Below are 106,763 nucleotides of genomic sequence, written 5' to 3'. Positions count from 1 at the left end.
GTGGGGTAGCCTAATGGTTAAAGCGTTGGCTCGCCACGCCGAAGACCCGGTTCGAATCCCCACATGGGTACAATGTGTGAAGCCCATTGCTTGTGTCCCCCGCCGTGATGTTGCTGGAATATTGCTAAAAGCGGCGTAAAACCAAACTCACTCAGTCAGTCAGTCTAAGAGTCCCGATCCACAAAGCGTTCGTAGGAGTACGACATTTATAAGCCTGTGATAAACTATTGAGTTACGACGTGTCGTAACGTTACGACCTCTTTGAGGACAGGGACCCTGGCACCTACTCGCTAGCACACAAGCCAGCGATCGAACCCACTCAGCCCCCAAACAGATGTGAGCTACAAAATAAAAGTCGGGCAACCGGTAGTCTAGATCACGAACTTCATTTACCCCTCTGACAAGTGTAACTTGGCACGACTCCCACAGCGGAAAACTATGAATACACAATGCCATATGTTACACTTGACCACTTTCTAAATGGCATTGTTGAATCTTATGCAGATTCAACATTTAAAAGTATCAGTTGTTTACGAAAAGGGTTTTACTTATTTCATTTTTTTGTGTGGCGTTATTTCATTAGCGTGTTGATTGTGTTGAGTAAGATTCAGGATTTAAGGATGAACAGTGAAACTGGGGGTCTCATATCACTATAGTTTATCTTCCGTCGCAGACACAATACCTTCCATGTGTGGGATGATGCCTTGTGTATCAACACAAACCACAGTCTGTCTGAAATAAAACTAACCCTAAGACGCAGTGAGTGAATATGATTTTACGCCGCTTTTAAATATATTCTAGACATATCACAGAATACACCGGAAATGACAACAGAAATGGGCGCCACACATTGTTCCCTTATGGGGAATCGAACCCAGGTCTTCTGCGTCGTGACAAGCTAGTCCACTAACCACTAAGCTATCCTACTTCCCCACCCGAGACCTAAAGGGGTCATTTTGGACATAAGGAGAAACATACTAAGTGACTAAAATATGAAACTTGTAATAATTTCCAATAATACCTACACAAGAGTGTCAACTTTAGTAAATAAGCAGATTAAACCGAGTCAATCTGTTTCTAAAATGTATATCTGTTGTTGTTTCATAAAAGATATACGTTATTTTGTCTTTCCTCAGTCAAATACAAGTTGCGTAGACCCGAATAAGGATATTTGTGACTTAGATGTTTGATTGGCATTTTAGAAGATGCTATTTGATGAACATAGAGACTTTTCTGGATTTCATCTTCTTTTTATTGTTTGGTACAACGTTTCAGGGCTTGTTCTGGACCCATCTACGTCATGATGGGTCCAGGACAAGCCCTGAAACGTACCAAACAATAAAAAGATGAAATCCAGAAAAGTCTCTATGTTCATGATATTTGTGACGTTTACAACACTATGACGTCATCACAAACGCCGTGACGCATTACACATTTGTGACGTCACAGAAGGCCATCCGCTTTTCTACTCCACGCAGACATCAGCGCTTGCAGAGTTGAATTTGTTAGGAGTAAAGATTTAGTACTCCTAAGAGGATTGTATTTCAAGATAATGGATAACAGGTATGTTTTTAATTTTTAATTTGCAGCATCTGTGATCGCTGACTACTTTTTGACGAAAACCACATCTTCTCACAGGCACGGTTGCTATGGCCTGTTGATCAGCATGGAACTGTACTGGTCCCTCCCTTAGATAAACTTTCCTTGGAACCAAACATAATGACAAGTGTTGAAACCCCTTTAGACCCACAGCACTGCTGGTGTACCTCCTTGTTAACAGACATATCCAACTTATTACTGATCAAATGATAACTTCACAACCCTCATGTGTATAAGTTCCTATACGTAGATTCGTAAGTATACAGAACATTTATCCAGATAACTACGTTCCCTTCTAATGCATTTACGTTCTTGCTTATGTATCCAAATGCATGGTTTGATATCCGATATGTATAAAACATGCATATACTCAAAATACAATTGTACATACTGAACTGAAGACGCCAGTTGGAGAACGTGTTTGTCTTTATGTTGTATTCGTCGAGTGATTGGATACTTGTAGGTTGTCTATTATGTCCACTAGATACAGAATACAACATGTCAACAAACTGATGACATTTACATAATAACGTAGGGCCTGATTTAGACTTGACATTGTTTTACCCACAGACTGGAAGGATCCCCACCCCCTACGAGGGATGGGCGAGGCAACACTCGGAGGGTCATCGGCATCAGGAGGTAGGGTGCTGCACTGTTGATACTTTCATATCCTGTTACTTTCACATGTCAAGGGCTGCATAAGGAATGAAATGGTTTTCTAGAAATACTAAATTGATGAACATTTTACAGTCGTGATTGTAATGCGAGAGCCCATATTTAACTTTAAGTGCATGGTGAAATGCAACGACTCTAAACTACCTTTGACTTTTTATCAAATATACTTTATTTCTATAATAGAAATAGAAGGCGTTTGTGTATTTGATTTAGTGATTCCAATAAACACACTTTTCTGTTAGCCTGGTAACGAAGAATTAAAGATCACAATACTGTTAGATATGTGATACATGTTTTACTCAACACGCCGTCATCCTGTAATTCTATAACTAAAGTTACTCTAAAAGAAAGAGAATAATTCGACTACATGTCTTTCAAAGTTTCATGTTCTTGCTTTGAACTGAATGAAATACTTAAAGCAAGTGACAAAAGAATAGGTTAATACAGAAATATGTTTACGAGCTGATACGCAATATATAGCAGACTGAAAATGTGAAACGTAACATCTTTAATCATATAAGAATGGCATTTGGTTTTTAATAAATTCAATTTGGGATCAGTAATATTTTTAAGTCCTTGAGCGGTATTGAAAAATATGCATTAACACTAAAAATATAACTACGCACAAGTATACTGCTCAAAAGAAGTTTGAGACAGCCGTGACAGATTACCTATACAGCACTACAAAAGAATAGGGTGCACTTTAACTTCTTTGAATGGTATAAATGTAACATTCTGTTTTATACGTCTTCATGATTTGAGATTTTTTATTTCTCAAGCATTAATGTTTTAAAACACAGGACCAGGGTCGAGATCCATAAAGTGTCCGTAACGTTACGAGCTCTCGTTACTATATAGTTCATCACAGACTTGCGAATGACGGAGTGCTACGAACACATGGATCTGGCCCCATCAACCTAACTTTCGTTCTCACATCCATTTTTTGTAGAATAAACTACTCGGGGACAGGTCTGCCCCCAGTGGAGACACCCAGCTCCCCAGAGGACACCCAGAGCAGCGGAGTCAGTACGTCGGAGCCACTCCCAGAGAAACAGGGGTGGGTGGAGTTGTCTGTTTAAAGGGTGGAGGGAGGGTAGTTGTTTGTTTGAAGGTCGAGTTGAGGGTAGTTGTCTAGTTAAAGGTTGGTGGGGAGTACTTGTGGCCTGTTAATGTGGGTGGAGGGTCGTGGTTTGTGGGAGGGGCGACTGTTGTTTGTCTTGTCTGAATAATTGTGTGGAGTTAAGTTCAGTTTTGGGGGTTTGATGCGGGTAACGATTATAAAGTAATTTTGTGATATCCTAGTTTGGATTAGAAGAGGAAATTACATCACATTAAAAATATCATCACTGTCATCGTCCATCATGTCTTATAATACATGTACTTGATATCTAATACCTCGTGGAGTTTTGATAAGAATGTCCCTCCAATTTCAGCGAGTCCCCCGAGCCTCCAAGCTCCCCGGGAACTCCCCGCCCTGAACCAGCAGGAGATCCAGGCCTTCTACAGGGAGTCTCTCCTCGCCATGAAGGCCGCAGACAGGTCAGTCATAGGCTTTGGTGTAGCAGGGAGTAAATATAAAACATGGCAGACTCCCGGGGTGGGCCAGCCAGGGACAAAATTGTTATGAAAGCAATTGCACATGTGACACCGACTCGGAACGTGACAAGTTACATGTACATTCTTCAGGACTTCATCAAGATGATCAAGTTGGGTTCTACCCTAATACAAGAGGACCCACCATTCGATGATCTAGTTGGGTTCTACCCTAATACAAGAGGACCCACCATTGGATGTTCTAGTTGGGTTCTACCCTAATACAAGAGGACCAACCATTCGATGATCTAGTTGGGTTCTACCCTAATACAAGAGGACCAACCATTGGATGATATAGTTGGGTTCTACCCTAATACAAGAGGACCCACCATTCGATGATCTAGTTGGGTTCTACCCTAATACAAGAGGACCCACCATTCGATGATCTAGTTGGGTTCTACCCTAATACACCCACCATAATCTACTACCCTAATACAAGAGGACCCACCATTTGATGATCTAGTTGGGTTCTACCCTAATACAAGAGGACCCACCATTCGATGATCTAGTTGGGTTCTACCCTAATACAAGAGGACCCACCATTCGAAGATCTAGTTGGGTTCTACCCTAATACAAGAGGACCTACCATTCGATGATCTTGTTGGCGCCTGGGCCTTTGTATGGATGATAGATACCTTTTCGGTTCCTGATAATTCTTTAATTAACTATAACCATTGTCACCAAAACACCTAGCAAATACATATGTATGTTTTGTGCCTGACAATCTCTATTCTTTAGTCTGAAGCATAAGTATGCCTCTATATGTCAATATAGCTTTTTTCGTAAAATCCCAAACCCCGGAATATGAAGAAGCCAGTGGATTAGATACAAAGTGACAATGTGAAAACATTCCCCAAACATGTTGTTGCCAAGATGTCACTCTTCGTTCTATCCTCACTTTGGGATAACAGTCTGGTGTGCTCTGAACAGTTTTACACAACATGTGGTTTCAGTGCAAGACAACTGGCACCACCCACCACCCCGGACAATGAGCTGGTGTTCTATGACTCGTAAGTGCCCTGTCTTCATTAGGACTAGTTCACAAAATGTCTCATAATGTCAAGTGTATGTTTTAATCAGATGATTATATGTGATTATCCCTAGCATTATATGTGTAGTATATGATAGATGTGGTCTCTAACTGGGCTGCTTAAGACAGATATGAAGCCGAAAATCTTCAGTACCCAGATGCACTCACTTGATGTTATTATGCATGTTCCAGTCGTAGTCCCTATTGACCTGTATTTACCAAAATAATCAGTTCTAGTTGTGTGTTTTTTTAAGATTAGGCAACGTTATTGTCTGAACTTGTCTGAAATCGCACCGGCGGTAGATCAGATATACTATACAAATTAATAGCAGTAAATCGGACATATATACAGTTCAAAATAAGTTAAAGCATTCCCACACTGTGCCGTTGTGACTGCAATAATCACAGCGGGACTGGTTAACTCTAGTCATATGGAAATATGGGGTGTTCTTGAACCCTTTTGAGTAGCACATAACACATACTACTCAATATTTGCTAAGGACAAAAGTATTAATCAGCGGTGTGGTCCTAGACAATCGTTGAGGACTACACAACATTATTGTTGCCCAAAAATAAACCTTGATAAAATGTTCAGACAGGACACTGATGTTTGTTTTCTCGTTTCCTCAAAGCGCAAGCTCTGGTAGCCAGGCAACCAACCCTGAACCACTTGGATCGAGGTCCGACATGGCACAATCTCCACACAAAGACAGGTACTTGTCTTGGGTGAAGTTAAAACATTCGAAGCGTTCAAGTATCTTTAATATATACAGGTTTCTGGTTGTATCTAGGCTGTCGGGACTTTAGTGTTTGTCTGGGTTTTCTTCGGCGTCATGTTTTTATGAATACATGTTCAGTTTTCAGCTAACAGTAGCGATGCTTGACGACTGGAGTGAGCGACTGAGCATGGTTTTACGCCGCTTTTAGCAATATTCCAGCAATATCACGGCGGGGGACACCAGAGATGGGCTTCACATATTGTACCCATGTGGGGAATCGAACCCGGGTCTTCGGCGTGACGAGCAAACGCTTTAACCACTAGGCTACCCCACCGCCCCAGTTAAGACGGAATCTTCCAAGGGATGGCAACAGTCTCTGTTGTTGTTTAATAGATAATGGCTGCCATACACACTATACATTATCCTTGTGGGCCCCGTTGCTAATTTCAGACCTTTATATAATGACAGTGTGTATCACTTACAACATAGTCATTGTTTATGAAAGAGTCTTCTGTTTGTTGCAATTTTGTTTTCCTATTTCAGGATGTCACTTCGTTCTGTTGTGAGCGATGACCTGAGATGCCAACATGAACGTGCCATCACACCAACATCACGTGTCCACAGCTCACGTGCCAACACGCCAACAACGGGTGTCAACAGCTCACGTGCAACAACGCCAACGTCAGATGTCATCATCTCACGTGCAACAGCAGCAGCAGCAGCAGATGACAGCATCTCACGTGCACCAACGCCACCAGCAGCACGTGAACAACACATCTGCAGACGACAGCGTCACGTGCACCAACACCAGCAGCAGACGACAGTGTCTCACGTGCAACAACACCAGCAGCAGACGACAGCGTCTCACGTGCACCAATACCAGCAGCAGATTACAACATCCCAGAAAACCAAGTAGACGAAGGTAAGGGTTGTGTTGACGTCGATTGCAGGGGCGGATACAGCTTTTTGAGAAAGGAGGGGTGCACACTCTTGAGGAAGTGGGGGTGCACACATTTTCACGAGAGTTTCAGTGGTCATTTAATGAACTTTCAGAATTGGGGGTGGGGTTGGGGTTGTGGGTTGGGGTTGCGCACACCTGTCTCTGGATCCGCCTATGGATTGACTTATGCAGTGAATTCAAGTTGGTCAAAAATGATTACAGACATAGCAATACACAGCTCCTATGTTCGTAACACTTGAAGGGTGATAATTTCAGACTTTGTTTAATTCCATTGGTTTTCGGTTATGAATATGATAGGGGTGTGGTACATGGGGCAGTAGGTGTAGTGTTCACTCGTATCAGGAAACTGATATCAGTAATATCATGTATTTACTTCCAGTGGTATCTGCAGCAAGGGAGACAACAGGCTTCCGCAAACGCATCCGTCGGGTAGGTACACCTGTCCTTGATAAATAACATCAAATTAATAATTTGTCATCAGCCACAAAAATAGTCCTTCATCAAATATTCATTGCAGTGTGTTTTTTAAAAGCTATTGGATGTTCTGTTTATTTTTATTTAAATGAGGACCATATCTAGTTGAATGGCTCTACCAACAATGATGATTCAAACACCTGAAACGTAACTGCCAATGCTTGTCAGTGTCTAGAGGTGCTTTCTAGTGTCTGATGCATGTTAGTTCAACTGTTAACAACTACCGAAATTACACAAAGACAACCCCGTGAAGATCCGGGTTAGGACGGGATCAGGTGGACAAGCCTGATGACTTGGTTCATGTTATCCAGGGGTGGAAATAACCCATTGCCCGACGTCCGAGTCAAGTGTTTTTTTCTGTCGGGCAAGCCAATTCGTATATCACACTGTACCGGCGTCCAGTTGACTTTCCAATGTTAATTATGTTTGTTTTTTTAAAAATCAACAAGAAAACGGGCGGTATTGTGGAAAAATTATCAGGGCAAGTGATTTCACATGTGCCACTGTACCGGAGTACACTAGCAATTTTAAAGTTATTTCCACCCCTGTTATCACATCCAAGTTGTGTAGATCGATGCTCATGATGTCAATCACTGGATTGTCTTGTCCCAACTCAATGATTTAACAACCCGCCGTCATGCTTAGTGCGGCCTTAAACGACAAACAAACAGAAAACCGAGAATCTGTCTCAGTATCACATACAAAATATAGGAACAGACAGCAGTTGGTCGCAAAACCTCTCCACTTTTGTAAGGAATAATATTTTCATCTACACAAAACACTCAAACTGGTTCTGACAGTATGTCAATGTATATTTACATAGAATGGCGTATCTGATGATCTCTATGAACATTTGAGTAGTATAAACCTAAAACATTCACTTTGCCCGTCCCTGACAAGGATACATGTAGCATAACTTACTTCAAGTCATGAATACACGACTGAGTTCAGCCATTATTTTCAGGCATTCTCCCGCCTTCTTCGGCCATTCAGATCCTGCTTTGGCCACGGCTGAGATCCTTGGTGGAACACGATATCACGACAGCAACACTATCATTGGCTCTTCTAGTCACGTATGTAGAGGTCAGAGGTTGTCCAGGTGTGTAGGTAAAGTGCAATATGGAAGGATGAGATGGAAAGATGGCTAATGTCAATGACCTTGTTTTCAGGACGACTGTGTTAGATAGGAAGTCACAAAGCCAAGTCATATTTTCACCTAATCGTTGTGTCAACATTTTGTTTTGTGTGTGTGTCAAACACGTTTTGACATTTTATCAAAACACGTGGATTACCTGAACGTTGTATCGATCAATGCACGTTGTATAAAAACATGATATATTCATAGAATACAAAGACATATTGCAAAACGATATTGACAAAAATCAATTAAGGCAAAAGCATGAAGGTCATAGGGATAGTAGCAATGGGTTTTGCCATATTCAAAAATATTAACTAGAAACCCTTTTCATGTGTATAAGAAAATTAATCAGAGAAACGAACTATGTCTCCTACAGGTAATAAACGGAAACAATTAAGAAAAATGCACACTGTTTATGCAATTAAGCTGTCTTAGGTGAAGACTAGATAATATTACTATGTTATATCTTACGTATAAAAACATTGAGCCAATGCGTTTATTATTTCTCAAAATCCTTTTCTGTAAAACTAAAAAGCATTCATAAACACAAAAATATAATGAATTAATATTTACTGATAATTTCGTAAATAATCTGGCAAAACAATAAGAATTGTTTTCAGTGAAGCAATAATATGTATCCAAAGTATTTTGGTCATAAAATATCTAGTGAAAACTGAAACTAAACTAGTGTCCAAAAGAAACGATACCACGTGTTTCAAAGATCACTAAATGAAAACAAAACAACATAGACATTTCAAATTGATATCTTTCATTAGATAAATGATTTTACGGCATGTGTACAAAAAGTCATGGCAACCAAAGATTTACAATCATTAACACAGGGCTTTAAACGAAGTGTGGTGCCCAAAATTGAAAATTCATTTTAGCACAGTGGAGGAGGCTAGTGAGGGTAGTCTCTGAAAACAGTCTTAACGCCACTTTAGTACCGGGTATGTCCACCAGCAGCTGCGATACATGCTATGACACGCCTCCGAGCTGATGACCTCAAACGTCGGATGACGTTAGGGGCGATTCATTGGATTCAAATCCGGTGAACACGCTGGCCATGGCAGTACCTGTATGTTGGCGTTGGCAAGGAAGTTCTGGGTCAATCTTGCCGTATGAGGCCTAGCGTTATCGTGCTGGAACACGATTCCTCCTGGATGCTGTTGGGCGAATGGCTGCACGACTGGTCGTAAAACCTCATCCTGGTAACGCTGTGCATTCAGGTTCCCCCGAATAATGACGAGCCTCGTTTTCACATCACCGCAGATACTTCCCCACATCATTACACCTCCGCCTCCAAATGCATGGACTTGCTGGATGCAGTTCGGCGCCAAACGTTCACGAACTCTTCGGTATACTCGCTGCCGACCATCGTTCTTATAAAGGCAAAACCGGCTTTCGTCCGAAAACAAGACACGTGCCCAGTTTCGACGTTGCCACCGCCGAACACGCCTGGCCCATATCAATCGGTTGACTCTGTTTTTGACGTGTCGGGTAGACTCCGCGGTAGGGGCGACGTGCACGGATACCATGTGCCTGCAGTCTCCTGTAGACGGTTTGTCGACTGATCGGTGTCCCAGTCCGTCGCCGCCGTTAACGTCGCAGGAACGAAGCGGTTACGTAGGTGAAGTAACCGGATGTGGTTGTCTTGAATAGGCGTGGTCACCCGGGGTCTCCGCTTCTCGGCCTGTCTGTTGTTCGGCCTGTTTGACGCAACCGTCGCATAACCTGGTAACGGTTATGCGCGCGCATTCAAACGTTCTTGCTACAGCGGCGTGTGATGCTCCCTGTCGGACCATTCCAACGGCTTCTTTCTCTCTCGATCGCTGTCAAACGTGCCATTTCTTTTGTGTGCTTTTTACTGCTGTGGGCACAACGTGTCGGATCAGCGGTTTTATACAGTTCATCTGCACGTGCATTTCGTGCTACACGACTTAACGTCATTTTGAGTATTCGTGCGATTGCTTCTTAAGTGAATAAATGTTACCGGTTGTTTCGATCGAATACATTTGGTTAGGAACGTGGGATACACAGAAATATGTTTTTTCTCCAAAAAGTATCATTAATTTAAAAATATTAAAAAAAATATTTGGTATCGTTTCTTTTGGACATGAGTTTATAATTTTGTTTATGCTTGATGTCAATGAAGAAGCATTATAAATGCAATTATGAATCATAAATTGATATTAACCGATAATTTTGCAAATAATAAAAATTGTGTTCGGGTCATTGATGGCACAATAATATAAGTCCTTTGTTATAAAATATCTAATTAAACTGAAAACCGATGCACACAACATACTGGTTATCAGAACTGTTAATGTTTTATGTTGGTAAAGAGCATTTCTGAACACAATTTTTAAATTATAAATTTTCTATTAACTGATAATTTCTGGAGTAATCTGGAAAATTGATTAGAATTTTGTTCAGAAATGGCACAATTTTGTAAGTTTTTGTTATAAAATATCTAATTTAGTAAAACCTGAAAACCAATGCACGTAATGGCTATCAAAACTGTTCATCTTTGATGTTCGTAAATAAGCATTTACGAACAGTTAGCCTTTTTTACGAACAGTTATGAACAATAAATTGATATTAACTAAAATGCAATATGGTAGAATATGAGTTGTGTTCGATGAAGGCACAATAACATATGTCCAAAGTATCTTTGTTATTAAATATCTTGCGAAAGCAAAATTGTGTAATTTCATGTCAGTAAAATGTTTTGTTAAAGATAATTGGAAATGGTAAATCAGCACTAACAATTACCAGTGCAATGAAGTAACTTGATACAAAGTTTATAAAGCTAAATATATTAATATTCATCGTATGGAAACATCTGTTATATGTAAATAAAAAGGTAATATACTAAGTGAAACTAAATGAAAGTTTTCATTTATTGTTTTTTTCACAGAAGTATCTGTAAACAGTGAAGAGAAATTCTGAACCATTAAATATCTGATCATGACTACAAAGATTTACAATAATTTGTCTTGACTAATCATGAACAGTATTGAATTATTTTAAGTCTAATGATTAACGGAAATTCTGATATATTTTGTCTACATGTAGTCATGAAGCATTGAATTACATTAAGTCTAACCATGAACATAAGTACTCATACGTTTTGTATAGTTATGAAGAAAAGTATTGAACTGCTTAAATTTAATCATGCACAGAAATACTGACATATTTTGTCTTATCACGAAGAGAATGATTTAATTATTTTGAGTCTAATCATGAACATAAATGCTCATATATTTTGTCTAATCATGCAGAGAAGTATTGAATTATTATGAAAAGAAGTACATGTATTGAATTATTAAGTCTAGTCATGAACAAACATACTGATATATTTTATCTGATGAAGAGGAGTGTTGAATTATTATTTAGAGAAATGCTCATATCTTTTGTCCAATCATGAACAGAATATTGAATTATTTTAAGTCTAATCACGAACATAAATACATAATGAACATGACCAAGCTTTAGCAAAATATGAAACACCTGGTCATTGTTCATTGAAATTTTGAATACCTTCAATGAGTGAGTGAGTGAGTTAAAATTTAAATTTAATGTGGCATCGGCATTATTTCAGCCATATAGCGACGATAACTTTATGAATTACCAGCCACTACTTGTGACATCGAGATTCTGTACATGTATTTACGCTATTGCCACATTTATAACTTTGAAGTATTATCAACCTCCTGCAATATACATTAAAAACCTCTTTGAAACGCCTTAAGAATGATTTCCTATTGAACACAGCCTAATAACGAATTGTGTTTAATGTTTTCCTCAAAATTCAAGTCTTGGTTTGCCTATTTCCTCCTCGAAACCGCGGACACCAAATTAACCAGGCAGCCATTAGATCACCCTGTCTCCTCCCAGGTCCGTTCTAGTGTTGTGTCCAGAGATGGTCAACATACCTGGCTACTTCTGACCTCTACACACTGTAGTTTTTCAAATAATTCTTTCATATAATATTTTCTGTTGAAACTGTACAGTTTTGCCATTTTTTATCAGATAGTGTTGCATGCCACGTGATTAAAATTTCTAAAAATCTTTGTGTTCACTAAGGATGATGTTGTATTTTTCATTAGTTTTCTTCACAAACAATGTCTGAGCTTAACTATTCACATACTCCTTTTAAAATGAATTCGTGTCATACCTGATTGTACATATTAGATCTTTTGGAACAAAAGTGATGTCACAAGCGATACGTTTCTTTTAAAATTATGTTCCGACTGTAATAAATGTGTATTTGTTAGATTTGGGTATACTGTTCGTGTGTTGAATAGTGAGATTTAGGTATATTTAGCTATTGTTGAATAAACGATAATTACAATGCACTACATTGTCGTTTTGTTATGTATAGACACTTGTACGTGGGTGAGTTTGGTTAAAGGTAACATGGCTCATGACTTTCAGTTAATTCATTGCATGTCAAGTTGATGTATCAGGGAAGCTCTAAGGAGTTTCCAAACCAAGGAATTTGGACGAATCGTGAATATTCGAGGCCATGACCACGCGTTTCCTTCATAATACTGGTACTCATCTCTGCACAGAGTATTGGGGTGCTTTAGACGGGGTGCCAACCAATGCCCCCAAAATAGTATGACCTCTTTGTGACATATATAGAAGACCTAAGCCATAAAATGTTCTTGAAACTGACTGGGCCCGGGACAGACAAACAAGAAGTGATATTGTGAACAGTTCACGGTACTGATGACAGCCTTTCCATTGGGCTGCCGATTGAGTAAATCTGGAATTTATACACATTCGCATTACATTGCACCACCCACTTTCTGATGTTTAAAATAAAATCCTGAGAACTACGGATGTACGGACCTAAATGGTCGCGCTTGTAAATTTGCTTAGTAGCAACCAGGGAGACTCTATGTTGTAGAGTTTGAAAGTAAAATTCCGATAAAATAACAGGGTAATAATGTAACGCAAGAGAAACAGCATCGCGTTGAGTAATAGAAAGTACAATTCCGTCTAACAAAAGTTAGCATTATTATATTATTATTATTATTATTATTAAAGCAAAAACGAAAGTGAAATTCGGTAACGATTAACTTGCCATATGTGAGGAATACCCCTAAACTTTATACAAAGGTGACTATCAACAATGTCCGAAAATATTTTCACCATGACTACGCCACCTGTGACATTCAGGTTCTCGGTATATTTATTGTGATTGTTTGGACGGACTTGGACAAACATTTTGCATCTGCCCAACTGACGAAGGCCGAAGTAAGAGAAGTAATCGTAAAATATTCAGCGTTACAACTGCAAGCCAGGGGCATGGAGTTCGGACCCTCCATCGAAGATTCCTCTGTGTAATTTGGCGAGTGGACAGCAACACAAGGGTTCAGGGCAAATAAGCCCTTAATATCATAAACTGATGATAAATATTCTCTGTATTACAACTTTGCATTACATAGATTGGAGAGACTCGGGTCAGGCGCCTTCACTCCTGTGCTACTGCCACCGAGTCTTTAATCCAGTGAGTGAGTGAGTTTAGTTATATGGCAGCGATCTGTAAATAATTGAGTTTGGACCAGACAATCCAGTGATCAACAGCATGAGCATCGATCTACGCAATTGGGAATCGATGACAAGTGTCAACCAAGTCATCTTGCCTCACCACCCGATCCCGTTAGTCGCCTCTTACCACAAACATGGGTTACTGGAGACCAATTCTAACCCGGATATTCACGGTGATGCAGGAAAGTAACGTCAGATCTCGGCCTGATCATGGCTGATGGTACCGCACATTCGATATCAACACTGTTGGACCTGTGGGTCTGTCTCCTGTTACCAGGTGTGCGTTTCGTCAGTGAATTTATGATAAACCATTTCAGACGAATTCCCAAACATCATGTTGTCATTTTCATTAATATATAACAGCCAAATGTCTAAATGTTCGTCACGTCCACAGGTGCGTGTCACGCTTAGAAACAGCGTTAGAAAGACACATAGACCCTACCCTAGTACTGTTAGAAATACACATAGGTATATAGACCCTACCCTAGTACTATAATACTATAGTACTAGGGTAGGGTCTATATACCTATGTGTCTTTCTGACGCTGTTTCTAAGCGTGACACGCCCCTGTGGTTACATCAAAGGCCTGGGTTCGTTTCCACGAAAGGGTATGTAAAGTTTGAAGCCCTCTTCTGGTGACCCTATCGTGATTTTGCTGGGATGTTGCTAATAGCCCCCTTAATCTACACTTACTAACACAAACCACATATTGGATATGCTAACCCTGTTGTCTAAAAGTCCCGCAGTTGCTGTGCCAATGTGCCTCCGTCGAACGTGCCAGAATCGGATTATTGTAGGTTCAAATCCGAGTTAGCTGTGATTATGTCTCTAGGTCTGTCGGCACCATACTAGTGGTGATGGGTTTCACATGTGAGATTTGCATCACTTGGGGCTTTCCCACATTAACTTGATTAAGCTTACATGTCTCGTCTAGATATAACACCTGATCACTGTTCAAAGCAGTGTTAAAACCAACTCACTCACTGAAACCAGATTTTGGGAAAATATTCCAATCTCCAACCTGTGGTTTGGCCCTTGTACGTAGGTATGAGGAGAGAGCTCATCGTTGATCTGTTCCGTCTGTGTACACAAAAAAATCAAAACGAGAGTGGTCCCTCCTTGATGGCCCCTCCCTGACCAGGATTACATGCCTGACATAGGCGGATCCTGAAATTTTTGTGTGTGAGTGTGTTTGGGGGGTGTTTTTTGTTTTTTGTTTGTTTCGAACCCCCTGAACAGCCCCTCTGGATCCGCCAGTGCCTGCATTAGTCGTTATCAATGACTGTCACCACAGGTTGTTGTTCCCTGGCAAGTTTACTGACCATCGAACAACTTCTTGGTTAACAATCCGATATTCTACACAAGAGGGATACGATGACATGTGTCGACCAAGTCAGTGAGCCTGAACACCAACCCTGTTAGTCGCCTCTAACGATAAGCATGGGTTACTGAAGGCCAGTTCTAACCCGGATCTTCATGGGTTGGAATAGCCGACTTACCAAATCCTCATCACACCACATCACAAAGCACAGGATCGTGCCACTAATGTTCTATACCACTAAATTTAGAGTCATGACCAAATCCTTCAGCCTCATTTGCAAGCTTGTTAGGATGGACTATTCCTGTTTTACTGTTAAATAGTGTCATTTTAACATTCTGAGTAATCTTCAGCTATTTTCAATAACTATTCCAAATAACATAAACAGCAAGGAAAACAAAATATGAAATTGTATGGAATGTTTAATGCATTCAAACTGTTTACACAGTCGGTATCAGGACACATATCATGGTGTACAGAAACATGGAGGAGGTATCACAGCTGATATAACAGTACTTATACCAGTAGTCACTTGCTGGATCAAACTGACTTCAGAACAACAGGCTCGTAATGATAATACTGATCTATATTGTCTCAGTAGCTTATAACTGGTTGTACTTGATAATACTCTCTATGCCAATTCAGCCCAGCTGTTCGATTCTGTCTACTAGACACTAGACAACAAAATACTCTGTGGCTGGAATACTGGTTGGTCAGCTGTGGCACATTGGGTTTGGCAAAGTTCGGGAAACTATTGCAGGATGACGTTTCTACTTCAAGTCACTGTGTGTCTACAGACTTCTGACAGACTCTGTTTATCATTTCATTATTTCAACTGAGAACACAATCATGACTTTCCTTGCAAAAATTTTTCAGAATCAGGTGACCAAAAATCTTACATTTCAAATTCCTTAACTTTTCATCTTTTCTTTGAGAACATCCCATTATCACTAATGAACATCATGTCATTGTGTTGCTAAGACTCAATTTTGGATCATTTTACAATCCCAACAAATAGATTTTAAATGTTATTCAGGATGCCAAACCCTGAACAAGCTGAAAAAATACAATATGGCTTTTGCAATGACTTCTGATAGTGTGCAATCAATAGATTCAAACTGTTGAGTATGGAAACCCCATTTGAAGGTTTAATTACTGATCTGGTATGTCCGGAATATATTCAAGTCTATAAAAGAAGCATTATGTAAAGCTTGCATAACCAAACAATTGTTGATGTAAATATGTGGTACAATATATAATGTATATCACAGAAAATAAATATATGTAAGAGCAATTCTTCCAGACAATACAAAATAAAATATACATATGTACATAATTTTTTTCTTAACAAGGATTCAGTATCATATAATAATCACACTTAAATTTACAAATAAAAATACCAGGTTAGCAGTTTCTAAAACCCACAAAACTTCATTGAATATGTTGAAACGGTTAAATTTTTTTACATGATATTTTTAATAGAAATTAATAGATCTTGTTATCAGCTGGAGGCGAATGTGGACTGCTACAAGTTATGTACTGTAGAATCCACCGTCGTGTTTCCTGGAATAGCCGCCATTGGTGCCAGCGCTGTGGGGGCTCTCTACAGCAACAGGGGAGATAAGTACGGTGGGATTAGTAAGTGAAGAGGTGAGAGACCTGCCTTCATCAAGCATGCACCTGACAACCGGACTACAGTTTGTGTTTTTGTGGGATTAAATATATTTATTAAATTTTCCTTAATTAAATTTGTTAAATTTTCAAACTCAATATTAACTTTCAATTTGCTACTTCCTGATATTGAAGTGTCAAGAAAGCTGAGAAATGTTATATTTTTCTTAAATATTTTAGAAAGATCTCAGAAATCAAAATCGATTTTTACAATTCTTTTATTAAGAATTTGGTTCTAGATTCAAATCATTGATTGAGCAGTTAATCAAGAATGTCCAACTTATATCAACAACCTTGATTAAACAAAAATTGTTTTTGGTTTTAAAAATGTCAGCAAATTTCACTCCTTGTTTTAAATTCACTGAAATTTTCATTCTATTTATTTCGACCAAATTTCATCGATAGGATTTTGTTGGACTAACGAGTAATATGACAAAGGGTTTTCATGATGGATCCCACTACACTTCATCAACTTGTAGCTGAGGTTGTCGGGTGAGATGCTTGGATGAAGAAAGATAAAGGAAGGAAGTCACTCAATGCAACAAATGTAAAGAATATTAATAATAAGAATAACATTACTCCAAACAAACAGAGAATTGCCTGCATTTTAGATTTATCAAATCCATATTAATAATGAAACATTTTGAGTATGTTTTCAAAATTTTAAATCAAAATCGGTACATTTTTGCAACATTCAACTAGTTTTTCACTCATGTGAAAAAGGTTTGTAAGAAGGCACACAGTTAAAACTAGTTCTACTGACTAGCAGCATCTAGCTCAAAAGGACAATAAGGACGTAGTTCGCATCGGAAATAAGTCCTTGAATGTCCATGTAAGTTGTCTACAGCAGTTAGTACTATGAACAGATAAGAAACTGAAAGATGAAGGAGGTTAAATGCAAGAGGTTATCAAAGCCATGGATGTTCGTTAAACTAGGCTGCTTGTTTTAAACAGTGTGTTTAATAAACAGCATACCCTGTGCTGGTGAGGTAACCTTGAAGCATATTCAGTAATATCATATTTCACAAAGTTTCTTTAATAAAGGATTTACTGAGAACCTTTTTGTAGATGATCGAAAATTAGTTGTGCATCTTGTTGATTTCATCATGAAGGTGAAAATGCTGGTTTCAGATATACTACTCAAGAATTTTAAAGACACCTGATATTTCCATAGCATGATAGTTATTTCTGTCATGGCATTGCAGATTAGTGAGTGAGTGAGTTTAGTTTTATGCCACTTTTAGCAACATTTCAGCAATATCTTGGCGGGGGACACCAGACATGGGCATCACACATTGTGCCCATGTGGGGAATCAACCACAGGGTCTTTGGCTGTGACGGTCAGCAAGCTGCCCTACTGCCCTTCATGACAGGTTAACTAAGTCGTACATAAAAATCAGGTGTTCTTCACTTTTTTTAGCAGTATATGCATAAATGATGTGTGGGATATTTCTGGTACAAATTTGCTAGTTTCAGTTAGTGCTGCCAGCAACATACTGGGCATGGCCAGTTTTAGAAGACGTAAGCAGTCAGACAGAGGATTGTGAGTTTCTAGACAGAAAGGAAATCAAGAGCAAAAAAATCCTCCATCAGGTTTTCTAGAATAGCCTTTGTTTGTTGTCTGTGTATGGTGGCTCTCTGAAATAGACATCACAACATCAGCAAATAAACGTGAAGTGAAAAGAGGTTGAACTTGTGTTTAACATTACTGCATTCATATCGTGACATGCAAGGTGTGTGTGAGGCTGCTTGGACAAGTTCGGAGTAATCCTGGTTTTATAGTGCTAGCCGACTGAGATGCATCTCACAACAATTTAAACATAGAAACCCAACTCTGTATTCTAACTTCAACCATGTGGTCCTTGTTTTATTATCCCATTAATACTTTTTATAAACCCAAATATATTCAAAAAATATTTCCTGAAACAGACATATATTTTTCAAATCAAAACTACCAGGTCCCCGGGCCTTCCAAAATATCAGATCAGTCCTTAACAATTCCGATCAGCCATGCTTCTTACTATTTCTAAAACTATCCACAGCATGTACTGTACAAAATTAAATTTATTTTTATGAATGTGTACTTCCTAAAATATTAATGTGAAAAATCAAGAGAATGTCAAAATTGTTACAAGAAAGAATTATAAATGTATGGAAATATGTTCGTACATTAAAATGTGAAAATTAAAATCAATGAATTGTAAAAATTGTTTTGTGAACATTTAGATAAAAATATGGTGTTTTGTGTGATGCAAACTATTATGACATAACATTTTTGGGGAGGTCAACTCACCAATTGCATTCTTGATACAGTGGATGCTCTCTCTCTTCGTCTGTTCCGAGATGCTGATTGGATGGTCCATTGTGGGTGCTTCAGGTATCACTACAACTGTCCGGTTCTTCAACACTCTCCTGTAACAAGTAACAAGCTGACACTTCACATATGGCCAGTTAAGCCTGGACCCTATACTGGTCCCAAAGCACCAACTGTAGACTTTATGTGAAAGCCACCTTAAGCATTAATCAACTGAAGCAACATTTGTCAGCCAACTGAAGCAACTGCAAACCATGAAATGGGAGCTAACCCAGTCAACAGTACCAGGCAATGACAACTGGAGTGAATCGGCATGGTTACCAAGAGTACATTTGATTTTGAGGGGGCAGACTAGAATGGTGTAATGATGACAATTGAGTGTGACATTCTCCCCTGATACAAAAAGTACCGTCAGTGCCTTTGATCAATTTTATAACTGACCCGTGTTCCCTGCCAAGGGTCTCAGGCTGGAGAAGAGTTTCGTTCTTATCCTTGAGGAACTCTCCATGATGGTTATATTCTGACTTCAAGACAAAGTCCAGGCTGTCCTGGGGTGCCACGGGGTCATAGTGTTGAACCTCCCGCCTCGTGCTGCTGAGGGTGTGCTTCGTGTTTAGACGGTTCCAAGGGTCCTGCTTCTGGGCCAAATGTGTTGGAAAACCATATGGTTCTTTCTGAAATGGGAATAAAACACTAGACTTAGATGGGCAAATAGTACAACACTTACCTTAAGATGTTGGTGCCTTAAACAACTTATCATCCAAAATCTTTTTGAGGACAAACCTTTTTAACATCTAACGAAAAACTATGCATTTCTTTTGGATTGTGATTAACATTATCAACGCTAAGTAGCTAAAGCTGGAAAATTAAAATAACTGTTTAAACAACTGAAGGAGCAAGAACTAGCATTGAAATGTCATGATAAAGAATAAAAAGAAGTTGTTATACATAAAACGAGTCATATGTATTCAAGTTATTTAATTTAGAGCCTTATGAATAATTAGGGATGAAAACTTGAAATAATCATCATTATAAATTAACTTTTATTTTCATTAGTTTCCTCAGATGTACCTAAACTTGGTGGTCAAGATGGATATTGTCACATGTCCATCCAGAAATTTACTAGTCTCAGACTGTTATCACACTGATGATGAGCTGGTAAGATTCATACTGACGATGCCAGTTTTGCTGTTATTCTGGTGCCTTAATTTGTACAATTTCAGATTTGTGTGATTCAATGAAACAGAGCATACATATTTGGTTAGGAAATGAATGGGGTGTAGATAAATATAATTCTTGGCCTAATTGATTTAATGCCAGTCAGAAATGTGGAAGTGCACAGTAAAAGAGTATGGTTACGGAACATATGTCATACTAAGATATTTACATACTAAAAAAGCACAGGACAAGGATGACCAATGCATTAGATCTATGCTCTTTTCGCTTACACGGAATAACATGGGGTTTATCAAAGTGTCAATTGATGACAACATCCTCTGTGATTTTGTAAACAATAAATACGCAATGTTGAGATCAGTTATTCAAAGACAAATAAACAAATAACTGTAGCTTAAAGACAATTCAACCCTGAAACGGGTCAGTTATTGTTTCCAAACAAATGTCTGTAAACAAACACATGTATGACAACAGTGATCTGCCAAGTATCATGAATAAAATATATGCATTATTACTCGTTGCTATGGAGGATACATTCTGACGACACAAGCAGTTGAGCAGCGTAGGACTTTGCACTAATTGTAATATAATCTCACAAACAAAATAATTAAAGTAGAAACTGAAATGAAAAAAAACTTGTGTCGAACTTGCTCTGAGATTGAAAGTCTTCAAAGTGATGAGCGGTCAACAGAAATTTGAACAGTTTCGGTCTTCCAATATGCTTACCATGGTTTGTCGAGGTCCGGCGAAATTTTCATCAGTTTGCAGCTTTGGGAAAGGGTATGGATCGCGTAGAGACATCATCTTGACAGAGAAGTGAAAGCTGTACTGACAGATCCACACAACGTTGTGTTAAATACTATAGCAACCAAGAGAATCATGGGTAATCCCCGCACTCGAAAACAAATCCTTTAATGATACATTATTTTAACTCGTAGTAAATGGTTTAGTTTGCAGTCTTAAAAGATATGTTTCCATTCACTAGATATTGTTATTCCTATACCTAGTTATTTTGGGTGAAAATAAATATCATCCGGAATTTACCGAGCGACGACGAGAAGCTAATTATATATACCTAACAACTAATCTTAGCTTTGTAAGCGTCACAAGGTCTTCAGATGAAATTGTTTCACCAAGCGTAACTTCTATTCCCAAAGGGCGTTAGAGTCAGTGTAAGATTGTAATATAGTCTTCTTGGTTAAAGACACCCTTTGTGGTTAATTCTAAACTAGTTAAAACCCTCTGTATTTTCTGTTTCATCTATGTTTATATTTGTTTTCTCCGCTCTGTTTCTGCGACATCGAAATGAAATAATGTTTTATCTTGTTTACTACTTTTCTTTATACCATGATCATGTGCTTACTGTACTGAACCCCCTTATGGGATAATTGATAGCCTGGGTCACCAAACCTCGACCAGTGATTTTTCAGGCTGTCGGTATACCTTGTTTACCCATTTCAAAGCTGTTTTACCAGGCGGTCTGAAGTAGCGCGAGACCCCAAGACTCTGATAAAGACTTGCAACAATAGCAACACTAAGGTCCAAGCCTTCAGCTTAATTTTAGATTGGCAGTTTCGGAGGCCCAGGCCTGGGTCCATATTCACAAAGCCTTCGCAGCCCTACGACATTCGTAAGCCTATGATAAACTATAGAGTTACGACAGGTCGTAACGTTACGAACGCTTTGTGGATCGGAACCCTGGTTCCACGAAGCGATGTTAGGGTTTACGATCATCTTAGCACTAAGATCGCTTTGTGGAACAGGCCCCCGTTCTTGAAATATAATTTCGTGATGGAACTGAAATCGTTTTGGGGAGTGAACCATGGTATTCAGTTGCAATAAAGTAGTATTATATTGTAATATAGAAGCTGTATTTCCATGGAATTATCTTCCATGCCCAACACGCCAACTTGTAAATGTAATTCAAAGCAATCATAGTATTCTAATTTAATGGGAAGACATAATCAGCTGTTGGAGGCCTGCCCTCATTTCATCCCCTGCTGACATGTTGTCGTTCCTTCAAAACGGATGCCGATTTCCGAAAGTGATCTGGATTTTTAGAGCCAGACAGTGCATGCTCTTTGCTGCACAATTTCAACTGGAAGGTGATTTCTGTTGCGTTGCGGTGATGCCTTTTTATTCCTTTTAAGAAATCTCATCAAAATCAACATTTTCAGGTAAAGTCGATTTTTCACTTGTGCAATTGTGTAAAATCATATTATCAACACATTTGTTACATATTTTGACGATTGTTTGAACACAATAGGTAATGAATAGATTTTTAAAAACACAACACGCCTATGCGTTTCTTTTTTTGGGGGGGATAGTATATTCCCTTATTTATGAGCGCCAGATTGTCAAAAAGGCTCCCAAAATTAGAATTGATAGTTCCCACATTTTATCTCATCATTTTCAACTACTTCCATCTGGACGCCGCTTTCGATTACTTTCCCTTAAAACAAACAGTCCTTCATACCATCCAGTATTCGTGTTATTAATGCAACAAATGTTTTTGAATAGTCATCTTGCTGCGATAACTACTAACTCAGCCTCTTAACCTATATGGTTAATTGTATGGAATCATCAGCATTCATTTGTGAATGTAATGATTGTGTAGGCTATATTTTTGCGAATTTTGTAAATATTCATTTTGAGGCCGTTTTTGATACCAAAAGAATTTCCTCGGGGTTAATAAAGTTATATCTTATCTTATCTTAAAGTCATAGGTTCCTGTTATGAACAGCCCTGAGACGCTAGTTTTAAAACCTTGTGTGGGGTAGGAATGGGTGAATTGGGATGTACGCCGTTTTTAGCAATATTCCAACAATATCACGGCAGGGGACACCAGAAATGGGCTTCATGCACTGTACCCATGTCGGGAATCGAACCCGAGTCTTCGGCGTGATGAGTGAACACTTTAAACACTAGGCTACCCCACCGCCCCTGTGCTAGATAGGATGTACCTCCTGATATTTGCGAGGGACGTAGTGTTTGTGACCAATTTGCTACCGCATCAACAGGATTCAACACATATAATATTTGTTTGTTTAACGCCGCACTCAGCGATACTCCAGTTGTACGATGTCACCCTGTAAATAAGGGAGTCTGGACCAGACAATCCAGTGATTGATATCATGAGCATTGATCTGCGCATTAGGAATACGATGACATGCACGCCTGCGTGTCTGACCACCCGATCCCGTTAGATTCCTCTTACGACAAAAATGGGTTGCTGGAGATCGGATCTTCTCATACTGGATCCGTCGTACCAAAATACAATGTATTGTGCTAGCGGACAGTCTTTCGTTTGTTTAAGACGTCGTTTGGTATATATTCTAAAGCTCATTATAGGACGTAATTCGAATGTTTGATAGGCATTTAGAAGTTGGTAGGTAATACAACACACTTGATATGGATGTGTAAATAATAAAGAAGTTGCACATCCATATCAAGTGTGTTGAATTCGCATAACTTGCGTGAATTTAGGATATCGACACATATATGTTTTTAACGTCACATGTTGCAAAACATTCCATGTTATTTTCCCATTTATGATATCGCGGGGTGTTCACATGTGCGTTTGTTGTTTCTAATCATAGTAACAGGTAATAAATATTGGAATTCGAGCGAACGAGCGTCCCCTTAGACTGTTGATAAATTACAGCTCTCATTTGTAAGGTGACATACAGGTCAAAGGAATCGTGAAGATTGAAACCACAATCAAACTTTGTAATATACTTTATTTTCAGCAGACGCTTATTGTCAAGGAATAGTTATGAAAGGAGCGGTTAAGAAGATAGTATTGGACATTTTCCCTTCTGCGCATGCGTCTAGCAAGAGGGAGAGCCGTAGGTTATTTTTAGCACGGTTTGGCAAGTGTAGGGCATCCCTCTCATATCGCCCAGTGAAATACAAGCCTGCTCGTGAGCGTTGGGTGTCACATATCTCCCTGCTTGTTGTTCCGGGATAAATGCAGATAGACAAGATATCTACAGCCTAAAGTGGACATTATTACTGATATTTTGGTGCAATGTTTAAAAACAACTTGTGGCCATTTGCAATCGCATATTTTCTCTTGTTAACGCATGCTGTTGCTGACCAGGTGCCAACTTGTCAACCGGTAAGATTTTAATACATTATATCTTTTTATTTCCTATAATTAACGACAGTAGATCTAGAGTGTGTCATTGTGGAAATATGCTTGCTATAAAAGACCCAACTACGCATTTTGTAAGGCCCTTTTCAGGCCACAGATCAAATGGATGCAGAATTTCTGCTGTCTAGTATATATATGTTGAAGACCTTCTGTGGGATATAAGCATAAATATGGACGAGAGAATAATCTTCTCTCAGTAACATACTGCTTCATGATTCCTATGCATGTTAGCACTATCCCATAGTCTTTTCCAAACTGCCCAGATTTGAGGTATCACATGGACAAATGGACCTGTCATGTAGAAATTTAGTATTTTAAGGGTTTTGCTGTGTGTTATCATTATGTAGACTACTCTTAGTCTGGGATGTATAGGTCAGGTACATGGGTCAGTCAGAATTAAGTATAAAAGCAAAGGCATCCCTTTAATTAGAGTAACGATTTATGGAGTTATTAGGTTTAAATACTAGAAGAACTCTAGTGTAGGGCTGGGATGGGTCCCTTTGTTGGTCGACTGTTCTATAATAGGACACCTCTTCAACACTAGAACACAACCTTACCATATTTAAATCTTTTTCTTAAACACAAGCAATTATCCGAGTATTTACAACATGTTACACAAAAGACCTTTTCATAGAGTGAAGAAACATTGCTGTTTGAAAATGTATGATGACCGAAAACATACAATTTGACGATATACCCTGAAGAACTTCAAGAAGCAACAAAATTTTTTTATTATGTATATACACTAGCAATTTCATGATTAACAAAGCAGCATTTGAAAGCACATATTTGACTCTGAGGCATATATCTTATTTATGACAAAAATTATTGTGGATAAGAATTTTTTCATTTGACAAAGGGGCAAGAAGTCACCTAGAATTGTGTATGTATAATGAATAAATTGGTAACAGTATCCATATATTCTTCATGATAATTATTACCAACTTCTAAAATAATAAGACTCTTAAAAGTCTTATATATCTTATTCTTAGTGCATGTTGTAGGCTCTGAGTTTAATATTCAACTTCAAGAGCTGATTAATCAGCGTTATATTGGAGGCTATTTGTTCCTATAGGGTTATTAGTCCTTATAGAGACTAGTGTATAAATACCAAGCCGTCCTACACAGATAGAAGCATCTAGAATTGATAGAGTAATTTTCATTGTTCATGCAGTGCCTCCAGAGTTGGACTTTGACATTTTGTATCCTACTGTTCCCAATTACAGATCTTTATCCACAATTTACATTGCTGCTGTTGAATTGTTGGTCTGCTGACTAATGTTTAAGCGTTGCCACCAAAAAAAAAATATGAATATTACTCAGCTGTTACAATCAATATTCATCAGCTTACAACCCAACTTGACATATTTGCTTAGGTGTGACAATGATCCCAATATTTTAGGATATTAAATGTGGGAGTTCTCAGATTGCGTTGGATTCAAAGCATAGTGCCTTTATAATTGTTACCTGAGTGTACTGAAGTTAACCATACAATAATGTTTTGTTTAGACTAAGACTTTAAGGACCAGAAATATAATTAATTTTTGACTGGTGTTGATGAAAATGATTTAGAAGCTTCAGCATCATGACATGTGTTATAAGTTAAGCCTATAAGGATAATTCTTAGAGATGAATAATTGTTTACACAATTTAGAAACAACCCTTGAATAAGGACACAACTCGGTGTGTATTGTGCATGTAAATTATAAATTTATTTCCTCACAATAGTTTACATAAGAATTATTAAGATATTACCGCTGACACAGTTTTCATGTCAATACTCATTAATGATTCTTCCCATGATGATATTTCTGATTATTGATTGTTTTATCCAGCCGTATTATATGTGTCCTTGCACTGACACGGTTGACTGACTCTAGTGAAATTAACTGATTGATTAATTGTTATCTTAGCAGAATGATCCTGTTACACAGATCCTGTTTATAGACACCTTTGAATGATGTCTCACATTTGCCGGACACTCCTTTGTCAGACAGCCTATAATCATGACAATAACTGTGTTTATGGTTGAGTGGATTACTAATCCATAAGCTGATACCTTCGCAATGTGATAGATTCACCTAAAAAGGTAGTTGACAAGGTACATATACCTTCATCTTGCCTCACACTTAAAATGTTGTTTTCTGATTGGCTGAGCTCTTCTATTATTTTCAATGTACCCCGCTTACAAGAGAGTAACATTTTCTATGTACCCAGCTGGGAATGCCGAACTCATTTGGTACTTCGTAGTAGTAATTCTTTACAGAAATTGCCGATGTTTTGCGAATGCAAATCGATGGAAGGGAGATGACTCTAAATTTGTTTTTCTTGTCGCCTTGTACTCCATACTATGATCCGATACCCGTGCTTCAAACAGTTCAAAATTACCATTGAGGTTGTCGGTTAGATAAATACGTTGTTCACTGGTCCCTCGGGGCCCATGGGTTGATGTAAGCTCAATGTTTCCTTATGTTCCCCTCACCCTTCGGGCCGTGGGAACATAAACAAACTTCGAGGGTACATCAGATCATGTCCCCCTCGAGACCTCAACAATTTATAATGTTTATGTAATATATTTAAACTTAATAATATTATTTCATTGTATCATTCTTCAAAATATAAAAAATATATTCATATGTTCATGACTTGTTCTGAGTCTAACAAAGGGTATTTCATGGAATCATACGACGATAATAAATGTAGCATTTGTTATATTTGGCATTACACTTTCTCAGTAAAGTACATATACTAGTGCTTTTATTAGGTTGAGTCCTGGATGTAATAGAAGCTGTGTATTTAATGATAATAAATATCTACAATATTGAGTTTAACATCCTTGCATACAGCACATTAACAGTTCACTGTTTATCTAACCCATTGTAACAAGTTTCCCAGCATCATCCTTGTACTGTAGTGGAGCCTAAGTCGAACTGGCCAGCTGATCATTCAGTCGACCAAGGTGAATGTCAATTTCCCAATAGATGTATTTTCAGGGAAGAAGAGCACAGCAAGTTGATCTGTGAGATCTTGGTCCTCTCTGCCTTTTCAGTCTTCTTTTTTATTTCAGTGAATCTTAAAGGTCACATGCAACCAAAAAATCAAACATAATTAAAACACAGTTATCACTTATTCATGACATATAATATACATTACTGGTTATGAAAAAACATATAAACAAATTTATAAGCGTACAAACGCAAATCAAAAGTGCAATATTTTGTACTTGGGTTTACTTCCCAAGAAACGAAGCAGCCGGGATACCGAACCCAGTCAGGGCGGGTGGGTGTGCACTCAAGTGTAACGGCTGGCTCATTGTGTGTGTATAGAGAGATGTTGGGTTTTGTAAATACATGCTCATTTTTTGTGTATAACATTTTGCAATCAACAGACATCATAACATGTCATGTGTACAAGTATCACACCTGCCTGTCTGTGTAATTACATAATGTGACAGAGACCGAACTCGGGCCATAAATCAATGCGTTTTGTTTATGGTGTATAGCCTGATAGGTGTTAAGTTCAAATTGCATGTGGTCAGTGATCAAAGTTGTGTATTGAATATTGTCATTAGCAGACAGGCAGGCAGGCACATAGGTGTCAATAAAACAGACATTGAGTTTTGTCTGTGACAACGACATATCTATATCACAGTTAGAAATTCTGTCAGCGCTAAATAATGACATTGCTTTTTAAGTATCGAACTGAGAAAGTGACTCGGTAAGAAGAACGTGTGGTGAAATAGACAAATGAAATTATATAAACAGTTAAATCGGTAATCTACTGTCATAACATATAAAAAGCTCGCGCCTGTGAAATATCAACAAAACATTAGAAAAATAGCTCACACCAAAGCCTTCACCGAGTATTCACCGGACAACCTGCTTCCAAGCTGTGGGAACCTATTTCACTGCGCATGTGCTATGAGCGCAGCCGAGCGCAGCGCAGCCCAGCTGTTGAAACCACTTGAATTCCCCGAAGCGCTGGGGGAAATTTAGTGAATCGTTTGAACTACGATTTCTGCGTTTTTTTCATCGCGTTATTTTTCAACTTTACAAGTTGAATTTGCATTTTTGATGATTTTTTCGGTAAGTCCATACCGAAAGGCATCAGAATCTGTAAAGTTGTGTTTTACGTTGCATGTGACCTTTAAGATATTTGGTTTACATGATGCACTAAGACGACAATGGCAGCCTCCTAGATCACTGTTCCCAACTCTATTAATGAGTACCGGTAATTTCATATCAAAATAGAACTATCTGGTTCCATCTAATGAGTCCATTGTCATGGTTTTCAAGGGGTTAATTTTGGATGAACTGACCACTGAGGCTTTGTTCAACTGTTGACAATGATCGCTGGTGGGCTTGGGGTCAAGGATGACTCTGTCAAAGGACTTCAGGACATTAACATGATTAAACTTCAGATTGGACATTGTCATATGTGATTACCAACATTGAATAATATATTTACATCTTCTCTTTGAAATATGATCTCTCAGTGTCTTAGATCATCAGCCAACATTAACATGACTTTTACCCCCAATGTAAATGCCATTCAAATATACTACCCATCAAAGGTTTAGACTCACTTAAAGCATTCACTATATGTTTTGTATATATATGTGGTCACATCGAAGATGAATTTCTCCCCTAACTTGGTGGAACCAACTGCAAACCTTATGCAGATGCATTGCATAAGGATCATGCATCAAATTGCTGAAAAGCATTTGCAAATATTGTGCATGTGAATAGCTCCATTTTGGTGTAAAGTTTTGTTAAGAATTGGCCAATTTTCACTGAGTTTCATCATTTATTGAACTCATGACAATAATCTTTTCAACGTTACGAATTTGTTTTACAATACATCACTTCATGTGTAAACAGTACCTTTAAACAGTATGGAATATTTTGCAAAATCTAGTTTAGAACCGTTGACTGAAGTAAGTGGCTACATTTACATTAGTGAGTCTAAACTTTTGATGGGTAGTATACTTCACTGATTTGAAGCCAAGCATAATAAAGGTGAGCTTGGTTTAGGAAGCGCAATTTCATTTACATTAAGTTTGAACATGATGCCAGGAGCCTTCTGATACAGACTTCACATGAAACTCCAGCATGCTCGTGTACAATGTAGCATTTTGCGGAAGAATATCTGTGAAGAGAATCAACAACAATAAAACTGGCTCACGCATCACACTTTACATTTTGAATGTAGCTGCCATGTCAGTTCCGGTGTAACAGGACATTTCCCATTAGATGTGAGATAAGGTTGATGACATGTATGAGGCTATATTTGTACAGAGTTTCAAATTGGCCATGGTGTTGTTTGCCCTAGATGCTGTAAGGAAAACCCCAGCTTTCTGTTGTAAACATAAAACATCCAGAACATCAGTTAGTTGTTAGTCTTCATTAGGCTCATTAACCAAGTCAAATTTTGTTTGAAATGTTTTTGTGTTTGTTCCTTGAGAGTTTGTGTTTTCGTTCATGCTTAAACCTTAGAGATTATTTTAGTGAGTGAGCGAGTTTAATTTATGCTGCACTCAGCAATATTCCAGCTATATGGCGGCGGTCTGTAAATAATCAAGTCTGGACCAGACAATCCAGTGATCAACAGCATGACCATCGATCTACGCTATTGAGATACAATGACATGTGTCAACCAAGTCAGCGAGCCTGACCACCCGATCCCGTTAGTTGCCTCTTACGACAAGCATGGGTTACTGAAGACCAATTGTTACTTGGATCTTCTGATTACTTTAGAATATATGACTAGAATGTATGACTTCATCTTAATTAAACATCTATAGCAGTCTGTGTTCAGAACATCTTCATCTGAAATTGTCTCTTTGTGTCCTTTTCATTAGGTTTCAGTTTATATGTGGACTGTTCTAGGATGAGTGTACTAGTCCAGACAAAATGTCACTAGACCCTGATTTCAGACTAGTTTCTGAAGTTGCAGACTTGGTGCTACAGCAGGAACAGGAAGTGATCAGTCAGTCACCTGTGCTTGTCAAATATTGATTATCAAACTTGACTTCTGGACTGTTTCAGAGATTTGAGAATAGTAGAATCTTGTCATGTTGTGCAGGGTTTGCACAGAATTGTTTGAATCAGACCTGTTCAGTGAAGTACTTTTGATTACCATTTCTCTAAGATAGTGTTTGAAAAGTATCGTCTTGCCAGCTACAAATTTGCACTGCTTCAATACGTCAGTGAACCAATTTAAGTGTGTACTGCTTGAAACACTCCCACCCAAATTGTCTTGCTGTGATGTAACTGAAGTATGTTTAACACATTCAAAGCGGTATTTACTCACTAACTCCAACTCACTGTTTCACTTGAGATGCAAGGAACCCGTGAAGCTCCATGATAGAATTGGTCTTCAGCATCCCATGCTTGTCGTAAGATCGGGTAGTCCGGCTCGCTGACCTGTTTGACACATGTCATTGTAACCCATTTGTGTAGATCAATGTTCATGATGTTAATCACTGGATTGACTGCTGCCATAAAGCTGGAATATTGCTGAGTGTAGCGATAAACAAACAAAGATATACTAGGACTCTAAGACTTGTTTCAGGGACAGTTTGGATCTGGGTGTTACAGTTTGGCTGTCTATGTGAAAGGGATGCTATTTTACAATGTTCCTCTAGCATAAGTGAGTTTGTTTAAATGTTAAAGGTACCCATGTGGCTGGTAGTATTTCAGTTTTTTATAGTTCTTAAATGTTGAAACTCATTGAGCTAGTAAATCACTGCATGAAGAAATTGATATCAAACATGGGATACTTTTTTTATCTTGGTAATATTTGCATATCCTGCATATCTGGTTCGGTAATGGCCATGATGTTTCCAAATGGCCTGTCATGTTGAATAATTTACATAGATTACTTCAAGGTTTACCAATATCAAACCTAGAAATCTGAATTGCCTCTGTAGTATGGCTGTTTGGGTATTCAGCAAGTAAACCAAACTCCTTGTCTGGTAAATTCTGCTGTAAGCTGGTTAACATTTCTAATAATGAATAGCCAGTGTATTTATTGATATGCCAGTTGTCGACTGAAGATCAGGTTTTGCCAAGTATCACTCCCTAGGCATGGAGAGATAAGAACATGGTGAATGATGGAAAGATGTTTACTAGCAGGGATGGATTCTTGATTAAATCAATGAATTGTACACACTCTCCGCAGGTTTCATTTTCCTTGGATGATATTTGCCTAGCAACTATATGTGCATTGTATTCTTCTTAAGGCTAGACAATGGCATTCAATCTGTAACAAAAGTGCTTATTTTTAGCAGTGAAAGATTACAATGAGTTGTCTGGAAAAAAGCATCTATTTGAGTGAATGTCTCCATCACATATGTTGAAAACCTTCCTCTCTTTGATATAAAAAGGTATTGGGCAATTGTTTTGTGAAGTGGTCTTTCTTATGAAAAAAAAAGAAATTGTTTGCAGGCGACAGGGGAGTTCAATATGACATTTTGATTGTTATCTGTAGTGTCACTGTTCACTTTTGCCAACAAAATGAAGCTGTTTTCCTTGAGACTATTCCCATTGCATACCTCCTATACTAGTAGACTGACTACTACTACTAATAATTACATGATGTCTGGGCTGTGTGTAGATGGGACAAGGGTACCTGAGCTGATGATGAATTTGATGGTAACGGGACCACCCAACCACTTTCTGCAGCTTTTATTTTTTTCTATAGTATAAAACATAATAATGTCATGTTTTATGTGCTTTTCCATGCTGAAGATGCTGAAAGCGCAGTTAAACTTAAAGAATAAATGTTCAGTTCACCGCTTAATGGCAGAGATAGGTCTTGGAATAGGTTGGAGAACGTTGCATTGACATGATCCTGAAAGTTTCACTCTTGGTACAAGAAATGTATATTGGTACTGAATGATAAACAATACAATAATGATTTTGGTAATAGGCAGTTAGCATTGGTTGTCACACTTCACTAATGTATTGAGGTATTGAGATTATATACAAGCTCATAAAATACATGACATCACTACCTATATATGGATTTTTGTTTAATTGTGCAGAGAGGAGGTAACTGATACTACATTCTACGGACACATTAGTTGTGAAAGCAAACCAAGTATGATGTGACTATCTTAGTAAGTTAGAAGGCTGGATTATAACATCTATTGTGACATTTGCAATTCTGGAGCCTGCAAGAAGGGCATGTCTTGCAAATTAGAATGCACCATTCTCATTTGAGTGCCTGTATGGCCCAAGGGCATGGCCCAAAGTGATCCATGGTACTCTCATTCACTTTGGTGAATACAGTCCTTGCCAAATACCTTTTACCAAATACCATTTACAAGCCTGAACATGTATGTTTGTATTGTAGTTGCCCCATTGGTTTCCTGATGAAGATAGATCCCCAGCAACTCCGTCCTGTCTTGTAGGGAATGTGTGTTGTGTATGTGACCTAGTTGATCTTGTGATACCTTCTTTGTATGGAGCGATGCTCCTGCTATCAATCACTTGTCCAGACTTGATTAATTACAGGCTTCACAGATATTGCTGTTATTTGCTGAATCTCTGAAAACAACATTCACTTGTTAACATCTTATTCTGTTGCTCTATGGAATAAAGATCTGTATTCAAAATTCGAAAAAGCCATTTCAACTAGATTCTACCTCTACATTATATATTTGACAAATGTAATGGGAATGCAATTATACAGTGAATCAATATGCCACTATTCCCTTAAGTATCACTATTACCAAATCTACCGTCTCTATAACCTTGGGCTTTCAATCTATGTCAAAACTGATGGTTATTGGTGTTGTCTTGTAACAGTTGTATTGTATCGAAGTGTGGACTTGTGAAACACAGTATGTTGAGTCCAAGATAAATCTATAGATACTGGAAGTAGGTCAGAATGCTCTCCCGGGATCTCTAGTGTTCCACACTGCGGTCTCCTCTTGTACTGCTTCTCTTGGATGAATAATTAACCAATCATACCAACTTGAACGATTTGCTAGTGTTTGGCATGCTGCAGTCCACGTGGCAGGTTAGACAGCAATGGCTCTGGCATTACCCTTCCTGTTGCTTCTTCCTAGCATTGGATTAAATGTGGTCCGTTGTCTGGACACTTGTAATACAGTGAGTATGTCATATGTTTCAAAGCTTCTGACTTTCTGTTTGGTGCTTGGTGCTGGCTAACATGTCATAATGGCCTTCTCATGTTTATAGCATTGTGAATTCATTATCGGTTGTCATCGTGGTCATGTTCTGTTCCCAATACATGTGCAGGTTTTAGATTTACATACATCCGCTAATTTGAGCCTGGAGAAATACAAGGATTGGTGGCAATTCATTGTGTCATTGTGTAAACTTCAAAGATTAGGTATTTCTAAAGGATGTTTGTGGCAGATCGTTTTTGCAACTCATGAAAATAAAAATGTATTTCTTGACCTGTTTAGAGGTCAATATTTGGTACCAAGTTTTCAGCAAACGTTGGTTCAAATTCACAAATTAAAGAACTTCCCACTTCATCATGGTTCATGTTGTATTTCATAGTGATGACCGTTGTCTTCACTTTCACTGACAACAGAACCCGTAAGGAGACTTTAATGCTTAGCAGTCGTTGAAGTTAGGCATGAAAGTTGTGTGTTGGTCATGAAGTTAACAATCAAAGGTTTAGGAAATGCCTAAATGCCTTATTGAAATACTCTAGGAGCAAACCTCTGTCACCCCATCACTGACCCCAGAACCAATTTTTGATGTTAATTCTTAACACTGCTTAGTTTTACATTGTTGCATCAAATGTATTGTTAACATACCGTGTTGAAATACCTAGAGCACTCTCCACGTGGCTTTGGAAAGTGTAAACTTAACAGCTACTCCCAGTGTGGAAGATTTGTTGCCACTTTGACTGTCAAGAGTGCTTTGTTTGGAATCCTAGATAAATCGTGGACACACAGGCATGGCTTGTGGTAGTGTTCCGGCTGTGAATCTGATAGTTGTGGCTGTGGTTCAGACAGGTGGTGCTTGCAGACAAGAGCAATAGGCCATCTGGTCAATGTCTCGTGTCTTGTGTCTGCAGGATTGTCTCACCTCAGATTAAGAACATGGTCAATGAAGAGAAGATATGTGGTGGTTTCAACAAGCAAGCTGCAATGTGTTGGCTTAATGGCTAATTAGTAGTTTTGGTACTTGACACTTGCCTCGAATGTTGCAAGCAGCTCTGCGTATATAAAAATGTTCAAGGGATTGTTAAAAGCCACATATATATGCAATGGTTTAATTCCAGGCACCGACATTGGCGCCTTCGATTTTCAAATGGTGCACATTGATAGTACAGAGGTCATGGTGTTTGAATTTATTCTGATCTAATAAAACTAAGAAATTATCCAAAACAATGCAGGTTTAATTTGATTGTGACTTTCTCAAGCGAAAACTCCTCCTCTCACACATACTGCCTTACATTAAATATGAGAGCACTCTGTGTGTGTGGCTTGTATGGAGCTGTTGCTGCTTTGTATTTGGCACACTAATTAACTCTAATTATACACAATGAGATGCCAAATTAATGCAGTAAGGTAACTGCACTAAACCACTATGTATTAGTATTCTTGGTGATTATTTCATAATCGATCAAGCCAGCAGTAGTCGGTTCTATGTTAAGATGAAATTTCCATGAAACTGGCAAAATACTGTTGTATTTCCATAGTGGCTTCAGAGCTATCATTGGTCAAATGGCAAAATATGGTCACAATGCAAAAATATGATGGTCAAGCTGTCATTGGTCAAACAGCTAACAGCATATTTTTCATAAAATGAAAGACAAAGCGTGACTAGGATGAAACAGATAATTATGACTCTGACAAAATTTCATCTGATTCAGTGATTGTCAGATTGGTGTTTAGAAATGATTTATATGATAGTATGATATAACATTAATTGATAGAAATTCTGCCTACAGTGTGATGACTTTCAGCTTTTGATAAATCGCCTTTGACATGTCAAGCAAGGTCTAATACCATTGTGACAGATGTATTAGTATTGTGCCGATTCGGCGTCACAACTGTAACCATAATAACATCATCTGTCTACCAGTATCTACCCTTTTTTTATTTTAATATTCTGGGGTTAGACCCAGATACAAATTTTAGTTTTGCTGTTTCCATGGAAACGTGACTTATGCTGTGGCTATGAGGATGTCATCTTGTCCGAGCAGATCTCCCAAACTACACATGCTAGCTTCATCAAACTTGGTACACATGTCAACCATGATCCCTAGATGTGCCTTTTGGGGGTTAGGTACCCAAATGCCTTTTGGGGTTAGACCCTAAATCGAATTTGATGACTTTATCTTCTTGTTCAATACATTTTGCCCTGGATGTGGTTCATGTAGTATGAGGTATTGTGTTGTCCAGTCTTACTGAACAATAGGGGTGGGTATTGCAGAGAATTTTCATATTGTGATATATTACGCGATGCGAAAGCATATATTGAGATATGTATTGCAATATATTGCAATAACAATCAAGTTAATGCTTGATTTATAAAGCAAAAACACAACAAAATTACTATGCTTGATTAAGCTTTTATAAAAAACCTTTAATCATGACAAAATAAAAATGTATATAATTTATGGCACAAATGAAACAAGGAAAAGAACAATTTAACATCAACACAGAGGTTACTAGTTTGAACTACTTTCTCCACTCTCAAAAAAAGCCCTGAGATTTTAGATAGCAACTTGACCTGGTTTTCGAGTGTTACGAAGTTTTCCGAATGCATGTCAAAATACTGGTTTTTCAATCAGGGTATCGCAATACGTATCGTTTTCATGTCTTGGGAGATTATGGCCTAGCTATGCCACTTCTTCCCCACCCTTGTTTTTATAACAAAGGGGGAGATTCTGGCCTAGCTAGGCTACTTCTTCCCCACCCTTGCTCTTATATCAAAGGGGGAGATTCTGGCCTAGCTAGGCCACTTCTTCCCCACCCTTGCTCTTATATCAAAGGGGAAGATTCTGGCCTAGCTAGGCCACTTCTTCCCCACCCTTGCTCTTATATCAAAAGGGGGAGATTCTGGCCTAGCTAGGCTACTTCTTCCCCACCCTTGCTCTTATATCAAAAGGGGGAGATTCTGGCCTAGCTAGGCCACTTCTTCCCCACCCTTGCTCTTATATCAAAGGGAGATTCTGGCCTAGCTAGGCTACTTCTTCCCCACCCTTGCTCTTATATCAAAGGGGGAGATTCTGGCCTAGCTAGGCCACTTCTTCCCCACCCTTGCTCTTATCAAAAGGAGATTCTGGCCTAGCTCAAACCCTTGCTCTTATATCTGGCCTAGCTAGGCTACTTCTTCCCCACCCTTGCTCTTATATCAAAGGGGAGATTCTGGCCTAGCTAGGCTACTTCTTCCCCACCCTTGCTCTTATATCAAAGGGAGATTCTGGCCTAGCTAGGCTACTTCTTCCCCACCCTTGCTCTTATATCAAAGGGGAGATTCTGGCCTAGCTAGGCCACTTCTTCCCCACCCTTGCTCTTATATCAAAAGGGGAGATTCTGGCCTAGCTAGGCTACTTCTTCCCCACCCTTGCTCTTATATCAAAGGGGGAGATTCTGGCCTAGCTAGGCCACTTCTTCCCCACCCTTGCTCTTATATCAAAGGGAGATTCTGGCCTAGCTAGGCTACTTCTTCCCCACCCTTGCTCTTATATCAAAGGGAGATTCTGGCCTAGCTAGGCTGCTTCTTCCCCACCCTTGCTCTTATATCAAAGGGAGATTCTGGCCTAGCTAGGCTACTTCTTCCCCACCCTTGCTCTTATATCAAAAGGGGAGATTCTGGCCTAGCTAGGCCACTTCTTCCCCACCCTTGCTCTTATATCAAAGGGGGAGATTCTGGCCTAGCTAGGCTACTTCTTCCCCACCCTTGCTCTTATATCAAAAGGGGGAGATTCTGGCCTAGCTAGGCTACTTCTTCCCCCACCCTTGCTCTTATATCAAAGGGGAGATTCTGGCCTAGCTAGGCCACTTCTTCCCCACCCTTGCTCTTATATCAAAGGGGAGATTCTGGCCTAGCTAGGCTACTTCTTCCCACACCCTTGCTCTTATATCAAAGGGAGATTCTGGCCTAGCTAGGCTACTTCTTCCCCACCCTTGCTCTTATATCAAAGATTCTGGCCTGGCTAGGCCACTTCTTCCCACCCTTGCTCTTATATCAAAAGATTCTGGAGATTCTGGCCTAGCTAGGCCACTTCTTCCCCACCCTTGCTCTTATATCAAAGGGGAGATTCTGGCCTAGCTAGGCCACTTCTTCCCCACCCTTGCTCTTATATCAAAGGGGAGATTCTGGCCTAGCTAGGCTACTTCTTCTACTTCTTCCCCACACCCTTGCTCTTATATCAAAGGGAGATTCTGGCCTAGCTAGGCTACTTCTTCCCCACCCTTGCTCTTATATCAAAGGATTCTGGCCTAGCTAGATTCTGGCCTTCTGGCTAGGCTACTTCTTCCCCACCCTTGCTCTTATATCAAAAGGGGAGATTCTGGCCTAGCTAGGCTACTTCTTCCCCACCCTTGCTCTTATATCAAAAGGGGAGATTCTGGCCTAGCTAGGCTACTTCTTCCCCACACTTGCTCTTATATCAAAAGGGGAGATTCTGGCCTAGCTAGGCTACTTCTTCCCCACACTTGCTCTTATATCAAAGGGGAGATTCTGGCCTAGCTAGGCTACTTCTTCCCCACCCTTGCTCTTATATCAAAAGGGGAGATTCTGGCCTAGCTAGGCTACTTCTTCCCCACACCTTGCTCTTATATCAAAGGGAGATTCTGGCCTAGCTAGGCCACTTCTTCCCCACCCTTGCTCTTATATCAAAAGGGGAGATTCTGGCCTAGCTAGGCCACTTCTTCCCACCCTTGCTCTTATATCAAAGGGAGATTCTGGCCTAGCTAGGCCACTTCTTCCCCACCCTTGCTCTTATATCAAAGGGGAGATTCTGGCCTAGCTAGGCTACTTCTTCCCCACCCTTGCTCTTATATCAAAGGGGAAATTCTGGCCTAGCTAGGCCACTTCTTCCCAACCCTTGCTCTTATAAACCGAGAGTAGCTTTGACTTATATTTTGGTGCATATTTTTACCAAATAGTCCATTTTTGCCTCTGACTTGGGTGTAGTGATTTGAATGCATACACGTTTGATTGGCATATATCTCTATATCCTGCTCCTGTCGCCATCTATGAAGACCAAATTAAATCATGGCACCATAAGATGTAAACAATCAATCGCATGGGTAAATAAGATGTCATATACACAGGTAGCTTGCTCTCTTATCATGCTGTTTATTATCTAATATTTGTTGTATTTATGTATAAATTTAATGGAACATTATTTACATAAGCTTGTGTACAAATCCATAATCACTTTTGGTGAATGAAATATGATTCAGATATCCATGGGCCAAGTATACCCCTTATCAAACCCTGTCTTTTGAATATAGAATAAGGCAATATAGTGGAATGATAGATGATACAGCATTTGATATAGATATTGTGTTGGGTTGTTGTTGTTGTTGTGTTGATGTTTACATCTGCTTCCAACTGTTAAGTTGATGTCGCAGACGTGGATGCCATATTAAAAGCCATGAGTGAGGGAATAAAACTTTGAATGGATATGGACATCCAAGTAAAAACTGGGTATATAGTGAAAGTTTCAATATAGTAATGAGTTTGAGATAAACCATTTTCAGTACCAGAAATGGGCTTCACTCATTGTACCAATGTGATTCAACCCAGGTAAATTAAATTATTGAAACATACAAAATAAGTAAATGATAATATAAAATAATAGTAATGATATAATATCTTTGCTTTTATGCTTGCTTGTCTTTTTAATCTCACCTTATATAAGGATATTGAAACAAAATGTGAACCATGTACATGTTATATATGAAGATGAAGATGACCTGTAAATTGTTGATGGAACTTGACAATGACATCAACATGAATATCTTATAAATGTGTTCACCTGAATGTTCACCTATGTCTTGTTTTCGTTTCTGACTTTTTCAAGACGAACATAAACATGAAAACAAGGTTGGGGAAGAAAAAGTCTTCCTTGGTCAGAATCTCCCCTTTTGATACAAGAACAAGGGTTTGAAACAAGGAGCCTTATAAGTTGATTCAAGGGTGGGGAAGATTAAGCCTAGGGGTGGGGGGTGGGGAGTTTGGCCTAGGCTAAAGTTTCCCTGGGGAAGGTTTAGCCAGGGGGATAGTTTGGCCTGTTACAATGGTAAATACCGGTTTTATTACGCAGCCCTACTGAACAAACAGACAATTCACTAGACTTCAGATCAGTGTGTTACGGACTGGTTCTCCTTTGTCAGTCTGTTACTTTAGTCTTAAACTGAAACCTGAATATTGTAAAATTATCTGATTAAAGTTCAGCTAAAACTGTTGCCACCGGATGTGCCAGCAGATTAATAACTGTTCTGGGTTTTTGTTCAACTTTTATGTATTGGAAGCCTCTAATGAAGTATATACCTGATCTTTATACATCAATTGGTAATTACGTTGAACATGAGTAATTACGACAAACATTGATGTGCGAATGATTTTTCATCTCGGTTTCATCTCCCCGTAACCATGGTGACAAAACTGGGAGCTTAGTAATAAAACTAATATCTAAGTGGCCAAGCAGATGTTATGACACTCGGGGGATGTATCACCATTGTTACTTTAATGATAATCACTGATGCTGACTAGATATACACAATGCAACAGAATGGTATTTGAATCAAGGGACACCTAAATCTATAGGTATATGGGGTTGTGACAAGAACCTTGTTGATTTCTAATTCCGCCCACCAAGTAGGTTTGAATCTTAATGTGGCGCTTTTTGTGAAAACTGCCATGACCTTGTAGGAATACAGCTAGAAGTTGTGGAAAATCTCACTCTCTCTCTCACTCACTCACTCCTCTCTCTCACTCTCTCTCACTCACTCACTCACTCACTCACTCACTCTCTCACACACACACACACAGATCCAAGGAAAAACTGGTTGACTACAAGAAGAAAATTATTAATATCCCATATCGATGCCTAACATATGAATAAATATGCATCTCTGCTCAAGACATCATCTGTAGCACTGTGTATGTGTCAACTAGGATGGATGTGAGTGCCATGCAAATATGGTTTAATCCCCTGTACATGAACCTCCAGTAGCGGTGCTATCAGATATCCCAGGATACAGCTCCTGTGTTGAAAGCACTTATTGTTTGACTGCGCTGACAGGAAATTAACATCATGGAGATCATGATTAACAGACTGCTGGTGGAACTTGGGGCCTGGTTGATATATCCTGGCTGGTTTGTTGTAGTCGGTTGTAGGGGTTGAAGTGATAATGTGATAGTCTGTAACTGCCTCTGTTGTTTAGTGGAGAAAGCATCTATCTCAGGCCTGGAGGTCGGGTGGTCAGATCCTCTTGTTCCTGGTTGGTGCGTTATAGTGGGTGAAACATTGATAGACTGCCTCCGTGGTGTTGTGGAGAAAGCATCTATCTCAGGCCTGGAGGTCGGTGGTCAGATCCTCTTGTTCCTGGTTGGTGCGTTATAGTGGGTGAAACATTGATAGACTGCCTCCATGGTGTTGTGGAGAAAGCATTAGCTATCGGCCTGGATCCTGTTTGGTGTGTTATAGGATGTTGTAGTGATATGTGTCATGTCAGTAGTAGTTAAATGAAGGTTATTTTACCCTGTCTGGTGTTCAGCATTAAAGGGTTAAACAAGGACTGGTTGGTCTGGAGTCAGCACAGTTTGTCTGAGTGGGATATCCATGTTAATCTGTTGTATCTCAGTCAGCTGGCACGTTGTTCCTGGTATAAGCCTGTACAATGAGTTACTCACAAATCACGACATGACATGAGTTGTTAAACACATGTTATACTTTAGTCTAAACCCACAGGCACCACCACCACAGTCACTGTTACAGTCCACGACCACCACCACCACCACCACAGTCACCACCACAGTCACGACCACCACCACCACTTCCACAGTCACGACCACCACCACCACCACCACAACCACCACCACCACCACCACCACTTCCACAGTCACAGTCACCACCACCACCACCACAGTCACCACCACAGTCACGACCACCACCACCACCACACCACCACTACCACCACCACAACAACAACAACCACCACCACAACCACAACCACTACCACCACCACCACCATCACCACCACCAAATCATCCATGCAAATTATAATCAATATTAATCTCTGTCTAGAAGAGAAACCACTGGTTCCCCCATGTGCATACTTAGAACCAAGTTTATTGAAGTATTTATATCATATATAATAACATATAATTGACAAAAAACATTGACTAAAAGTCATTTCAACTTTTAAAGACAACAGAGAGCTTGTGATTGGAAGCTATGTTGTATCTGGGTGTGATATCCATCTTATGTATCGCAATGAGCAATGTAGAGCTAACTTGAGTTTAGTATGAAGTAAGGTAATCTTGATGTGCGTAGATGAAATTATATTTTTTTCTCCTGAGAACACATTTTACCATTGGTTCCTTCTGATTCCAAAGAATGCATCCTACCATTGATTCCAAAGAACACATTCTACCATTGATTCCCTCTGATTCCTTATGATTCCTAAGAACACATTTTACCATTGATTCCTTCTGATTCCTAAGAACACATTTTACCATTGATTCCTTCTGATTCCTAAGAACACATTTTACCATTGATTCCTTCTGATGAAGTAATTGTGTTTGTCCTGCAGAATGACTTCCACTATGAGTACACAGAGTGTGACAGCGAGGGAATGAGATGGCGGGTGTCGGTGCCAGAACACAACAAGTGTGTAGGGGGAGCTCCCAACGCCCCTGTGCGAGGAAAGGAGTGCAGTAAGTACGATCCAGTCTCAACCAGTATATGTATTAGGGGTGAAACTGTATACCGCGGTATTAGTAGAAATACTAGCAATCCAAAATTTGTTTTCAGTATTTCTAGTCATAATATGACAGATTTTAGAGTGCTTCATAGGGAAATGTCAACTGCAAAAGCTCCAAATACAGCATTTGCAAACCCATCAAAATTTTATGCCTTCTGGTCTTCCTTCCATACATTTTGCTAATTATCTAACCTAGATAATAAGTATATGATAAGTGCATCTGAATACAAGTACTGGTATACATATTAGCCTTGGGTAAGGATAATTACATTATAGTAAATTCACCCTGAAGATAATGGATTGTTTTGTATTGATGTATTGATTGATTGTATTGATGGTGATGTTTTGCAAAAATGATGAGGATGTGTTTGTATGATGCTTGTACTAAACAACAACAAATGTACTTTTGGGAAATTATGATCAAAAATAATATGACAGTTTTGTTCATTCAAAATATAGATGGTTAATTTGTTTCCATGTTATCCGAAAAATGTAAGGTTTGACTCTTGTTGTCAATTTTCTGCAAGGCCTTATACTGATCAAACGGACCTACCTTGTACTGCAATACCTACCGTACTGTGGTACAGACGTACCGTTTCACCCCTAACACGTACCACTGTGAACCTAGTTTGAGTTTCCACAAACCTGAAGACCTACTTACCTTGTACAGAGTCCCCAGTAACCCACTGGACGAAGGATGCAGGGAATAGATTGGATGGTCAGGCTTAGTGCGTTGCTTGATTGTGTGTCAAGGTATCCTGATAGGACATTGCTTATTCAATCACTGATTTGTCTAGTCAGGACTTGATTAGTTCCAGGCTGTCGTTATATTGCTGCGTAACAATCAGATTCACACTGGCATATTCTCTGGATTTGTCACAGTTGAAACAGTATGTTGAGAACTGATAACTTTTAACAGTGATAATTGTTAGTTTAAAATAGTTTTGAGTTTTTAAATTGACATATGATTAAAAAAAATTAAAGACACTTTTGAAAAGAAAAACATCCATGAGAAGTTTAGGATACCACTCCTCGTAATACAAACAAGATTTGAATTTTACTAACACTTAATGCTGGGCTGACTCTAATACAGTCATCTTACCTTAGGTAATGTTAGTGTCACCATATGTTCAGGTCTCTATCCAATACCTTCTCATGGAATGTTCCATTACATCCCATGCAAACATGAAAAACACACATAATTTTGTAATTCAAAATGGCCAGTTATTGAAGCTTCAGGTGTACCACAGGGCACAGATCAACATATCTATAGATGTCCCATTTTGAATTTAAGTGTAATATTTGAATATTTTTACATAAAAAGTAGGCAAAGTTTCAGTTTATTGTCATTAGACATTGTCACCATTGAAAATTATGCCAACAGCCATGTTTGGACTCATGAACTCAAATGTTTTCTCACAGACTGTCATTTTAACAATGCCATTGGACCGTGAACAGAAGGAATTCTGAATCTTTTATGACTTCTTTAACAATGGTCCAAGCTTAAGTAAGGCTGTTTTAAGAGTTGAACTTTAATGTCCTGTAAATATTTCCCCCAGAGTCTTAACATTCAGTAGACTCCAGCACTGTTTGTAGCCAGTTACCAAGAAAAGTCATTAGTGTTCATGCCAACTTTTTCCATTATTTCAACCATTGATCTGATGTGACAGACATTTGCTTTAAACACAGTCTTTAAGCAATTCATGAAGCCACAATTGCCGGCTTGAGAGTTGATGTGTCTTTTATGCTGATGTGGATTTGTTTATTCATTGTTTTTCTCTCCAGTTCTGAGAGTTGTTGTCACTTCGTGAAGTTTCTATGATCTGTCATTGTGAATTGTTTGCAATGCCATTGAAATTTAAAGTTAATTAGTGTCAAGACACAATCTATGTAATATTTAAGTATTCTTTGTTCATTACTTGACACAGTGGGATGAACATGATTAGAAGAGTTAGTGCTTGGAATAAAAGTTTAAGAACCTTCAGAGCCTTCATCAACCCATCAGATCTTAACACCAACAAACATATACCGGTACTAAAAATAGTTTAAAATGCTTTCATCTAGGTTTTGGATGCATTAGAAAAAATGAATAACAAAATCCAGGTGGTTTTATCTGGAGCTGATTAAACATGTCAAGTTTCTTGCTACTGTAGAGTCTATACTGTTAAGATTTCCCAAGGTGTCAGTGCTTGTGACTGTAAAGATGCTATTATGTTTAACAAATTAATCTTAAACCAAAATTGGTGTTTGCAATGGTGATCTATGACTTGCCCCATGAGTCTGTATAACTAATAAATCATTCAGTAATTCTACATGAAACTCCATACACATTTCAGGCATGCTCTCAACTGGTGTCTTTTTCTGTCGATGACTACGTTTTATGCATTTCCATGGCAAATAGTTTGATTTAAGTTCAACTGAGGGTGGGGATCATTCATTAGCATAACTGTTTTTCCTCTGTGGAACTTCAGATTTCGTTTTTGTATTTTCTAAGATTCAAACTTTGTAAGCAAATAAGTTATCTTACTTCAAACAACCCTTTTGGAATTCCGATTTAAAACGCATTGCCAGCAACCAATGCTTGTTTTGTGACAAGATGGATCTGGCAGCAACGCTTGGAGACTTGTTGATTATGTGACATTGAAACCTGACTGAGTGCAGATGATGCAGTGGATACTGAAAACAAGCAGGGCATCATGCACCAACTCAGGAATAATTTCATTACATGGCTGTTTTGTTATGGAATTGTGATTTTGAGTTTTCAATTATTCATGTATCACATTGCCATCATATGAAAAGCGCTGTTTATTGAAAACTTAGTAGCCATTATTAATTCATGTTTTTTGAAAGGCATTGAAAGCATTTCATGAACTGGTGGAATTATTTTGTTCAGTTGTCGCTCATAATATCAGTTATACTCTCAAGTGGTGGTATTAATTTTTCTTGGTGTTCTGAGGTATGTGATTTACCTTGAATGTGCATCATGCTCGTATTTGTAGGGAGGGAGATATCACTAACTTTATGGCTTGTGACAATCTGGGTTAGAATTGGTCTTCAGCAACCCATGCTTGTTGGAAAAGGCAACTGACAGGGCTTGCTGACTTGGTTGACACATGTCAATGAATCCCAAATGCCTAGATCAGTGTTCATGATGTTAATTACTAGATTGTCCGTTCTGTACTTGATTATTTACAGACACTATCATATAGCTGTAATATTGCTGTGTGCAGCGTTAAACAACAAACAAGAAACTGACTTTATCTTCCTGGTTATTGGGAATATTCACACCTAGAGTTGTAATCGATGGTTCTTCTGTTTCAGCATTCACATGCAATGCAGGTCAGTTTCTGGACATCCAAGGGGACCAGGAGTGTCACCCCTGTCCGGCAGGCACTTACTCCCTAGGGGGTGGAGTCCGGTTTGATGACTGGGACAAACTCCCAACAGGGTTCACTATCTCATCCGAGGCCTTCGGTGGAGGCTTCATGTGGAGGAGTCACAAGCGGGATGTCAACTGCAGCAGGTAGGCAGTGCAGGAGAGTCTGTCTTGTTTATAGTGCTACCCCATTGACACCCTTATGCCACAGTTTAACACAGATGGCCCAGTCAGCACACTGACTCGGACCCAGCCAGTCCTTGTTTTATCCCCTTTCCCCAGATTTCCAGGCAGGGTAACTACAAATAACATGCAGAGAGTAAACTAATACTGACACCTTCTCAGTCTCTATCCACAAGACAATTTACATATGTGTTGAGGGGCAGTGGGGTAGCCTAGTGGTTAAAGCGTTTGCTCGTCACGCCGATGGTCCGGTTTCGATTCCCCATATGGGTACAATGTGTGAAGCTCATTTCTGGTGTCCCCCGCCGTGATGTTGCTGGAATATTGCTAAAAGCGACGTAAAACCTCACTCACTCACTCACTCACTCACTCACTCACTCACTCACTCACTCACTCACTCACTCACTCACTCACTCACTCACTCACTCACTCACTCACTCACTCACTCACTCACTCACTCACTCACTCACTCACTCACATATGTGTTGAAGCCTGAAATACCTAAATGCCTGAAGCCAGTGAAAGATAATTTTTGATCTGAATCAGATTTGTTCTTGTTTGTTTACTTTATGTATAGAGGTTATGCAGGTTAATTAAGTTTGAAGAGTGAAATGGTTTTAGATAAGGCTTCATCTGCATTACAATGGTGCTCCATAGTATTTATGCATAGTGTTTGTTTCACCAGAAGATTGATGATCTTCTCTTTGAACCTGTTGAAGTCACTTCTCAGTAGGGGCGGTGGGATAGCCTAGTGGTTAAAACGTTGGCTCGTCATGCGAAGACCCGGGTTCGAATCCCCACATGGGTACAATGTGTGAAGCCCATTTCTGGTGTCCCCCGCCGTGATGTTGCTGGAATATTGCTAAAAGCAGTGTAAAACCAAAACTCAGTCAGTCAGTCACTTCTCAGTAGCTAGGTGTCTGCAACCTCATCAAGCATCTTGAAAGATGTCACGATGGGTCATCTTCTGATGACATGAAAACATAAAAATGCAAACATTATTGATTAGTTTACTCATGATTTCATGTTGCCATAGATACTATCAAGACTTCATTAGTGGATCATTACCTCAGCAAGCATTCTTTTCTTCTGTGAATGACTTTGTTGTCAGGGAACAGTACTTGATTGTGAGAGAACAGTACTTGGTTGTGAGGGAACAGTACTTGGTTGTTAGGGAACAGTACTTGGTTGTGAAGAAACTACTGGATTGTCAGAAAACAGTACTTGGTTGTTAGGGAACTGTTGTTAGTCAGGGAACAGTACTTGGTTGTCATGAAACAGTACTTGGTTGTCATGAAACAGTACTTGATTGTCAGGGAACAGTACTGGGTTGTCAAGGAACTGTACTGAATTGTAAGGGAACTACTGAATTGGGTTAGGAAACAGTACTGGGTTGTCAGGAAACAGTACTGGGTTGTAAAGGAACTACTGAATTGTCATGAAACAGTACTTGATTGTCAGGGAACAGTACTTGGTTGTCAGGAAACAGTACTGGGTTGTAAAGGAACAGTACTGAATTGTCATGAAACAGTACTGGGTTGTCAGGAAACAGTACTGGGTTGTCAGGAAACAGTACTGGGTTGTAAAGGAACAGTACTGAATTGTTAGGAAACAGTACTTGGTTGTCAGGAAACAGTACTGGGTTGCCATGGAACAGTACTGAACTGTAAGGGAACAGTACTTGATTGTCAGGGAACTGTACTTGGTTGTCAGTCAGGAAACAGTACTAATAGCTGCCTGGCCTGATTACGTTAAACACTGCTCATTCTAAAATGGTTCTAAAAATGTTGAATCTGCCATTTGTAATCCAAGGTTTTTTTTATGAATATTCAGTCATTTTTGTAGTTTACGTTATGAAATCAATAACACTTTCCCAATCTGATGTATTCAGTATAAAATAATTAGCAACTGTTTGCAACAGCTTGTCAATGGTGTCACAAAATGTAAGTCAATCCGGAATGGGAAATAATACCATGGATGTCAGTCAGGATATATATTGTGAATTGGACAGTTCTACCTTGCATGGAAGACTTTTAGAATATTTTGGTATTGTGAAAACAGTTAATCGGATATGAAACAGTTTCAGTAAGACGATTAACTAGTTCCTGATGTCCAGACAGCACTGATATCCTTGCAACACAGCATGACACGACACCTTTCTGTAGACGCAGTCTCTGCATGGTCACGTGTTGGTGGAAACTGAAATACATGTCAGACACATCTGTTACTGCTGTACTGGAGACTACAGACTGGAGCAGTGTCACCCAGACCTGTATATGATAAAAGGATATGAGAGAAAATAACATAAACATATTTTCAGCATGTATTATTTGCCTGTTAATTCTATTTGGAAGATGAAATTTAATGCATGGAGATTTAAAAACCGAGAATAATGTTTAGTGTATATTTATTTGCCAGATTTCTGTAATACAGAGGACTTTTGAACAAGACACAAATCCATAAAATACAAAATAATATTACATAGAATTTTTCTTTGTCTAACAACATTTTTTAAGAGGGATTCAAAGCAACAAAACTTAGGCAACAAAAACAAGGTAGCAGACACCGAATAAAGAGACCATGTGCACACCCTTCTCCAAAAAGATTAACACAGTATAAAACATAGTACCAAGCACTTATTTGAGTGGATCCGAGTTAGAATATTGATCTTCAGTAACCCATGCCTGTCTTAAGAGGCGACTAACGGGATCGGGTGGTCAGGCTCCCTGACTTGGTTGACACATGTCATCGGTTCCCAATTGCGCACATCGATGTTCATGCTGTTGATCACTGGATTGTCTGGTCCAGACTCGATTATTTACAGACCACCTCCATATAGGTGGAATATTGCTGAGTGCGGTATAAAACTAACTCACTCACTCACTTATTTGAGTGATTTAGCAGTCATCCCTTACTCATTGAAGTAAAGGACCTAAACAATACAGTAACAAAATGAGACACATTTATTTTCTCAACAAGCTTACATGTAAACCATAAAATTAAGCGTGAAATATTCTCAGTACAACAGCAAGATCAATCAGCAATTTGTTACTGTTAGCAGATATTGTGTTGTGATTTAGTCTTTATAATTGTGTATGTATTATCAATAAGCATTTCCATAATAGAATCTATCCATGCTGTGGTTGGTTGTAGCCAGTCAGTGAAGCAGATGTTCGCACCATTACTGGGCCTGTGTTAAGGGAGTCTGTTGCACGGCGTGTGTTGCACTTCATGTGTTATATTTGCCACTATTCACTTGGTTCAGGGAGCATGCAAGAAACCTATTTCACAAACTGGTGTAATTCAGAGTAGTTAGGTGACTAAAATTCCACATTTAACATTCATGATCATGTTAGTGTGTTTATTCCGGAATCTTTGTCTGTATCCATTAATGTAATCACCTTGATTCCCCTTGCCATATTTAAATATGAAACACATTCTGTGAATTTATCACTTGTCATTTTTTTTGTGTCTATATGTTAATATGGTTATATTCATTGGCATATCAGTAAGATCAGCGTTTCTGTGGTAGCACCAAGAATAAAGAACCAATGACATGAAATGTGCTCTGAACTGGTTACCTTTCATGATGATCAAAACTCTGGGTTGTAATTATACAACAACATTAAGGTATTTGTACTAATAACAATTCTGTCCTCAATACACTCAATACATTCATTAATAGATTTTATTGTCTGTCAATCACATCACCAAACACACTTGTGTCATTAGACGGTCCCATTCATGATTGATAAGATGTAGACAAGTACTTTGAATAGTCAACATGTAAAAACGAATTCAGTTTGAAATATTTTAGATGAAATGCTGAGGATTAATTTATTGTAGCCTAATGCATCCAATATCTAGAGAATATAAACTCAGTATCTTTTGATACTGCATACATGTACATGTATATCAACACAAGTTGATAAGTGTTTAATATTCTAAAGCCTCACAGAGAGTTTAAAAGTTTTAATGAAAATTGTACATATATTTGATATCAACATGCACAAGGATGAGACTGTATTTATGATCCAAAATTATTCTTCCATTTTGTGAAGGCTGGGACATCAGTGATATGTCATTGGCTGGGTGTGATGTCATTAGAGTGTGATGTCATGTTGATCGATGATGTCACAATAGTCTCTATTATGATCCATTTTCATGGATCTATTTGGAGATATTGCCTGACCTGCCCAAAGAAGTATATCAGTGGAAGATAATGTGGGATATTATATTCCTATTAACATGTTTGTTTTGATATTTTTGGGAAAAAAATTGGCAACGGAATACCCAGTGTCAGCCATTTTATCAGTATCAGCCAAGTCATAGCATTGTCCATCAGTGATCATTGTGTGGTACGAAAACAAGTTATTACTACAAATTTGCATACATTGATGGGTGAAGATAGGTCATCTTTATAGAGGAGAATATTCAACAGTAAATCAATACGACAGGTCGTCAGCTGTGTAGATGAGGTATTCAGATGAGGTATTCTTGAATTGGCCAAATTATAGCCATGTTAATTAGTGTGTGGGGACCAGTGGGGCAGTCCCCAGAGACCATGCTGGTCCTAGAAGGAGGCTTATCTCCCGGTCATGTCATGTGACAGCTGGTCAGTGAATACAGGGGTCACTGTCAATACTGGGGTCACTCAGAAATGTGGGACATCGGATATGTAGGAAGCATCTCAACATAAAACATTAACTAGTTGTGTGAAACACATAAGCATAACTCCTAAAGCCCTTAAATCCTATTGATCATTGTGACTTGTGACTAGGAATTAACATTTTAAAACATCACTGTTTTCTCATAATCGAACATGAACAATTCTGGAACACTCTTTGCATTAACAATATTTTTCACAAGGTTGGTTTTGTAAGTTACATTTCATAACCACTACAAGCTTGTTGCAAGTCATGATTGAATTTATCTTAAACACTCCAGGAGTTTTATGTTCCTAACATACTAGTAATCCTTTCAAGATGTGTAATTTGCAAAAAAAACCTCCAAAGAACTACGGTTTTTTTCTTCTTCTTTTTTGCATTAACCAAAATAACCAGGAAAAAATCATAAATGACGCTAACCAATTATTTTCGATGATTGATCTGTTGTAATGAAGCAATCATCAATTATGAGGTTTTAACCAATTCCCAACACTAGTCAGTATATATCAGTATGTTATGATACCAAGTCATTAGCTTCATGTAACTAATGGGACTGTGATAAAATAATTTAAGTGCATCGCAACACTTTTCAGTGTTTTGCCTGTTTATCATCATAATTTCTTCCCAAACGTTGAATATATTTTTTATTTTTATTCAACTTTCTGAGAATCATCTGCCATGGTCATGATGGTGGACTTAATGTATTTTGTTTTTGTTCTCTCACAACTCAGACATCTGTGTTATATCGACAGGTGCCAGTCTCGTGATTAATAGACTCTAGGATATATGACATGATAACTCCAAGCTGCTGTTACTGCCATTGTATAGCGTATCATACAGGCAGATTATCCAATACCTGTACTGAACGTCAATTGGTAGGATTAGATGACAAAAAATCAATATATTTGCTTGCTTGTATCCCTATATTTAGCATTCGACCAGGGTTTGAAATTCCATTGACACTGGTAATAATGCCTAAAAGGTACAATTGGGGCAGTGGGGTAGCCTAGTGGTTAAAGCCTTCGCTCGTCATGCTGAAGACCCAGGTTCGATTCCCCACATGGGTACAATGTGTGAAGCCCATTTCTGGTGTCCCCTGCCATGATATTGCTGGAATATTGCTACAAGCAGTGTAAAAACCATACTCACTCACTCACTCACTAAAAGGTACAATTACAAATATATTCTTTTTAATAATTTGGTTACATAAGTTATGAAGATTGTGATAAATGGAATTTCAAACTAGGAAACTTAGTCCCGATCTACAATACCTTGTTAGTGCTACCATATTTGTAAGCCTGTAATAAGCTCTAGAGTTACAGCAGGTCGTAACATTATGAACGCTTTGTGGATCGGGACCTTGGAGGTATATATGCATATGAGCATTCTTAATGCACAATATTCATGAAATAAACTAGGGTATTCGGACATTAATAAGCTTAATTTGTGAATCAATGTAAAGAAAGGAGGCAAACTTTGTAAATTACAACATATGTTTAAACAACATTCACCATTTTAAGAAAAATGGTCATTTGTTAACCATTTTAACAAGAAAACTTAATTTGGGTAAGTACACATCTGCTATCAATTTGCAAGATCTGAAACACAGTACTGACATTAGAAACAGATTGAAAGACCGTAGAAAATTATCCGCCATGAAACCTGGCCTGTTAGAATAGATCAAACAGTAGTTTCCATATGTGCAAATCATGTCTGTTACTGATCTGTCTGACCAAAGACAACAATGCCATCAACAGATATATTTGTCCTGGCCAAAGTGTCACTGTATCAGACTGTCTCCCTGGGAATCCTGTCGTATTGATTTATAGCTCATCATCCTCATGTGTTTACAGCATCTCACTGATTGCCTTCAGTCGCAGCACTCAGCCCATCAGATGGGGGAACTATTGTCATGTTATGTTAAACACTTTCACAAACAAGAAAAGAATATTACTTTGGAGGAGCCAATATTCCTACCTTGTGAAAGGCTGGTCCTTAACAGCTTCTCTTTTGAGACTTGTAACTCTTTAGACCCATTAAGAAATTCTTGTTGAATATGTTCAAGGGACAGATTGATTTTTGAGTAATTGACTAATCGTCTCATTGTGGAGTGATAATGGTTTTGTGCGTCATGTTTTGTATACAACACATGCAGATGATGATTTTAGAGAAAACTTTAGTTTAGTTTTGTTTGGCTAAGAATATATATATACTCTGACTATACATTCTGTTTTGTATAGTATGACCAGAAATTATTGAGAATTTTAGGAATATGGTTAATTGGATTTCTAGTATAAACAACCTTGACCAGCTATCAAGTGCTTGGTTTCATTCAAGAGAGACAACTCCGTTAATCCTTTTTCATTAGTTTGTGAAGAGTTATCCCCTTTTGTTTACTTGCTAGCAGACGACATTTTCAGTGCTCCTCAGTAAGGATGATTTAGAGAAGAGGAAGTTGATTTTAGAGTATTATAACAAGGACATCAGATCAGCTAAAGTGATTTCAAGTAGAACAGGCATCCCTTTGTCCACTGTTTATCGTGTTTTGAAAAATATTGCAATTGGATATGGCATTGAGCACCAGGGAGGTGCAGGTAGGCCCAGAAAATTGACTGTCGGTGACAGGAGGCGGCTTGGTATTCTTGTTTCTAAAAACAAACGAAGGAGTTTAGAAAACTTAAGGCTGGATATGATTGATAGAGGAACTGTGGCTGTCTGCAAGGAGACAATTAGAACTGAGCTGCATGCAATGGGTTGGCAGAAAAGTTGACTAATTCCATCACCGATCATGAAACCTGAACAAAAGGGAGCCGGAAGGTTGAACTGGTTCTTACAGCATAGAAATTTTAACTAGGACAATGTGATTTTCTCAGATGAAAGTTCTGTGTGGCTGTTTCCTAATACACTGAAATCCTGGACCAAACAAACTGAAAAACCTTTGTATCAGTACCCAAAGTACAGTCCGAAATTTAACGTGTGGGGTGGCATATCTGTGTTAGGGGCAACGCCCCTCTGTGTATTTGAAGGGAATATGAACAGTAAGCGGTACACAGATATTCTCGAGGGACATTTACTTCCATCTGCTCACGTGTTCTATGAAAATTTTTGGATTTTCCAGCAGGACCACGACCCAACACATCGTTCAAAGCATTCACAGGCCTGGTTTCAGACCCAAAATATGACATTATTAGATTGGCCAAGCTATAGCCCTGACCTAAATCCAATAGAAAATGTTGAGTGACTTATGAAGGAAAGTGTTAATAAGAAAAATCTGACAAATATTGCTGAAATGAAAGAAGAGTTGGTCCGATATTGGGACAGCATGGACCCCGACTTTCTAACTTCTTTGATCAGTAGTATGCCCCGCAGCATTGAAGCCTGCTTTGCTGCCTATGGTGACTTGACAAAATACTAACTGTTCACCTGTTTTTGAATCTGGAGTTATGTTCTGCTAATATTCACATTTAATACGTGAGTAATGAGTGAAAAAAAATAAAACATTTACAATCTTTAAATTCTCAATAATTTCTGGTTGTACTGTATAAGTACATGTAAGTAGAGACTGAAGAATTGACACTGTGCATTAATAGCTAGTCTAATTATGATCACGATTCGTGTGGCTGTCTGGTGTATTGTGGGATTGGGTATCCTTTGTCAGGCAATAGCCTGGATACAAGGTCTGTGTTGGCCGTTAGGGCTGATGGGACGAGGATGATGATGGTAATTATGAGGTGAAATGAGACGATAATGACGAACAAATAATCACCGACATGGGGATGTGTGTGTGGAGATGGAATGGCTGTTGAGTCTATTTGTGCGATGTCATTTATTGGCTGAACAGGCTTAAACATTAGGAATTATTGACCTTTACAGTTTGGAATTTTAGTCCAGAAACATTCTGTTCATTGTAGTTGATAATGGTTCATAAAATAAAATTCAATTCTACTGAAAATTTTAACTAAAATGTAGTCTCTGTAATGAAATTTTATAGTAAAAACGGTTCCTAAATTGTGTTCATAAAATAGGATGAGACTCAGAGACTTTCTTCATGTTCAGCCTGAAACTGGTAATCTAGACTTGTCACATATTCTAGACTTGCATGGGCTAAATATGACTATATTCGTTTCAGGGTCAGCATGACAGACTGCTGACAATTGTGCTCAGAGTAAACTTGTCTGGACTACAAGTCTGATAAAACGTTGCACAGGTTGACTTTAATGCCCAAGTGTTTTCATTCTTTCAATTTCATTGTCTCAGACAACTGAGATTGTTTGAATGGATTCTTTGACAATGGAAGGACATATGCTGTACTGTGAGATTAAATGTTTGTTATCAAGTCAAGTGCTGTTTAACAGATAAGCCCGAAGCAATTGTCTGGGCAACAGGTGGCCATGTTATTCCGAACTCAGTGGATATGGAATATCCATATTCAGGGCATAATTAGTGGCACTTTAAGCCCTAACTGAGATTATGTGATAGTTGTGCCAGAACATTTTGTATTTCATATAGTCAAATGAAACCCAAACCAATCTGGATTATGAAAAAGGGAAGTTGACCCAGCTCTATTCCACAAATCAATATGAGTAAAAATGTTCTAGAGGTGAGCATTTTATAGTGTAATATAAAATTTCATTGATTATAAATATGTTACTCTAGAAGTATAAACGAATATGCTAATGTTTGATCTGTTGATTTTCCTGCATGAAATATATTACTGAGTTTAGCACTTCTCAGGGTATGAAACTCCCAAACATTTCAGCCAGACCATAGGGCTGGGTAGATGTAAAACTTGCCAGCCATGTGCAAAACTTACCTGCCCACAAAATATCTGTATATAGAATGTCATGTCAAAATTTCTGCGGTGGGGCAGGCAGGTATTCAGCAATGTGCCATCATTTAATAGTTTAAACCGCTACCATTGGTTTCAGGTTGTTCTTTGTTCATCCTTTAGGTGATCTATTTGAATTAGTCTTACAAGGTGTTGAAAGCATTTATTTTGGCCTAAGGTTTGATTAAAAACTAGTTGTAATGTTTTCTGGTAAGGGTATATGAGTATTTCCTTTTGTATTTTGGAGACAGCTTGTAGTAGCACAGGTTAAAAGGACCTTGAAAATTGTGTCTGTGTGTATAGGGCAGATGTCCTGTTACACGATATATTTACATTTGAGGTACATCTGTATTTGATCTTTTCCTTATCCAAGCCAAGTATTATGTATGGAGATGAAAGGTTTCTTATTCTCAGTTGAGTTTGATGCATTTTAAGAGGGAACTTAAAATTAGATATATAATTGAAAAGACGATTAATTTTATAAGCAATTCCATGAACAAGTTTAGTACCAAGTTGTTGTTGTATCACTCCATGTTTAGGGGGCGGTAGGGTAGCCAAGTGGGTAAAGCATTGGCTTGTCACGCCGAAGACCCCGGGTTCGAATCCCCACATGGGTACAATGTGTGAAGCCCATTTCTGGTGTCCCCTGCCATGATGTTGCTGGAATATTGCTAAAAGCGGCGTAAAACCAAACTCACTCGCTCGCTCCATGTTTAATTAGAATAAAAAAATATATGTTGGCTTCAAATGTATATTTATCTGTTTCCGTCTTCACTGCTTCATATATCTTGTCCTAATATACATGTGAATGGTGTATATAATTTTGTTTTATGGTGTGAAAGTCTATATTTCCTGTTGCTGAAACAATTTAGAAGTAAACAACAAACAAAACCCAAAAATATTGACTGGTACAAATGTACAAACATGTTGGATAATAAATCTGATCAGGCCATTAGTAACATTTATGATTTAAATTTAAAAGTAACAACAACCGTTACAAGCCAATCAAGAAGTGGTTGAAGGGAATTAATGACTAAATAATTACTAGAAGTCCATTATAAACCACAGCTGTATACTGTTTCATCCATAGAAGTTTCATGTCATGTACATGAAATGATAATTATTCATCTAGCCCACGCTAGTCACAGTTGGATCAAATTGCCCAATTACTACAGTTACACATGTTGCCGACATACACATGATGGCTTGTATGAAACAGCCTTGTCTTGGAGGGCCTAGCCAGACCCAGCCCATCGTGGCAGGAAGCCCAGCTTCCTGTTGTCAAGGCTATGTGTCAGCATGATTATTGGCCGCTGTTGTCAAATACCAGCATTCAATGGAAGCCTGGTTGGATTTTGATTCTAGCCTGAACTTCAAAGGTTAAGTCGTTAGTGTCATTTGGCATAATGGATATTAAGGTCTGTCTGTCCTTTCAGGATAGGAAATTGATCTATATTTTCAATTGTCCACATTAATGATCTGCTACAGAATTGCTATGTACCTAATGGTAAGAAAAGTTGGTGCCAAAAACTTCTGAGACTGGTAAACTGAAATCGGCCTCATCATCAGTGGAATTCAGGTTTAATAGCCAAGCTTACTACACTGAAAGAATTTAACTAGACTTGGGCTTTGGACTGTAAAAGTGATAATCTTCTCGAGAATGTCAGTTGTCTTAAAACTCCTTCCTCAATGGTGCTTGTTTCTGACAAGCAGACATGTTATTTTTTTACCGTTTTTGTCAGTAGTTTGAAGGTGTCTAGTGCAGACAATTACATTGTAACAAGATATTGATGATTCCCAGCTATTTTGGGCAGATGGGTCCACTGCTGTATGTTTGAATCTGAGAGAGCTTGTTTCAAGCAGCTTTTGGCAGTATTCCAGATACATCATATGTCAGCCTGCTGTGGGAAGATGTCTACCACCTTGGTGAACCCCACCAACATGGGTATGTTGCGGACAAATCTAGAAATATTCAGGGTAAACCGACAGCCATAGGTTTGCCCTCAATCACAACTTGGCACAGCAAGTTGCAGTACCTTAGACACCTGGGCCACCTGTGTCTCATGAAATCCCTGAACACTGAACATGATGTTTGGCAGTGTAAAACCACCTTAAATATGTATCCTGTATTGGGAAACTTGATTTATCATGATGTTTCCACAGGAAAGTCAAAACCCTAGCGTTTTGACAGTAGATTTTGTAAATATGTATCCTGTATTGGGAAACTTGATGTATCAGTGTATTGGGAAACTTGATGTATCCTGTATTGGGAAACTTGATGTATCCTGTATTGGGAAACTTGATGTCACCTCTGTATCCTGTATTGTACACCCTTCCCCCTGAATCTCAATACAGCTGGGGGATTTCAGATTGCATTATACATAAAATATGTTAATCTTTATGAAGTAATCAGGTGTCAAAATGTACAATAAAGGTACTGATTTGACAGGTAATGGGCTAACTGAACCAGGTGTGTTCAGTATAAATGTGAAGGTGACAAACAGTTGGGTACATGAGATTGTCACACAAGGGGTGAAGGCACATTTAAAGCCAGCTGTCAGAGGTCGCCAGATGGAGGGCTTATATAAGTCAAATCTCCAACGTTACATAATTGTACCAATTACAGAGCATCAAGCCATGAGCCAGGACGGTCATGTTGACATTGTAGATGGAGCTACAGTAACTACCAATGTGGTAGCAGTAATATTGTATTAAACAACAAACAAAAGAAACAAACAATCAAACCGATGTGGGGCCAATTAGTTGTCACATGGACTGTCAAGGACAATTTCTCCTTGGGGACTGGATGCTGTCTGTCCTATCTGTGGTGGTGACTGTCAAGGTCGTCACTGCCTTTGTTGTCTCCCTTGTTGATTCCCTGTCCGATGATTGGTTAACTGTAGGAATATTGTTGCGATGTTATACCTTAAATCAATTTAGCTTCTAGCAATTAAACATTTTGTTCCATGGGATCCTTCTACAGTATATTGCCACATATAAGGAGGGTTTTGCATATCTAGAATTAGAGGGTTTTTAAAAGGTAGAAAATTTACATTTGTTTCAATGAGCAATGGCATCTGATGGGTAGTTCAAATTTCAATCATAATGTGTATATGAATATGAAATTCGTAATGACATATAGGGCTGATGACTGAGGTTATGTGTATTTCTGCAGCTATGTTCTGGTAGATAAGAATGCTATTCAGTATTGTGGTACTATTAATACTGTATATAGTATTACAGTACTTTGACCAGCAACTGACAGTCCTGAAAGTGTGTCTTTGTATTATTTGACAAGTACGTTAGACAACCGATTGTGTGGGACGTTGGTGACATTACACGTGAGATTAACAGTGAGCGACATAAATCTTAGTAATGTCAGATATAAAGGACAATGTGTGATAATGGCTATTTAGGCTACATGGAAATATCAATGTTGAAACCAAATTGAAGTATTGGTCTAAAATTGTTCATGTACAAATTTCTGATGTCTAATTTTTACCCCTTACATTTCTGGCTGATCAAATACTTGAAAGTTGCTAAGATGAAGGAGAGGGTTGTTTTATCAAATTTTAAGAAAAATGTTACTATGAGCAAGTCACAGATCCACATGAATATTCAATGGTATTTTGAAGTGTTTGTACTTGCATCTCCTATGAAAATCAGCTTGTCTGCACCTGTTCTTTTGGTATCTCTGAAGATTTCTCTGCATTGGTTAGCACTATGAACTGCTACATGCATTGGGCAGAGTGAGTGAAGTTTTATACATTACAATGAGAAGTTTTCACTTTTTCACATGGCTTTAATTACTTATTTTCACCTCAAAAGAATGCAGCACCTTTTAAAGGAGGACCAGACTTGTTATAACTAGCCTTCCCAGCCTTTTGATTCAAGTCTGCTTGGCTGGTTCAGATTGTACTTTGTATCCTAACATTTCAGTATTAGCCATGAGACAATGTACTGTTAATTACAATGTCAAGAACTAGCCAGAAACTGGCCACCCAGCCTTTTTGAGTCCTGTTCCAAGTGTGGAGGCTGGTTCAGATTGTACTTTGTATCCTAACATTTCAGTATTATCCATGAGACAATGTACTGTTAATTACAATGTCAAGAACTAGCCAGAAACTGGCCACAAGACTGTGGAGACTGGTCTCATTAAGTATTGAGTCCTGTTCCCAGGGATTCCACAACCAGGACAATAAAGTTGACTCATGCTGTGCTGATAAGACTAGGTGTACCATCAGGCTGTCTGTGACAGCTGTGAGGATGTGACCTGCAGACAGAGATAGATAGATGTTAACTTGCTGTGACTAATGTGTGCAGTACAGCAGGTGCTTGTTCTCCCATTGTCAACCCTCCCTCATTTACATACATACAATACTGCATAGCTGACCATTGTCTCCACACTCACTCAGATGCATGGAGTCTGATTAAACTGGGGGATTGATTTCTACCTATGGTTTATTGATATATTTGATGTGGTTGGTTAGAAAGAATATGTGAATTTATTTGAAAGGATCCTGTGATGATTTCAATAAATATTCATCTGACTTTACTCGTGAACAGTATAAACACAAATGTTGAACATGTTTTTTGGTAGTCTTTTAAGTCGGCTTTTACAGAAGATTTCATAACGTAGTTTATTATACAGTTTTCTGTATATGATGTTAGGTCAACTCTATACCTATAACTGGTACAACTATTAACATTTCTAAATTGCATTTAGTGTAAGTTACATTAGGTGTTAGTATCACCAGTGATTAAGATACAAAATACAGATAATGAAAATATCAGCCTTGCAAACCAGTTGGTTACAAATCTCTCAAGTGAACTAAACAAGCAGAAGTGACATAGAATCATTTTAAAATACCAGATACATTGATTATAATAAAACTGCTACTGAAAGGAATGCATATGAATGTTTATTCTTGACAGAATTGTGCTCATTTTCTAATCAGCCGTTGTGCATGTGTTAAAAGGATAACATGTGGAGGCCTGATTCACTGATTCAGCTGTTTTTCTTGTAATCAAATATTGTGCGTAGTCTCCCAGTTAAAATTAAACATTGGTGCAGTTCCTAATGATATTTCTCAACACTTTTATAACAAATTCCTATTGAAAAACATACTGGTGTGTTGTGTCCATATACCTAGCATCATGAGTGGGTCTCATTGTAGGTCAAGGCCAAAGTTAAAATCAGGGGAGGGAATTTGACAGGAAGTTTGTTTGATATAATACAACTTTGTGTTTATTGAACAGTGATACTGTCAATGGGTGAGTAACGTAGGTCTTGATTATTTTTTTTAAGCCAGTATATATCCATTATTGTACCACTAAATATATATGCTTGCAAACTTTATTTTTTGTGTCCCGCTATGACCACAGGATGCATTCACTGCCAATGTATTTCCCTCACAAGTGTTTTGGTGTATGTTAAGTTTTATCAGGCTGACAAAGAATATATAATATTCAAGGTTCAGGGTTGTGTTTAAGGGTGCACTGTGTTTATATTGCACTTTCTTCCTTTTTATTTTTAAACAGGCTTGTAATGCTAAATTTGGATGGGGTTGGTGTTTAAAATGTTTGACATGTGCATTTGACATTGAGGTTATTTTTTAGTTCACCCTAGTCCACACTGACAGTGTATACCCAATTCACATATGAAGAGTTACATACATGTACTTATTTAGTGGTTGTGTTGTTTTCAATCATAAATGGGGTTTGGAAACTTTTTAAGCTGTATTATACAGTTTGTTTATTCCCCTTTCATATAGGAGCCATGCGTAAGTGAGTTAATAATCAACAGTAGTACAAGCAATATCACTGTCATTAACCATCGATCAAACAGATGAAGCTTGTGAAATACATACTAATTCATTAGTTTGTCAGTAATGTTCTTCAATAAGCGTGAAAGTTTATGTTATGTTGCAGGTCGACATGGCAGTTGCGGTCCAACTACATCGCTGCCGTCCCTGGAGACTGTACCACCAGTCTCATCTTCTCCACAAAGCTCGTCAAAGCCGGAACCGTCACCTTCGAGTATCAGTCACCCAACCCTGATATACTGTTCCACTTCACAGTAAGTTCAGACATGCCGTTTTGCTTCGCATTCATTTTGCATGCCATGTACCAGTTTATAGTCAATTCAGAAACACTCTATTTCAAGGTCAGTTCAGACACACTGTTTCCCTTGACAGTCAGTTCAGACACTGTTCTACTTCACTGTCAGTTCAGACACTGTTCTCCTTGACAGTCAGTTCAGACATACTGTTCCCCTTGACAGTCAGTTCAGACACACTGTTCCACTTCACGGTCAGTTCAGACACTGTTCCCCTTGACAGTCAGTTCAGACACACTGTTCCCCTTGACAGTCAGTTCAGACACACTGTTCCCTTGACAGTCAGTTCAGACACACTGTTCCACTTGACAGTCAGTTCAGACACACTGTTCCCCTTGACAGTCAGTTCAGACACACTGTTCCCCTTGACAGTCAGTTCAGACACACTGTTCCACTTCACGGTCAGTTCAGACACTGTTCCACTTGACAGTCAGTTCAGACATACTGTTCCATTTCACAGTCAATTAGGACACTGTTCCCCTTAAAGGTCACATAAACCCTAGGGGGTACAAATACATAAATCACTAACTGGCATCGTTATAAATGAAACCCCGTCATTAAAACTACTCATTTCGACCTTTAATTGACTTAAATCGACCTTTTTGACAACAGTGCACAATTCTCACCCGCGAACGAAATTTCAACCAATCAGAGCGGCGAGCCTCTGTGACGTCATATGAGGAATAGCTTTGAGGGCCGATGCAGAATTCATCTACATTTTAAGGGTTAAATTATCTTGTTTACAGGCTTGTATAAACCTGAAATCGTGGACAATTGTTGTGGAAAATGAAAGCTATATGTTCTCACAATCTACTGTCATTTAATTTTGTCTCCTGCTTTGCCTAGTTTCGAAGTTACAACTTGTTTTCATAGACGATTCTGTCAAAAAAAGATTGGTGTCGTTAGGCCCTATTTGTATAATGACTGATCCAAATTGATCCCATTTCTGTGTTTTTTTACCTCGATATTTATTCATGTCTTGTAAAAATCTGTTTGTATTCTCAAAACAGTGTCGGCCCATAAGTTTTCACATGCAATACAGCAATTAATACTCCCTTGTTGTAATCCTGTGGTTAGGTGGTATAAACCTACACATGTTATTTGTCATCATTCACTTGATGGTCAGTTAATGAATTTATAACAGGTATAATTAGTGGTAACACACTTGGATTACCCGACAAAGGTTCCCATTTGGCATTTCTTGTGTCTGGAGTAAATATTCAACATTATAAACATCGATCAAAGGATTAACCGATAACACGCTGATTGATTAATTACTTTTGTCTTACACAGCGGAATTGTCAAAGGTAGTGTTTATGTATGTAGATTTACTAATCTATACTGAATACACTCTGTCGTGTCGGTGTTCAAGTAAAACAACGTCCTTCTTTCAAAGGATTAACCGGCAATACATTGATTGATTGCCCATTATTGGCTAACTAAATTACTGTTTTTAAAGAAAGACGGACATTATGCAATTAGTTGCCAGGTGTGCTATCTTGGGTGACCAATGAGACTATACACCAATACCTGAAAAGATTTATCACCTTTTCGTATATTAAACTGTTAAAAGACACATCATTTGGAGCAGTTTTGTGGATATTGATGGATACATTCCTCGAACAAGGTAATGGCCTGATATTGTTCCTATAATTTTAATCTGTCTTAATTTTAATATTTGCATTTTGTTTTTATTCATTTGTCGTAGCATTCAACAGAATCATAGTTTTCGCCGTGAGGTGTAATGAGACAGACAACATGCACTAGGGTGTGTGTGCGAATTATGATTCACATTGGCAAACTATAAAATGTCTAGATATTACAGTTCTGTTATAAATTCACTACAAGTATCAGCAGATCGTCTGCTTTTTTTTAGTTTCAAAATGCATACAAGTATGATAATAAACTAATTAGGATTATAAGACCAAATATAAAGACGCACATTGACTAGTATCTACATACTGGTGAGTGGACATTAACCATGGGAATGTAGCAAGAAATTTATCGCGCAGTATTGTCACTTCGACCCCTACCTCGCTTCCGTGGAAGAAATCGTTATGTTATAAGCTGTGTCATGCAAAATCCGTTTGGTTATGATTCCAATACATATTTAACTACGAGTAGAAAGTAGTCTTGATTTTCTAACTTGATGAAAACAAACTATAATCTCATTAATTCTAACAGATTTTTTTATTTTTGAAAGTGGCGGCGCCCTGTCGGGAACATCCACCAGTCTGAGGATAAATGGTATTTAGGTTTGTTTTCACCGAGGTTACAAAATCAAAACTACTTTCTACTGGTAGTAAAAATATGTATTTTATTGATGGCCAATAGGATTTTGCATGACATAGCCGATATAACATAACAATTTCTCTGGCGTGGCAGCGAGGTGGGTGTCAATATAATACTACTTACAATATTATTGTTACTTGACCACAACCTCACTGCCGAGGAAGAAATCGTTATGTTACAAGTTGTGTCATAGAAAATCTTTATGGTCATCAATCATATGCATATTTTACTACAACTAGTAAGTAGTTTTGATTCTTTAACTTCCGCGGAAGCCGATCTGAACACAAGTAAGATATCGCTTCAGGCTTCCACAACGCCGCCGCTCTCACAAACATAACCCGCTTAGCACGAACTCCGCGGGTCCTGTGGAAATCTGTGCATGGGGACACCATCGCCCGACCCTAGGAGCAATTGACGACAAAGCAACGATTCGGCATGTCGCCGTTGATGTCGAGAAATCATCAAAATGATGAGCGTGCTACACATTTTCTATACAACTAACTGAAAATCGTTCCTCATATGACGTCACTGCAGTGCTCTGGCGACAGAGTTACGTAACCTGTCTGTGGTTTCGTTGGCGGGCGAGAGGGAAGCAGGCGACTTTTTGGCCACTTTTAATCGCTCGGTATTAATTAACCACAAGTTTTTAAAGAATAAATTTGGTGTTCCGCATAAGACTAACCACAAATCTTTCATATGTAATGGTTAAAAGAGTAACAAAAAACAAAGTTTAGTGGTTCTTTAACAGTCAGTTCAGACACACTGTTCCACTTGACAGTCAGTTCAGACATACTGTTCCCCATGACAGTCAGTTCAGACATACTGTTCCCCTTGACAGTCAGTTCAGACATACTGTTCCATTTCACAGTCAATTAGGACACTGTTCCCCTTGACAGTCAGTTCAGACACTGTTCCCCTTGACAGTCAGTTCAGACACTGTTCTACTTCACTGTCAGTTCAGACACTGTTCCCCTTGACAGTCAGTTCAGACACTGTTCTACTTCACTGTCAGTTCAGACACTGTTCCCCTTGACAGTCAGTTCAGACATACTGTTCCCCTTGACAGTCAGGAGAGGGCAGTGGGGTAGTCTGGTGGTTGAAGTGTTTGCCTCTTGTCTGTCGTCATGATATGGCTTGAATATTGCTAAAATCAGCATAAAACCAGTTATGTTTAAAAAATTAAGCAAGAGATGAACACAAAATATTCCTTCTTAGCTTTAAATGCCAAGCCGACATAACACTATGATCAAGATGATTGAGAGTGATTCTGGAGATGTCAACCCTGCTGCCCTCTATCAGAAAAAGTAACCAATTCTAAAACCCATGATAGAAACCAAATCCCCAGCTAACAGAGGAACAAAATGTGGATGTATAATTAAATGTTTGTCTTGTTCGTGGACATATTGATCCGATATAAAACCACATCGGAAATGACTACTTCTTAAGTTGTTGATGTGTTCCATAACAGATGGGAGTGACAGTCTCATGAATCTTCACTGTTTGGGATTTAGATTTTTTGGATTCCATTGTGAACATAAAACAATGTGAAACTTTCAATCCATCCATCATATACATACCTTCATCATCATTCTCAGTCAATGTAGCACTAAAAGTCCTGTACAAGTGCAGGGGGAAAGGAAATATTTTTTTATTCCAGGTCATTCTTTTGCATGTCTATCTGTACATGTATTCAAAAGCCATGGGCTCAGTGGAAAATTTGCTGATGCAGCATATTATTCACATGTTAGACTTAGTGTTGGGAATTGGTTAAAATCTCATAATTGATGATTGGTTCATTACAACCGATCAATCATCGAAAATAATTGGTTAGCGTCATTTATGAAATTTGTTAATGCACATAAAAATAAGGAAAAAACATGTAGTTCTTTTGGGGCTTTTTGGCAAAATTTCACATCTTTAAAGGATGACTAGTATGTTAGGAACATAAATTTCTTGGAGCCTTTAAGATAAATTCAATCATGGCTTGAAACGAGCTTGTAGTGCTTACAAATTGTAACCGACAAAACCAACCATGTGAAAAATATTGTTAATGAAAACAAGTGTTCCAAAATTGGTTGTGTTCGATTATGAGAAATTATGATCGATTGCTTGGTCGTTTAGTCACTACAACCAATCTTCTATTATTTCAATTAATCGGACCACCACTAGCTACGACTGCCTGTCCTTATGCTTTAATGCTTGAAATTCTGCATACTGTTACCAGTTTGTAACACTAATGAGAGCAGGTGTATCATAGAATAAGGAAATGTAATAAATGGTTTCAAAGCCCCCATTGTCAGATTAAACATGTAAACAAATTGTTCAGATGGGGATTCTATATGTTTTTATAATACACCTAAATACGAGATGTTAAAATATTCATATAAACTGATCCTGAAAAACTGGAAATATTTATGAAGGTGCTTCTTTACTTTTTATGTGTAAAGTTAATTATGTGGTATTGAAGTGTGGTATGTTTTCGCAGAAACAAATGAATTTGTGTCGACGATCAATTGTACATTTTCCTGGGATATTTTTATGGCCATATACTAGACGTTTAATCAGCACTATATAATTGAATGGCTTCCTGCCATGGATATGGGTTGGTTTTTTCTGTTATATGGTATCATTTGTATCTTCTGCAAGTAATTAGCAGTCAGAAATACAAAAATACATTGCACATTCTTCACATGTTGTGGGAGATCTGCAGACTGGGATTTATCTGTCTAGCTGATATTTATCGATTCCAGCATTATCACAAACATTTGAACATGGCTTAGAAAAGAATTACCCGTACAAATGAAACAGTAGATACCCATATCAAACCATACCACTATCCAAAAGTAAATGCCTTGTTCAAGGTGTTGAACTGTCTTAGTTTTAATTCTAACTACTGTTTCCAATTAGATCAAGTTAACAGTGGAAGTTTAAATTTCCTTGTCAGAGTCATACTGTTGAAAATACCTGTATTAGGATGGCCTTCAGCATCAATACTTACACAAGGGGGATGGTTTGGTAGTCTAATGGTTAAAACATCTGCTTGTCACACTGAAGACCTGGGTTCGATTCCCCACTTAGGTACAATGTGTGAAGCCTATTTCTGATGTTCCCAGCCATAATATTGCTGGAATGTTGCTAAAAGCGGCATAAAAATATACATACTCAGGGATTGGGATAGAGAACTTTGACAATGGGCCATTTTCAGGATTATAAGCCATTTTCTGAATTTAGAATGGGCCACTGCCCTTGTATCAATAGTAAACTTCAAAATTTTAATGGGCCATATTTTATTCTAATGTGCAAAATGGCCCATGGCCCCTGCCTTTCCCAATCCCTGCATACTCACTGTGTACACAAGGAATATACACAATACAGTGAAGTAGCTGATGTTCTTAGATTGAAAAGCCATAACTGAAGTCCCAAGAATGAAACTGTGTCAGGCGTTGCCTGTTGATCAGCCCCCAAGTGATTTAATATAGTTACAATTTACAAGTCTAGCCGTCTTCTGTAAATAGACATCAGATAATGCCTGTAGACATATCTCATTTTGTGTCTGTTATTGTATTATCTATATAAGTATTGAAGATTTCTAATACTGCAGTCAGAGATGTGCTTAATGGAGTTCTTTTGCTTCCTACAGGTCCAGAATGACCAGTGCCAGGCTATAGGGGATGAATCCAAGGGCACCTGGCCCCCTAACACGGAGGAGGGCAAGTGGAAGACTCAGACGGTAGGCTGTCTGCCCTGTACAGATGGAAACAGTCTTGTTTAAACATAGATATGCTCTGTATAGATTAAACAAGGTTTAGAACAATGCTATCAGTGTATGTACAGTGTTTCCGTTCTCCGGTATATACCTAAAATCGCCGGTAAAATTCGTTGGGGACCGGTAAATTGAAATCCAACCGGACACTGTGTCCGGTAAATAAACATGTATTAAAATAAAAAAATCATGGGTAAGCGAAATGACAGTCTTGGTTGTGCTTTCATGGTCACAAAAATTGTTATGTTTTGGAAATACCCAGGCTAAAAATAACTTTAAAATGAGTACTGACTGTATGGTAATAGGATATGACCGGCAAATTTCATTCATGACCGGTAAAATATTAGGTCGTCAGACACTGTGTCCGATAAATAATTAAGTCAGCGGAAACACTGATGAAAATCTTCAAACTTGAATGTGGTTACACGCCAGAAGACATTTTAAACCCTGGCTAGATACCAATATACAGTAGATCATAGATCATCATCATTTATTATCAATAAATATTGGAAAAGTAACTTTGAATAAAAATGAAGAAAAAGAATTAACCTATTTTCACATCACTGATGAGTGGTTACATATTTTTGTATGGATTACTAACAAAACCGCATCCTGAACATAATTTGGAAGAAACCCATGAATAAAGACCTAGCTTTATTTCATCATAAAAAGTGTATGTACAATATTATTGATAAGTGACACAATTTTCATATTGTTAATCCTTTATGATTTTTTTTAACCAAGCTTTTCAGTCCCAGTGCTCAGTGATTGTGTTATAGGTATGCAAGACATGTGCTTTATATTTGCAGCTGAACCTGAAGAGTGGCATGAACGTGCTCCAGTGGCGTGCGCTGGGGATGAAAGAACGTACCCACGGTCGAAGTCCCATCCTCATCAGGAAGATAGAAGTGACTGGTATGTAGATCTCACTGTGGGCCGAGATGGCAGAGGTGGGGTTGAAAGCATCAACATGGTGCTACTATCAGCAACATCACATACTGTTCTTCATTTTGAAAAACAGTGTGATGTTTACGACAACCCTGTGCTGTTGATAAGTACTACCACTTGTGATGATGTAGATGCAAGTTTGAAAATCCACACAATATTGCATAATTATTGTATACAGAAATTGTCATCTCTATATGTTGTTGTTTACCAGGAAACTCAACATTGAAACAGCTCTATTTGTTTCACTGATCAGTCCAGCTGTATCCACATTTCATGGTAGAGGTCTTCGTTAAGTTTTGTTATGGAAACGTGATCTATACCTGGCTACCTGCAGGTGTGGCGTATACGTCCGAGTGCACCAAGTGTCGGAGCGGCACCTACAGCAGCGGGGGCACTGAGTTCTGTGGCTACTGTCTGGAGAACACCTACTCTCAACGTGGCGCTGCCCAGTGTAGTCCCTGCAACAAGGACACGGAGTACACCAGTAAGTTCTTCTTGTGCATGGTACCAAGTCTTATATTTGAAAGGGAATAGCTCGAGCATCTTTGAAATAGTAAATTCTAGTTGGATTTTTGATCATAAACACTCTGAGAACATTCTGGTTGTGAACATTTTGATCACATGCACTATGAGAAGATTCTGGTTGGTAGTTTGATTTGAACATTTTGGTGGGTGATTTTATCATAGGCACTTCCAGAATATTCTGATTGGTTTGATCAGAGACGCTTCCAGAATATTCTGATTGGTTTGATCAGAGACACATTCTGGTTGGATGGTTTGATCATAGGCCCATCCAGAACATTCTGGTTGGTGGTTTGATCATGGGCACTTCCAGAACATTCTGGTTGGTGGTTTGATTATGGGCACTTCCAGAACATTCTGGTTGGATGGTTTGATCATAGGCACTTCCAGAACATTCTGGTTGGATGGTTTGATCATAGGCCCATCCAGAACATTCTGGTTGGTGGTTTGATCATGGGCACTTCCAGAACATTCTGGTTGGATGGTTTGATCATAGGCCCATCCAGAACATTCTGGTTGGTGGTTTGATCATGGGCACTTCCAGAACATTCTGGTTGGTGGTTTGATCACGGGCACTTCCAGAACATTCTGGTTGGTGGTTTGATCATAGGTTATTAAGAGAAACTTAGATGGTGGTTGGATCATGGGCATTTGAAAAATCTCAAGTAGAAAACAACTGACATGGGTATGCAAAAGAAAATATGTGTGTGTAGCCAGGAATTTGATGTGGCAGAACTAAAATGCACACAACATACAGTACAATCGTGTAACTGTTATGCATGAAACAACAGCTGACATTCCACTTTACCAGGGCATCTACACAGGATATTGCCTGTTGTCCATGTGCTTCTGTAAATCATTGGTTGACTGTAAACAAAGCAACTTGAACAAATTTTTCAAACCTGGAAATTGACTCTCTAATTATGAGGACAGTAGTAGGAAATATTCCTTTAGCAGGAGTAGGCTTTATGCAACAAAATTACAGATATACGATACCATAACACATAGGGCTGCAACGATGCATTGAACTATCGATAGATTGCGTACTTATTTTTAGTACGTGGTGCAATTTTGGCGGAATTGACAGTTTAGACTACATCGTAGCGGTCAATTATTCGCGCAATCAGTAATTGCGGAACTGCCAGCTGTCTCTTTGGCCGCCACTAATAGCAGTGAAAACAAACAGAGTGGCTTAACCTGTCAGGTGGCGTTTATTGCTTACTCACAGGAAATCCCTATCTGTGCGATATACTGAGTACACAGTAATCCGTTTACTCCGCGGAAGAGATGAAAAACACATCAGTCTTATGTTCGAATTCTGACGATCTGGCCAGATTAACTTCTACTGTATATGAAGCTCTTTGTGATTTCAAACAAGCCGGGTTGTTGTGAATGAGATGATTGAGTGTTAAGTGACTATTAAGCTTCATGATGTACTGGTAAATAAAATCTTAATGAATAAATAAAATACTGCTGTATTATTTCTTTCGAGTCGTTTCATGGTAATCTGTTTTGTATCAAACCATCTGTCATGTGACCAATTTCCATGGCGGCCACAACACACATTGCTGTTTTAAGCTAATTAAGCGATGGGATTTGGCTCATTATTTAATTATGTTTTGGGAAATCCATTACAGCGACAGTTAAGTATGATTCTTTATGCTACTATCAGTCGTCATTTTAAGATTCCGTAGATTTCTGTCTTCAAACTTGATGTGTTATGGTAACAACTCAGGGGAAGCGGCTAGACTGAATGAATGACAGGTTTATTAGCGGTGTATAAATTTTTTCAGCTAAAATGTTTTCTTGAAAATAAACTCTTGTGAGAAATATAATCACGTTTACAGTATTCATTCATTTGGGAGATAACTTGAAATGAGACAATTCAAAACTATTGCAATAGTATAGTTGGTTGCAACAGACTATCGCTGTCGCAGTAGTTGTTTCTCCCTCATTAGTCAACCCTAGTAATATATGCTGTAACATATGACATTGCTTTGTCTTGCAGCTAGGGGTGCCAGCAAGTGCGAGACTCGACCTCCATGTTCTGATAGAGATTACTATGAATACCAAACTCCATGTAATGAGAACAAACAGGTGAGGCAGCTCTCTCATTGGAGTGCTATGTTTTCAAAGAGCTGTAATGCTAATCATTGCATGTAGCACAGCCATATTGTTATTTCAGAACTTTACTACATGTTACTTTATGCCAAAATGTTTCAATCAGTTTACAGTTAACTTAGAATTTTGTCCAACTATTTGATAGATCATGTAAAACTAATTAGAAATTTCAAAAGGGTGTCACTCACTCACTCATTCACTCACTCACTCACATTAATAAACATTCATACACTCATCATCTTTATCTGTCCGACCAAATCTACACTTTGCAGATTCCCCATACAGCTTTTAGCAATACCAGGTGTGTACCCTTGATGACAATCTACCTGATGCACCCCTATCCTTTGTTTCCAGACTCACAAGGAGTATGAGTGGATCACCCCCCAGATCTGCAACCCCACGGCTTCAGGTGCTGTGACCCTTCCCCCTCAAGGCAAGCTGGAAGACTGCCCTCCCTGTAATCCAGGCATGCAACTGTACAACAACTCAGCCTGTGACTTCTGTCCAGTCAACCAGTTCTCTGACGGCTCCAAGCCCTGCGAGGCGTGCCCTGCATCCACGTCCCCCGAGTACAGCCTCGACTACAGATGGTGGTCCGTCATGCCACCCAATGTCACCAGCGACTGTCTCTCCATGACAGGTAGGCAGGGGAGATAATTCTACCCTTCTCGATCATATGTTTGAATATTGCTGTTGAAACGTATTCAGGAAACCATTCAGACCTGGATTTCATTTTGCTTTTGTGATCAATGTAATGACCAAGACTAGTCCAATCATCGAAATTGGAAAAAAATGATGGAGTCTCTTGTTGATTTGTCCTAGAAAATAGAAAATTGAATGTTACCTACCCACACTTTGAACTTTTATAATATGGTTATAACAGGGTCACTTGACTTTTATGTTTGATATTGAACATTGATTCATGTTATGACTGTTTGGAATTTTAGGACAGGTTCAAAGTGTGTTACAGTGATAAGTGTTTCAATGAATGACCCCTTATGGGAAGTCCAGATCCAAGTATATCCTTTGTGTCAGAACAATAAACTCAGTGTTAGGGGATTACGGTGTGGGACCTTTCTGATTGTACTCCCTTGTGTCTCAGTGTCCTGGATCTTTGCTCATGTTGGTAGGTCAGCATGGGGAATTTTGAGGTGAGGTGAAATTGGGTTTAACGTCATGCTTGAGAATATTTCGCTCATATGATAACGTGCATGCGTGTGTATGTGTATGTGCGGCTGCTTGTACTAGCCCAGACTGAAGCTGGTTTTATAGTGCTAGCCCACTGAGATACCATGCCGCAGTGAAGCATGAATACCCAACTCAGACACATTATACTGACTCCGAGCCGACCAGTCCTTGTTGTACCCATTAATGCCGAGCGCCAGGCAGGGACCAACAAGTACCATATTTTTACATCTTTTGGTATGACGCGGCCGGGGATCGAACCTGCGACCTTCCGCTCTCCGGGCGGACGCTCTAACCACTACACCACGGAGGCGGTCTGGGAAATTTTGATTCTGCATAGCTGGAAATGGTGGTGTAAAACAATGTTCAGTCACTTTAGACAGAATCTGAGTGTCAGTGCTAAATGTGTTGTATTCTTCTTCAGCTGAAACCTGTTCCCCACAAGCAGGGTGGTTAGTGTCCAGTGACCACATCCGTACCCACTTCAGCCATGACAAGGATGTCTTCCTCATCCTCACCATGCACATCCCCGGCTTCAGAGGCCACGCCAACGTTGTCAACGGCAAAGCAGACATTATCGGACACATCTCCTTCAGGTTCGAGATGAACTGTACAGGGGACTGTGAGCTGGTTTTCTTGACTGTAAGTGAACAGCGATAATACTGAAGTCTCCCCTGACAGCTAGGAGTGAGTTCCACAGATTGATCTCAACACTAGAGTGCTCGTATGCCCCCATACTATTAACATTATAATATGAACATGTCTCCCCTTGGAGCCCAGGGTGCCTTTGTACAAAAACACCTTAGCTACGACAGTCATAAGTCTATGTTACAGTATGGAAGTTACAGTCACCTTAGCTCTATGACAATCGTAAGTCTATGTTGAAGTATGGGAATTACGGTCACCTTAGTGCTATGACAGTTGTAAGTCTATGTTAATTCATGTGAGTTACAATCACTTTACCACTAAGATCACTTTGTACAATAGCAACCTGGGGGTCAATGATCTTATCACTAAGATCACTTTGTACAATAGCAAACAGGGGTCAATGATCTTAGCACTAAGATCACTTTGTACAATAGCAACCAAGGGGTCAATGATCTTATCACTAAGATCACTTTGTACAATTGCAACCAGGGGGTCAATGATCTTATCACTAAGATCACTTTGTACAATAGCAACCAGGGGTCAATGATCTTATCACTAAGATCACTTTGTACAATAGCAACCAGGGGTCAATGATCTTAGCACTAAGATCGCTTTGTACAATAGCAACCAGGGGTCAATGATCTTATCACTAAGATTGCTTTGTAAAATAGCAACCAGGGGGTCAATGATCTTAGCACTAAGATCACTTTGTACAATAGCAGCCAGGGGGTCAGTGATCTTAGCACTAAGATTGCTTTGTACAATAGCAACCAGGGGTCAATGATCTTAGCACTAAGATCACTTTGTACAATAGCAGCCAGGGGGTCAATGATCTTAGCACTAAGATCACTTTGTACAATAGCAACCAGGGGTCGATGATCTTAGCACTAAGATCACTTTGTACAATAGCAGCCAGGGGGTCAATGATCTTATCACTAAGATTGCTTTGTAAAATAGCAACCAGGGGTCAATGATCTTATCACTAAGATCACTTTGTACAATAGCAGCCAGGGGGTCAATGATCTTAGCACTAAGATCACTTTGTACAATAGCAACCAGGGGTCAATGATCTTATCACTAAGATCACTTTGTACAATTGCAACCAGGGGGTCAATGATCTTAGCCCTAAGATCACTTTGTACAATAGCAAACCAGGGGTCAATGATCTTATCACTAAGATTGCTTTGTACAATAGCAACCAGGGGGTCAATGATCTTATCACTAAGATCACTTTGTACAATAGCAACCAGGGGTCAATGATCTTATCACTAAGATCACTTTGTACAATAGCAACCAGGGGTCAATGATCTTATCACTAAGATCACTTTGTACAATAGCAACCAGGGGGTCAATGATCTTAGCACTAAGATCACTTTGTACAATAGCAACCAGGGGTCAATGATCTTATCACTAAGATCACTTTGTACAATTGCAACCAGGGGGTCAATAATCTTAGCCCTCAGATCACTTTGTACAATTGTAAACAGGGGTCAATGATCTTAGCACTAAGATCACTTTGTACAATAGCAACCAGGGGTCAATGATCTTATCACTAAGATTGCTTTGTACAATAGCAACCAGGGGGTCAATGATCTTATCACTAAGATCACTTTGTACAATAGCAACCAGGGGTCAATGATCTTAGCACTAAGATCGCTTTGTACAATAGCAACCAGGGGTCAATGACCTTAGCACTAAGATCACTTTGTACAATAGCAACCGGGGATCAATCACCTTAGCACTAAGATCGCTTTGTACAATAGCAACCAGGGGTTAATGATCTTAGCACTAAGATTGCTTTGTACAATAGCAACCAGGGGTCAATGATCTTAGCACTAAGATCACTTTGTACAATAGCAACCGGGGATCAATCACCTTAGCACTAAGATCACTTTGTACAATAGCAACCGGGGATCAATCACCTTAGCACTAAGATCGCTTTGTACAATAGCAACCAGGGGTTAATGATCTTAGCACTAAGATCGTTTTGTACAATAGCAACCAGGGGTTAATGATCTTAGCACTAAGATCACTTTGTACAATAGCAACCAGGGGTCAATGATCTTAGCACTAAGATCACTTTGTACAATAGCAACCAGGGGTTAATGATCTTAGCACTAAGATCACTTTGTACAATAGCAACCAATGGGTCAATGATCTTAGCACTAAGATCGCTTTGTACAATAGCAACCAGGGGTTAATGATCTTAGCACTAAGATCGCTTTTGTACAATAGCAACCAGGGGTTAATGATCTTAGCACTAAGATCACTTTGTACAATAGCAAACAGGGGTCAATGATCTTATCACTAAGATTGCTTTGTAAAATAGCAACCAGGGGTCAATGATCTTAGCACTAAGATCACTTTGTACAATAGCAACCAGGGGTCAATGATCTTAGCACTAAGATCACTTTGTACAATAGCAACCAGGGGTCAATGATCTTAGCACTAAGATCACAATAGCAACCAGGGTCAATGATCTTATCACTAAGATTGCTTTGTAAAATAGCAACCAGGGGTCAATGATCTTAGCACTAAGATCGCTTTGTACAATAGCAACCAGGGGTCAATGATCTTAGCACTAAGATTGCTTTGTAAAATAGCAACCAGGGGTCAATGATCTTAGCACTAAGATCACTTTGTACAATAGCAACCAGGGTCAATGATCTTATCACTAAGATCGCTTTGTACAATAGCAACCAGGGGTCAATGATCTTATCACTAAGATTGCTTTGTAAAATAGCAACCAGGGGTCAATGATCTTATCACTAAGATCGCTTTGTAAAATAGCAACCAGGGGTCAATGATCTTAGCACTAAGATCGCTTTGTACAATAGCAACCAGGGGTCAATGATCTTAGCACTAAGATCGCTTTGTAAAATAGCAACCAGGGGTCAATGATCTTATCACTAAGATCACTTTGTACAATTGCAACCTGGGGGTCAATGATCTTAGCACTAAGATCACTTTGTACAATAGCAACCGGGGGTTAATGATCTTAGCACTAAGATCGCTTTGTAAAATAGCAACCAGGGGTCAATGATCTTATCACTAAGATCGCTTTGTAAAATAGCAACCAGGGGTCAATGATCTTAGCACTAAGATCGCTTTGTACAATAGCAACCAGGGGTCAATGATCTTAGCACTAAGATTGCTTTGTACAATAGCAACCAGGGGTTAATGATCTTAGCACTAAGATCACTTTGTACAATAGCAACCAGGGGTCAATGATCTTAGCACTAAGATCGCTTTGTACAATAGCAACCAGGGGTCAATGATCTTAGCACTAAGATCACTTTGTACAATAGCAACCAGGGGTCAATGATCTTAGCACTAAGATCACTTTGTACAATAGCAACCAGGGGTCAATGATCTTAGCACTAAGATCACTTTGTACAATTGCAACAAGGGGGTCAATGATCTTATCACTAAGATCACTTTGTACAATAGTTACCAGGGGTCAATGATCTTAGCACTAAGATCGCTTTGTAAAATAGCAACCAGGGGTCAATGATCTTAGCACTAAGATCGCTTTGTAAAATAGCAACCAGGGGTCAATGATCTTAGGACTAAGATCGCTTTGTAAAATAGCAACCAGGGGTCAATGATCTTAGGACTAAGATTGCTTTGTAAAATAGCAACCAGGGGTCAATGATCTTAGGACTAAGATCGCTTTGTACAATAGCAACCAGGGGTCAATGATCTTAGCACTAAGATCGCTTTGTACAATAGCAACCAGGGGTCAATGATCTTAGCACTAAGATTGCTTTGTAAAATAGTTACCAGGGGTCAATGATCTTAGCACTAAGATTGCTTTGTAAAATAGCAACCAGGGGTCAATGATCTTATCACTAAGATTGCTTTGTAAAATAGCAACCAGGGGTTAATGATCTTAGCACTAAGATCACTTTGTACAATAGCAACCAGGGGTCAATGATCTTAGCACTAAGATCGCTTTGTACAATAGCAACCAGGGGTCAATGATCTTATCACTAAGATTGCTTTGTAAAATAGTTACCAGGGGTCAATGATCTTACTCCTAAGATCGCTTTGTACAATAGCAACCAGGGGTTCAAGGTGTTGAGGCTGCTTTGTGAAGGGATACAGAGGTACAGTCTGAATTACTTTGAAGCATGTAAATTGTAAAATGTAAAAGTTGCTGAAGCTCAAAATACTATCTTGAAGTTATCTTGTTGTTTTTTAACCATTGTTAACATTTATTATCTATTTCAGGATGATAATGGGAAGAATTCAGTAGCAAAATCATGGAAGGGAAGTTATGAAAATAATGAATATGTGTAAGTATAATATTTTGCATCCATTACAATTAAACAAACACACACACGCTCGACGCGACGCACGCGCGCACGCACACACACATACACAATTCTTATTTCTGAGACTCTTGTGTGAGTCATATTTCTGGCATGCTTGCATAAATCCAGAATTTCTAAAGCTACTTTGTGTATATCAACTGTCTTTCAACACACACATACAATATGAAGATTTCTAAGTTTTGTGAATGTGAACATTCACACCACCAACAGCAAGGTTAAGGTACATGTCAACAATAGGAATTTTTTTTTAAGGCACATGGCATTCTACCGGGACTGAAGTGAGTTATGTGTGGTTGTTCCAGGTACAATGTGCGCAGCAACAGGTCTCTGATAGCCACCTGGGCCTTCCAGCCATATGACTGGGAGAACCTGCCCGAAGCCAAGCCCGAGGAGTACCTCAACAACATCGCCAAGATATACTCCATCAAGGTCACAAACACTGTCTCTGGTGGCGCTTCCGAGTGCAAACCTTGTCCAAGAGGAACAGCCAAAAACACGTAGGTCTTGGATACATCATACTTCTTCTTTTCAGGATTGGAATAAGTTTGTGAATGATGTTGTTTTTTTTGTGTTTGACAATATTAAATCTATAGTCCCTATTTCTGCACTCAGTCTTTTATGATTTCAACAGTGAAAGAAATCCTTAAAGTAACACCAGTGTTGTTTGGTGGCGTTCAAGTACTGTTTGTGACATGATATCTTTCTGATGAAAGGAACAGTTTGCCTATTCATATGTGGTGTTGGAATATGCAGTTGCTTCCCTTTGGCATGCCAGAATCCTGTGAGTTTAGGTTCAAATCCCATATAGTCACACACACCCTGAATATGGCCTGCAGTAAATATCTGACAAATAACATGACTTCCCTCTTAAAGTTACCTGACTCCCATGTTATGACTGTTACTGTTCCATTTCTGTTCACTGACTCATAACCTTACTTTATCATACTGATTTGGGAAAACAGTATAGGATGCTGTATCGTATGAAAGGTGGGCTACTCTATTCATAATCAATGCTACAATGTGTGAAGCCCATTTCTGGTGTCCCTCGCGGTGATATTGCTGGCATATTGCTAAAAATAGTGTAAAACCATACACACTCACTCATAATATATGATTGTGTTCCAGGTGTATTCCATGCCCCGATGGGCAGTACATCGACACAAGCACAACGTCCTGCAAGGCATGCCCCCCAACACTGTGGTGTCCAGCAGCGATGCCTGGGGGAAGCAGGCCTGCAAGGTGTGTGGGTCAGGCCTGAAAGCTGAGGGAGGCAAAGTGTGTAAAACCGACTGCAAGTTTACGGCAAAAGATGGCAAGGTGTACGACTTCTCCGACCTTGACACGTAGGTTTTGCCTTTGGGATATCAGTTCATGATATGTGTCAGCGAATGATTACTGTATTTCTGTACTAAAAGATGTTTAACATTTTGCTACAAGGTGTGATGAGGCACCTCTTTGGCCAACCAGATCATCTCTATTTACGACCCCGACCGCGTCATACCAAAAGACGTTAAAATATGGTACTTGTTGGTCCCTGCCTGGCGCTCAGCATTAATGGGTACAACAAGGACTGGTCGGCTCGGAGTCAGTATAATGTGTCTGAGGGGGGTATTCATGCTTCACTGCGGCATGGTATCTCAGTGGGCTAGCACTATAAAACCAGCTTAAGTCTGGGCTAGTACAAGCAGACGCACATACACATACACACGCATGCACGTCGTCATATGAGCGAAATATTCTCAAGTACGACGTTAAACCCAATTTCACCTCACCTCACCTCTATTTACGACATACAGAAACTCCCAATAATTATGATGATTGATGGTATCTGCTGAATTTAAGAAAATGAGACTTTGTTCTTTTTACATGTTATGTACAAATTTAATACCAAATTCAGGTTGAAAAGTGTTAAAAGACTGAAAAAGATCTGTTGGGTTTACACACTTGCTTATAGTTAAGTTCTCTCCAGTGTGGTGTAAAACTAAACTCACTCACTCACTCATCATAAATACATATGATCTCTTAGTTTTTGCCTTTCTTCTGATCTTCAAGCTTTGAAGATGATTAACATATACTGATTGTGTTAGCAGATAGTGATTTATTTATTCTGTGTTTGTTGCCAGCATCCAGTTTGTGGTTGGCAACAAGTTGTTTACGTCCAGCGGCACCCAGTACTACCATGGCTTCAACATCAGCCTGTGTGGTAACAAGGTTACACAACTCCCAACCTGCTACAACAACGTCACCGATCAGCCGGTGAGCACAATAACTCAAATCTTTTCTTTATCAAGATAACATACAAGCTGGCGATTGAAAGTTCATTTGAAAATCAAACTTTGAAACCTTTTAAGTGTTGAATGACAGTTCAAAAAGAATGTATTAAACTATTAAACCATGAATCTATGAAGTGCGTTGATTCATAGGAATATGTAGTGGTGTCACTATTCTGTGATGTAGAACTTCCCATAGTTACCAGACCTTATCTGTGTGGCAAATTTGTCCTGGTTTGTGCATGTTTATCTTATGTCCGATGTGTTGCACCGTGTGTGATGTTTGTGAAGCACTGTTAACATTATAAAATGTTTGAATTGTTGCTGCATGATTAGTATCCTACAACGGACATTATGTTTGCAATTTATAGATGTCATTGCCAGATATACCCTACAACCTGTTAGGAAATCAATAGCAGCGCATTTTCATGTTTTCTTGAGCATATATCTGGGAAACTATGAATTAGTGTCCAACGTCGTGCAATAGCATGGTGTAAGACATGGAGGTCTGTGTTGGTATAGATAACGTGATGGGCTGCCAGGGTTGTATGTATGACGGATATGGTAGCAGGTGGCGTGGGTGTTTGTGTTTGGAGATATTGTCATTTTGGGTACCTGTAATTACCAGGAAATATCAAATTGCAAACATTAGGAAAGTGCCATGTAGAAGGTGGTTAAATGTTACATTATATTTGAGATTACACTTTCTCAGTTAGACAGATTCTAGAACATTTGTAGGTTGAGTCTCATGTGGTATTTGAACGATTAAAATTTGAAGGATGTCATCTTCTGTAACATGAGGAACACAATGTACCCTTGCTCCTTCATCAGGTGAACATCCATAAAGTTTCACCATCCCCTTTTATGGGTATCACTTCAAAATACCATTCCAAGAGTCTATTGTTGTGATTGTGCATAACACGACACAGTAAGCATAAAGAAATAGAGATTTCATAACACTGTTGTATTTTGATGTTTGTGTAGTCTTGATTTGATTTTGGGTAATGTGTGATATGATGATTACACAAATGGTTTTGAAAATCTGTAACTACTGTCAGTCTAATCATGTTAAGTAACTCATAGCTTTTAAGTACTGTCTGGTGTCCCCTGCTGTGATATTGCTGGAATATTGCTAAAAATGGCATACAACTTAACTCACACACTCATTCACTTTTACCGGTAAGTACTTAGTAAATGTTTACTCTGGGACAAATGTAAGGTGCTTTCCAATATTGACGAAGATTTTATTGAGGGTCACTTGTAAGTTGCTGTAGTATTTTGACGAGAAGTTGCTGTTAAATATTGCTAAAATATTTAGTAAAGGACACATGTAAGCTGCTTGTAAATACTGACAAAACCATTTGAGGGACACATGTAAGGTGTTTTTAAATATTGACGAATTTAAACCCACAGGTCAAGAAATCTGAAGACATAGAAATTTTGAGCCGTGGTGGAGTATGTTAAATTCTACCTTATTGCTATCTGCTCTATTTGATGGAGCTGTGGGTAGTTGCTGGCATATCTTCAGCTATCTTCACTGCATGATGTATATGGTATTTGGGTACTTTCACAACAGATGCTCAACAAAGCATTGTGTTGTTTCATTAGTTCTTGTATTCAAATGTATATATTTTCTCTTGAATGTTCCCCACTGAATGTACAGTAAAATGTATCCTTATTCTGTTGTTAAATCCCTTTGACACTTTTTCTGTGTCCAACCTTCTTCCGTTGATTTTTTTGTCAAACTACATGGAAAAAAACTTTTGCTTTATTTTGGGTACTGTCTTTTGGCCAGGGTTGATGTATTCTAAAAATTGTTTCATTAAATCTCTTTTGGTCATATTTTGATATCTTCACACCCTTTCTATTCACCAAACCATTGTTGTTGTTTTTCTGCACGTTGTATGGAGTCTCTTAAACATGGCCTCCTTGTGTGTGGAACAGTTGCCATCAACACAGGTAGTGGTAGCTGGATCATGTGTTATCATGCATTACGATGCATTCGTTACAATAGCCAGTTTAAATTGACAGATATAGGTTCAAAATTGTAACTCGGTTGTTGTTTTTTAGCCCAATGTTGACCTATATCCCAGTCTTTGACCTGTGGAGGGCGGTGGGATAGCGTAGTGGTTAAAGTATTTGCTCATCATGCCAAAGACCCTGGTTCGATTCCCCACATGGGTAGAATGTGTGAAGCCCATTTCTGGTGTCCCCACTGTGATATTGCTGGAATATTGCTAAAAGCAGTATAAAATTAAAATCACTCCCTGAAATATTGCTAAAAATGGCTTAAAACTCACTCACTCACTTGTGTGTGTGTGTATATATATATATATATATATATGAAAGTAAGCTTTTACTGACTGTGACTTGTCACTACACCTGAATGTGGTATAGTTTTGGTCTAGTAAGCTCAGCTAATAAAAGTGCATGTGATATCACTAAAATATACTAAAAATTATGCTAAGAGCAGTGTACAGGAAAGGACACATTGGCTGTTGTCGTTAGGAATATTCATCATGATGAGGACATGTGACTTGAGATGAGATTCTGCAGGTAATAAGGAAGACCAGTTTAGTTGCTAGTACGAAACCAAAAACTACCTTCTTTGAGTGGCATGTTTAGAAGTTCGTGAATCAGATAAGGACAAACTTTATGGAGGACCAACTTCTTTATTTGGGTGATGCAGCATTTCGATACAGATTCTTCTATCATTGACAAGCAAGTATGTCATACCTGCTTCACTACGAAAAAACAATCTGTATCGAAACGTCGCATCACCCAAATAAAGAACATCCATAAAGTTGTCCTTATCAAAACACACCTGTCATATTTGAGATGTTCAACTGACAAGCATTTGGGATTCAGAGACTCAATTTTACTATAACTAGGGCTGCGAAATATAACCGGTTTACCGGTATTTACCGGTTCAGACATGAAAACGATATGTATTGCGATACACTAATCAAAAACCGGTATTTTAACTTGCATTCGGAAACTTCGTAACACTCGGAAATCTTCTGATATTTCCTTGTTTCATTTGTACCAAATGTTATTTACCTGTTTATTTTGTCATGATTAAAAGGTTTTATTAAAGCTTAATCAAGCACAGTGATTTTGATGTCTTTTTGCTTTATAAATCAAGCATTAACTCGATGATAATTAGTTTTAGTTAAAAAAAACTTCTTGCAATATATTGCAATACATATCGCAATATATGCTTTCGCATCGCAATAAATCGGAATATGAAAAAGCTCTGCAATACCCACCCCTAACTATAACTGATTGCTTTTGTTCTTTTTGTCTGTTACCTTCCTTTCCACATACTGTTATATGCTGCCAGTATTGGTAACCTGGCCATGCTTTCCCATTGTAAACCCCAGGCTCTGTTAAACAAGATGATCACAGTGCTGTAACACTAGTAAGTCGGAGTTAAAGTAAAGGTTTTAGGTTTGTTGTAGAGCTACGATAGCTTTGTGACTCAAGATGCTGATTATTAACCTTGTTTTAAGCATCATACTAGTCTACAGCCTGCCACCTGCTTCCCAACTTAAGCTGATAAGCTGCTTCATAACTTAGATACTGTTCAATGTGGTTAAACATGCTTAGTCACCTATATGTTTAAAATATAAAGGAAAGTCAAGGGGATTTTGAAATAATCACAGGGTTTACAGTAAAAGATTTAATTGTTCCATATATCGAAGTAATAACGCAGAAACACCTCCCAAATTCAGAATTGGGTGTGGGTGTGGATGGTAAAGAGTAAAACCGACATGATATCATGTTTTTAGTTGCTTTGTGGAATTTTCCACCAAGAAATCTGTTTATGTGGGCTTGTGGTGGAACACGTGTCTGTGATTACAACAAATCGCTATTCTCCCTGTACTGTACATATTACTTATAACTGACTTTTAAAATACAAGGAGTCATTGTAAGATTCTAGAATATATTTTTTTATTCTTTTATATCTTTATTCAGGTTGGCAGTGATGTAATATTAAAACACTTGTCTAGGTTTTTTTTCTCAATTTTTTAAGTATTTTTGGTCAACATATCCACAAAAACAATTGAGAACAAGAGAAAAACCTGTAGTGTATTGTATTCACATGCATTGTACAGTCTGGTATGCACCTGGTACTGTGTAGTAATTTGTTCATGATTCAACTTCTGCTGATGGAGAAATTTTCTGAAGTTTGCAGTGTTAAAAATACAAAACAATGAGAGAACATGCATGGTTCATCTCGGCTGCCAGTTTCAACCTGGACGTGATCATCTGTAGTGTTTTAACTCTGTGATGCTGTGGTTTCAGAGCTATGGACTGCCGACTGATGTTAAGGGCATGGTTTGTCGGTCCACCCTGGTTCCCCAGAGGGACACAGATGCTCCTGTTGTCTCCACCCAGCCAGTTAGGTGAGTTGGGGTTGACGACATGGTCCTCGGTGGGAGACTGACAAACATTGTGTTGACCTTTCCGATACAATCCTTTTGTGTACTGTACAAGTTGTTAAACATTTTGCCAAATGATGACAAAAGGAAATAAACATAGTAGATATGTTCATTCTGAAAGATACATTTACTGTTTCCTGTTAATTTGTTTTATGTTTTGAGCATGAGCTAATGAAAAATTATGTCATTCTTTGAGTTTGATTCTGAGTAGCATGTGCAACCTTTTTTTGTTTGGTGCAACAAGGCTATTACATAAGGTTGCACTGGGTGCAAGTAGGTTTAATTTCTTTTAATTGAGCCCTTGTAAGAGATCCATGCTTGAGCATGCTTCCATCACATGGACGCGTTTCCTGTTCTGGCTGTGAGCTGTTGATGATGGCCCTCACTGTCATGGTTTCAGTCTCGGGGACCACCTGGTGAAGATTGTGTCTAACGACAGCAGCATGGCAGACCTCTTCAAGGAGGAGGGTTTCCCTGCATCACCTGAAGGTCAGTGTCAACTTGACACAATTCATCTTTTTCATCATTTCCTGTAGGTTTTAGTGTTGAAATGTGGTGTAAGTAAATGGAAAGACATTTTGCTAGATTTAAGCATCAGGTTTGTGGCCAGAAGTCAAAGCATGTTGTTTTATGAAATGACAACTTTTAAGAATAAGACTATAAATCAAACAAACTGGTAGATATGGTGAGGAAACTGAGGGGACAAGATATTAGGCTATTTTGTGCATAGCCAGAAACTGATAAATTTTTTGTCGTAAAAAATATGTTCATTGATTCATTCATTTTCTTGCTTATTTTTCAGATTTAGAAAGGGATATTCATTTTCATTACAAGTCTGAACAGTAAGTAGATTAGAAATGATAATTAGTTGAAATGATGTTTGATGTGAGGTGGTTATTCTGATCTGGGCAAACTTGATCAGAGTGATCTTAGCGCTATGATTATCATAGCTCCCATACTCTAGCATAAACTTAAGAAAGTCTTAGCGCTAAGACTGCTCTGTACAAGCAGCTCCTGGACTAGAGCAAAACAGGGCAACTTAGTGTTAAAGCTTTATTCTTCATGCCTCGACAACTTAGTGTTAAAGCTTTATTCTTCATGCCTAGACTAGAGCATGAACACAAGATTTGATATGATTGCCCACAGAACATTTATGAAGCCAATTCTTGTTGAACCCTGTTTTGAACTGATTCAATCTCACTGTCCTTGTGTAGGGATTCCAGTCACCAGCAATCTGTGCTGTTTGTACATGCTGACTAAATGCATGGAGCTTGGTGAATTGTTGAGTTTCCTTGTACCCAGATGGGTAAAGATATCAGTCACTAAAATGTGTCATCCAGATATGATTATTTACAGGCCACCATCATAGCCTGCTCAAGAAAGAAGACCAATTCGTGCTTATTCCTATTTGGATGTGTCATGACACATTGTTTGTTTGGTGTTTAAGGCTGCACTCGGCAATGTTCCATCTATATGGTGGTGGCCTGTCAATAATCAAGTCTGGACCAGACAGTCCAGTAATCAACAGCATGAGCATTGATCTGTACAATAGGGATAAGGTGACATGTGTCAACCAAGTTGCAAGCCTGACTACCCGATCCTGTTGGTGCTCTCTTGTGAAAGTAATGGATTGCTGAAGACCAATTCTAACCCCGATCTTCATGGGTCTCATAGCAATGTGACACAATCAGCTTCGCCTTAACTTTTCTATTAGTATAGCTGGAATATTACTGAATGCTTCTTTGAGCATCAAAGTAAAACAAATCCTCTTGTCCGGTGCTCTTGTTGCTGTGATATGCATGTAAAAGAGAGATCAGGCAGACTCTGATTGTCTCCATTGTTGCCAGGTCAACCCCAGCCTGCCCCGAGGGCCGCACCACCATCATCAGTCTGAGATGTGACGTGAAGCAGGACCTGCAAGGCGTCATCGACCTGCCCCCCAAATGTTCCGATGGCACCTGCGATGGCTGCACCTTCCACTTCGTGTGGAAGAGTCAGCATGCTTGCCCCATCTGTCGGGACGAAGACTACTGAAGTGATCAATGGAGAATGTATTCGGGGGGAACAGACCATACATTACTACCCTCCAAAGTAAGTATTCTGCTAGAAATATATACGATGAGGGATTATCTTGACCTAATCAGTCCCATCTGCAACAAATGTCAGTGAAAACATTCCTCATTATGTTATGCTTTTTTCACTGATCATCACACCAATGTAGAAGAAGAGGTTTTAATGTTGACTTTTACCTTAGTGCTTTGAATGTAATGTTACAATGTTTAAGAAAATCAGCTGTTTTTATATCCCAGTTCAGAACAAAATATTTTTTCCCCATTTGGTTCCAAGTTTATTCATTTTGGAATCTCAGGTCAGTCCATGTTTCATGATGTGAACAGTCTACTGTATGTTGGAAGGCGTTTCCTATTCTTGCGGTACTTACGGATATCGGCTGAAAAAATAACACAAACCGTTCTTATCGTATGAATGTTTGTTGTTTTTAAATGAAGGGCCTTCTCCTCTAACATGTGCATCTATCAGCTGCTAGATCCATCAGGTGAATTACCACTTGTGATAAACAATGCCATCTGCCATTTACAAAATGAGTTTTCTCCTATTCACTCGGTATAACGATGAAGTCACATTATGGAGTGTGAAAGGGCAGGAAAAAGTTATTATATGTCCAAGTTGGTATAAGCTTATAAACTCACCAATAGTCGTGACATTGCAAGATTTTGATCACTTGCAGACTTGGGCCACTTCCTAGTTACCGGTCGTTGATGTAAACAATCTCTAAGTGTTACGCATCAGAGATCTCAGTGGTGTTTACCGCGAGAATAGGAGACGGAACTATACATGGAAATGTTGTTTAGGTGTTTGAATGAAAGTTATTTGTGCTGCTAATTATCAGTGGAACAGCTTATGTAGAGTATTATTGAATCGGAAAAAATCCATTCTAATGGGTGTCAGATCACCTGAAATACAAGACCTTGAAAAGATAGAAGTAGTCATATATTTGCGTAAGTGATCCAGTTTGAAAGTCAACAATGAGCTGTTCTGAGATAAACTCTGTTATGTGCAGACATTGCCTGCTGAGTGAATCCCACAAGCCCAAACAGATGAAGCAGAAATGTACAACCATGCCATTTGCCGTGAGTATATCACTGATATATCTGAATCCCTTGTGTGCAGCATCCTATTTGTCATGAGTATATCACTGATATATCTGAATCCCTTGTGTGCAGCATCTTATTTGTCATGAGTATATCAATGATATATCTGAATCCCTCTGTGCAGCATCCTATTTGTCATGAGTATATCAATGATATGTCTATTAAATCTCTTATGTGCTACTACCAGGCTGCTTGCTGTGACTATATGAATGATAGATTGTAAACCTCTGAGTTATGAAATGTTAGTATCGTCAAAGATGCTTTATTTACCTCAGTAGAGTTGTCTCTCTTAGGTGTGACAAGATCTGCTCATCATCAGGTCAAACTCAGATTGACGCATATATACAGTGAAATAAGGCATTGAAAACAAAACCAAATGAGCCACATTTCTGATGCTGCATCTGGGAAGGGTCCTGTACAAGTACACCATGCCAAGTTAGAGTTCAGGAACATGCCTGGCATGTGTTTTGTATAGTGTACTTTAAACTATGTCTCGGAGTGAATCTTCCCTCCATTTGATGAAAATGTCATGTCACTGATCACTAAGGAACATCTTATTTCATCTACATTTGAAAATTGCTAGAACTTTGCAGCATTGTTGATAAAACTGTTGCCACAAGTTCTTCACATCACCATCTGTTTTCTTACCATGATGATGTGGTTGTAGTTTCTGTATGGATGTAGTGAATGTTACCATGCTTATATGATTCATGTTACCATGCCATTATGGTTCATGTTACCATAATGGGTAGTGGGGTAGCCTAGTGGTTAAAGCATCCGCTTGTCATGCTGAAGACCTGGGTTCACTTACCCACATGGGTACAATGTGTGATATTGCTGGAATATTGCTAATAATTCATGTTACAAGCCAGTGTTGTTTGTATTACCGTGACAATGTGATACATGTTACCATGCCGATGTGTTGACAGGTCCAGGTGGCGCTACCAGTTGTTATTGGTGTTGGAGTGTTGTTGATGCTGCTGCTCGTCTACCTGTGGAAGAGGAACAAGAGGTAACATCTTCCACATGGTGTCATGATGTTGTCATCATCAGTTTAACAAGATAGGATGAACATAATCTGCCGAAAAATTGCCAGGGGTTTCTCATAGCAATGCTTATGTTCCATAGTGGAGGACCTGAGTAAGCCTATGTTGTCTTTCCCTGATAAGAGCTGTATTGGACATGCCTTAGTCTTATTTTTGAGTTGTCAGGACCTGAGTGACCCCATGTTGTGTGTTCCTCCTCAGACTGGAATACAAGTACATGAAGCTTGTGGAGACGGCTGGAGGGCGTGATGGGGAACTGCCGGGGGTAGAGTCGTGCGGGCTAGAGGAAGATGACGAGGAAGCTGTCCACTTCCCTGACAAGAACACCAGCATATTCCAGAAAATCAAGAACAAGATTACCAGTGGTGGCAAGGTGAGTCACTGGGTGTCTCCCAAATTGAGCTGACTTTAAACCCAGAGTTGCTCTGATTATCAGCCTAGTTAGAGTTGAAATACTGTTCACTATTCTCTCATGCTGTAACAAGAGCGTGTTCACCTTTTGTGTAAAAGAAGAGAAAATAGAGGCTATGGTAGTAAAATGTCTCCAGATTTTGTACTTTTTGTCTGCTATCTAGAAGTTTCTATTGGGATCAGCTGATGACAGTTTGACAGTGTGTTGTTTAACTTATGGAAAGGGATGTAACTGCTTTGTCTCTATGAGGTTACAAGAGTGAGTATTCCATCTCTGTTATGGCAGTACAAACAGTTGAACCTTGGCTAGGCAAAACTCAGTGATTCACTGATTGCTGAACAGTGCCATGAGAGCACAATAACACAGTCAGCCTTGTCACACGTGACCAACTGATCGTCATTAGTGAGCTCTTAGGACAAACATATGGCTTTGGACCCAGCATCAAAGTATAGTTAAAAGGATATCAGCTGAATATGGCTGTCTAACTTTAGGATATGTGACCATCAATGTTGATCATAAGTTGTTTGTTGGCCCAGTGATACTGCCCTCAGTGTGGATTACAGGTGAAGCAAGGTCCCTTCACACTATACTTGTTGATAGAGTTGCAGAGAATGGGTGACCAGGGCCCTGGGCCCCGTTCCACAAAGCTCTTGTAGGCCTAAGATCTCGTAACTTTTCTCGTAGCATTCGTATGTCCTATACTGTAACATAGGAAGTACGAATGCTACAAGAAAAGTTACAAGGTCTTAGGCCTATGTGAGCTTCGTGAAACAGGGACATAGGAAGTACGAATGCTACGAAAAAAGTTACGAGATCTTAGGCCTACGAGAGCTTTGTGAAACTGGGCCCTGCTTTTCAAAGTGATCATAGCCTTACGACTTTGTTAAAGTATAGGAGTTACAATCACCTTAGTGCTAAGATTGCTTTGTGCAACAGGACCCTGGCAGATTCAGTGCCTTTGAGTTGTTTCTGGTCATGATATTTGCTCTTCTGTCAAGTTAGCAATGGCCCAAACTGGATTGTTCAAAGGTTTTTGTGATATACGTGTAATATTACTACATTGCTAACCTCACTGCTACACTGCTGAATAAGTACTGTTAGGGTGAAATTCATTACTTGTATAGCTACAACAAATGTAGTCAAGTATTGTCAGCATTTCTTTTAATGTTATCTCATCTTGAGTAACGTATGTTATACTGTAAACGTACTTATTTTCGCGTGGTGCAATTTTTGCGGAATTGACAGTTTAGACTACATCGTGCGGTCAATTATTCGCGCAATAAGTAATTGCCGGAACTGCCAGCTGTCTCTTTGGCCGCCACTAATAGCAGTGAAAACAAACAGAGTGGCTTAACCTGTCAGGCGGCGTTTATTGCTTACTCACAGGAAATCCCTATCTGTGCGATATACTAGTACACAGTAATCCGTTTACTCCCGGAAGAGATGAAAAACACATCAGTCTTATGTTCGAATTCTGGCGATTTGTGAATTAACTTATACTGTATATGAAGCTCTTTGTGATTTCAAACAAGCGGGTTGTTGTGAATGAGATGATTGAGTGTTAGTGACTATTAAGCTTCATGATGTACTGGTGAATAAAATCTTAATGAATAAATAAAATACTGCTGTATTATTTCTTTCCGAGTCGTTTCCGCGGTAATCTGTTTTGTATCAAACCATGTCATGTGACCAATTTCAATGGCGGCCACAACACACATTGCTGTTTTAAGCTAATTTGGCAATGGGATTTGGCTCATTATTTAATTATGTTTTGGGAAATCCATTACAGCGACAGTTAAGTATGATCAGTCGTCATTTTAAGATTCCGTTGATTTCTGTCTTCAAACGTGATGTGTTATGGTAACAACTCAGGGCGAAGCGTGGCTAGACTGAATGAATGACAGGTTTATTCGCGGTGTATAAATTTTCGCGCTAAAATGTTTTGCGCGAAAAACGCGAAAATAAAACCTACTCGAAATATAATACGTTTACAGTATTTGGGATTACACTTCCTCAGTAAAGTACAGATTCTAGTAGTTTTGTTAGGTTTAGTCCTTTCTGGATGCCTGACTCTGGGAGTGTGGGTTCAAATCCCGGATTGGACTCAACCCAACAAAAGTACTAGAATCTGTACTTTACTGAGAAAGTGTAATCCCAAAAATAACATATGTTACATTTTACCACTTTTTAATGGCATTGTGTATTTATCCCACCTTGTAATGAGTGTGTTGTTTGTTTTGTATGTGCTTCATGTACCCAACTGTTTTCAAGTATATGGATTAATTCATGCTCATTAACCATTCCCAGTGTTTATACTGTGTGGTATCAATCTCACTGAACCTTCTACAGTTCAGATACAGATGCCAATCAGTCTGCCCTCAAGCAGAATTTCTGCATGAGGTGGCCTCCATACTTAACTTAATGTGAACACATTACTCAGGTTTCAGACGATGACTTTGCTGTAAGTAGTTGGTAGACCTCCCCATCACCCAAACACTGCCCGGAGAGGTACATTCTCAGCTTTCTACAGATGTAAAACCTGTGCTGTCCGCCATTATGTCAGGAATGTAGCCTTTGGAAACCTTGGAAAAAATTTAATTAGATTTTGAAAAGAACTTGTTTATGTCTTTGTGTTAGATTTGTAATTAGCAAAGTATAAATCAATCTTTTAAAAGATGTTTTATTTACTGGTATTCATAGAGGTGTAATACCAGCAATTAACTGAGTCGATTAGACGTTTCTCAGGTGTGTCTTGACATATTTTACTCAGTCCATTTTTTGGCTTTTAATTAAATATTTATATTGAAGTTTGTGAGGAAATGATGGTAAAGATTTAATTTAAGAATCAACAAAAAGGAATAATCATTTTCAGATATATTATGAGAAATTTGAGAACGCTTGTGTGAATTTGATGCAGCTATTAGCAATTTATGAAACCTGTTTCATGAATAGAAAAATATTTGTATTGATTTTAGGATAACAGACCCTGTATTAGCTCCATCTCTACCATGCCAGGCGATAGCATTTGTTTATGTTGGTGGAGGTTTTCATATCAATTTCTGTTGTTGCTCTGTTGACCACCTGGATAGTTTCATGCTTTCATTAATTTCCTGTAACTTGTGTCATTAGCTCGCTTCTACTGAGTGATGGGCATATGCTATGGTGTGTTCTCCATTGCCGTTGACACGGACCAAGAATTGGTGCTGTTATTTCCAATCAATTTCAAACATGGCCACAGTTTCCACCATATTGTAACTGTAACTTATACCCATATCAGGCTTTTCTGCCTGAGTCATTACAAATTTTACAATGCAGGATATATTCAGGTGAGCTGCAGAGCCTCATGGCTCTCTGTTATTGATAATATTGGAATGGATCATCCAAAATGTTGTTACGTGTTGTGGGTCCAGGGTTTCTATTTACTCTTTTTCTCATTTTCCTGAAAATAGGCACATATGGACCATTCACTATGAAATTATTTCAAACTATTTGGTTCAAACCATGAACAGAACTTAAGTGTAGAAATAATGCAGTTTTGCTTTGACATGTTAAATTGTAATGTGAGAAGTCTCTGTATTCATGAAGAAAGTTGGTATGTGAAACATTTGTAGCCATATGACTAGGTCATAGTAGGAGTCATTTTAGAAATTCATACAGGCCAAGATGAAAGGAAGTGCTATTCTCTTCATACCGCTATCAACACTCAGACTGTGAGTGCCTTCATACAAGTACATACTGTTGTATTATCCCTGTGTAATAGAGGACGTGAAACCAGTTGATGAATACATATGTGTTCGTGTGAGTTATTCTGTTATTTGTCTGTGTCTGTTGTAGGAAGCAGGTTATGTGTTATTATAGTTGAGTTATGAGTGATGTAATATTCCTTTGATGCTGATGTTGCAGGATGATGACAACCCTTTTATTGCTGTGAAGATGCAGGAGAAGTTACCACTGACATAGTTTTCTGACTGCACACCTGAATGACCACAGCTGCGTCTCAGATCGGTACAGTCAAGTACCTACCAGGACTACAACTCATTGATTGTGCAGTCAGAGATCAGCACCTTCTAGCACCTGCCTACATTCAGCTAATCATTGATTGCCAAAACATTGATCAGCTCAATCAAGCACCTGTCTGCATTCTGCTGAACATTGATTGCCAAATCATTGATCAGCTCAATCAAGCACCTGCCTACATTCTGCTGATCATTGATTGCCAAATCATTGATCAGCTCAATCAAGCACCTACCGATCATTGATTGCCGAATCATTGATCAGCTCAATCAAGCACCTGCCTACATTCAGCTAATCATTGATTGCCGAATCATTGATCAGCTCAGTCAAGCACTTGCCTGCACTCAGCTAATCATTGATTGCCAAATGATTGATCAGCTCAATCAAGCACCTGCCTACATTCAGCTTATCACTGACTGTCCAATTACTGATCAGTTCTCTGCTAGCCTGTTTTATGTAGTTCTATGCTTCTGTGAAACAAACCAGAAAGGTGCTTGATTGGGCACGATGCAGATGTAATACCATGACAGAGACACAAAGATGCCAAGAATGTATGAGGCAGTACAGCAAAATGGTACATCTTTCACTGTTATTGTCCAACGTCACTATGTATTTTACCTAAAATTATCCTTGTGTATATATATATATGTAAGCTTACTTTCACCAAACTGCACAATGTTTAGGGAACTTATGATATACTCAAAATATGAAGTTTCCAGAATTAAGCGAGAATTTACAGTGCTTAGCCTTAAGACTTGATCAGATTACAGGGTTATTTTGAGAAGCATTAAGATTGTGGACAGTGGGTCTTTGACAAGATATTTTATGTTTATGTTGTAACAATCAATCAATTTGACTAATTATCACTGTATACCAATCTTAGACTATGAGTGTAACCTTGTCATCTATTACATACAACCACATATGTACATTTAGTTGTGAGACTGCCCATGACCTTTGACCTGTTGACCTTAACCTTGGCTAAGAATATTATATCTAGGGCTATGGTATCTGTGACAGATGTCTCTGTTTCCAGTGGTGTATACCCAGTTATATGGTAAATATTGAATGTGGGCTCTATGGCCAAAATATGTCTATAGGTGGAATATTCATGGTGTATTACTAGAAGAGTGTTTCAATGGCATAAAAACCCTTCACGTTCTTTCGCTAACCCATGGTGCAGTGTGTGCTACTACCATCATGGTCTTGTGTCCTTAACTTTGAAATACACATACACACACATGCACGTCGTTATATGAGCGAAATTTTCTCAAGCACGACATTAAACCAAATTTCACCTCACCTCACCTTAACTTTGAAATAGCAAAGTTTCACTGCTTCTATAATCTATCTCTCAAATTATATCCACAGGCCTGACACTGTCACATGTACGATGTGGTATGTGACATACTGTTGAATCAGTGTTTAAAACTCCCAAAATTCCAAGCCAGACAGCCAGACTGGTAACTTTAAAAAATTACCAGTCCGGATACAAACTTGCCTGTCAGGTTTTCAACAATAAAAAGCCAACATATAATCAAGTTTCTGAATACTTTACTGCATGTATGGTAACGTTAAGGCTAAGGTACATGGCCTGGTTTACAGACTAGAAATCTGTTGCATTTTCTGCCTCACAATCAAGATCAGAGAAAAAGATATCTACCAGACCACCGGACAGGCTACTTTTGACATTTGACCGTCCGAGATGAAAAAAGACCGTTCTGGACGGTCGGGCAGGCGAATTTTAAACACTGGTTGAATGGACAAATTTCAGTTCATTGCAAGAACTAGACAACAGTATTTTGTGTTTAAATGTCTTGGCCTAGACAAGAGTATTTTATGTGTAACATGTCTAATTCAGAAACAATATTCCGTGTGATATTTAGTTTGACTTGACCAGAAATACAGACAGTCTTAGGTGGAGGGGCATTGTTGAATTTTTCAAGCCCCGAGTGACCTGTTTGTTGTAAGAGGCGACTAAATGGATGAGGTGGTCACTTGGTTGATTGCATGGCACTATACCAGGATTCCTGGCTCATAATGTCAATCACTGGATTGTCTGGTCCAGACTTGATTATTGCCTACGTCACGTAGCTGCGATATTAACTCTAGTGAATGGCCGGTACTGTATCTTTGTTGATGTAGGTATGCATAATGTCTATCTTCCAGTGAAATGTGCGGAATTCCATACATGTGAGCTGTGATTGTTTACAATGGCATCTGCAAAGCCAGGGAACTTATTGTAATTGACTATTTATTATCTGTGCACACATTTCTACCAGAGGGAAATCCAGTGAAAGTGCTATCAGTGACTCTTATAAGTTAACCATATTGATATTTAATTGTACATTCCAATTTTTATTGATATTTCATGTACACACTGAGAATCCGAAAGAGTTGCTTTCTTGTTTGATATTTGTGTTCATTTGTGTGACAGTTAGACAACAACATCCTCCCCTTTATCAGGATCATATGTTTTACTTCTGTTTTCGTGATTATATTTTTTCTATTAGTTTATTGTTTTCTGCTCAGTTGGTTTGCTCAATGTTTACAGTTTAGAAATTTATTGATAATTGTGCAATCTTCCTACATCATTCCCATGGCATCTGAAAGAAATGGGAAAAATCAGATATGTTTGTCTGGTCTTAAATCTTTATATTTTGAATGGCAGTGTGAATTCCATTTTGGTATAGGTACTCAGTATCGTAGGATGGTCGTTAGAGGTGACCAATTGTGTCAGGTGGCCAGGCTTAGCTACTTGGTCAGCTGAAAGTCTCCATACCCTAATGGAGTGGATTGTCGCTCACAATATTAATCCCTTGGTTGTCTGGTCCAGAATGTATATTTACAGGTTGCTGTCATATGTCTCTAATATTGCTGATAGGGACATTCAACAACAAAAACTCGCGTACTTTGAATGACCTGCTTTCCCATGAATTAACATCAAACTGTAAAGTATTACTTTCAGCTCTTGAAATCAACAAGGGCAGTGGGGTAGCCTAGTGGTTAAAGTTTTCGCTTGTCACGCTGAAGACCCGGGTTTGATTTGCCACATGGGTGCAATATGTGAAGGCCATTTCTGGTGTATATCGCTGTGATATTGCTGGAATATTGCTAAAAGCATCATAAAACCATACTCACTCAATCTCTGAAATCAACAAGTGTAAAATAATTTCTTTGCTATTACATTGATTTTGAAAGTAGTGTTTATTCCATACATCACAGGAAACAAACTCTGGCTTCTACTGAACACGAAAATATATTTCTTGTGTGCCGTCATGTTAATTTCTGAAACCACACATTTGCATGTATTCTCTCTACGTTATGTATTGATAAAGCAGGGTGGAAGATGTGTTCATTTAAAGATTTGTTTTAGTGGATATATGGTCTGAAGTGCTTTTATTACACTTCTTGATATTTTTAGAAACCATCTGTTGTTTATTTATTCTAATTTTGTGAAAAACAATCAAATGTACTATTCCTATTTATAGAATAAGCGAACAGACAACTCTTCAGCCAAAGCTCATTCTACATTCTGTTTAGCATTTATTACTGGGCTGCTAGTGGCCTGCCTAGAAATCCATATATTGTTTATTTATTCTTGTAATTTGAAAACATGATCTTGTTTACTATCTTTCATTGTATCAGTATACTATTGGGCTGCTAGTTGCCTGTTAAGAAATCCATATATTGTTTAATTATTCTTGTAATGTGAGAGCGTTATAATGTTAACTATTTTTCATTGTATGAGCATAATAGACCAAGCTCCTCACAGCAATAGCCTAAACGCACATTAGTGACTGTCAGGTCATGATGCCAGATCTCTCCACACCTAAATACATGTAGCAGCTTTTGTGAATATCAAACTTAGTATTTTCTGTTGATCTGCAATGTCATGAAACAATTTCATCTTCAAAATCGTGAATTCTGAAATGGTTTATGACTTTCTATGCCCTCAGGCAAACATAAGCCTATATTAGAGGGAAGAAATTCACATTTGTAATGGCCGCATCCGCGCAGCATCCACATTACAAGAGCAAACGGATGTTGTATGCTGTCATGGAGTTTGTGTAACAAGAATGACATGCATAGTGCTTGATAAAACACCATTCAGATGTTTACTACTCATTAATATATAAAGATACAAATATATAAATAGCTAATAACTGTTCAGATTAGCGCTTAGGCTCAATGTTAGTCTTGGCAATAAAGGAGCAGTATTGTTTTGTCAGGGATTTACCTGGAGTCCTGTATTTGAGGGTCCTTGGGACTCATGCTCTTAATTTTCAGGGGTCCTGGACAACAAAATGGGGGTCCCATACACTTAAATATTATTATTAATACTGTTATTGTATTGTGTATCATGATCATCACATTGTTACAGTAATTAAATTGCAAATAATACCTTTACCCAGCTAGTAGCAAACTCAGTGATAACTTATTGTCACTTGATTGGAATTTTTACAAAAGTATTTGGACTTTTTCTGAGTCCCTGTTGCGTCCATTGTCAATTGTTATGCGTATAGGATGCAGGAATTCGCATCCTGTAAATCCCTGGTTTTGTATCCTCTTGATAATGTAATGGCAGTTAAAGCTTTTATAGGAAGTAGAACTGACAGCTTTCACATTTCTTTTGGTTGTGATTGTCAGTGTGAGTCGTACATCCTGTAGATAGCATTTTATCTACAGTTATCAAAACATAGCAGTCAAAAATTTTAAATTTTACACTTTTACTCTGTTTTACATCAAAATATTAGGATAGGATTAAGATGACTGGAATCACTGTAATTGGCTTTTCTTTCAAAGAAGTGAGGTGGAAAATATCATCAGCATTCACCTTCATCGACATGACCGGCCTGTACATTTGTTGGTTCTTTTCTTCTATGGTCCTAAATTTCCGTCCTCGAATATTTTATTTTTTTTACATCTTTGAAAGAAAACTCGGCCACCATTGTACTGCATGGCACACTAAATCAAACTGCAAACCATTTTTGCACAGGATGTTTATTCCTTCTAAATTGAAATTCTTCTACCCAGTCTTTAAATGACTAAGGTATGTGGTAAGTAATTTTAGCACAGTGATGGTAGTGAAGGTTGTCCATGAACCACATGAACATGGCATTTGTTTTGGAGTGAATACACAACATTCCAGTCTGCAATGTATTTTGTGATTTACTTTTGCATGTATTAGTATACATATATGTACCCGGGTAGGGACTATTGTGTAAATCCTTGTTTCATTTGAAATCCTGTGATTGTGTTGTGATACACTGTACATAACCATTAATCATGTCTTGTGATGTCAGTTTCTGAATTACTTGTCAAAATATTTCTTTTTTGTCATAATCAACAGATTGTCTTGATGTTGAATCTCCCAGTATTTTGCAAAGTAATAAAGCTTTTTTATTGTAGCCATGTCGTTACACATACTACGGTTTACATGAGTCAAATCAGCATTCCTCAGAGAGAAACAAGCTTCCTGCCTTTATGATGACAAGTACAATGACAGGTTGATAGCATGAGCAAGACGTCCACACCATCCAGCACAACGCCAGAGTGATCACCTGAATATCTAGCTATGGTCTTCAACCCATGCTTGTTGTAAGAGGTGGAACGAGGTCTGGTGGTCAGGATTTAGATGATCATCATGATGATTGATCCAGTCTCCCATTATTTACACTCTGCCATCATATATTACTGAATGCTGCATCATTAAAATAAAATACATCAAGCATGGGGGAAACTCCAGATGTTGAAGAGACAAATGGGGTTAGATGACGTCAGTAACATCTGCCATTATATAGCTGAATGCAGCATTAAACAACAAACATACATCAAGTATGGGGAAACTCCAGGAGTTGAAGAGAAACAGTAAGTCGCCTAAATCACTGACATCAGGTTTATTCCAACACAACCTCAGTGGTTGCTCACTTGCACGCTTCACACAGAGACAAACTTGTCAGACATTTCCAGTTGAGATGGACAGAAATTCAATTTACAGCACAACAAAAAAGATAAAATATTCTGCATTCTTTCTTTGGCTCATCTTGATACTGCCACACTGTTGGACCAAATCAGTAAACAAGGAATACAAACATTTTGCAACAACACCATAACAAGCATGAGCTACACTACCATAATAGTAAACTGAAACGGACAATGTGTATTTACAGAGATGAGAGCACCTGTTTTGTTGCCTTGTCCAGCCGAGAGCTATGATCTTTGGCTCAGCGACCAAGTTCTCTTCTGGTATTCGATGAATCATCATTACTCAATTTGTATTTAATGTCTTGATAGGGAACCAAATTCCCAAGATCAAGAGTGTCAACTAAAGCTATGCCAGTATAAATGTGACCAAGTTCAGTAAAATTGTCTTCACTTTACATAACTGTGCGATATGTCAGTAGGCAACAAGTGATGATCTACGGAGATGTATTCTTTTTGATGTGGATAATAATATGAATTCTATCATCAGATTTCTTTCACCCAAATTACTGCGTCAAATCAACATTGGGAAGCAAAACAGCATCATTAGTCATATTATGCAAATGAAAATTAATAACCTTTTCATGAAAAATCGCAAATGAAAATTTATAACCTTTTCATGAAAAATTGCAGCTTCATTATTTTCTGGGTGAAAAAAAATATAGCAATTGATTAAGCTAACATGTACTATTTATTTTATACCATGAGCTTTAAACAAAGCAGATATATACAAACATCAAAGTAAGCTCACCCAACACACAATTCTCTGCTTGTGGAAGATGAGGATCTTTTGAAAGTCAGGATTGAGGGGAAAAAAAATATTTCTTGGCGCGCCACCCCATGGCCTAACAAGGAAGCAGGGAGATACATCCCTGAGAGGAACATATTCCTTTATGAGTTGTTTTGGTCATGAATGTTATTGAAATCCTTGGCAAATCAGCTCAAGACATGGACACAATGCACAGAAGGAAGCTCAGATCAAATGAATGACCACAAGAATATCGGGAAAAATGTTCACCTCATGATGACATACATATTGTTTTATGCTGAGTTATACCACTGTAGAATATAATTAATCTCGGTTGGAAGCATAATCATTGTTCCAAGCCACACATGACCAGTCTCAACCAAGTTACCAGATCCACCACAACTGTACTGTGGAAACAAATCACATGGGAAGACGGGTTATTCTAAGTTCATACAGGCCATCTCCATGTATTATTTACACTAATGATGATCAAAAACATGGTATAGCCTCAAGTTCTGATTCATGTCTATATCCTCGTCGAAAACACCTTATGCAGCCAAATTTACAGATCCATTTGCTTTGTTTCTGTTGGATTTGAACTTGAAGTGGGCAGAAGCATTTACATATTTCTTAAACTCCAGCATTTGTTTCTTTGAGTGGCATTATAGAAGTTCGGACATACAATGTTTCTGAATAACAACTTCTATTACACGAGTGCGACGTTTCGATTCAGATTCTTTTACCGTTGTCAAGCAGGAATGTAAATGCAATCCAGCATTTGGCTCTGTTCTAGGACAGAGATAGTGCGACAAGAAAACAGTTGCTAACATGTACCTTCATATCTAATCCAATACCCTAAGGATTTAAGTCCCAGAGCAGTGTTCAACAAACTGTAGACAGTGAACAATCTTAACCATGTCTATCCAACCTTACATTTAAAATTATAAGCGTAACATTTATGTATTCAACAAAACACCATCATCTGAACCGTCATTTTGATACAACAGCTCTTACATTATTTTTATGATATAACAAACAAAACAGCCCCACAAATAACAACTCTTGATCCATATCGTTTCAGAAAGATTTCAATAAACGTCAGTAATAGGTTTGTGACCAGGTACCCTAACGCGTGTCAGTTTAATGTGGGATGATAGCCCAAAGTGATCCAGGTTTTAAATATTTAACACATCAATAAGACCAAGCACATGTATGGTGCTGATAAACCTTTAGGATTCTGGTGTGCTCAAGGGAGGCAACTCTGCACAGCAAATTGGGGCACCTAAATGGCTGGGCCATACATCCTTGTCTGAATGAGTTAGAGTAAATTTTCTTAGTTTTCTTTTAAAATCACTACTTAAGCTTGTCACCTATGCAGTGACATGACAGGCAAATTCTGCTCCTGCTCAGAAACAGTCTGGATAATCATGGATACAATGACAGACAACACGGACAACAACTTTTATCATCATAAACATTGAAAAAACACAAATATATTCATATTGACCATATTCATATTGAAACTTGCTTCAAAAAGACATTTCTGAAAGCATAAACATTGAAACGATATACCATGAAAGCTATTTCTAAACTAAGTACACAATGCCCTATATAAAAAGGTTTCGGGATTATCTAGGAAACTTTTGGAGCCAGTATATCCAAGCAATTTACAGGCAAAGTGCAAATATCTAAAATAAAGTATATTTTCAAAAAATTAAATTCACATATTTTAACTCTTCATCTATGTCAGTACACTGAACTGTCCATTTGATTTTACTCTTTTGCGAATCATCACTTCCCATTAATCCCTGCAGAAAATGTTTTAGGGTGGGTTGGCAGTTACAGAGGCAAACATCTCTCCACAATCAATTTTATTAACACAAAAACTACAACTAAATGCGACTCAATACAACAAAGCTTGGAATCTGGTCAAATTACAGTGCTCTACTTTGGGCACTTTACAGTGCCCTCCCTTCAAACCAGTGTGCTCTGCCTTCAAAACTATTGTGCGCTCTCCTTTGACATCAATATAATTACAAATATATAGTCATCAAGGCACAAAGTAGTATCACATTTCCTTGATCCACTCCTGCCCAATACAGATTCCATACATGTCCTCTTTCTCATGAAAGAAAATCAATAATGTTCCACAACAAAGATTGTCCTAGGTAGGGTGAGGTTCCTCTTCACACAACACTAATTTGTTCACATTCTCAACATTCAATCTTTCAAGTTTCAACCATTGTATTTTTTAAGCTATGTGACACGGGTATAGAATTTAACCTAAGGCCTTTTTAAAATTTATTACTTAGTTTATGGATCTGCTGGCCCAAAATGTGAAGAAAGTGGGGGAAAAAATAAAAAAATAGCAAATTGCACCGTTCGAATATTCCCTGAAACAGAGTGGAACAGAGAGAAAGCTAATGCCACAGGCTGCTCAGCTGGCATGCTGCACCTGGCATAAATGATATACTCAAGTGGTCAAATAATATCTCCATATTCCCTTCTTTCCCCCTCGCTACCGACCTAATATTATTTATTTTTTAAATCCGTAAACCAAGTAATTAAAAAAAAGGCCTAATAGATATATATTTCTTGCCACTGGTGTTAACTGATTCTGTTGATAACAAAATTAAAAAACCGAAGAATACTCTGAGTTTATTCAAATAATAACAATCATGTAGTACTGTTCATATAAAATGACAGCAATAATAGCCACATTCAATGTCTGCTAAACTGAAGAGATGCTTATTTTGGGCAAGGAAGATTTCAGGAGTGGATGACAGAAATTCATTTTTTCAAACTTTTCAGAAGAGATCCGACAAAAAAGTCTTAAGAGCAGAGAAAGTAGAGTATTGGATGTTCAAAATGTCTAGCCTGATTAAGATCTACTCAAGTAATTCACTGTTGCCTAGAGGGAACTAGATTTAATTATATGACAACACTGGTTACATAATACTACTTATTCTCAATATTGAAAAATAACCTTGCATGATCTAAAAGTGTATTATAACTTAACAAGTTGGAGAGAGAGATATAATAACAAAATGACCCCATGAAACTCCATCAGCCAGTCAGGCCAGTGACTGTGGATTATAACTTAACAAGTTGGAGAGAGATATAATAACAAAATGACCCCATGAAACTCCATCAGCCAGTCAGGCCAGTGGCTATTTTTACAAGCCACTGAATGCTGTTGTACCAACCAAGTATCTTGGTGAAGAGGTGTCCCTTCCATACGACAGCAGGTAAACATAATTCAACCTCACATGTACATCCATGATGACACAGGAAATTCTCAACATCCATGATTTTACATAAAAGGAATAATTTTCTACTGACTAAAGTACTGTCGGAAATGCTAGAAAAATGCTTTTTAGCCTTAATATCTTTATAAGGGTGATAAATGTACTATGTTGTCAATATATCAACTCGCCTATTGTCTACCTAATTTTTATTTCAATCAATTTAACATTCCCATGCATTTAAAGGGCAGTTTACAGGAGAGAATTTGGTAACAAAACAGCAACTTAAGATTTTTTCAGAGTTCAACAACAGAAATCTGAAATAGTCTTTACATTTATGCTAATAATACAGGTGGTGTAAAAATATGAATTAACGTTTTTCCTAAACAAATAAATGTGGAATGTTTGTGTTACTTTACTTAATTATCGTTTTCTTTATGGAAGAAATATTAATATAAATGTTAAGTCTTGGTAAATAAGTTTCCCGTCATGCATGCACATCTTTATCACAGCGTCCACTATGGCCAACGATCTGCAGTCGATTGTTGCAAAGGTTTATAGGTTTTTCTGCTTAAAAAAGACAGAGTTACAACTTTCATTAGTTTAGAAAGGGTTTATTACAGAACTTGTAGAGCTGTTGGCATGTCTTACCAACAAGTTTACAATATTGTAAACAAATCAGACAAGACAGGGACCGTCTCAAATGCAAAACCGGGGACGTAAAACCATCCTTGACAACTTTGACAAGGGAGTGCTTAGACGGGCGGTCTACAAACTTTATGAGAAGAAAAATATATATATTCTAAAGAAGCTACACCAGTGACTTCGTTAAATCTTTGGCCAATGTTCACAACTAGATTAAACTGACCGAATTACATCCATATTTTTCAATGAAATATACTGTTGACATGCAAAACATTTATTAAAACGTTGCACATTTCTACAATCAATCGATAAGATAACACAAGTGATAGGATTCTTTCCAATGTACAGTAATTCGTGTTTATTTCAAAACAAACACACATACACAAATGATCCCTTACATAACTGATAATGTATACTATAATGCATACACATATTCAACATTTTGCAGAAAACATCTATTGAGATGACCCCTCGCCCGAGCGTGTGCTCAGGTGTCAATTTCACCTGTCGATACCGTGCATGCTGATGACGTAACACAGGCAGTTAATGTTTGTTTCAAATAACGTCCCACTACCCCTTATTTTTCTAAGTTTTTGGTATTTTCATCAGTAAAAACACATTTTAGAGCATGTCTCAAAATTTATTCCCTCGGTCTACATTAGGTAGATGTTTCTTGAAGTGATATTTGTTATTTAAGTAACTGTAATACCTCTGAATTTTAAATATAAGTCAAAAAGCATTTTTCTAGCATTTCCGACAGTACTTTAGTAATGCACATTGTATATAGTGGGTGTTTGATTATCATTGCACTTTGAGAGTAAGAAGTTATACTTTACCGTCAAAGTATTATCGTTTTGAAATTATGTATCACTTAAAATGCATCCACACATACAGAGACAGACACTACGTGCCAAAATGTCAATGACTAAAGAGGACAGATAACCTCCACTCATGTTCAGCCATTCTAAGTAGTCCCCTTCTTTTGACATTGACAAAAGGGGAGATAACCTATATTATCCACATAAAGTACTGTTAGTACCGACTCCAAGTCATGACAGATAACAACATCGATGGAATGCAAGGAGTTACTAAGTCACAAAAATAAACACGTGGACATGCTCATATATATATTGAAAATGTATGCACATCTAAACTGAAGAAACAATCCAAGTGAAAACAGATTCAATGAAATAGTTGAGTTTCGTTTTGACTGGGCAAGGTGTTTTCGTAAACCTGTCTCATTATAAGTATACGTTAGCACCCTCAAGGGTGATATGGATTTCAACGCTCGAGCCGTCAGGCGAGAGCGTTGAATCCATATCACCCGTAGAGGGGGGGTGCTAACCTACTTATACCACGTGGTCGCCGAATGGACTCGTACATTGCTTGTTGCACGTGCGTTTCCTGCACCGCCAAGGTTGTTATCCACATATCAACCTCTGCACGTGCAGATAGAAGGTTGATACACAGAAAATCAACCTGCCAGAACAATGGACATAACATACCCTAGTGGTATAATCTATGTTAAAGCAACTGATCGTTTCTATTACCATTACAATTCTGCATAACAGTATAAAAAAAATATCCTTCTGGGATATTGATGGCATTTGAGTACATTGCATATAATTAGTATGGAAGTACTGAAACTTTGTGTAGGTGGATTTAATACTAGTGTTGTGTGTGAGTGGATAGTGGTCTGTGGGTGGATTAAAACCTGGGGTGTAGTCTGAGGGTGGATTCAAAACCTGGGGTGTAGTCTGAGGGTGGATTCAAAACCTGGGGTGTAGTCTGAGGGTGGATTCAAAACCTGGGGTGTAGTCTGTGGGTGGATTCAAAACCTGGGGTGTAGTCTGTGGGTGGATTCAAAACCTGGGGTGTAGTCTGAGGGTGGATTCAAAACCTGGAGTGTAGTCTGTGGGTGGATTCAAAACCTGGGTGTAGTCTGAGGGTGGATTCAAACCCTGGGGTGTAGTCTGCGGATGGATTCAAAACCTGGAGTGTAGTCTGTGGGTGGATTCAAAACCTGGCGTATGGTCTATCAGTGGATTAATAAAATGGGGTGCTGACTGTGAGCAGAGTCAAGAACAGAAGTGCTGTCTGAGGGAGGAGTCAAGAACTGGGGTACTTGCTACCCCAGCTAAACCAACACGTACAAGTAACTTCTTATCCAAAACACCAAAACATCTCGAATCTCCTCCTAATCATACATAGAAGAAACATATGTCAGGAACTGACACAAACATCTTCAGCACCTACATTTAAGGCTTCTGGCTTTGAATTCAAGTTCATCACTCAAGGAACTCATCGCTTCTGGACTCAGGGTGTCATGCGCACAGTCATCAAATATATGTGTTTACCGACAACAATCATCCACACAATGAATTTCATCAGTATCCACTGTCCTACAAACAGAACAGGGCAAAATACTCCTTCAATAAAACTACATGTCAGTTCATATCAGAAAAAGTGGCATGGATCAGAATCTCACCAGAGCCTCATAAGAACAATCAGGTTCCAGGGTCCTGTAGTTACAATAATCGGCACACATCTATTCAATAACTTCGGTCTTTGTAAGACAAGGTTATCTTTTAATAAAAAAAAAACATTACAGGGTGTGAATTCACTATTCAAAACCTGCACCGATGCATGTTAAAAATGGCTGGTGCAGGTTGCCTTCAGTAACAGGTTGCACCAGGTGGAGGTACCAATAAATCCTCCAACATCTTACAGCTATTATCATGTATTTTAATTTGTAAGTATGAGACTAGAAGTAATACCTTTCTGTCTCTCTGTGACTTGTTACAAGCAGAAACATTTGTGTACTCGTAAATCAGCTACGTAGCAGTAATCATATAACGGAGATTTATATATACTGAACATCATTGAAAACTCACCAGTCTAAAATTGTCCATATTTTCATCATGATGTATTTCAGCATGACAATGATCAATGAATATAACTAACATGAAGTTGAAGGGCATGTCTAGTTGAAAAACTGCTTTAGAAACAAATTCCTGTCCACAGTATGACTCTTAATTCCAAAATGCATCAACATGCAGCCACGCCATGAAAAAAGCGTGAATTACATTCTGAAATCATACTGACTGTGACATTAAAAGCAGGTGTATGAGAACCGATTCTCATTGCTTCACTTACGATTGTGAAACGAGGACAGAGATGCCGAGGTTAACACCTCACGAAAGAGAACGTGCACTAGGCATGATTCAGGTTGGCACCAGCAGCAGGGATATTGCTCGAAAACTTTGACTTGGCCACTCCACCATCGTTAGGCTCATAGATGACATCAGTAGACAGGCAGCACCCGTGACCGTCAATGACCTTGGCAACAATGTGCTACGACGCTCCATCAGGATCGCCATACTGACCTTGTCCATATCAGTGATATGCCATCCTCAAGAACTCTATTCGACGCTTATTGACTCAATGAGGAGACGTTGAACTGCAAGT

General features: G+C 38.6%; 2 protein-coding genes and 2 long non-coding RNA genes across 5 annotated transcripts; 2 read left to right on the top strand and 2 right to left on the bottom strand.

Annotated features, from left to right (window-relative positions):
- The first annotated feature begins 1,470 nt into the window (after positions 1-1,470).
- Positions 1,471-3,285, top strand: LOC124277511. The gene is made up of 3 exons (XR_006898843.1): positions 1,471-1,563; positions 2,170-2,238; positions 3,224-3,285. It is a non-coding gene; the product is annotated as an uncharacterized LOC124277511 (long non-coding RNA).
- Positions 3,286-15,478: 12,193 nt separating this feature from the next.
- Positions 15,479-21,107, bottom strand: LOC124277498 (uncharacterized protein C1orf194 homolog). 2 transcript variants are annotated; one of them, XM_046713203.1, is made up of 4 exons: positions 20,957-21,107; positions 19,496-19,728; positions 19,034-19,152; positions 15,479-18,378 (listed from the first exon to the last, which is right to left on the bottom strand). In XM_046713203.1, exons 1-4 carry the CDS (start codon positions 21,032-21,034, stop codon positions 18,308-18,310), a joined length of 501 nt encoding a protein of 166 aa, XP_046569159.1. In that variant the 5' UTR covers positions 21,035-21,107; the 3' UTR covers positions 15,479-18,307. The 2 variants fall into 2 exon arrangements, with proteins under 2 accessions (XP_046569159.1, XP_046569158.1); XM_046713202.1 differs by having other exon boundaries at positions 15,479-16,672.
- A 12,200-nt stretch (positions 21,108-33,307) lies between these two features.
- On the top strand, positions 33,308-94,125 carry LOC124277497 (endosome/lysosome-associated apoptosis and autophagy regulator family member 2-like). The gene is given in 27 exon segments (XM_046713201.1): positions 33,308-33,505; positions 42,157-42,280; positions 45,649-45,850; positions 60,641-60,655; positions 61,313-61,460; positions 67,432-67,521; positions 68,364-68,469; positions 68,837-68,986; positions 71,033-71,121; positions 71,500-71,785; positions 72,755-72,972; positions 77,212-77,276; positions 77,618-77,812; positions 78,441-78,502; positions 78,505-78,658; positions 79,439-79,571; positions 80,999-81,040; positions 83,894-83,994; positions 84,431-84,519; positions 84,833-84,872; positions 85,878-86,058; positions 86,060-86,121; positions 87,110-87,179; positions 88,130-88,212; positions 88,448-88,619; positions 91,099-91,119; positions 92,562-94,125. Coding segments are annotated over 27 exon segments (3,036 nt in total). The 5' UTR covers positions 33,308-33,424; the 3' UTR covers positions 92,619-94,125.
- Positions 94,126-98,555: 4,430 nt separating this feature from the next.
- Positions 98,556-102,425, bottom strand: LOC124277496. Its single transcript, XR_006898839.1, has 2 exons — positions 99,271-102,425; positions 98,556-99,235 (listed from the first exon to the last, which is right to left on the bottom strand). It is a non-coding gene; the product is annotated as an uncharacterized LOC124277496 (long non-coding RNA).
- Between the last annotated feature and the right edge of the window lie 4,338 nt (positions 102,426-106,763).

This window comes from Haliotis rubra, unplaced genomic scaffold (genome assembly GCF_003918875.1).
Source record: "Haliotis rubra isolate DU_JTF1 unplaced genomic scaffold, ASM391887v1 Scf222, whole genome shotgun sequence".
Lineage (NCBI taxonomy): Eukaryota > Metazoa > Mollusca > Gastropoda > Lepetellida > Haliotidae > Haliotis > Haliotis rubra.
The sequence above is the reverse complement of the archived record's forward strand: the minus strand, read 5'-3'. Positions and strand labels throughout refer to the sequence as shown.

Excerpts from the sequence above, each read along its gene's own strand:
- LOC124277498 (XM_046713203.1), bottom strand. The coding sequence starts at position 21,034 with ATGATGTCTCTACGCGATCCATACCCTTTCCCAAAGCTGCAAACTGAT. Across the intron at positions 19,729-20,956 it reads CCGGACCTCGACAAACCATG|AAAGAACCATATGGTTTTCC; the intron begins GTAAGCATATTG and ends TTCCCATTTCAG. Across the intron at positions 18,379-19,033 it reads CTGTATCAAGAATGCAATTG|AGAGCCACCATACACAGACA; the intron begins GTGAGTTGACCT and ends TGTCTATTTCAG.